The following is a 144,179-nucleotide window of genomic DNA, read 5'->3' as shown; positions in this document are numbered from 1 at the left end:
TTAACTGAATGTAGAATTATTTGGTCATAAATATTTGCAGATTCTTCCCTACTAATTTTCTGCAGTCAGGTATAGGGAGTATAAGTTTGAAGGCAACCAAACATAATAATCAACAAAAAAAAAGTATGTGTGTGTGTGTGTCTGTGTGTGTGTGCACACATGTGAAAGAGAGAGATCAGGCCCAAGTGAATCCTAAGAAATTTAGAGAAAGCTTTTGAGAGAAGTTGCTCTAGATCTTGAGATATTAAGTTGAAATGTAGGTATTGAGTACTTACCATGTGCCAGGTACAGAGGGCATATTTGAAAATGATAGAGACACAACCCCTACCCTCCTGAAGCTTACATTCTAGTGATGAATTTGAATTTTCCAACCCAAGTATAGGTAATTAATTCCACAAAACTTTAAATTTAAGAAAGTCACCAAGATATTTCTGCATGTTGTTAACATTGTCTTTGATGTTGCATCATGAGCAGCATAATCTGGATCATTCTTTTATTCATTTTTGCTCTCTTTTATTGTCACCAATTACCCACAGATTTTGCCATTCATATTTATCTTGAGTCTCTTTTATTCCTTCTAATTCTCTAATCTCTTTGTCTTCTGTTGTACTTAAAGAGCTTATTATACTCATCTTTCACTGAACCGATTTGATTCTCTGCTGTGTTAATTCTGCTCTTGATTGCTTCTATGTCATTGTTATATCTGTTATGGTCTTACTTATTCTCTTACATTTCAGACTTACATTTTCCTTTTATTCTGAATCTACTGTCTTACCACAGTATCTTTTATCTCTTATTGAAAGAATTCACAATTTAAGTGCCCTGAAAATGCTAAGCAAAGACACCCTAAAATATCATTGTCCTTCCAGAAGTATGCTCATCTTTGGTTCTGAGATGCTAAAATACTTCATTGTATGGGGCAGAATTTTGTCATCTATCTCATTTGGGTTTGGCTTTATTTTGTTGTTGTTTGCTTATTTTTGACCTCATTCATTTGATTTAAAAACATGTTTATTGAGGATCTTCACAGGACAGGCACTGGAAGGATAATGGTGAATAGAAAGTATCTTGGCACTAGCTTGCATTTTAGTCTTCTAATATGAAAGAACTTTAAGCAAGTAAGCTAACAAATATCCAATATGAACTGGGGAGAGTTACTGAAGAAAAAGATGAAGTCATCCGAGAAAATACTTTGGTAACCAGCTTTAGATTGGTGGATTCAGTAGACCACTTGAGAAGTAGCATTTAAGGTGAGATTTAAAGGATGAAACTGAGTGCTCATTGTGAAGACAGTGTGAAGGATTGGAAAAGGTTAAAAAATATATCACAAAGGGGCTGGGGCTATAGCTCAGTTGGTAGTGTGCTTGCCTCACATGTACAAGGCCCTGGGTTCAATCCCCAGCACCACATACAGACTAAAGGTATTGTGTCCACCTAAAAAAAATGTTTAAAAACATCACAGGAGGGGGGAAAATCCCTGAGGCCAGAAACACGATTGTTTCTCTCTACTCTAACCACTCTGAGGGAGACAAAGTTAAATAAACCCAGCACATCCTCAGTCTTATGTGAGCTTGGATGTTCTTGGCAAGGCAATACTAAGTTATTAGGAGAATACATTATACTCCATGTATGTATAATATGTCAAAATACACTCTATTGTCATGTATATCAAAAAAGTAAAAAAAAATTGTAAAACTCTTAAACAACCACAAAAAAAGAAGTTACTAGGGTTATCAGAAAAAAAATCAACACATGGTTTGAGTGATGCTTCAAGTTCATTTAGGACTGCTGTGTGAAGAACAGGATGGAAAGATAAAAGCAGATATAGAGGGCTAGTCAAAAATTCAAAAGAAAAATTATAATAGTTTGCATTGAGGCAGAAAGACTTGGGTTACACTTTGACATTAGAATGTTAAATTAAATTGATTGGGTTAAATTTGGGGGGGGGTCATTAAACAAGAGAAAGAAATTACCAGGCTTTTGGCTTGAGCAGCTGGACAGGTAGTGGTTGCTATTTGCCAAGATGTGAAAAACTAGATTGAGAACAGGTTTAGGGCAGGAAATCAAGAGTTCAGTTTTGATATGTTGATTTTGAAACACATGGGGAAAAACAAATGAGATTGAGACTCTAGGGAGAAATAGGGATGGAAATATGAATTAGGGATTAATCAGGATACAGAAGGTATTCAGTATCATATGGATGGACTGGAACACCTTGTGTAAAAGCACAGAGGGAGATCGATCGGAAGGCACACAAACACCACAGCCAGAGGGACCCCCAGGTGTAGAGATATTACTGAGGACAAGGAGATGAGAGGAGAACCCAAAGACTAGAGTCCCAGAAGCCAAGCAGGGCAGGGGGAGCTTTCTGCAAGGCATGGGTGATGACCATTTTCAAGGGCAAAGTCAAGATACTTCTTCACATTTTTCCTCCCCAAATCTCCTCCAAATAACAAGCAGAATGACAACAGAAACACACTTCCCAGCTTTAATGAATTGGACACATCTGTAAAGCACAAAAACATGAAGATTGAAAGGGATGGTAGAATATTTATGACTAATCAGAACAGTAGGATGTGAGATTTAAGTGCATGCAGGAGGAGGTACTGATGAAAAAGTCCATTTATGCTGCCAAACCTTGGAAATGCTCAGAAAGTGAAGTTGTCTGCTTTGCAAAGGAGGCAGAAAACCAAAAACAGAGCTTTGGGAGTTTAGATCTCTTGCTTCATAATGTGAGTGGACAATGAAGCATCTCCAAACATTTCTACTAAGGTGAAAAAAGAGATCCAAACAAACTTAGAAAAGGAAATTGAAGAGAGGAAAAAAGTGAAAAAACAGAAGAAATTGTAAAATTTTTAAAAAGCTAATTTCCTCTCAAAATGATGCTGTCTATAAATTAACAATAGTAATAACATAAAAGGAAAATTTAGAGAATAAGAATGAGACCCTAGAAATGTAAATATAACAAAAAGGGCTTTTTAAAAAAATCAGTAGAAGGATTGGAAGATAAAATCAAGAAAATCCCTCCAGAAAGTAAAACAAAGGGAGAAACTTTTTTTGTTTTTGTTTTTGTTATTTTCTCTTGATTTTTTTTGTAGTTGTAGATGTAAACAGCATGCCTTTATTTTATATGTCTACTTTTATGTGGTGCTGAGGATCGAACCTAGTGCCTCACACATGCGAGGCAAGCACTGTACCACTGAACTACAGACCCAGCCCCAACTTTTTTGTTTTTAATTAAAGTACTGATCCAATGAGGCTGCTCTAAAAATAATAATAATAATAAATAATAAAGTACTTATCCAGAAAAGGAAATCTAGAAAGGAAGAACAGAGAAAATAGTGGGGAGGAAATTATTTCATACACACACACACACACACACACACACACACACACACACTTGATTCCAAGAATTAAAGGATACCTAAGACACATGATTGTGAAATTTTAGAACACCAAAAATAAAAAGAGTCTAAAAACTCCCATAGAAAACAAATCCCATAAAAGGAAGAGACATCCAAATGTCACTTTACTTTACAGCAGCCATTTCAGAGGCAGTGCACAGAGCAAAGGTGGGGGACTGGCTGCCTGGGTTTGAATCCTGACTCTACTTGCAACCTGCCCTTGCTCAGTTAATTCCTCATGTGAAAACATCCATTATGATAACCATCTCAGAGTGTTGTTATGAGTAATAGATGAGTTCATATTTTTGAAGTGCTCAGAAGAGTATCTGGCACCTAATATTTGCTATTTAACTCTTTTCCAAATGAATTTAAAGAAGATAAATTGAACAAGTGTTTTCAAGTTATGAAGGTCAATGAGTTACCACTCAAAGTCAACAGGTAGTTAAAATTCTTCAACAGGTACGTGATCAGAAAAAAAAGGAAGTCTTTTCAGGCATGCAGAACTTAGTTTTAAAATTCACTTTCTCTATGCCTTTCCTTGGGGAGCTCCAGAATTATGAGCATCACTAAAATAGGAGTCAACCTAAGAGGAAGATACAGTAACCAGGAAATGAAATATAATACAGAAGAAAAGCCAAGAAAAGGACCAGGGTGAAAGCAGGATGGCAGGCATAAAGAGGAACCTATGAAAATCAAAGGAATGCTTTCAAGGAAATAAATGAAGTGGGTGGTTTCATGCCAAATTTGACCATGAGGAATATTATACTGAGAGGAGAGAGAAAAGGTAGCAAAGGTTACAAGGAAATGAAATAAACATAAATCAGGCAATGACTATAGGAAAAACAAAATGTGATATAAGAAAGGAAACAATCATTATGCTACTTGGCAAAGAAGGGGAATATTGATTTAGTCCAGTGATGCAAATACTTAACTAAAAATGGTGACTGTAGAGAGGAAAGCTGCATTTCCAGTTGCTCCTTGGCTAAGGATTCAAGCAGCGGGAGATCACTGCTTCTCAGCAAAGTGGGCAACACTTTTTTTTCCATATCAGGTAAGCCAGTTGTGGCAGTGGCGCTGGTTCACCGCAAAAGGGAGGGATACCCCAGAGAGAATCGTGATGGACAAATTGTCATGGAAAAACCTGTAGATCAGAAAAGCAGACTGAACACAGCTGATCCAGAGGCTACACAGCAAACTGGTAATTTGAAAAGTGCTGTTTCTCAACTGGTCACAGAAAGCAGAGGTGAGAGCCATCCTGAGGTGGCCTTGCAGAAGCTGCTGCTAAAAAAGCCGGGAGATCACACAGCAAACACTGACATGGTGCCCCAGCCAGTGCCTAACAAGTGGCTTAGCGTATACCTAGAAGAATGTGAGTGGAACAGGCTCAGAGAAAAATTATACCCAGGGTGATTCAAGTCAGAAATAGAAAGGGGAGTCCGACTTGCTTTCTTTTTGAGTATAGTGCTTATGTGACCAGCGGAAGCAGGTTGGGAATCTGAACAGACTTGTGTGAATACAGTCAGGAACCAAGCCTAGGAAGTCTGTATTGATGGACAGCGAAGAGTGAGAGACCTGTGGAGGGTCAGCTCCCCTGCCTGTGAGTAGAAATCTCAGGATCCAGACTCTGAGATCCAGACTCTCAGCAAAGATCAGCATCTGCCAGCCCTAGATGTTGTGTTGATCTAATCTCTCCAGAGCAGAGACCACCCCACAAAGTCCCTAAGGCCTGATTAGACCAAAGCCTTACCAGCCAGAACTCCTCTCTTAGAATACTGCAATCGCCTCAGCCTGGGAGTCATTTGATCTAATCTGTGCAGATAAAACTCCAACAGCAGTACTTCCCATTCCGTCATACCTTATACTGGTGAGAAGGAAAGCTAAGACCATTTCAACCAGCTTCAGTATTAGAACATTCCAACTGGCAGCTTGGTGAGCAACACAAAAAAGAGGAAGGGGCTTGCTCTCTCAGCACATAGCCCAAGAAGAAATGAAAAGAAAGACAGTTGGGCATAGGCAGTCACCACTCATCCTAGCCAACAGTTTCGATAACCTCAGTGGAGAAAATTCTATAATTTTTCATTAAGATTCTTTCTATCCGTGTGTGTGTGTGTGTGTGTGTGTGTGTGTGTGTGTTTTCTTGCTGTGATGCTTGGTTTGTGGACATATATATACATATAGATATTTGTTTCTTTCTTCTCATTTTTAGCATTTTTTATGATAGTTATTTTTCTTTGTCTTCTGAGGGTTAGGAAATATTTGCTTATTTATTTTTGTTTTGTTTAGTTTTGATTTTCTTTTTCCTTTCTTATCCTACAAACAACCAAAGTCTCTAATCCTCTCTTTCTTTTTCCCTTTACTTTTTCTATTTTGTCTCCTCCTTCTTTTAAAGTCATCATTTGCTGTATCTCATCTACTTTTTCTCTTTTCACATCTTGAACATTCTAAACTGTCTTTTACTTTCCTATCAAATTTTCTTTTCCCTTAATGAGATAATTTTCTTTTCTCTTGTTTTCTGTATTTTTACCATCTTTAAGAATTATTAAGTTTATATAACTCCTGCCCCCACCATTCATGTTGTGGAAGTTATTATTACCGTGCATGGCATGGTTTATACCACTTGTTTACTTTAATGCCAGATCTAGTTCACAGCTATTTATTGTTTTTTGGGTTTGGCAACTGCTAATTCCACCACTCCTGTTTTTGTGGTAATTAGTGTTATAGAGGCCATAATAAGCACTGGGTATTGATTTTAATGCTGTATATTGTTGGCTTCAGTTGTTGCTATCATTTGCTTCCTCCTTTTCTGGGAGGTACTAGGAATCTACAGGAACACTGCAACAATTCATACGATAGAGACTAATCTGCTGACCTAAACTGAGCCAAGAGACAGTGTACCTTGCTCACACACAAAATAACTACACTCAAACATCAGCAATAGTTTAATACAAAGAATAGAAGGGATAAAATCTCCAAACTAGTGGATTCTAAGTAGAAATGGCTGTGTTGGGGTTCGTTTCCTCTCATGTGACAGCTACTCCCATGGCAAAAAATAAAAAATTAACACAAAGGCTGTGGATACCACACCTATGAGGGGTCTTGATCTAGATCACTCTAGGACACTATGGCAAGAGGAGGCTCTATCTTTAAAAGGCCCATGCATAAGAGTGAAGAAAAATCCCTCATAACACATGCATAAAATCCAACACAGCAATACAATATGAAAACACTAAGTAACATAATGTATCTTAAAGTTTATAATTCACCAGCAATTGACTCCAAAGATATCAAAGTGAGTAAAGTACCAGATAAATAATTCAAACGAATGATAATAAAAATGATCCAGGAATTCTCGGAGAACATAGGGAAAAAACTGATTGAATAATGGAAGTCAGTACAAAATATGAATGAGGAATTCACTAAGGAGAGATATGGAAAAAGAACAGAAATCTTGGAAAAGGAAGACAACAACTCAAATAAAAATTTCAGTTGAAGGTCTCTGCAGTATATTAGACCATGCTGTAGGCAGCATCTCAGAGCTGGAAGAAAATGTGATCAACTTTCGATATTCAGACAGTACTAAAGAAAAGAAAGTAACCATGACCATAACATACAAGAATTCTGGGACAACATTAAGACAACTTAAGAATCATTGGAATTCAGGAGGATTGTGAGATGTATGCTAATAGCATGGAAAATCTCTTCAAGGAAATAATAACAGAAATTTTTCCACAGGAGAATAACATCAGGTTACATTTAGAGTCAATCAGAATTACTTCTAATTTCTCAGCACATACTCTAAAAATCAGGACACCTGGGAATAATGTGTTCCAAGCCCCAAGAGAAACTGTCAACCAAGATTGCTATGTCCAGCAAAACTATCTTTCAAAACTGAGGTAGAAATAAAAATCTTCCAAGATAACAAGAAAATAAAAGAATTCATGACTACTAAGTCAGCACTACAGAAAATAGTTAAAGAAATACTTTGCACATAAGAAATCAAAAACAAACCCCAGAACTCAAAAATAAACAAATCTTATTTGAAGAGTAGCTAAACAAATCTAAATTAAGCATTAGAAATAAATCAAAATGGCAGGAATTAATAATCATCTTTTTATGATAATGTTCAATGTAAATGGTGTCAACTGTCCAATTAAATGACATAGGCTGGAAGAATGGATTAAAAAACAAGAACCAAATATATGTTGTTTGCAAAAGACTCATCTCACAGGCAAAGAAAGCCACAGGTTGAAAGTGAAATTATGGGAATTAATATACCTTGCAAGTGGAGTCTGAAAACAAGCAGGGTTAGCTAATCTGATATTCAGCTAAGTAAATTCCAAGCCAAAATTAATCAGAAGATAAAAAGAAAATCAATTCCTACTGATGAAGGGAAAAATCAAGCAAAAAGATATAATGATAGTAAATATTTATACCACAATCATTGGTGTAACTAATTACATAAAACAAACTCCAATGCCATCTTCCCAAGATTTGTCATACCATGCACACTTGAATATAAGAGTCCAGAAAGTTATACCTAAAGTATGAAGACCTAAAGTATACCTAATCTAGACATTTATGTACCAATGATGGAACCAAAAATTATTAAATTATTAAATAAATTTCCAAAATGTATGTAGTGTGCTATTATTTGTACAAAAAGAAAAAGAAGAATTTATATATGCTTAAAATGTCTTTAAGTGATGCATACAAATTGGTGTCAGCAACAGAGTTGCCTCTAAGGATAACTGAGGAATGTGTTATAAGATGGTCTTTCTGATTTTAAACAATGTGAAGATAATGCTCATTCAAAATATATTGAAATTAAATTTATTTTGTCTAATTATGTCTTGTTCCATGTTTACAAAGGGGGATTTGTCTGCTTTTCCTATAAGTTCCATTAGCTTTAACTCCATAGATTTGAAGCTCTATTAATAAATACATGTACATTTAAAGAAGCTTTGGCCTAGAGTGGTTTCTCACCCCTGTAATCACAGAAACTTTGGTGGCTGAGGTAGGAATATCACAAGTTCAAGGCCAGCCTCAGCAACTGAGTGAGATCCTGTCTCAAAATAAAATAAAAAGATCTGGGATATAGCCCAGTGGTAGAGCACCCCTAGGTTCAATCCCCAGTGCTACAATAAATAAATAAAATAGCTATGGTTTCATATTATTTACTCTTTATTACTAGAATATATCACTCTTTTACTTTTGTAATATGCCCTCTTCTTGTTTCATTGATACCAATGTAACCACTCCAGCTTTCTTTTAATTAGTAGTTGCATCATATTTATTTTCTCATTCTTTCACCTAAAATCTGTATGTGTTTTTATATAAAAAATGAGTAGCAGCATGGAGTTTAGTATGGTTTTTCTTTTTATCCCAGCAAACAATCTGTCTCTTAATTGAAGTACTTAGATCATTTATGTTTAATGAATTATTGATATGGTTGAATTTTAAATTATCTTATTGTTATTTGTTTCATCTGGTTTTTGTTCTCTTTTCCACTTTCCCTGTTTTCTTTTAGATTGTTTGGATATATTTTTATGATTGCATTTATCTTCATGAATGGCTTAATTAACTAGATCTTTTTGTGTTTGTTGCAGTGTGATTATTCTAGGATTTACAATATACTTTTTTTTACAAATTAGTCTAATTAAAGACATTATACCACTTCAAGTGTAGTGTAAGAACTTTATAATATATATTTACATTTCCTCCCTACCATTTTTATATTGTCACTTTAATTCAAAATATGCTAGAAATACTATAGTATTTTGATATTATTATTATTAAATAGTGAATAATAGCAATGGTTCATTTTATGTGTCAACATAGCTATGCCATGGTGCCCAGATATTTGGATCCTTTGACAAAGATGTGTTTTAGATGAGAGTAACATTTAAGTAATTGAAATTTAAATAAGCAGATTACCCACCACAAAGTGAGTGTGTTTCATCTGAAAATTATTTGCATGTCAGAATAGAGCAAGGATTGACATCCCCTAAACGAGAAGGAATTCTGTCAGCAAACTGCGATGGTAATTTTATGTGTCAACTTGACTGGCCCATGGGATGCTAGATGTTTGGTTAAGCACTATTCTGAGTGTGTCTGTGAAAGTACTTCTAAATGAGATTAACATCTGATTGGTGAACTGAGTTAGCAGATGGCCCTCCTCAATGTGTTGGAGGCCTAAATAGAATTAAAAAAAAAAAAAAAAAGAATTCTCTAATAATGGAGAATTTACTCTCTGTTTCCAAGCTGGGACAATGGCCTTCTGCATTTGGACTGAAATTTATGCCATTGGCTGTCTTGCTTCTTAGACCATCAGACTTAAAACTGCACCACAGCTCTCCTGAGACTCCAGCTCCCAGCTTGGATTGAAATTGCAAATCTTCCTTGGGTCCCTACCTGCTGGCATATCCTGAGACTTACCACACATCTACAAATGCATGAACCAATTCCTTACAATACATCTCAAACTGTCTGTCTGTCCCTCTTTCTATCTATCTCAACACAGACTCAGACATACAGGTAAAGACATACAGATGAATCGCACTGGGTCTTTTCCTTTGGAAAACTTTTGATGTTACATGGAAAACTCAATCATGTTTTAAGGAAGCTAAAAAATTGAAAAGATTATTCATATTCCTTTAATTTCTTTCTTTTGTCTACTTGCACTGGCTAGGGGTTTCAGAGACTATGTTGAATAGAAGTGGTGAAAGAGGGCATCCCTGCCTTTTTCCAGTTTTTAAAGGGAACGATTCCAATTTTTCTCTATTTAGAACAATGTTGGCCTTGGGTTTAGCATATATAGCTTTTACAATATTGAAGTATGTTCCTACTATTCCTAGTTTTTCTAGTGTCTTGAACATGAATGGATGCTGAATTTTGTCAAATTTTTTTCTGCATCTATTGAGATAATCATGTGGTTCTTGTCTTTAAGTCTGTTGATGTGATGAATTACATTTATTGGTTTCTATATATGGAACCAAATTTTCACCCCTGGGATGAACTCCACTTGTATTTACATATATTCTTTTATTTCTAATGTTCTTTATTTCTTTGTGTAGAGAGGAAGAAGGTATAAAAGTTATCTTCAAGAATAGGAATGTAAAAATATTAAGAAAACATAGAAGAATAGGGGATAGGAAAGGTAGCAGAATACAACAATTACTAATAGGGCATTATGTAAAATTGTGGATGTGTAACCGACGTGATTCTGCAATCTGCATTTGGGGTAAAATTGGGGGTTCATAACCCACTTCAATCTAGTGTATGAAATATGATATGTCAAGAGCTTTGTAAAGTTGTGAACAACCAATAAAAAAAGAAAACATAGAAGAACAGTTAGGTGTTGGTAAAGTATATTTCTCATTTATGAGACCAGGAAACACAGTTGTATTTTACCTTGCAATGTTTAGCTGTTATGGTACAGGCACCTTGGATGTGCATAAGTAATTAAATTAATATAATAAATATTAGAAATAGAAAAATGAGTGAATGAGATGTGAAGAAGTAGGGACAAGGGTAGATTTTCCTTTTCAATTTGATTTTTAAAAGAGAAGGGAGAGAGAGGAGGGGAAGATGGCGGCGAAGGGAGTGCATCACCCCCGTGTGCCGCATCACTGTGCGGGAGAATGACGAGTTAAAACAGCTGAAGGCTGTCTTGTTGGGAATTTCCAGCGAAATTGAGGTGCTCCAGAATCTAGTGGAGGGATTTTCATCGCGTGAGGATCGGCGGCGGGGGCTCGGTCGCGGGCGATTTCTCCGCACGGAGGGTCGCACGGCTTGTTCGGCGGATTGCCCCGCGGCGGGAGTCTGTGGCGCGCACTGGGAAGCGGAGAGGTGGAGGCGAGGAGGAAAAATAAAAGACCCAGAATAGCAAAAACAATGCTAAGCAGGAAGTGTGAATCAGGCGGTATAGCGATACCAGACTTCAAACTATACTACAGAGCAATAGTAACAAAAACAGCATGGTACTGGTACCAAAACAGGCGGGTGGATCAATGGTATAGAGGACACAGAAACCAACCCACAAAACTACAACTATCTTATATTTGATAAAGGGGCTACAAGCATGCAATGGAGGAAGGATAGCATCTTCAACAAATGGTGCTGGGAAAACTGGAAATCCATTTGCATCAAAATGAAACTGAATCCCTTTCTCTCGCCATGCACAAAAGTTAACTCAAAATGGATCAAGGAGCTTGATATCAAATCAGAGACACGGCGTCTGATAGAAGAAAAAGTTGGCTATGATCTACATACTGTGGGGTCGGGCTCCAAATTCCTCAATAGGACACCCATAGTGCAAGAGTTAATAACTAGAATCAACAAATGGGACTTACTCAAACTAAAAAGTTTTTTCTCAGCAAAAGAAACAACAAGAGAGGTAAATAGGGAGCCTACATCCTGGGAACAAATCTTTACTCCTCACACTTCAGATAGAGCCCTAATATCCAGAATATACAAAGAACTCAAAAAATTAGACAATAAGATAACAAATAACCCAATCAACAAATGGGCCAAAGACCTGAACAGACACTTCTCAGAGGAGGACATACAATCAATCAACAAGTACATGAAAAAATGCTCAACATCGCTAGCAGTCAGAGAAATGCAAATCAAAACCACCCTAAGATACCATCTCACTCCAGTAAGATTGGCAGCCATTATGAAGTCAAACAACAACAAGTGCTGGCGAGGATGTGGAGAAAAGGGTACACTTGTTCATTGTTGGTGGGACTGCAAATTGGTGCAGCCAATTTGGAAAGCAGTATGGAGATTTCTTGGAAAGCTGGGAATGGAACCACCATTTGACCCAGCTATTCCCCTTCTCGGTCTATTCCCTAAAGACCTAATAAGAGCATGCTACAGGGACACTGCTACATAGATGTTCATAGCAGCACAATTCACGATAGCAAGATTGTGGAACCAACCTAGATGCCCTTCAATAGACGAATGGATAAAAAAAAATGTGGCATTTATACACAATGGAGTATTACTCTGCATTAAAAAATGACAAAATCATAGAATTTGGAGGGAAATGGATGGCATTAGAGCAGATTATGCTAAGTGAAGCTAGCCAATCCCTAAAAAACAAATGCCAAATGTCTGCTTTGATATAAGGGGAGTAACTAAGGACAGAGTAGGGACGAAGAGCATGAGAAGAAGATTAACATTAAACAGGGATGAGAGGTGGGAGGGAAAGGGAGAGAGAAGGGAAATTGTATGGAAATGGAAGGTGATCCTCAGGGTTATACAAAATTACATACAAGAGGAAGTGAGGGGTAAGGGAAGAATAATACAAGTGGAAGAAATGATTTACAGTAGAGGGGGTAGAGAGAGAAGAGGGGAGGGGAGGGGAGGGGAGGGGGGATAGTAGAGGATAGGAAAGGCAGCAGAATACAACAGACACTAGAATGGCAATGTGTAGATCAATGGAAGTGTAAATGATGTGATTCAGCAATCTGTATACGGGGTAAAAATGGGAGTTCATAACCCACTTGAATCAAACTGTGAAATATGATATATCAAGAACTATGTAATGTTTTGAACGACCAACAAAAAAAATAATGATAAGTTATTGATTTAAGAGGATGAAAGTTACCTCTGTAATCCAGATTTTTCTTAATATAGATTGAATTCTAGCATTCTATCAAAAAAAAGGAAAAAGCAGCTTTACATGTATGAAGACATGAATTGGTGTGAGCATATTTTATATACAGAGATATGAAAAATTGTGTTCTATATGTGTAATAAGAATTGTGATGCATTCTGCTGTCGTGTATTTAAAAAATAAAAGCAATTTTAAAAAAAAAGAGAAGGGAGAGTGATAACCAAATGGAATAGAAAATAGAGAAGACTCTTTTTTATTTTTCCTCCTTTTATTTTAAAAAAGAAAAGTTTTTGTTGTTATTGTTTTGTTTTGTTTTGTTTTGTTTTTTTACCAGGGATTGAACTCAAGGGCACTCAACCACTGAGCCACATCCCCAGCCCTATTTTATTATTATTGTTGTTGTTTTGATAGTCAGGGTCTCACTGAGTTGCTTAGCACCTCACTGTTGCTGAGGCTGGCTTTGAACTCGTGTTCCTTCTGCCTCAGCCTCCTGAGCTACTGGGATTACAGGCATGTGCCACAGCACCTGGCAGAAAGGAATTTCAGAATATTTATAGACCCCAAAAATTATCCCAAAGAGAGTTGAATGTTGAAAATAATACAAGAAAGTCAGAATCCAATTAAATATTATCTTTGTTCTGGGCAAGAGAGGAATAAGAGTACTGGAGAAAATTTCTTAAGAAAGAGAATTTTTTTTCTCTAAAATTAGAGGGAGTCAGGCTGAGGGAGACTGAAAGTTGTCAATGGCAGAGATAAGAAGGATAGGAATGCAGTACGATGGCCTTAACTTTCTCAATTGGTAGAAGGAAGGGGGGGGGAGAGAGAGAGAGAGAGAGAGAGAGAGAGATATGAGGAAGAGGGTGGTATGAACTGAGAATAACAATGAACGTCAGGGGAATGGAAGAGAGGTGGCCAGAGGAATATGGTAGGATGCCAAGCAGTGCTGTTTATAAAAGGAATTGCTACTCACCACCCATCCCTAAGTTCCAAAATCCTAAGTGTGAGAAGGCAAGTGTACCGGATAAACACCTTCCCTGCCCATGCTGTCAGATGGTCAAGGTCATGTTGGATGAGAAAGGCAGAAATAGAGACAGCACCCTGGGTCACTTTGCACATTACAGGTCCTCACTGAATATGAAGTTTCCATTTCTCTACAAATGACTCTCGCACCACAGGATCAAGTTGCTGAGTGTCCAAGCAGTGTACAAATCTGCTTTAATCACAAGCAATATGGAATTGCTTTGAAAAAAAAATGCTGCATAGGTGGTGTCAGAAGGTAAGGAAGTGAGAATACGTTTAATAACCTGTTTAAAGGTAAAATTTTTATAAAGGGTTTTTTTGTTGTTGTGTGTAGTTTGTCTCACAATACACGATTTACACAGTAACATTGCTAAATATGCCTAGTAGCAAGCCATGTTTTACTATACTGTTTTACTCAGTTTTTTCGCTACTGTGATTAAAAGATCCGACCAGAACAATTTTAGAGGAAGAAAGTTTTATCTGGGGGCTCATGGTTTCAGAGATCTCAATCCTTAGATAACAGAGTCCAATTCTGAGGGCTCAGGTGAGGCTGAACAGCATGGCAGAAGAGTATGGCAGAGGGAAGCAGCTCACATGATGATCAGGAAGCAAAGAGAGGGACTCTACTCACCAGATACCAAATATATACCCCAAAGCCACAGTCCCAAAGAACCACTTCCACCAGCCACACCCTACCAGCATTCAGTTACCACTCAGTTATTCCCTATGGGTTAAGGCTCTTACAACTCAATCATTTCTTCTCTGAACCTTCTTCATTGTCCCACATGCAAGATTTTGAGGGATACCTCAAATGCAAAGCATAACACTATACTGTATTCAAAATTATACACACAAACATCATATTTTACAGATGAAGAAACTAAGGTATTAAGTGTGTAAGACCACAGAGTTAGTAAGTAGTGGCACTGAGAATCAACTGAGTGGCTTGATCCATTGTCCAAATCTTGAGCCTCAGACCATTTACTTGAAATACATTTTTGTACATTTATTCATTATTCATTTTATTAATGCATATTGATCAGTTTTCCACTGGAATAGAGAAAGAAGGAAGAGTGAATTCTTCACACTAGCAACCTTCTTAATCCTCTCCCACCTGTCCACCCTGTGCTGGTGGACCTCTAGCCAGCATCTGAGGGTAGATTGAGAACACAAATGTAGAACAATGCCTATCACATGGAGTCTTTGGTGAGGTTCTCTTATCAGAATAATAATACATCTTCTGCTTTCTTACCTCAAAAGGTAAAATCAAGTTCCTCTTCAAGTTTTTTTTTTTTTTGGAAACAATTAGATAGAATATATCTAATAGAAATATAATGCAAACCATATGTGTCATTTTAAATTTTTCAGTAGGCACACATTTTAAAACAAAAAGAATCTGGTGAAAATAATCTTAAAATATATTAATTTAACCAAATAAATCATAAATGTTATCATTTAAATATGTAATCAATATAAAATTATTGTTGAGCTATTTTACATTCTATTTTTCATGCCAAGTCTTCAAAACCTGGTGTAAAATTTATAGTTGCAAAAATCCTCCCTTTGGACTGGTCACATTTCAAGTGCTCCATAGTGACACATGGCTATCGGCTATAGAATCAGATAGACTGCAGTTAGAAAAGTATTCATTGTGAAGCAAACCAAATATAAATTTTGGGCCTCTCCAAAAATTCCATTCATAAGTTCTAGTAATGTTCCTTGGAGTGAAAGCGCACAAGGGGCACTTAACCATTGAGCCACATCCCAACCTTTTTATTGTTTTGACACTGGGTCTTGCTAAGTTGCTGAAGCTGGCTTTCAACTTGTGATCCTCCTGTCTCAGCCTCCAAAGCTGCTGGAATTACAGGAGTGTGCCACTGGGCCCAGCTATATTTGAGATGATTTTAAGACACCTACCATCCTCAATGACATCTAGTAATCATACTAATTATTTTCTAATGTTGTTTAAACTGTCTGTTACCAAATATATTTAAGTCTTTTTCTTGGAATCATCATTAAACACTGTGGCCTTTGATTCCCAGAATCCTTCCCTCTGGAGAGTGAAAGTAGTCAATCCTTACTCACTTCTGTGGGTCTGGAGTCTCTTCTATTTCCCTTAAATTATCAGAGATTACTAATAGTGATTTTGAAACTTCATTTACAAATCTTTGGCACCCTGAAGATTAATTTGTTTGGACTTTTTAGGTAAACATTCCCTATTTGCTTCTCCCTGATCAAACCTTTTACATCAGTGATCCTCAAAGTGTTTGGCCATGTGATTTCAAGATTTGTTCAGTAAAACATCTAACTATATTTGTTGTCAGTAATAAAATTCACTTTTTTTTTCTTTTTTTTTTTTTTTTTGGTACCAAGCTTTGAACTCAGGGGCACTTAACCACTAAGCCACATCCCAGCTCTTTTTATACTTTATTTAAAGACAGAGTCACACTGAGTCGCAGCCTCACTAAATTGCTGAGGCTGGGTTGATACTAACAATCCTCCTGCCTCAGCCTCCAGAGAAACTGGAAGTACAGGCATGTAACTTGGTGCCTGGCTTAAAATTCACTGTTAATATTTTACAAATCTTTTACCCACCACCATAAACTTGACATCTTCCCAATATTTAAATGCTTTTCTGGTATGCTTAATAGTAATGTTAATAAATGTGATTTTTATGTTGTATAATAAAATGTACCCATATTGGGAAGATCTGGAAAACTCAGTGGAACTTTTTCCAAATAACCACTGGATAATATTACAAAATCAACCATGGGTAAAGGTCAGAGACAAGATAATGGAACACTACAAAAAATTCATTGTGGGTTTTAAATTCTACATTGCAACTAATCTTTAAGAAATCACAACTTGGGGTTGGGGATGTAGCTCAGCTGGTAGAGTGCATGCCTACCACACACAAGACCCTGGTTCAATCCCCAGCACCAAAAAAAAAAAAAAAAAAAAGAAAGAAAGAAATCACAACTTGACAAGTTTAATAGTATCAAATAAGTATATGTACAATTACCTGAAAAGGCTTTTAAAATAGCTTTCTTTTCTAACGACATGCTTGTTTGAGGTCATATTTTCTTCATATATTGCAAATAAAACTGTATCATATCAAATATAGAAGCCTATCAAAACTCAGTGGTTTTCAAGCATTCAAAAGACATGAATGCTTTTTAAATGCTTATCGCTAAAATTTTTGGTTTGAAAAATATAGCTATTTTTATTAAAATACATTACATGCCAAAATGTAATAGGTTTATTGTTATTTTTAAATTAACAAATATTTATCAGATAACAAATAATGTCTGTTTCCATATCAGATATGGTAAATATAACAAAAGCTATTTGAGGTTTTCAATAAAATTCAAGAGTATAAAGGAGTCCTGAGACCTAATAGCTTGAGATCTTCTTTTTATACCACGGTTCTACTTATATCAGTTCAGAGATGATATCTTCAAAAGAAAAAAATGAAAGGTCTCAATTTTTATGGAAAGTAACACATATAACATAGTACTTAATGGCCCAGGCTTGGCAATCAAATTGACCTGGCATAATTGTTAGCTTTCCGTCACTGTGACAAAACACCTGAGATACTAAATTTAAAAGGACAGGTTTACTTTGGTTCACAGTGTTGGAAGTTTCAGCCCAGGGTCAGTTGACACTGTTGTTTTGGGCCTTTGAGGACACAGCATATCATGACAGGAGCACATGATAGAAGAGGCCTTTTCATCTCATTGCAGCAGGGGAGCCGAGAGAGATACAAACAGAAAGGGGTCTGGGGTTCTACTATCCCCTTTGAAGGAACACCCCTAATGTGTTTTTTTCCTCTATGCCCTACCTTTCAAAGTCCACCACCTCCCAGTAGCACCTGAGGCTGGGGATCAGATGATCAGCACTCAACATACTGGTCTTTGGGATATTCAAGATCCAAACTATAACACCTGCATTTAAGTCCTGGATCTGCCATTTATGATCTTCTATGTTCAACAAGGGCTTGAGTTTTCCATTCCTCAGCTCCTCATGTGTAAGATGTATAGAACTAGATTTCCTACTTTATGAGAATTAAATGCAACAGTTGTTAAACTTTTAAACCAAGAATTGTCATTGCCATTACAAGAATTTTTACTACCTTTCAAGGGTAATATGGTTCTAATATAATAGTGGGAGGTATCCAAATCCTTGGAGTTTTCCTCCTTTATCAGGAAGCTGTTTCTGCAAATGCAAAACAGCTACATTTTTCTCCAAACTCAATGTTTTTTTTTTAATAGATTTCTCAATACAAGCAGCATTAAACATTGCATTTTTTTTTCTATTACAGTCTTTTTCTGCTGAAAAAAAAAATGTATGACATCTGTATAAAAACTATCGCAAGAGAGAGGATCCAAGATGGCGGGCTAGAGGGAGGCTGCATTCTATGTCACTCTGTGGCCTGGGAGTCAAGTAGTGGGAATACTGTTTCTCCTTGAGTCATTAGAGGACTCACGACAGCTGTTTCCATGAAGGAGTCATGGCCACGGTCCCCGCACAAGTCTCCAGGCCTCAGCGTCAGCACAGGACTCCCAACCACTTGCCCACACGGGACCTCTTGGTGCCTGAGCAGGAGCACTAGCAGCAGCACCAGCACTGGACTCTCGGCCACCTAACCTCCCAGGAATCCTGGCTTCTGCTCATATGCAGGACACTCAGCCACTGCACATGGGATGCGCAGGAACTCCAGCTGCCACTCCTGTGTGGACCCCCATTTACCAACGTGAGGCCCCCCCTGGTCGCCTCCATCTTGGGACACTGGAACCATTGCCATAGTCCCCTACATGCAGTAGCCTGCACCCGGGGACACTGCACAGGGTGTGGAGACAGCCGCCAGCCACAACACTGTATTCCCCAGAACTGCATCTCAGAACATGCTGCACACCGACACTCCCCAGCCCCACCCAGTGCCACACCCATCACTGAAAATAGCTGTCTTCATCTAGGGACACCTTCATCACCATCTTTAGTTGGGGCAACTCCCAGGCTGGGACACAGGCTGGGGCTTGGAAGCAATATCAAGGTACCGAATGCCCCCAACTCCCCCCTCTCCCCAGCAGCCACTAATCTGGCACAGTGCTTATGGCTATGCCTGGGTCTATAGCTTGCAAAACCTGGTCCTGAATTGCCCAGTACAAAACATCTCTCTGCAACAGGTGCAGAGCACCCAGAGCACAGCCCACAAGACATCGGGAGAGAAAGGTTCCTGATTGGGAAGTAGAAAGGGAGGGGGTGAGTGATATACAGCTTAAAGACTAAATTAGAGGCCAGGAATTATAAGGTTTACAGTGATATAAAGAGATAAGACCAGGTGCCCACATCACAGGAACAGGCCCCAAAGGAGATCCTTGGGATGCTATCTCCCAATGGGGACCAGCAAGTGCTATACCCCACCTCCAGAAGCAAACACCCCCCCAGACAAAACTTCCCACCCTAATAACCTTCATCGTCTTGAGGGTAGAGATAGCAGCAAACAACAGACAACCCCACCTATTGGATGAGAAGGGACGCAGGAAAGATACTGATCTTATACAAAAACAATCCTTGTATCATCCTTCGAGATTCTCTCTCTCTCTCTCTCTCTCTCCTCCCACCCTCACATCCCCAACATTTTCATTAATTAGGCTACTGAAGACTGGGATGTCTGAATAGTTTATTACAGTTGTGTTGTATATTCTTTTACCTCCTATTTTTACATTTTTTTTTCTTAATATTTATGTTTGTTTTTTTGTACTCTATTATCTTCCCACTTACTTGTCTTCCCAAAATCACTTTCTCTGTCTTCTCCTGCTACTAACAAACTTCTTTAGATTCCTCTTTTATGCTTTCTAAGATCAAATAACTGTATATCCCTACCTCCTACTCCCTCAACATCTCATCCTACACCTCACCCCAAGTTCTTTGTTCACCATCAGAAAACGCAGATCCTTTTGCAAACTTACTGTTTATATTATAGATAATAATTGAACTTACCATTTCTAAATATTGTGACAAAACTGTAAACATCTTAATAGCAACTATTTGGTTTTAGGTTGTATATTGTTTGTATTGAGATCGGTTAATATTGATCTCCCCCTTAAAGGAGAGGTATTGGAACCCTCTAAGAACACTATAAGCCTATAGGATTAAAACTGTAATGCCTTGGATCCACACTACTAGAAGGGAAGACATATGAACAGCATGAATAAACAAGGGAAGAAAATGCCCCAAACCAACCAAGATACTATATTATTGGAATCCGTAGCCAGCACAACAGAAGAAAATATGGAGAAGTGTGGGAGACCAACCTTACACGTGACTGAGTCACACTCCCCGGCTGGGTGCTGAGGCACTCAGTCGCAGAAATGTGGCAGAGCTTTCCTCACCTTCTTGGGTTCGAGGGTCGGTGTCTTGTGCATGGGTGTGTCTTGCTACAGCCCCACGGGTAGAGCTATGCTCACCTGTTCCTTTGTAATATAACCCCTTGCCCTGTTTATGATAGAATCTTCCATGATAGTGGCTTGTGCATCTCTTACTGTGCCCTTGGGTGTAGCCTACCCAGGTGTCAATCAACCTGCTGACAGTGAACACATCATGAAAATAGACTCAGCCCCCTGAAACCTGACCCCTTGCCTCATTTAAATAACTTCCCCTCAATAAAAGGGGTCAGCACGTGCTCTCGCTCTCTCTCTTTCTGTGGACCCTTAAGGTCAGAGGAGCCGTCACAGCGACCCCAAAGAAAAAGGTATTTGTGTCTCTTGTGTGGTTATTTTGCACAGCCCAGTTAGCCCAGTTCAATTGGAGTGACCCTTGAGCCTTTTAGTAGAGAAAACAGAAACCACGCAGAGAAGGAGTTCAGGATGTACATAATTAAAGTGTTCTGTGAATTAAAGGATGATATGAGAGAGCAAATACAAGCAGCAAAAGATCATTTCGATAAAGAGCTACATAAGCAAATATAGGAAGCAAAATATTACTTCAATAAGAAGACACAGGTTCTGAAAAAAAATACAGAAATTCTTGAAATGAAAGAAATAATAAACCAAACTAAAAACTCAATAGAAAGCACCACCAATAGATTAGGTCACTTGGAAGACAGGACCTCAGGCAATGAAGACAAAATATATAATCTTGAAAAGAATGATGATCTCACAGTGAAGATGGTAAGAAACCATGAGCAGAATATTCAAGAATTATGGGATAACATAAAAAGAACAAATTTAAGAATTATTGGAATAGAGGAAGGCATAGAGGTCCAAACCAAAGGAATGAACAATCTATTCAATGAAATAATATCAGAAAATTTTCCAAACATGAAGAATGAATTGGAAAATCAAATACAAGAGGCTTACAGATGCCAAATGTACAAAGTCACAAAAGATCCACACCAAGGCATATTATAATAAAAATGCATAGCATACAGAATAAGGAAAGAATTTTAAAAGCCTTAAGAGAAAAGAATCAGATTACATATAGGGGGAAACCAATTAGGATAGCTGCAGATTTTTCAACCTAGACCCTGAAAGATAGATGATCCTGGAACAACATATATCAAACTCTGAAAAAAAAAAAAAAAGGATGCCAATCAAGAATCTTATATCCAGAAAAATTAAGCTTTAGATTTAATGATGAAATTAAAACCTTCCATGATAAACAAAAGTTAAAAGAATTTACAGCTAGAAAGCCTACACTGCAGAACATCCTTGGAAAAATATTCTATGAGGAGGAAATGAAAAACAACAATGAATATCAGCAAAAGGAGGTATTACACTAAAGGAAAAACTAATCAAAGGAGAAACCAATTCAAGTTAAATACCAAAAATAAACAAAAATGACCAGGAAAACAAATCATGTCTCAGTAATAACCCTGAATGTTAATGGCCTAAACTCACCAATCAAAAGACATAGACTGGTAGATTGCGTTTTTTAAAAAAAAACCAACAATATGATGCCTTCAACAGATTAATAGGAAAAGACATCCACAGACTGAAGGTAAAGGTTGGGAAAAAAACATACCACTCACATGGACTGTGGAAACAAGCAAGGGTTTCCATCCTCATATCAAATAAAGTAGACTTCAAGCCAAAGTTAATCAAAAGGAATACAGAAAGACACTTCATACTGCTCAAGGGAACCATACATCAACAAGACATAACAATTATAAATACATATGCCCCAAGCATCTACATTCATCAACCAAACTGTTGTTAAGTTCAAGAGTCAAACAGACCACAACACAATAATTCTGGGCGACTTTAATACATCTCTTTCACCACTGGATAGATCTTCCAAACAAAAGCTGAACAACGAAAATATAGAACTCAATAATACAATCAATAACTTAGACTTAACAGACATATATAGAATATTTCATCCATCAACAAGTGAATACACTTTCTTCTCAGCATTACACAGATTCTTCTCTAAAACAGACCATATATTATGCCATAAAGCAACTCTTAGCAAATATAAAAAAGTAGAGATACTACCCTGCACTCTATCAGATCATAATGGATTGAAATTAGAAATCAATGATAAAATAAAAAATAGAAGCTACTCCCATACTTGGAAACTAAATAATATGCTATTGAATGAATGAACAATGGGTTGCAAAAGACATCAAAGAGGAGATTTAAAAATTCTTAGAAGTAAATGAGAATGCTGATACAACATTTCAAAATCTCTGGGACACTATTATGGCGGTACTAAGAGGAAAGTTCATTGCATGGAATTCATTCCTTCAAAGAAGAAAAAGTCAACAAATAAATTACCTAACATTGTATCTCAAAGCCCTAGAAAAAGAACAAATCAACACCAAAAGAAGAGACAGAAAATGAATAAAATCAGAGCTGAAATCAATGAAACAATTGAAACAAAAGAAACAATTGAAAAAAACAAAAAGTTGGTTCTTCAAAAAAGTAAGTAAAATCGATAAACCCTTAGCTAATGAAGAGAAGGAGAGAGAAGACCCAAATTACTAACATCTGTGATAAAAAAAGGAAATATCACGATGGACACTACAGAAATACAGAAGATAATTAGAAATTATTTTGAAAATTTGTACTCCAGTAAAATAGAAAATATCAAAGGTACTAACAAATTTTTAGAGTCATTTGGTTTGCCCAAATCAGGATGATATACACAAGTTAAACAGCTCAATTTCAAGCAATGAAATAGAAGACACCATCAGAAGCCTACCAACCAAGAAAAGCCCAGGACCAGATGGATACACAATTGAGTTCTACAAGACCTTTAAGGAACTAACACAATACTCCTCAAATTATTTCATGAAACAGAAAAAGATGGAACGATTCCAAACTCATTCTATGTGGCCAATATTATCTGATTCCAAAACCAGACAAAGACATATCAAAGAAAGGAAACTTCAGACCAATATCTTTAATGAACATAGATGCAAAAATTCTTAATAAAAGTCTGGCAAATTGAATACAAAAACATATAAAAAATATAGTGCACCATGATCAAGTGGGGTCATCCCCAAGGATACAAGGTTGGTTCAACATACAAAAATCAATAAATGTAATTCATCACATCAACAGACTTAAAGATAAGAATCCTATGATCATCTCAATAGATGTAGAAAAAGCATTTGACAAAATATAGCACACCTTCATGTTCAAAACACTACAAAAACTAGGGACAACAGGTACTTATCTCAACATTGTAAAAACTATCTATGCTAAGCCTCAGGCCAACATCATTCTAAATGAAGAAAAATTGAAAGCATTCCCTCTAAAAACTGGAACAAGACAGGGATGCTCTTTTTCACCACTTCTATTTAACTTAGTTCTTGAAACACTGGCCAGAGCAATTAGACAGAGGAAAGATACTAAAGGGATATGTATAGGAAAAGAAGAACGCAAACTATCACTATTTGCCAATGACATGATTCTATACCTATAGGATCCAAAAAAATTCCACCAGATAATTTCTAGAACTAATGAATGAATTCAGCAAAGTAGCAGGATATAAAATCAACACTCATAAATCAAAGACATTCTGTACATCAGTGACAAATCCTCTGAAAAAGAAACTAGGAAAACTACCCCATTTACAATCATCTCAAAAAATCAAATATTTGGAAATCAACTTAATGAAAGATGTGAAAGACCTCTACAATGAAAACTACAGAATGCTAAAGAAAAAAATTAAAGAAGACCTTAAAAGATGGAAAGATCTCCCTTGCTCTTGGATAGGCAGAATTAATATTGTCACAATGACCATAGTACAAAAGCACTGCACAGATTTAATGCAATTCCAATCAAAATCCCAATGAAATTCCTCATAGAACTAGGAAAAGCAGTCATGAAATTCATCTGGAAAAATAAGAGATCCAAAATAACTAAAGCAATACTTAACAAGAAGAGTGAAGCAGCTGGCATCACTATACCAGACCTTAAACTATACTACAGAGCAATAGTAACAAAAACAGCACGGTATTGGAACCAAAATAGACTTGTAGACCAAAGTTACAAAATAGAGGACACAGACACAAACCCATATAAATACAGTTATCTCATATTATACAAAGTTACCAGAAACATATATTGGAGAAAAGAGAGCCTCTTCAACAAATGGTGCTGGGAAAACTGGAAATCCATATGTAGCAAAATGAAATTAAACCTCTATCTCTCACCATGCACAAATCCAAACTCAAAGTGGATCAAGGACCTAAGAATTAGACCAGAGACCCTATGCCTAATAGAAGAAGAAAAAGTAGGCCCAAATCTTCATCATGTCAGATTAGGCCATGACTTCCTCAACAAGACTCCTATAGCACAAGAAATAAAATTAAGAATCAATAAATGGGATGGACTCAAACTAAAAAGCTTCTTCTCAGCAAAAGAAACAATCAGTGAGATGAATAGAGAGCATAGCAAATTGGAGTAAATTTTTACCACATCCACATCAGATAGAGCACTAATATCTAGGATATAAAACAATTCAAAAATCTTAGCACTAAAAAAATAAAAATAAAAAAATAACCCAATCAATAAATGGGCCAAGGACATGAACAGACACTTCTCAGAAGTAGCAATCACTTCTCAATCAACAAATATATGAAAAAATGTTCATCATCTCTAGCAATTAGAGAAATGAATCAAAACTAAGATATCATCTCACTCCAGTCAGAATAGCAGCTATTATGAAGATAAACAATAATAAGTGTTGGCAAGGATATGGGGAAAAAGGCACACTCACACATTGCTGGTGGGACTACAAATTGGTGCAGCCAATATGGAAAGCAGTATGGAGATTCCTTGGAAAACTTGGAATGCAACCACCATTTGACCCAGCTATCCCACTCCTTGGACTTAAAAACAGCATACTGCAGAGATGCAACCACATTAATGTTCATAGCAGCACAATAATAGCTAAATTGTGGAACCAACCTAGATACCGTTCAATAGATGAATGGATAAAGAAAATGTGGTATATATACACACCATAGACTATTACTCATCATTAAAATAGAATAAAGTCAGGGCATTTGCAGGTAAATTGATGGAATTGTAGAATATTATGCTAAGTGAAGTTAACCAAAAAACCAAATGCCAAATGTTTTCTTTGATATGTGGATGCTGATCCATTATGGGGATTGGGGAGAGCATGTAAGAAATGGAGGAACTTTAGATAGGGCAAAGGGGAGGGAGGGGGCATGGGGGTAAGAAAGATGGTGGAATGAGATGGACATTATTACCCTAGGTACATGTATGAAGACACAAATGGTGTGACTCTACTTCGTGTACAGAGACATGAAAAATTGTGCTCTGTATGTGTAATATGAATTGAAATGCATTCTGCTGTCACAAATTATAATAAATAAATTTTTAAAAAATCACAAGTGGAAAAACATCCTATTGCAAACACTGCATCAAAGAGTTAATATAAGCAGACAAACAATTACCAAGTGCCAACTCTGGAGATGAACTTGACAGTTAGCTAATGATGACTTTACTATGTTTCCAAATTACTTTTACTGCAGATATACAACTTAATGGACTCAATCAGAAAACTTTTCTATGTCAATGCATATAGTATCTTGGACCTTTGTAATCCACAGATAGAACTTTCAAAACATGTTTTAATCCTATTTAACACTGTAACAGAAAATTCTCATAATTATTACAGTTGGACCTGCGATAATGGTGATTCCTTAATATAATTGACAAACAGCAGGAACTTCATATTTATCTGTGAAAGCCTTATAAAAGCACTTGAATTAGTATTCCAGTAAGGCTTCCTGTAGCTAATTACAGTCAAATACATTTTCTTTTCAAAGCTTCATCCACCTTTAAGACTCTAAAGCCATAATTAAAATTGAATATTTATCCAGTTATCTTCAAATGTACTACTGTCCCTTCTTTTTGTCATTTCCATTCTTCAAGTGCCCATTACATGTGTTCTTTTTATTTTAGATAATGAAAATTTTAGTCGTAAAATTTCCATGTGATTCTTTTCTTAAGTTTATTTCTCTGCTGAGACCATCTATCTTTCCATTCAAGTGTTTATTTTTATCTCAGTGTATAATTATAATAGTTGTTTTTACATCTGATAATTCCAACATCTGGGTTATCCTGCAGTTGGCATCTTCTTGATTATCTTTTTCCTTGGGAATTTGTCACATTTTCCTGGTTCTTCCTATTTAAGTAATATTGGATACTGAGTCATACAGACTCTGGGTTCTGTTAGAATTTTCTGGAAAAGGTTGATTGATTGATACAGGCAATCAACCATTAGGCTCAAGATTGTAATTTACCGGTGTGAGTAGAAATTCCAATCTCAGTTTCATCTCTGAAAGCTTTGCTATGCTCCTTTGGGTCTGTTCTGTACATGCCAGCTCAGGGGTGAACCTAGAACTTGTGGAACAAAGAATTAGAGGATCCCTTTTTCCAAACTCACTTTTCACCAAGATTTTCCCAATCCCTCACCCATATCTCCCATGCCCTCTGGACCCTAACTCTTTGGGCCAGAAAACTGTATTTCTCTGTTTTAGCTACTCATGGCACTGTGTAGCTCCCCAAGTGGGGCTCATCTTAAAAGAGAAAAAAAGTAAAAAACAAAACAAAACAAACAAAAAACAACAACAAAAGTAAGCAAACGACAAAACCCCAGCAAATATCCCTATATAGATTGCTTTTCTGTTTTGTTCCTTCAGTTTACCTATTTTTGTTTATTTTCAAATTCTCAGATAGTTACTTTTTGTCTTTGGTACATTTTTGTCTTTAGCTGTCATTAGCAGGAGAGATAAATTTTAGTTGTTTTATTCTGCCTTAGGGGAAACCACTAGTTCCTCTTCCTACTTCCCCAAAATTTATCTTTCACCCGTCTCACGACAGTACTCTGCTCTAGCCTTTCTCTTCCCAGTTTCCTAAATGGCCAAGTTGGTTTTTACATCAAGCCATTGTATCTGCTCCTCTCCCTGTTTAAAATGTATGACCTTTTCTGACTTCTGCACTATTATAATCTCAATGGACTTGTTGGATGGCTGGTAAGCCTGCTAAACTGAGAATTGATCACTTTTTTAAACAGTCTGGGTATTCCAATTCAAGCAAAAATAAGCTTCTTAGGTGGACTCAACACCAAACTGGCAAATCAAGAAGTTTTCATTCAGAGTCTTGAGAGCAAAATGTGTGTCAATATCTTCCTATCTTACCTTTTAAGAACTTCACAAGTTGGATACTTTCTTTTTTATAGCTTGAACAATTTTAAAATGATTATTATCTTTGATATTCATTTTGCAAAATTTGTACCTTTCATTGAAGTTTGCTTTTTTTTTTTCTGTCAGTAATAAAGAGTATTGGCATGACTCCACAGCCTGTAAGTTCCAGTTTTCTCTTTTCTGTGTGCTTTGTAAATTTGATTCTGCTTAAGAAATAGCATGTATAGTATTGTTGGAATAATACACTGTCCTGGGTTCACTTCCACTTCCCAACTTCCTGGTTGTAAAACCTGAGTAACTTAAGCACCTTGACTTCAAGTTTTTCTTTATGGGATAAAATCATAAAGGGTGAAGCTGTGTATGTACTGCAGGTTCAAAAATCATGAAACAGTTATTTATTATTTTCCTAATACTCTAGCAGCCTTCCATGGATAAAAAGGTAGTTTGAGCTCTGCAGAAGCTTCTTTTCCTCCTGCTTCTGCTTTTTTGCTCTCTCTGCCCCTTTATTTTAGCTGATACATAGTGAGCTGAACTCACAGAATTTCTATGAATTTTAAATAGAAGTCTTCAGGTTTTCTGATGTAGAACTGTGTTTAACTTTCTGGAGAAAGATTCGATTGTTTGTCACTTTAACATACCCCCTAGCCAAGAGTTTGCCTAATTAATGTTCATAGTGATATTTTTGTTTTATCTTTATTGGATTTCTATAGAAACGTTATTTTCCTGTTTGAAAGTTCATTTAAAATACAATACTACTAATCATAAGAAGCCTATGCATTATTCATTATTAATGATGACTACACACAGTAAACAAGCTATTAAATAATTACGTAAAGAGCCACTCGTGGTTCCCTTGTTAAAGATAACCAAATAAAAATTTTGGCCTTTCCTGCCAATAACGCGTTTGTGGAAATATTAAACTAAAAATTTAAGTGATTTTCATATGCCTTTTGGGAAACTTAAATATACTTGTCTTCCTTAAAGATAATAGGGATTTATAAATGGGGAGATCTCATTTCAAAAACTTGATCATAATTGAAACTGATGATTAGCAAAAAGTAAATAATGTTCTGATGAATAAATAGTTGCAAATTTCCATAAAGTTAAAGTTCTTGGATCCTTGAGGTTGGGTGAACGCTTTTTGTGAAACAAACAAACAAAAACTCTCTTTTGCAAATTGGTTATTTTTCCAGATTTTTGGTTATGGGTTAAGAATTAAAACATATAACATTGGGCTATAAATCTCATCTGTTTTCTTAACTCAAAATTTATAACATTTCCTATAAGTAAATCATAAATGACATTTCCTTTCAGCCTTACAGAAATATTTAAATCATAACAGAACTTAAACTTCTTAAAGTAGTGTTTTCAAAATGCACACACACACACAAAACTAAAAAACTAAATTCTGAGAATCAAGAGGAAGAGTGTTTGCACAGGTTTTAGCAAACCAATTTAGAAAACAAAATGGTTTAGAACATTGTGGCTATTTGGTGTATTCTTAAAAATTCTCCCTTGGCATACAATTAATAATTTTGAAACCCAGAAATTAATGAACAGAGTTGTACAACATTAGAATAAAATTTTATAGAGGATTCTGGGTGAGTTGTACAAGATTAGAATAAAATTTTATAGAGGATTCTGGGTGCATCTTGTTGATTGAAAGGGTGAAAGAAAATTCTAATGTTACTGTTTCAGTAGTCTATCCAAATCTCACTCTCCCAGTGAGGCCTATCCTGGATTGCCCTATTCAATAATGCAATCTCTCTACTCTGCAATCCTGATCTCCCTTAACTGATCACATTCCCCCAATTGCACTTATTACCTGACATATGGCATGCTTCCTCTTAACTATTTTCTCTTGCTAGAATGGAAGCTCCACAAGGGAAAGGATCTTCTGTTCATGCAATTGTACACCAAAGTTATGTAGAACAATGCTTCAGTAACCTATTTCAGGAACTATCATTCAATAACTTCTGGCAGTCTTGCAATTTAGTTTATAGCATCAAGTTGTTTAAAAGATATTTCATTTTGCTTCATTCTTAACTCCCTCTTTGTTGTTGAAGAAAACCGTTCCTGATTTTCTCAAAACACTACTTTAGTCAGAATGCTATATATGCTGTAGTAACAAGTTGTCCCAAAGTATGTATAAACTAATTGTGAGTTTCTTGCTTGTGCTAATGTCATACAAGTTTAGTGTGGGTGGAGAGAATTTGAAGGAATTCTGCTCCATATATTGACTCAAGACTCAGGCTGACAGCTGTACCACCTTGAACATGTCAAACCCTTGGTCACACAGTAGGCAAAGAGAAAAACTGGATGGTACAGGGGATTTTTTTCATGCCTTTATTTAACTTGTATTTCATTGGAATGAACTAGTTTCATGCACCCCATTTAACTCCAAGTGGGGTGGAAATCTAGGGATGTGTGGAATGTTTGGCGATCATCACTGTATCATATGCATCTCGTATCTCACAGCATATCATTATTTCAGAAAAGTCTGTTTCCTCTACTGGAGTATAAACTCTTCCAGGGCAAGGACAGGGTATGTTTCTTTTGCTTACTAATGTGTTCCAAATACCTGTTATATATAGCAGGCACTTGATAAATATTTGTTGAAAGAATAAAAAGCTAAAAAACAAATAGTCAAAATAATTAACCTTTTTAATTTTTAAAGGAAAAATACTCTCCATAGGAAGGCATTTCTATTCTTATGTCCATCAGTAGCCAAATGGAACTCAATATAAACATTTTCAAAACACCAACTTTGGTTTAATGCACAACTTTTAAAATAACTCATTAATGCATATATCAAGATGCTACTAACAATTCATTTATATTCAAGATTCGTTACCGTATGTCAAAGGTCATCTATGGTTAACATTTTCATTACAATGAACTGTGAAATTCCAGTGAGAAATGTTCACCTGAACCAAACTATTTAAAGTTGGAGTTTAGCATTCTTGAAAATCTAATTCACTCATACACACACCCACAAACATACACATGCACACACTTACAAACTGCTCATTAGGGCACGAGGGCAATTTAATGGACACAGAAATTAGATTTTGAAAGGACATTTGTAAATGTGGGATACTGTTTGGACAACTCTATAGAATACGCAGAAAATCCTAAAGGCGCATATAAATAATAGCCAGTGATAGCTACAGAAAACCACACCTAAACATTAAGAATTTCACTAAACAAATTTGGCAAACTGAATCACTAGAGCCATGACTACAAGCCTTGCTCCATTCCACACAAACAAATCTCTACATTATAAGAATCCACATGCAACAGAGAAAATATAAATTATTTTTAATCTTAAAAAATGAGAAATATAAATCCTTGTTAAACACTTCATTTAAAAATAGGCAGCTTTATTTTAAAATGTGGTAATGCTCAAAGATGGCAGTTAACTTCACTCATATATGTAAAAATCTTTTAAAGTATCAATACATTGGTTTATAAGTTATATACTGCCCTCAGCTAAAATGTTTTTTCCACCAAAATTCTCAAATAATTGTCAAAAAGAATTGTATGTTCTAAACCCACCTTAGTACTAAACATGGTTTCAGAGGAAAAAGGGGTAAGTATTCATGAAACTTCAAGTTTTTGATATAAGTCACATGAGCACAGATTTGAAGACAACTGAGTGATAAACCAGTGATAAAAGCAGTTTTACTTTTGTGTGTGTGTGTAGGAGTGTGTGTGTGATTAAACTAATTTGCTCGAAATTGAGCAACTATTTGGGAACTATAAAAACCAAAGTTATTTTTTCCAATCTAAAAGAGGAATACTCTATAAGTATAATATGAATTGTAATGCATTCTGCTGTCATATATATATAACAAATTAGAATTTAAAAAATTAAAAAAAGAGGAATAGAAAGGTGATGAAATTAACAGTGTTTCACGCATTCTGCTTTGTTTAAAATGGCTCTTGAAGTTAAGCTTGACTATGCTAAATAAATGTAACTTTTACTTAGACATGTAGTTAATGCCAACAATATTTAAACATTCATGATTAACCGACTGAATTGGAAAGGACTCTCAGTGACCACACAAAATCTGCTTCTGTAGCATTAGAAAGTGATCAACTTACTGTTCACTTTCTGAGGCAATGGAACATTCTACAAATTCATGATGGAAACACTAAGTTAAAAGGCTTTGAGAATATGCACAGTATAAATTCCATTTTTAAAGAAAATATATACATGAATATACAGAAAAAACGATTGTATAGTCACTAAAATATTAATAATGGCTATGTCTCCAGGTGGTGGGATTATAATTATTTTGTTGTTATGCTGGGAAAGTATTCTAAAAATAGACAATTTAAGAACCAGAGTACTACCAGTGAAAACTATTTTGTCCTTTCCTTTCTTCACATTACAAACATTTAAAGCTACCAACCAACATCAAATTTGTCACAGTGGCTACCTACATTCTAACACACTTAACAGATCTTGAAAGATGGAAGAACAGGCTGGGTGCAGTGGCACATGCCTGTAATCCCAGTGACTCAGGTAACTGAAGCTAAAGGATCACCTGAAGCTAGAGGATTGCAAATTTGAGGCCAGTCTCAGAAAATTGGTGAGGCTCTGTCTCAAAAATAATAAATAAAATGGGCTGGGAATGTAGCTCAGTGGTAATGTACCTCTGGGATCAATCCCCAGTACTGGAAAGAAAGAAAAAAAAAAAGTTAGATTAAAGTAACTTTACCTGACCACCAATCTACCTATCATTACAAAATTCTATAGGAAAATCAGTGTCTACTTCTCATCTTCAAAATTTTTTCTCCATTATCTTATTTACTAGTTTTTAGGTTCTGTCCCTATATCAGTTTGGACTATTACTGTTCTCTTCAAAAATATTTCTCTCTACACTAGCAACTGCTAATTAAAAATTACATGTTAAGCCATTTTTAAGAGTAAACTTTGGATGTATTGCTAATTATCTGGCAAAAATAAAAGAACCAAGAGAGTTTCATGTTAACAGCAAATTGAACATTAAGGGTCTTGATTTTTTGGAAGCCTGCATGTTAAACACTGGTGATTTTTAAGTTCTCAATGGAAATGGTGATGGCATTCACTTGAACCAAGCTAGCTCAGATTACAGCATATTGAGGACATGATATAAAACAAAATGCCAGTAAACTCCTATTTTTCAAACATCACCAAAATATCTTCTTATAAATCAAAATACTTTGACTCCAGTATTATCTCCAACCATAGTAATTAGTACTCCTATAAAAAGTGTGTGAATACACACATGCCTTCATACTTCTTTACATTATTACACATCATTCACATTACTTTTAAAAAGTCACACAGAGAACATGTAAAACTTGAAATAACATTAAATTCCACCGTTACATTAGTGGTCTGTCTACTTTTGTAGAACATTTGTACAAGCTATACTTTTACTTATTACCTTATAACGTTTTGTTGAAAGGATATGCCTTAGTCTTTAATCTTTCAAGAATATTAACAAATAACAAGATTAAATTCAAGTACACAAGTCCTTTAGACTATTCTGGAATATCAATTTTTATATGGCACAAGTCACACTGAGTAGATGACGCTTCCCATATGTTGATGGCAGAATACAGAATTATAAAGAAAAGCCACATGAGTAGACATATACTCTACTCCGAAACTGACAAAGGCTATTCTTTTAAAATAAATAGTAGGTTTTAAAGGACAGCAGAGGGGGGAAAAGATAAAGAAAACTTCTTAATCATATTTGGCTGCCCATTATTTAAAATTTCAATGGATTTAAGCAATTGAAATTATAAATACTCTCATTTAATAAAACACCCACACAATGACAAGAATGAGACTTTAATCAGTTTTAAGTGGAGTTTATAACACTAAGAGATAAAGGGTTGTTAACAAACACAATAACAAATGGACATCTGATTGGTATGAGGCATTATCCTGTACACATTTTTTTTTTTTTTTTTTGTGTATCCTCAGTGCATAGCATTTACACACAGAGCCACTGCTGCACAGCACAAGAGTATCTGAAGAGGCTGAATCAGAGTAAGGCTGTTTAACAGACTGAAATTTTTTAGTATATATATTCTATATGAAAACAGATTGAACTTTTGAACTGGCAGGTAGAAGGCAACTCTGCCAAATACTACAGTTAAAGCCCCCACTTTAGTGCACAGTTCCACCCCTTCCATCTGCATGCATGACACATTAACAGTATTTAAAGGTAAACGAGGCACTTTGTGGCAACCACAGCCATCGTTATGAACATATTGCACAAATTTTCTATAACTAAACATGTAACTTGTACCCTACTCATATTTTTAAAGCTGAAACATTTGATGCTGCCGGTAAACTCCACTTACGTGTTTATAACCTGTGCCACAGCAAAGAATGGTGATGCTGTTTATTCAACTACCCTTTCATAATTATGGCAAAAATGTTCAAGAGGAGTTACAGAGGACTTGGTATGGTACAGGGCCCAAATGTAAGCTTTCTTAAGTGATGTCTTCAAGTAACTTCAGACATGTAAGCTGCTGCACATCCAAAAAGTCTAAGAAAACATTCCAGAAACTTGGGAGAGATTACCTACAGAATGTATTTCAGGCTAATTATGAATACTGACATAAATAAAGTTTAGGACTTGAAAACCTTTCAGTCATAACAATTCTTGTCAAATTCTAGGGGTATGGTAACTGAAATAAAGGAAGGAGAGTATGTATAATATATATTTTTATATATATATAATATATATATAATGCCATTTTTCCATTTCCAATGACTACACCATAAAATGTAAGCAAGGCTTCTCAAAAACACTGAAACATTCAAAATCAAAACCCTCATTCAGACCTTCACATTCCAAAGGAAAAATAATAACAGTGCAAAAGCCCATTATAATATCATTATTTATGACCTGGCCCTCCATGTTACATACTGGAACAATACAAGTCATGTTTTAATATGCTGTGCCCAAAACTATAATAAAGAACAATATTAATAACTAATTTCAAAACAGGAATAGATATCTCATTTTAGTCAATTATTTTCAGCATTTATGAAACATAAGGTGTCATAAATTTCAATGGTGAGATTTTAGGAATAGATGTCTCTGGCTTTACCAATTTAACTTATGAGCCATCAATACTCTATATATCAGTGTTTAATTATAAATGTGTAAATCCTAGGAGCTTTGTTAAAAATTTAAAAACTTTGTTGAGTGAAATTGATGAGGTATGGAAAACATCCATTATTTACCAAGAAAACTTTAGATGAAGTTCTGCCTAATCTATTTACCATTAAAGTCTATAAATGCTGCTGTAGTAGGTCCTATGCAATCTGTATTTGTAAATTATAACTAGTCAGACCACAGCTAGTGGACAATTTCAGCACCAATAAGTTATTGAAAATGGGATTCTACACCATTAAGAAATATAATGGCTAGGTATTCAAATGTCAAGGTCAAGGTATAATTTGAAAGATACCAAGTTTCTGGGGGAAAATCCTTTTTAATAGTATCTTCACATTAGCTTTACAATAGTCATTGTACTCTGCTAAAAATCATATGCAGTCTGGGCATATCAAATATATGATGTTTAAGAAGTGAAATTGAAGCCCTAGTCCCAATTCTAACACTATGAAATGACTTAACACTGCACGTTAAAAAAAGAAAAACAAAAACTATTCAATAGCAAATCAATAAAGCCTATGTAGAACAATTTCTACTGAAAAATTAAATGCCTTATTTGTGCAGTGTTGAAAATTTACTGCAACTCTAATTTCCTTTTTAACACAATTTTAATATACACATATATGTATTCAGTATTCAAGTAAAATTCCCTAACAGTTAATGACATTTAAAAAATGTGCAAAACTGCAAAACTCATTGTAATAGAATGTGTAAGGTCAAAAGGGTGGAACAGCTGACAGCTACTGGATTGAATAAGTGCATCATAAATCTTTGAAGAAAAAAAAAAACACTTACTGTAGAATCTGAAATTGAAATTTCCTGTGCAGCATTACAAAATATTTTATATTTAATGAGAAAAAGGAAGTTTGCAGGCAGCACATAGAAGCATCCACAGCAGGTATATGATTGAAAACTAATAAAGTAAGTGTAAGTTGTTGACTGATGTAGGTACTAATAGCTTCCGACTTTTAGCACTGGCCTTGATTACACAGGAGATGGAGCAGTCATTATAATTGAGAAAACATATTTAATAAATCATTGTCAATTTTTATGTTTCAAGCCCATTCTTTGTTGATAGCCTCCACATTTATATGGTTAAGTCATTGTTGCTGTGTTTCTTATCTATGCCCACATTGTTTCTATATCCCTTCATTTGTGGATTCTTAAGATGTTTCGAAAGGTTCATTCCTGTACCCCAATACAAATTCATCCTTCTAGCTGCCTTTTCTAGCACCAATATGCTTTAAAAAAAAAAAAATGCACAAACAACAAGCAGTGACAGCGGCCAATTCCTCAAATGTCCAGATTAATAATGATAGCATGCTAAAGAAAGGTGCGTGTAAATAGCTGGAGATGGTATATGGTCCAGAGTCCAGCATAAAATAAATTCCTTTCTGAGCATTCCCTCCATTCCCCCAACCCAAATACATGCATTAGAAGGTAGCAAAACCCTTTAGAAACTTCTCTTAGCCAACTGTGAACTTATCTGTTGCCACAAGTGCAAAGGGGTAGGATGTGAACCTGTAATTCACAAAGCTCTTTAGACCACTTAGGTTGGTGACAGAACACAAAAGGAAAAATTCCTACGTATACACATCAGTCTGCCTCCACTTTTTATAAAACTGAAATAAAATGGGAAAGTGCCATCTTTATTTATCCTAATTGAATTTTAAATGTCCTTTTGACACAAAAAGTTATATACATGACACAGCTACACAACCTTTTTTTTCAACTGGACAACAAGTGTCAAAACCCTGTGGATGTATAGGGTAAAACAAGATTGGTCAGGAAAAGAGAATTGTTCCTATAACTGGTCATCTGACACAATGTCCTATTGCCATTTAAAAAAAAAAAAAAAAAGGTCCATTTTCAGTTTATTCAAGTTTGTTTTCATGGTATTTTTATCCCTCTTGATAAAAAAAAAAATCAGACTTTTGTAATTTGTGTATGCTGATCTTCATCAAAAGGTTCATTCTCTGGATCAGAGTCAGTGGTGTCAGAATATCTATAATGATCAGGTTCATTGTCACTAACATCCGGTGTTACAGAAGTTGAACTGCTAGCCTCTGGATTTGATGGCTCCTCTACTGTTTTTGTAAAATACAGTTTCACCTAGAAAAAGAAAATTAAAAATGAAAATCCATTATTATGACTAATTTTAAGTTACTTATAAAGATGTATATTTTAATAGATTCATTTTAAAATACTATAACAAACATATCTTTAAAGAGCAATTGCCTTTCAAATAACCCTCTTCTTATTTAGAGTTCCTACATATTCTTTCCTGCTAAATACTGAAAAGACAAACTGGGATGTTAATAAAATATTTTTTAAGATACATAAGCTATAAGCACTAACTAAATAATCCTACAAAGAAATGCAGATTGAAGATCATCCAGTATTCACATAATGTAATTTTTCAGTCACAAAGTTCAATTCACAAATGGCTCAATTCTGAAAGAATGTTTCTCTCATTACCTGTCTAAAACTCAATATATTTTCTGATACTAACCATACTATACAAACATACATAGTGATTCAATGATGCATACAGCCCTAAAAACTTCGCCTAAATTGAGGAGAAGGAAGTTAACATAGACCATATAGTGGCCTAAACAATGGGTCAATGGCCTTTGTATGCGTAGTTAAAATAATTGTTCAAAAACCGCTGATATATTAGGTATTTCCATTTTAATGGGAAACATATCTGGTAGACAACAGATATGGGATCTTAATCCCCTGCTTATTCTGTGGTATCTATAGCCTCTCCTCTATTATTCAAGAGTCATCATCAATTCTTCTTTTTTTAACAACCAACATCCATTTCATCAGTAAATCCTTTAAGTTATATCTTTAAAATACCACATATACCCAATCTGACAGTTTCATTACCCCTCCCTGACACTATTCTCATCCAAGCAACCATTTCTCACCTGAATGTTTTAAACCACTGCCAACAGCCTCTTAACTGATTTCCTAGCTTCCACTCAAAGACAAAATTCAGATTATATATTTCTTATGCTGAAAACATAATGTCTCCACCCTAGGACGGGTTTTCTCATCCACTTCCTTTGGTCAAAATGACTAATGTTACTCAAATATACTAAACTTATTCCTATCTCAGGGCTTTTGCATTGATCTATACTTCCCTTTTTTCCCAGATATTTGTATAACTCACTCATCTCATTTACGCCTCTACTTAAATGTCATTCACTTGATCAGGCATTCTCTAGCTATCATAGGTTTAAAAAAAAATGACAAGATTACTCCCGTTTCTATTTTTCATAGCACTTACCATGTATAACATTGTTAACTATGCACTGACAACTAAAATAGTTTTTATTTGCAATCACAAATATAAAACTTTTGGTAATGTTAAAAGAGAAAACAATAAAAGTAGAAAGATATTTTAAAGTCTAATCGTTGAGGAAAATTCAGATTTAGAGAAAAGAAAGGAAATGGAAACCTGTGAATTCTAAAGGAAACTTTTAAACACAAATTTAAGATCCAAAGGTGTTTAATGTTAGATCTCTTTTCACTTATGAACATGTAGATCTCCCTCTCCATTTTAAGTATTACTAGTAATGTGTTTATAAGCTATTATTAGATTTGTTACAATGGAAAATACATAAAAGAAAACAAGATATGCTAAAAGATTAAAAAAAGTAGAATAAGAAATGGAAGAAAATGGCAAACAACCATTCAATGTTCACATATCAATTTTCTTAATCTGAAGAATTCTTGTCTATAAATAGAAATACATGCACACCCAACCACATACACCCCTATCTCATATAGACAAAAAATAAAATGAAGCCAAACAATTGCAAGACATACATGTGGAAATAGAAATAATTTTTAAAAGGGAATAACAAGGGAGGACAATCAGAAAGGGCTTTACAGAGCAGATGAGACTGAAATTAAAGCTGGAAACATAAGAAGTCAGGAGACATATAAGGGTCTGGGAAAAGGGTAGGGAAGAGAGGTAGAGGAAGAAAGAATAAAACTGTAAACAGTAGAGGCAGAAGTGTTGCATTCTGCAGAACTGAAGCAAGACCAGTGTGGCTAAATTTTGGGGAACAAACAGAGAACGTAGCTAGAACTGAGATGGGAGGTAGGTCTGTGCTAAATCATATGGGTCTTTATAGTACCTACAAGGTCTTTAAAAAAATGTTAATAATAGTGAAACAATCAAATCTATTCCTATGATCACTCTGAAGACTTGAAAATAAATTGAAGGGGAGACAAGAGTGGAAGTGGTGAAAACATTCCACACAATTTATTTTCTAAATTGACCAAATTATGTGCATGTATGAATATGTCACAATGAATCCCATTATTATATATAATTACGATGCACCAATAAAAATTATCTAAAAATCATTCCCAAATGCCTGAGCTTCTATTCATTTCTTTATTCCTCAATTCTTACTTCATATCCCACTCACCTAACTCTTCTTCTACACGTCTACCCCAGATTTCATCAAATAACAATGAAAAAGAATATGCTAAGGAAAAACGCAGCTTTTTTTAGTCTGTGTGCATAATAGTATTTCATTATAAACTTGTAGGTTATTGCTACATAAACACTACTTCTTTTTTTTTATTTGTTTTAATTGGTTACACATGACAGTACAATGACCTTGACATATCATACATTTGAATCAGATGGGATATACTTCTAAGTAATGAATAATTTAGTTTAAAAATGAGTCAAGATAAGTTCTTCAGTTCTTTACCCTAGAGGACAAAACACACACACACACACACACACACACACACACACACACACACACACGGATGCATGCATGTCTTCACCAATACATCCCAATGCTTTTAACTGACCTTAAAATTTGGAGAAAAATATCGGTTGGCCTTGTCTTTATTTGCTTTGTCAAGATCATTTTTTGTTAAAGTAAGAACTAGATATTCCTTGTCATTATCTGCACGTTCTATACTGCAAATACTATCGATTTCTTGATCACATAGACTTCCATTTTCTACTCTTTCTGAGGTTTCCTCTGGTCCTGGTATGAAGAACGTATTTACCCAAAAATGAAACATTTTATCCTATGAAAATAAAAGAAACAAATTACTAATTTTTTTTAAATGTCACCTGTAAATACTTGCCCCAAGAAGTCAACAAATTAAACTATATACATTCGATATTTCAAATAAAGGTAAATACAATCTGTGGGTTATCTGCTGCATTTACATTTATGAGAATTTTTCTTTCAAAATTTTAGTTCAAAAATATAATCTCATAAGATCAGAGATAACTTATTTTTGTCTTAAAATTATAAGTAAAATATTCCTTTTTAGTCCAATACTAGCTTTAACCCATTAAATCACAAATTTTCAATTCTGCATCAACACAGGTACATTAAAATAAGTTGGAAATCAGGGGCTGGGGATATAGTTCAGTTGGTAGAGTGCATGCCTCACTAGGCCCTGGGTTCAATCCCCAGCACCACCCCAAAAATAAATAAATAAATAAGTTGGAAATCACAATCTAGAAATTATACATGTGTTAACTAATATCAGTTAATATATTATAATTCTATTATAATTACCTAAGTCTGCTATATATTATATAATTCTATTATATTACATATAATACAGAATATATATGCAAGTTTTTATAGGTATTCTGCATCTGGGATGATGGGACAAAATGGGTTAAAAATGTTTTTGAGTTTATGCATTTGTAGGTATAAACAAAACTCAGATATTTTTCATAAAAGTTCTTGTGAGGTACTTCCCTCATGAAGCATGGCAAATACATTTTTACTTCTAAATCAATATTTAAATCTAACTGACTCCATTTTCTTCTATGAAAATGTATGCCTGAAAACTTTCATAATAAAATGGGAGTGGGGGAGGTTACCAATATAAAAGTTAAGCTTGTATGGTCATTTGACAGTTAATGATGTAAAGCCTTGTGGCATCTTATCTGGTGCCTCACACTGCCATATAAACTTTCTATTTTAATTTACCTTGAAATTTTTGTTTTTTTCCTCAAGAAGATGCTAAGACTCTTTAAGGATCTTAAGTTTCTTTCTAACTCATAATATACCTACCTAGCAAGAGAATCTTATACATGACAAGTCCTTTTAAAAATTGTTAATTACAGGGCTGGGGTTGTGGCTTAGCGGTAGAGCACTCGGCTCGCACATATGGGACCCTGGGTTCAATCCTCAGCACCACATAAAAATAAATAAGTGAAATAAAGGTATTGTGTCCAACTACAACTAAAAAATAAATATTTAAAAAAACTTGTTAATTACAATTATTTTAGCAAAGTCACAAGTTAGGAATTATATTTTACTTAGAAGAAAATAAGCTAATTAATAATATTTAAATTTCCAAAAATGTGGATTTCTAATATGTACTGATTATACTAAAACTGTTTTTTGTTTAAATCAGAGCAGACAGTTAAATAAGACAGGGAAAATCATGTAGAATTTGAAACTAATGTAAAGTAATCCAAGACATACAAAAATATAAATATTTAATCTTCGATTTTATGTGCTAAGTGTGAAGTACAGAAGAACTAAAATTAACACCTTCCTACAAGTACAAAGAAATGGTGAAGCAGGTGTGTGTTTTTAAGAGCAAAATATAAAATTTTATGTGTATTATGTATGTCAGAGTCTTATAAAGTACAAGAGAGGAAAAAAAAAACCCACAAAAACCCATAGCTTACTAATTATCTTGATTTTGAAGCATTTGCTAAAACTTTCTGGATTCCCAAAAATTATTATTTCAAAGCTACTGAGATATATTTAATTTTTATTTAAACACAGGAGTAAAAAATGTATTTCTGGTGAAAAATATAACTTTAATATTCAGTGATTTTTTTTCTAACTACTTGAATTCTGAATAAAGGAAATAACATTTCTGATAAGTCAGAACAGTGTTAAAATTTTTAGTAATAAATGAAACTTCCTTTTATTTTCTTTCAAAAGAAAAACTAAAAATTGAGAAAACTAAATCAATCTGACATGTCTAAAAAATAGTACTGTTTATATATCTAGTATGATTAATGAGGCAGCAACACCACACAAAATCAGTGCTTTTTTGCCATTACTACCTAAAAATTTTGCACTTTAAGCTCACTTTTAATGTGCACACTTAATATTTTAAACCAAGATAGTTTATTTTATAATCGAGCTCTTGCCTTCTCTAAATACAGCTTAGTAAAACACAAACCTCACTTTCTAAACCTGCATATTTAAATACCACTTTTTTCATTCCTTATTATTTCCTCTCCATAACTATTTGTCTCCTAGTTAAAAGGCTAAATATTTAGTGAATCTGGGAAAACTAAAAATAAAGCAACCAATTCTCAAGAAACATAAAATGGGGAAAAGTGGCTTGTGTCAGTACACAAGACCACAGAAAAGATCTTATTGCTGTCTATAAGTCTAGCATTTTTTAAACCTATGGTCCCATGCTAATTTCTTTTCAGTTAATTCACCATCTTTAGGGGATTATAAGTGACTGAATGGGAGTATGTACACAATCTAACACTTTTACAAAACTTCTTTGCATAAACCAAGTTAAGAAAAATTAATTTCGTGTTACAATGTCATATAGTTTTCCTTTTAACAAGATTATTTACCATTGTGATGTTCCATTGACACCAAAAGAAAGTAAAGCATCTGTATATTTAACTATGTTCAAGAAAGCTAACCACAGTTAATTAAATGTTCATCATAAAATAAAATACAGCTTTTAATCAATCTCTCTTTATAGAATGACGTCTGGCTTTAAATAAAAGATCCAGGGCTACTCTTACAGGTATGGCTATTTTGATAATTTCCCCCCAAAAAGTAAAGTGCAAACCTTTTTTAGCATCTTGTTCTGTTTGTGGAAGAACTCTACTTTGATGTCACCACACACAGGCAATGGCTGAGGGAACTCAAAGTACATGAACTTGTCTTCCCGTCGTGTGGGTCCTGAATTGGAGGAATATATCTTCACCTTTAGCTGGCAGACCACAAACTGAGGATCTGCATGGTTAAATACATACTATTTTACTTCACAGGAAATGCCTTCAACTGCCAAAAGCTATTTTAATGATCAATTATCAGCAATATAATCAAAATGGTAACTACGCATCTGTAATCCTGACTAAAATGAAATAGTGGAAATAAATGAAGTCAATGACATAATCAAGGTATGGTTTTCTACGATTTGAATCTATAAAATAAGGTTCCACTGGTAGGACAGTCAATTCCTGTCTCATGAACCAGTCCCAAAAATAGATATCTAGCAATATATTAACATCAAGACTTGACTTTTAAATTATGCTAAAAATCTTAATATAAAGTAGAAAATTAATTTTAATAGTTTTCTGGAATATTTGTGAATTACATAAATGGTAACTTTTAAAACATTTCCTTTGGTGTTGTGAAGGCTCTAGCCTGTGCCAAAAATCACAAAATAAAAATTATTACATGTTCGCAAGAGGAAAGAATATATAACCTATAACAAAGTCATAATAAATTCCTCAAGCATAAGACCTAGTATTTATGAAAATATTACCCATCATTCTTTTTTTTATTTAACCTCTAAGCCCACATTTCATTTTAAAAGTATATAAAGTCACCACCATGAGAAAGAGGAAATGATTTGAGATGTCTGCTAAGAAATGATCTCAAGTGTAAATTGCAGCATAAACCTCCCTTCCCTCCAAAACACAATTAATAACCATTTTGACTTTGGGCTGTATCTGTTTTTAAATAGTTGGTATAGTATAACTTCTCAAAATTCATCCTACTTTTATGTTAGCAATTTAACTAAAAAGGTGATACAGTGTGGAAGAGATTTTTGTTTTATTTTAAAATTCTACTCAAAAGTTCATTTATATCTAATAACTTCAGTGACTGAAATGAAAGATTCATTAATGTTAAGATTCTACAACTTTAAAAATTTCAAATTAAATAACTTGCCAATTCATTTGAGGCATAATTTATTTGTAGTATACTGAATAATTTTTTTTAAAGTCCATTGATTAATCTTAGGAGATAATAAAGTCTCAAAGGAAACATGACAAGACAATAAACAGAAAAAAGAGCTTGCATATAGCATATGAGAAATATATAAATGTTGTATATGTGTATGTATGTGTATGTGTGTACATATATATGTATATATCAGTTAAAATCCTCAGCACCTCAAAAGGCACTATTATCCTTCAAGGAAAAAAAAAGTTTCAGATTTATCAATGTGACCCAAGACTGCAAATGAGGCAAAAAGTCAAAGGAAGCTGAATGAAATTTCCATTTAATTAATACTCATAAATGTTTGCTAAAAGTGTATGGGGTTATTCTAACATGGATTTGTTAAGACACATATCATGAGGAAAGGTCACCCCAAAAAGGGGAAATGCTACACCAATAACCTGTCAATAAATTCCACTCCGTTGACTAAGGTTCAAAGTACAGGGAACCATTTTACAAGTCTTTATGTGATACTGAAATTTTCATGGGAAATCTAGCTTGAATAAAGCAAAAGACCAAGTTATGACTTCAAAGCTGTGATAAATTAGTCAAGATGAAAATGTTTTATAATCTTATTAATTTAAATCCTACTAATTCAGAATCTGGTAATACTGATTTTAGGATCTGAAAAAGAAAACTGACAGTATAATCCAGATTTCAAAGAAACTACATCTGAAATGCACATTTTCAAGAACTTGAGAATTGTTACAAACAATTCACAAGCTAATTACAAATTGGCATTATGCAGAATATCCTCTAAAAGCTAGGCTTAAAATGTTTTACTAAAAATTAATAAGTTGGTGTCGGACGCAGTGGTGCACTCCTGTAATCCCAGCGGCTCGGGAGGCTGAGGTAGGAGGATCATGAAAAAAAGCAAGGTGCTAAGCAACTCAGTGAGACCCTGTCTCTAAATAATATACAAAATAGGGCTGGGTATGTGGTTGAGTGACCCTGTGTTCAATCTCAGATATCAAAACAAAACAAAAATTAATAAGTTTGCCAGGTACAGTGGTACATGCTTAAAGAGCTGAAGATGTAGCTCAGAGGTGAAGTACCCTGGGTTCAATTTCAGTACCAAAAATTAGTAAGTTTCCTCAAATCATTAAGGAAAATACAATATGAATTTCACATTTTAGATAAAGCCTAACTTATCATTAGTCTAACATTAGTGTGGTCTTTTAATTCTTTGATGAGACTGACTGTTCTAAGGAAATGATAAGAGCCATACCTAGAGTAAATAAAAATCAAATTTAAAATTTCCTAGATTTATAGGTATAGATATGTGTATGTGCAGAGACAGAAACCCACATCGGCCAACTTTATTAACATTCTTAACCCTTTTAGAAAATAAAACAGTAACTTTCCCTTCATTTCAAAATATTAAAATAAGAAAATGGTTGCTAACCCCCGACAACTTTGCAGATTACTTTTCACCACCAGCTTTCTTCACTGATTCCCTTCTTCTTCCTGAACCCAAGTTGCCATTCATCATCTCAGTCCTCATCCTTTGCTTTACTCCAAGTCTTCCTATTCCTAACTCCACAACATATTTACATGAAAACGTTTCAGAAGTCTTATCTTTATGCATCCCAAAATACCAGATATCTCTCGCCTCCATCTGAACCTAAATCCCAGTAGTCACTGAATATCTCCATGTGAAAAATTCACTTTCATCAGATTTAAAACATGTTTGAAACCAAAAATTAATCTCAGACTCACTTTTCTTTCTTCTCCTTCCTGTGAATCATCTACATGAGCAGGACTGAAACTTTGATGAAAATCTTTGTATATCAAAAGCAAAGAAAAAAATAAACACCCATTTGCTTACTCTAGCACATCTGGCATAAGACTTTTGCCTTCTTCAATCTATACAACTGTCCGAAAAACATGGTTTAAATCTCTCATACTATTGTAATACTATATTTATCAAACCAAGCCTGAAATCCCCTTCAAGACTCTCTAACTCAGACATTCCATTCCTATTCTATGCTCTTTACACTTCTCATCCAGTTCACTTCCTTCTGATGTGCTTTAGTTCAAAGCTATTTCCTATTACCTGCAATACTTTCTTCAGATTTAATGCCAACCTAAACTACATGCTTTCCCCAATATTCAATAAAGAGCTGGTGAACTGCCAGGCACAGTAGCACACACCTATATAATCCCAGCAACTCTGGAGGCTAAGACAGGAGGATATCAAGTTTGAGGTTAGTCTCAGTAACTTATACAGGCCTGTCTCAAAATAAAAAAAATAAAAAAGACTGGGGATGTAGCTCATTGGTAAAGTGCTCCTGAGTTCAAGCACCAGTAACTAAAAAAATGAGAGAGACCAAAAAAAAAAAAAAAAAAAAAAGTTTGCCCACACGCAGGCTGAAGAACTTCTTTCATGAAAATGTGTTGACAGTTTCCAAACTTTCTTTTTGTGAAAAATACATTAATAATTTATAAATAAAGCCTCCAATTTAACACGATATTAACTGTATTTTAATACACAGAATTAAATTAGTATATAAACAAGAAACCAGAATATCACAAAAAATTTAGAAATATTTCAGTAGTTAATAATTTTAAGTCTAGAAATGTAATGCTGTGAGAGGGTTTAAATATGGGCAGGCCAAGTAGAAATTAAAAAAAATTTGCTAGAGAGGTCAATGTAAAAAAATTATACTAATGATTACTGAACTGAATGTTCTCTCTTTTTCTCATTATCTCCATAAAATCTTTCATTTGGCTCTTAAAATCTATCCTATAGGAAGTTTATTTTCTTCCTTTTCATTTCCTCTGATTCTGCTAAGTCCCTACATTAATCACCTCAAACACCCCAGTGCCTCGCACTCAACAGTTTTAAAAATTGTACTGAGATTAAAAAAAAAAAAAAATCAATGCAGTTCTTAAGAAGCCTATCTGTGATCTTTGATAAAGTTGCCTTGCTCTTAAACAGGAAAGATCTGGTAGATAATCCCATCTACTTGTCAAACATTAAAAAAGAAAAAAAATAAGGAAGTAATTTTCTAGGTACAAATTAATTTAGGGACAAAATATGTTTAATTTAAACAAATATTTTCAAGAAACAAAGCTTAAAGCTAGAAACCTAGCCAGGTGTAGTAGCGTACACCTGTAGTCCCAGTAGCTCAGAAGACTGTGGTAAGGGATCTCAAGTTGAAAGCCAGACTCAGCAACTTAGAGACAGCAAGACCCTGTCTCTGAATAAAATATTTTAAAAAGACTGTGGATACAGCTCAGTGGTTAAATGCCCCTGGTCTCAATCCCAGGTACCACCAAAAAAAAAAAAAAAAAAGCTAAAACCACTAACATTGCAAAATATCACTGAAATATTATTAGAGTTGTTAAAAGAAATAATAAAGTGGTATCTTATCTAGAAACCACATAATTGTCCTCTAAATACTAATAAAATATATTTTTGAACATGAAAACATGACTGACCACTTCCAGGTTGTATTTAAGTTCCAGGATTAAAAACCGTTACGAGTCTCTTGATCCAGGTAGTAAGCTTCCCATCAGTCTAGCTAAGAACTCTAGCCAAGAATAGCAGAGAAGCAGAATAGGATAGGGATGGATGAGGTAGGCTTACAAAGGTTAAGATAAAAGATAAATAAACTAGAAGCAGACATCAGGACATTATTTATACTTAGTATTTATTTAGGAGTTCCAGATTTTAAAATCTCTGTATTTTATTTGATGAGAAAACTCAAAGAAGGGTAGATGGTATGACCAGGGTTGTATAGTACATTAATGACTGAGCTACGATTGGAACTCACATCTGAATCCAGGTCTTCTTCCTCACTTTACATACTCTGACTCAGTCTTCCCCACCCCACCCCTACTCATTATACTTGAGCTTGTTGCCAAGTCCTATCACTTTCCTTTCCTTTTCATTGTTCTGTCACCATAAATGTAAATATCTAATATTCTTAAGATGAAAGAACTAGTCCCTGCCCCAAGACCATAAACTGATGAATCTCATTGTCACTCTTATGTTGAACCTCTATGAGATAGGTTTTTCAGTCATCTGCTCAGAATTTAAGCTCCATTTGGTGGTTGTAACACAAAATACTTCCTTAATAAAATACAATTTGACTTCAAAAACATTAAAACCCACTGTTCTTGGCTACTCAGTCCAAGGAGATGAACAACAGAGCCAATTAATTTGGATACTTCAGAAATAAACTCATTTGCATAAAATTTTCAATGTGGTAAATTTCTTTCTAGATTTTTATATACACTTTTGCATGTGTTAAGAAAAGTATTCCAAAATATAAAAGGATGAGAGAATTTAGAGCACTTACTGCAAGTTCCGCCACTGAACATTGGAATAGTTTCAAACATCATCTTGTGAAACAACAGTGCCACTGGTCTATAATCCAGATGATTCTTTAACAGGTAGCTATAATAATACACATAGCGCCTCTGACTGGGAATAGTTACTCCCTGGTGGATAGAAAAAAAAAATAGAGAAACAGAGAAAAAAAGAAAGAGAAAAGCCAAATTCAAATGGAAAGTTCCATTATAGTTTTTCTACTAAGTTGCTATGGTAACTGGGTTGTACCCATTGGAAAACATATACATATAAAAAAATTGACCTTAAATAATTAATACTTAAATCCAGTTCAATAACAGAGTAAATCAGAACAACATCAATACAAAGAAAAATATCTGAATAACTTTACTTCCTTCAAATACAATAACACCTCATTTATTCAAAACTCACAAATATGCTCTGACCCTGATCCAATTAGCAAAGGTCACTGCATATCCAAAAATAATTGTCAAAGCCCTCTCAGCATTATAGCTTTGTTCTTTATACCAATATATCCCACAAGAATTTATGGACTCTTATTAAATACACAATTCCTCACAAATTTTTCCAAGCAAAAGTATATCAGAATCAGCAGATTAGATAATGCAAACTGCCTTTTAAGAGGCAGACAAAGCAGTAGGAAAAAGAAACATTGGCTTTAGAGCAGGAAAAAAAATAGGAGTATTCAGTTTACATAAACGAATCCAATAGTCCACTAACAAAGTTACTTAAAGATGTCTCTGTCCCATACATCTCTTTGTTGGAGAAGCAAGGAGAGTATAAAATGTTTTAGAAAATACCAAGTATTAAAAATGCTTTAAATATAATTAACATATTTAAAAGGAGAACCTGAATTTCTAAAAAAATTGATGTATGCAATAATATGTTCACTAATGAAGCTGAATAAATGAGGTATTAAAGTCCTTATCTAAGGTTTTTTTTACTACAAATGTGACTTAAGAAAAATTCAACTTAGAAATATAAGGAAAATAATAAACAACATTAAGTATAATAGTTAGAAGAAACTTATTGAAAAATCATTCTTTAAAGTATTTAAAAATTCTCATAGTATTTCTTTTAAGTTATCATTAGCACCTAAACTTCCCCAATGTGTTAAAAATTCTGTACACAAATATCCCTTTTTCAATGAAAAATATAAAGCACATTTTTGTGAATTTAAAAACACACATGCTGAATGTCACACTAGTATAATACAATCAGTACTTTTTAAGAAGATACTTACTATAATAGAATCAGTGTTTTTTTTAAAGGTTAGCATTTTATTATAAACACACATACACACACAGTTGAAAAATGGATATAAACCATTTGAAATCAGAACAAGTGATTTATGATTTTGGTCACAGTAAAGAACAAACATTTTATAGTCAGAAGACTTCTATTTGAATGCTCATAGTCAAAACACAAACCCCAATTTGTTTCCTCAGGAAACTGAGGACAATATCGTGTACCCTTCCTTCGTAACAGGATTTTTGTGAAGAATAAACACCAAAGCAGTTAAACAAAAGCAAGCTAAAAACTACAAATGATATATAGTTAACAGTCTTAAAGTTTAATAAAGTCTACCTGTGTTAAGATATAGTTCTGGGATAGCTGGAATTTTATTTGTATGTATTCTTACAGGAACAGTAGTAAAGTAGCACTATTTTGAAGAAGTGTTAAAAAAATTAACAGTAAAAAAGTGTCCTTAGCACTTAAAAATGTTTAGGCTCCAGATGGTTTATCAATACATTATTTTATGCAACTTCATTAAACAACTTGTCATTCATTTTTTAAAATATCTTTTTAGTTATAGATGAACACAATATCTTAATTTTTATGTAGTGCTGAGGATTGAACCCAGTGCCTCACACCACTGAGCTATAATCCCAGCCCCTGTCATTCATGTTTATCAAAATAAACTCAGAGAAAATAACAGATGGAATATAGATGGGAATGATACTTTTTTGAACCATGTGAATTTATTATCTAGCCAAAAAATTAAATAAATGTAAAAAAAAGTCAGTACAAGTCTATAAGAAACCAAGTTGTAAAGTTATCATTTGTTGGGACTTAATGGATGGTAGATATTTTTTTCTTTATCTCCATCTTTGGCACAGGTTTATATGCGATAATAAAAGGTTTTCAGAGCTTTAAAGTTTTCTCAAGTGGCAAGTGACTGTACATCTATAATGTAGGTGTTTCAAGATTCAGTTAATCCTTAACAAAAGGAGGTAGGCAAACATGTGAAGAATATATGAATTTACTAGTTGTCATCACTGAGCGAATAATTTACGTGTGAATACCAGCTGAATCTAAATTATAAACTTCATAACATCCATTTAATCCCTATAGTTCTTTCTGCTATGGAAGGAAACAAAGCTCAGAGTCAGTAGTGATATACACAGAGTTATAGAGAAGTTAAGGAACCTCAGCAATATGGCAAAGGTCTAGGCAGAAGAAAGGAGGTCAATTTATCTTTCATACCACTATTGAACTAATTTTATAAAAGTATAAGATAATCACATTGCTGATTAATTCAAATTAAATTAATTCACATTAAATGGTATCTTGGTGTCCACCCAAACAAGGACTTATCACATAGTATAATTCAATCACATAAATATAGAGCCCCAACCTCTTTTTCCACTTTCACCTCTCACAATTCTCTTGTGCCAACAATTACTCCTACTTTTGGTCAAACTATTTGATTTCTCCTAAATTGTACTTTCTGGTTTGCTCTTTCTAAAAAAAAAAAAAAATCTTTTCTCAGATTAAGATGTAACAGTAAGGAGGCAGTCACCTATTGAGTTTTACATATTTCCTAACATGAGAAACCTTTCTAATGTCACCTCCACACTATAATTCTACCTCCTTTTTAATACTTAAAAAGCTTATGTTTCTTTTCTGTCTTCCCTTGATTGGCTTTAAGAGAGATACAATGATTTTATTGGCATTTTCATATTGTCAGTGTTTAGATTTATTAGTTCAAATGGTTTACTGTTTCCCAATTCATTATATTATCTTTGTTAATTCTTGTTATTAATCTTAAAACCTCTAAAATGAATCTGAGTTTCCTCACTGACTCAAAAATTGTTTAAGAACATGGTTTTAAATTTCCATATAAACTTCAACTAAACTTAAAAAAAAAAAACTAAATTATAATCAAGAAATGGGGCTTGTATAATTTCTATTTGGGAGTTTTGTTTTTTGTTTCTTGCAGATGGACTAATGAATTATTAACCTTGGTAACTATTTAGTGGATGACAGAAAAATAAATACATTCTTTGGGCTAATTTTATCACATTATTCAAACCACCCACATATCTTATTGTGTGCCTTCTTGAAGTATATTAAAGGCTTCTGCTGTCATTAATTTTTTAATAATTTTTCCATTTCATTCACCTTTTGCTTGATACATTTTAATGTTAGTATAGCACCCATTAAGTTCATAATTGCTAATATGTGGAGTATATCCTGTGTTAATATAAAATGACATGATTGATCCAATTACACACTTTTTGCTTTAAAATCTACTCAGATACTGAGATATCATCATCCTCTTTTGAGACTTACATTTTCTGATTTGTCTTTAATCAACCATTTATTTTTAAGCCTTATTTTATGTAAATCTCTTTTATGTGATTACTCTTAGGAAAGAGACTTTAAAGCATAGATTACACACCTTTTAAATCTATAAATACTGCCACAATACTGTCAGACTAGACTATCACCTTAATACCACAACACACGATGTGTAATATTTGTTCATATTCTATGTGTCAATACTCTCAGATCACCTTCCCTAAGATAAATTCACAATCTGACTCAAGTTCAAAGAGTGATTTTCTAGCCAAGCATGGTGGTACATGCCTGTAATCCCAGCAACTCAGGAAGTGGAGGCAGGAGGATCACAAGTTCAATGCCAATCTCAGCAACTTAACAATGCCCTAAACAACTAAGCAAGAGTTGTCTCAAGATAAAAACTAAATCAGTGATAAAGCACCCCGGGATTTAATTCTAGTGTCCGTCCCTCAAAGTGAGTTTCTACTTCAGTACTTTTCTGGCACTTAGAAATAATGTAGATGTTTCAACATATCAGTGTTTGCTTGAAGCCTACAAAGCTGTATTTCAGAATGATCACAATAAAATTATTATATGGATTTAGAAATGGCTGTTATTGTAATGACAACATGTAACAGTACTGTTATTATTTGCCAATATTCTACATATACTCCTAACTCTAACTCAACAAGATGTTATCACCTCTATTTTAAGGATAAGAAAACAGTCTAACTGCATGTAATTACCTCACTCAAAACCAGGATTTGAACCTAAATGTGAATGAGTTTGAATCTCTTACTCAGGAGTCCTTACTTACGAACAGCAGGTGTATTAACTATGTGATTTGAATGAGGTCATACCCTCGTTAAGCTCTTATTTTTCACATCTATGAAGAATCTTCAAAGTTTAGAGCATTATTATGCTCCAGTTCTATGAAAGTAATTATGAGTTCCATATTAAAATAGTGTTGCATTATCCACAGAATCCTTCACAATTAACTGTGAAGCAGACATCTCTGCCCAGCATCTTTTCTTCCTGCTTTTTGGGAAGTTATCATTCTCCCTGTAGTTTAGGGATGCTGAATTTTTTTCTTAACCTTCAGATACTTGTCCTAATCAGAGAATTCCATTTTCTGGTCAGAATATTTGGTTCAGAAATGGGCACATGCACAGTCCAGGAAAATCATAACTTAACTGAGAAATTTTCGCTCAAGTTGTAGTCTCTTCCTGTTGCAGTTGACGAAGTAGTTAGAATGCAAGCCTAAAGCTACAAGGAACAATACCTTGCCATTACTTACAGAGAGAGCCTATATGAAAGTATGAAGTATATACAGAAGAAAGAAGAGGAGGGAGCAAGGAAGGGAAAGAGACTCCTGATAACTGTTTAGCATATAGATCTAGGCCAAAGCTTTTAAGTTATATAAATTAATAAATGTCTTCTTTTGTTTAAGCTTACTTGGAGAGTTGGGTTTCTGCAAGTTGAAACTGAAAAAGTCCTCATACAGTGTAAGGTAACTATTTTTTTCTTTTTTAAGTTTCAGTTTCTACTTTTGCGATAGAAATAACTTAGGAAAAAAATTAGACAACAGAAAGAACACTGGGTTTGAGGTTAACTAAGAGATATAGTTTTGAGTTATTTGATAAAAAGATTATGACTAAGGGCAGACTACTCTGCAGATCTGTTTATTATTTATATTAGAATAGTTTTTAATTAAATAATCAGATCCTTCAAGGTATAAAAATTCTATGGTTCCCTGAATCTACAGAATGGATAACAGATTTAAATAGCATGTATCACAGGAACACAGTTTAGCCCAGCAGAATTAATGTTAGGAAAAATAAGAATGTTACATTAGGGGGTGGCGCTGTGGCTCAGAGGTACATGGCTCACCTCACACATACAGGGCCCTGGATTCGATCCTCAGCATCACATAAAAATAAATAAAATAAATATATAGTGTCCAACTACAACTAAAAAATAAATATCTTTAAAAAAATAATATCACATTAGGAGTTTTTAAAAAACAATATACCTTATGTGTTTCAAATGAAGAAATACAAAAAGTTCATTAGGTTACAATATAGGAAAATTTAGTAAACCAATTAGAAAAAAGTAACTTGATTATGATATTAAGTCATAAAAATTCATCCCCCAGGAAAACTAAAAAATTTCTTCTTTAAATTTTCATTAAAGGTAGGATCGATGAACTCATGTACAGAGTTCATGATATATAGGAACTTTTTCTCTTAATAACTGATTTGGAAACAAAGAAAATGAAAGCTGCCCGATTCCCTCCCAAAAGAAGTTTAATGAAAGAAAATAAATATTAATGCTTACTTGCCACTATTCTGGAAGTGGGAGAGGGTGGTAAGGGAAAAGAAGAAAATAGCAGTGATTCTATGTAGGTTTGTCATAAAATGGAAATTAACCTCTTTGAAGTTGGAAATTTTAGGAATCATTCCAAACTATATACTTACCAGCATTCTTAACATGCTTTAACTCTTTTTTCATAGTTGACAATAAATGGGACTTATCTTTTATAATACTACAAATTAAGTGTAGATGCACACAGTGTTGGGCACAGGAGAGATGGGAACCCTGAAACATGCTTTCTTAGAGGGGGAGGGGAAAAAACATAAATGGCTTGCTTTTGGATAATTTAGCATACTCATAGTCAAATATCAAATATACAAATGAATAACCCCAAAGGAAGCCTAACATACCTTCATTCTTAAAAGATATTGAATAAAAGGGGTCGTCCTTCCCTTGAGCAGTTACCTCACGCTCAGAAATTTTTTCTTTATAGAAGGTATCAATTGCTTGACTTCCCTGCAACAAGTCACAGTCTCAAGTACTAATTAGACACTCCTAATATAATGCTACATTTTGTGGTCAGCTTGCACCCAAGACCCTGCCATGTAATTTACATCACTGCATGCTGCAGATATGTCATAACTGGGTTAGATTGTAATAGGTCAGAATATTTTGAGAGTCTCTGCAAAGTCTACCAATTTTCATGAAAACTACCTCCTTTCTCTTCAAAACAAATTGAAAAAAGATTCTGCTCCCATACGAATGTCACAAGAACACAACTTTCTTCAGCTTCTTATGTTTCTCTATAATTAAGGATATAAGTAAAATAACATTTAAGACAGTTTTAATGAAATTAATTCTATACAAACTGTAAAATAGATAACATATATTCATCTCCTGTAATAGTGGTTCACAGTTTAAAAAAGATGTGAATGCACAAGCTCAACTTAAAAGGAAATATTATCAGATGTTTTAAGAAGAAAATTACTTTAGATAATCATATTTATGATTATCTGTGTATTGTGGCACACTCCTATAATTCCAGAGACTCAGGAGGCTGAAGCAGGAGGATGTCAAGTTCAAAGCTAACTTCAGCAATTTAACAAGGCTCTAAGCAATTTAGGGAGATCCAGCCTCAAAGAATAAACCAGGCATGGTGGTACATGCCTGTAATCCAGCCTCTAATCCCAGTGGCTCAGGAGGCTGAGGCAGGAGGATAGAGAATTCAAAATCAGTCTCAGCAACTTAGCAAGGCCCTAAGCAACTCAGCAAGACCCTGACTCTAAATAAAAGATATTTAAAAAGGGTTGGGGTTATGGCTCAGTGGTTAAGGACACTGGGTTCAATCCCTGGTACCAAAAAAAAAAAAAAAAAAAAAAAAAAGAGGAGGAAGAAGAAAAAGGAGGAGGAGAAAGAGGGAGGGAGAGAGGAAGAAAAAGGGCTGAGGATTTAGCTTAGTGGTAAAGCATCCTGGGTTCAATTCCCAGCAATCCCCCATATACGTGTGTATATAAAATATAAATATATATAAACAAACTACACACATATACACACATATACTTATGTATATATATAATATACATATGTTGTTGTGTACGTTACATATATATACATACATATATAATTTCACTAGAACTCTAACCATCACACAAGTGACATCACTGAAAGCTTTAAGACAACTAAATTGAAGAGATTTTGAGAAAGTGTACAGCCTTAAGTTTACAAGACCAATACCCTCAACTTGTTCTCTTTCTCCTTAAATCAGGGGTCTTTAAATGTTCTAGCATCTGTAAAGAATATAAACCAAGGAGGCTAAGGTTGTGGCTCAGTGATAGGGCGCTCACCTAGCTGGGTTCAATCCTCAGCACCACATAATAATAAATAAATAAAATAAAAAGGTATTGTATCCACCTACAACTAAAAAATATTTTTTTAAAAATAAACATTTAAGCCAGGCATGGTGGTGCACACCTGTAATCCCAGCGGCTCAGGAGGCTGAGACAGGAGAATCAAGAGTTTAAAGCCAGCCTCAGCAATTGCAAGGCGCTAAGCAACTCTATGAGACCCTGTCTCTAAATAAAATACAAAATAGGACTGGAGATGTAGTTCAGTGGCCAAGTGCCCCTGAGTTCTGTCCCCAGTATGCTCCCCTAAATAAATAAATAAACAAACAAACAAATAAATAAATAAATAACATTTAAAAAATAAGAATATAAAACAAGGAACCTTCAAAATAGACTTATTTCATCAGTATTATCTAAACTTTCAGGAGTCTATATAAATTATTCTGAAGAATCTCAAAATTCTTTTTTAGTTCAAATATTTGTGAACTTGATAATGTAGAAAGAAATTTAACAATGCAGCAAGGGACTCAACTTTTACTCTCAATGTAGTCATTGACATATAGATAATACTGATGACAATATTTTACCTTTCTAGACCCATTTTATCATCTATAAAATAAGAAACTTTAGAGGGGGTGGGGAACCCAATAATCTTAAGAGTTTTATCCATTATTCCTAGTTTTCTAATGCTGTTTCAAACTAAAATGTAAATGCAAACATTAAGTAAAACACAATTTAGTCAACATCATCTGCTCACAAATTTATTTTTTGCCTTTTAATATACACACAGGGATAAAAGGTAGGAATACATTTCTTCAGGACCTGTGAATAATTCATCCAAAACATGGTCTAGGTATATGAACTAAGCATGAGCTAAGAACAGTAAATCTCGATGATTCATTTTATTCTGACACTAAAAGTGATCAACTTAGCTAAAGTGATCAACTTAGCTAAAACCACTTAACTGTGCTTTTAATACCTTGTAACAAATAAACTTGACAATTTTATCAAATACATTCCTGGCAGTTCGCATAGATCTACATTTTCTACTTCCTACTAGCCCATCACATTCACTTGGGGGAGATGCCAAGAGAGAGTAGTTCTATATTACTACTTTTTATCACATGACACTGTAGGATTTATGTTTTATTTTCATAAATACTTCTCTAGCAATCTTTTTACTCTGGCCCTATCTCACAATATTCCATGGGGCTTCTTGCCATTTCATTAAACACCCCTTCCTCACCTCTAGAGAGAAACAGAACTGACAATGTTACCAGATTGTGATGACTAAATATGATCTGACAAATTAAATATGTCTTCACTTTTTGATTATGAAAATTTCTCTTGGATTTAACTTGAACTGGATAGACACAGAGAAAGTTTGAGCATCCTTAGATTTTACCTTTATCTTGAACATGATGAGACAGATTATCCCAAATGCTTCTTACATGGCAAATTATCACCATCAGCAGCCTATAGCCAACTATTCAGAAGAAGCACTTATTATCAGACAGAGTATATATGCACATATGGAAGGGAAGGTGTGCTTAAGAGGAAGGAAACAGGGAGAAGACGACAGTACATTTGAGAGCACAACTTAGAAAAGCCCAGACCATTACAAAACTCTTGTTTGACCCAACTCAAAATCTTGAATAAAGCAACCTACCAGGCTACTGGTTAATGTCAAACTAACAAAAAGCCACACAGTTGAACATGATGAAAGCAAACATCTCAGAAAGAGTCAAGCACGTTTGTAGCAGAAAAATGTTTCAAAACCTCTAGAATTTTTTTCCAGGTGGACATATTTTTATTTCATGAAGGGAGACACAATTCAATCTACTACAGGCTGACTGATTCACCCAATAAAACGCATAGGACATGATATTCATTTGTATCACAATGAGATGTCAAAACCTCTATCACTGACTTTTTTTTTTTTTCTGAGACTATAAAACAGGTCATGAAATGACTGGAAATTCCACCTCCCTTCAGCAATATGACTTCTTAGTGCGCCCAGCTAGTAGTTTTCATCAAATACATACATGGTCACACAATCAATGAATGATGCCTATCTTAAGAGTTATTTTTGAAAATTTTGGGAAACATTGATAACATTTTCAAAATGGCGAAGTTTCTTTGCCAAGAAGAAACCTCAGTATTCCGTAAAAAACAGTACACCTCAATGTCAGGCAGCGCATCTGCTTTTGCTGCACTAGCGAAGACAGAAGCTCTCCATGCCATCGTCACTCACTGCTTTATTCATCCATGTGCTTCAGAGAGGCAAGACTCACATTAATCCTGAAAGAAACCTTATCTGTTGTTGTGAAAGTACTCTACTGCTTTGTAAGTGCCAAGCTTTGAATCATAGCCTATGCAAGAACTGTCATGAAAAAATCTGTTGTAAAAGTTGCTAAATTCATAAAAGCCAAGACTTTAAATCAAGACGTTCTCAAACTCTTTTAAAGAGTTTAACTCTTCAACTTTAAAACTGAAATGTGAAATCATAATGCTTTCCGTCATAACACAGCACTAATGATGCAGATACTGCCAAAAAATTATTTCATTAACTTGAAGGCAAGGAAAATGATGCAGCATGAATTTATCTAAGAGTCTTGACATACTCTTATTTCTTGACACAAGCTTACTTTCATTGGGCAAAGGAATCTACATTTTCCATTTGGTTCTTTTATTTGTGAGATTGCTTTTGGTGAAAACAAGTGCTGAAAAGCCTAAGTCGAAATTGAATGGATATCAAAGATGGCAGGTAAGTTGCAAAGTCAAACAAAATGGCACAGTTTTTACTTTTTACTTTAAAAAGTTAAATAACATTAGCCCATTCCTTAAAATTTACTACTAAGAAAACTAAAGTTTAATTTTGGTTAATTTATACCACTTTGATTTATTCATCATTCTCATATACTGTGGCCACTGATATTTGTATGGAAAAAAAACTCATAAATAAATTGAAGGTTTCTTTTATGATCTATGTTCTTAAATAAGTTTCAGTGCAATTAAAAACCATAAGTAAATTTTTTTATGTATCCATGCCTATGTTTAATGGGAAAACACTTAAAACTTTCATCAGATTTGGTACCAGGGATTAAATTCAGGGGCACTTAACAACTGAGTTACATCCCCAGCATTTTTTGTATTTTATTGAGAGATAGTGTCTCATTGAGTTGCTAAAATGAGGCTGGCTATGAATTCAAGATCTTCCTTCCTCAGCCTCCCAAGCCGCTGGGATTACAGGTGTTTGTCATGTCTGGCTTTCATCAGATTTTTTAAAGCTATATAACATGAACAGGTTTTTTTTTTAAGCTCCTAGCTTACTAAATCTAGCGTTCTGCTCATCACACAACTTTTATACTTTACCAAAACAAAATTTTTTTACCCGACTTTTAATACCCAATTTTGTGAACTATTTCCAATAAATGGTACTTTGACGTCCTTACATATAACTCAGAAAGTCACAAAGACAAACAAATGGTTAAAAAACAAGAGGTGAAAAAGAAACTGATACAACTACTCAGCTTAAAATGATGAATATGATAACCTCTATTTGTTTTGAAGATGAATGAAGAAGAAATTGACTTATCCTGGAGAAGAATCTGCCTAGTTATAAAATTATTAAAACTACAACAAATTTTTGATTAATGTCTCTCTCCCTAAATGAGTTTTCTCCATCTGGAGAGGTTTGGGTTTTGTTCTACTTAAAGAAACGCACAAAAACTCTTTTTAATACAAAGGATATTAAAAAGGTAATATGTTTTATTATACTTACCATCCAAAGAAATTGACCCTTTGAAAAATCATTGTAAAAACCTTTCAAGAGTTTGCTTTTTGCCCTCAAATGCACTAAGTTAAATTCGTTGCTGATTTTTAAGGTCTTTAGTTTTCTAAAAGACTGAAGAATCAGATTAATTGTAACTCCATTTTATAATTATTCACATGAAAGAATGAATTTTATTATAAATGATCACACTTTATTAGGTAATAATCATATTCAGGTAATTATCCCAAAACATTTTATTCTCAAGCAAGCTTCAGCGACAGTAAGCTTACTTTTGATTGATATGCAGGGGTGTTTTTGATTGGTTTGTCTGTTTTTTGTATACTGGGGATTTAACCCAGGGATGCTTCACCACTGAGCTACACTTCCAGCCTATTTTATTTTTTCTTGTGAGATAAGGAAAGTTCCTTAGGGCCTTGCTAAATTGCTAAGGCTGGACTCAAATTTGTGATGCCCCTGCCACAGCCTCCCAAGTTTGTGATTGTAGGCATGTACACCATGGCCAGCAATATGCTGTTTTTAAAATGCTATTTTATAAGGATTTTTGTAAGACCCAATATGTAATAAAGTTAATGGGTAAGATTTGCTATCATGATATAAAAACAGCAGCATGATCTGAAAAATTAAATGAATTAGATACCTGTTCATACAGAAGTTGGGGCAGTACTTGATTAAAATTTTTGAAAGAAATTAGGCATTAACAACTATCTTTTTAAAATCTCTTTTCTAGAGGATGGGAGTAGATGGGAATAGGGGGATATTACTCAAACTATACAAAGTTTCGATTAGGCTAGATTAATAAGACCTGGAGACTAAAAAAACAGCATGATGACTACAGTTAATAATAATGTACTACAAACTTGAAAATTGCTAAGAGAAATCCTAGCAGCTCGGAAGGCTGAAGTAAAGAGGATCATGATTTCAAGCAACTCAGCAAGACCCTGTCTCAAAATAAAATATATGTGGGTGGTGGGGCCACATGGCTAGAGATATGGCTCAGTGGTTAGGCACCCCTGGGTTCAATCCCCAGTACCAAAAAAAAAAAAAAAAAAAAGAAAGAAAGAAAGAAAGAAAAGAAATCGCTACAAAAGTATATCTCAAATGCTCTCCCCACAATAGGGAGAAAACAATAATTATATGAGGTGATATGATGAGTAGACTAATTGTAGTAATCATTTCACAATACATACATGTATCAAAATATCACATTATATCTCAAGAAAGGTGAAGGGGAAAAAAAGAAAAAGAAAAAAGTCTGTCTTGCAATAAATTCTTGGATCTAGAAGAAGAAAGGAAGAAGAGAATATAAAACTTACCTTTTTGTCTCTGGTCCTTACTTCCCCATAGAAATCTAGGGCCTCTTGTGCCTTTAAAAATTTGCCCCGATGTAATAAATATGCACAAATCATTACACCAGTCCGTCCCTTTCCAGCTTTACAGTGAATTGCTGCAACATGATTGTCATCTTCACTTAGCCATTGGTCAAGATCTTCACAAAAGGGTTTGATAAGTTCTAGCTGTGGTGGGTTATGGTCTTCAAAAGGATACTGTGCAACTGTGGTAAAAAGATAACCTCAGAGTAAGAAAAAAATCTCTCCTGAATTTTTAATTAAAAGTAGGTAAACTTTAGAAATGTTGCATTATAAACGTAAGTGTTTGAAAGAAAAACTAAATACAAATTCCTTATTGCTCATTAACTTTCTGATTTTTGAAGAGAGAATATTCTACTGCTAACTTCTAAAAGTACCCAAGCATTATGTTTCTCACTTCATGAAGGAGGAAATTGCTGTAAGACTGGGAGCAGAGGTCACAATACACCAGAAGTATACCTGAATCCAAAATGAAATGTCACCTGGGTCTCTAAATGCATTTTCTAACAAAAAAAAAAAATGAATAACAATATTTATAATACTGCATCATGACAAAAAATATTTCAAAGAAAGTATAGATTACCAATAGAATCAACTGTGGAAAGGACTATATTTTAACTTCATAAAATAAAAATGCTGTGGGAAAAAAATGTGCTCTATATGTGTAATAAGAATTATAATGCATTCCACTGTCATATATAAATATAGATAAATAAATAAATGAAACTGAAGCAGGAGGATGGCAAGTTTGAAGCCCACCTCAGCAACTTAGCAAGGCCCTAAGCTATTTAGTGAGACTCTGTCTCAAAAAATAAAAAATAAAAAGGCTAGGGATGTGCCTCAGTAGTAATGTGATTCTGGGTTCAATCCCCAGTGCCAAAGGAAAAGAAAAAGAGAGAGAGATGGTTTTACAAATCTTAGTGTTATCTATACATGACTCGAAAAGCATTTACAAAAGAAACTGAAAAAAAATTACTTACAAAAGATTACAATTGTAGTAAAGTTATAAAATGAAGTTTCAGATTTTTTCACATAAATTATTAAAAATCCAAGACTTCTCTGTTCCCTAAGTTAGAGTTGAGGTTTTTTAAAATCTGCCTAGAAACAGGACTTTAGATATATCACTATTAAATTTTTATCATTTAGTATATGCATTGGTTTCAATCTATTAAGAAGATCCTTAAACATCCTGACACCAACGTACTAATTATTCTATGTCATCTAAATATGTGAACACTATGTCTTGAATCTTCAAGTCATCATAACATAGTAGAGACTACAATCAATTAAATCCTTTGGTATGACAGGAAAGCTCTTCTGATAGATAATGACTACTGTTACATACAGTTAGTGGGACAGTTTTCACATAGTCATTTGCATAACTAGACCATTATTTCATCTTCATTTCCTAAATGGCACACAAAAACATTCAGGAAAATCTGTTAAATATCTCTTTAGAGATAAACCTTGCCAGACATGGTAGTACACTCCTGTAATCCAATGACTCAGGAAGCTAAGCCAGGAGGATCACAAGTTCAAAGCCAGCCTCAGCACCTTAGTAAGGCCCTGAACAACTTAGGAAGAAGACCCTGTCTCAAACTGAAGAATAAAAGGGCCTGAGGATGTGGCTCAGAGATCAAGTGCCCATGGGTTCAATCCCTGGTACCAAAGAGAGAGAGAGAGAGAGAGAGAGAGAGAGAGAGAGAGAGAGAGAGAGAGAGAACAAGAAACCTCAACCAATGGCATGCTTTGTCTAGTAAGCAAAAACCTAACTCTACCTACCTACCTTCCTACACACACACATACAAAACCATTTTTAGTGAAATTAAACTGACTGTTGGTAATTAATGCTTCAGAATTCTCAGACCATCTATTTAAAAATCCACTCTAGATTTTCAGGAGGGATCAATGGCAAATATGCCTATCTGAGGCTTACATCTGCAAGCTTCTCAAACTCTCTAGTTCTCTCATGGTTTAAGAGATTCTACAAATAAAGTGGAAATTTCTGTTGGCTCTGAGACAGAATTTACCTATGCCTGGAACAAAATTCAGTTAAAAAACAGTTCCCGAAGCAGTATGGAGATTCCTTAGAAAATTTGGCATGGAACCACCATTTGACCCAGATATCTTACTCCTTTGTCTGTCTATACCCAAAGGACTTAAAATCAACACACTAGGGGCTGTGATTGTGGCTCATTGGTAAAGCACTTGCTTAGCACATGTAAGGCATTGGGTTCAATCCTCAGAACCACATTATAAAAATAAATAAAATTAAATGTTCATAACAGCTGAATTCACAACAGCTAAATTGTGGAACCAACCTAGATACCCTTCAATAGATGAGTGGATAAAAAAAACTGTGGTATACACATATAATGGAATATTACTCAGCACTAAAAGAGAATAAAATTTGTGGCATTTGCAGGTAAATGGATGGAGTTGGAGAATATCATGCTAAGTGAAGTAAACCAATCCCCAAAAAACCAAAGTCCAAATGTTCTCTCTGATATGTGGATGCTAATACATAGTGGGGGGGTGGGGGAGTGGAGGAACTTTGGATTGCAAAGAGGGCAGGGAGGGGAAAAAAAGGGAGAGGAGGGAAGAGGAGGGGAGAGGAGAGAAAGGGAGGAGGGGAAAGGAGAGAAAGGGAGGAGAGGGGAGGGGACGGGCAGGAGAGGGGCAGGGACGGAAGGAGAGAGAAGGAAAGGAGAAGGGAGGAAAGGGAAGGAAAGGGGAGGGGAGGGAGATTGGGGGTAGGAAAGATGGTGGAATGAGACAGACATCATTACCCTAGGTACATGTATGATTGCATGAACGGTGTGCTTCTATATTGTGCATAATCAGAGAAATTAGCAAGAAGACCCTGTCTCAAACTAAATAATAAAAAGGCCTGAGGATGCGGCTCAGAGATCAAGTGCCCATTCATGTACAATGAATTCGGCTGTCATGTATAACTAATTGAAACAAATAAAAAATAGTTCCATGCTTTCACCTAAATGGCTCCTCTTTATCCATGTTATTTTATCCTTCCTATCTTTAAGTCATTCCTCAAAGCAGAAAAGTAGTTCTGCTTTCTCTCTGAAACTGCATACTGACATCAAATGCTTTAAACAGTAGGGAAACCCCCTCCTTATGATACAAACACAGTCTAGTAATTTCTGTCTATTCTACACTTTATAGTCTTCCAGACAATAGAGAGGTTTATATGATACTTTTTTTCTAAAGTACAACAGCAAAATTAGTTTTTCCAAGTTGTCTAAGATTATCCTTAAGGTAAATATTTATATCCAATCATGATAACTCATTATTGTTATGACAGTACAATATAGTCTATTGGTTTTAAGTTATACAACATACTACAGTACATTTATACATACCTCTGCAGTTAAATTTGGCGGTGTCATAATGTCTTTCAGCACATCTAAAAGAAAAATTTAAAGTGGCATAAATTACCTTTTGTACTTGGGCATAATAACAAAAAGTTTCTTGAATCAGGCATTATGCTGAGTATTTTATATTCACTCTTTCATTTAATCCCAAGAATTCTGTGAGGTAGGTACTAAAACTATCCCCATTTTATGATTAAGGAAGTGAAGGTTTAAGATGTGAAGTATATGCAAATAGAGCTTATACATTTTCTTATCAAATTTGTGATGCCCTCATCATACAGCCCTACAAATTAAATTGCATCTATAATTTTCAAATTTACAGAAATTCTACATGTTATTAGAATGTACTTTTTTATTTCACAAGTACCTATAAACAAGTAAATAATTTCATTGTTGTCTTTATCTCACCAGATGAGCACATACAATTCTTAAACTATTATTTGAAAACATGTTAAAAATATTAAAAGCAAAAGGACAAAAGAAAACTGAATGATGCTAATCTATTTGGACACGATGCTTACTAAATTTTTTTAAACCAGACCTTTCTCCCTTTAGATAAACCAAAGTCATTTTTAGTGAATCCACTCTAGATTTTCAGGAGGGATCAATGGCAAATATGCCTATCTGAGATTACATCTGCAAACTTCTCAAACTCTCCAGTTCTCTCATGGTTTAAAGGGTTCTACAAACAAACTGGAAATTTCTGTGGGCTCTGAGACAGAATTTACCTATGCCTGGAATAAAATTCAGTTAAATAATCTCTCAGATTATAAATTTTAATATCTGAAAGCAATGAAAGAATAAGTAAAATCAATACAGGATAGTAAAATTCTAACATTGCATTCATAGAGCATACAAATATTTGTCTTTTTAATGGTAGTGATGTCTTTGTTATTATGTACTGGCTTACTCATAATTGACAGTGTGGTCAGCAGCATCATAGTAAATCCAACTACCACCAAACCAGATTTTTAAAACTATTTAAAATAAAAATCAATATTTTAGAACAAATTATGATCTACTGTTCCTTAACCTACAATTCCAAAATCCTAAACTTACAAAACAGCTAAAATTTTCTTTTAATTTATGGCAATCTCAATTGTAGAATCTGATTTGAGGTTTTAAGATTGTATGTAGTCCTTAATTAATATACTTAAAGAGTATATGCTTCTGTATTGCCTTCCTGAAAACCAAAAAATTCAGAATATTAAAACATAACTAGCTCCAAAATTTTTAAATAAGCTACTGTGAACCTGTATTATACATTTAGAAATATGGAAAACATTTATAATTCCTCTAAAGTTTCAAATTCACAAGAAAATTGAACTAATTATAAATTAAAACTGTTAAAAAATTGGTCATACTTATAATAAATCGACTTTCACATTACCACTCAAAACAAAGTTTTTTTTCTTTTTAGTATATTGTAATTTAGAATACTGAGTTTTGCTAAAAAGAAAATGTATTTAGTAATGTCATATGTATCCCTGTTAAATAATTCCATACAAATGTGAAAAACATGATAAACAGAAATGACCAATAAAATAGTTAAATTTTATACTTTCTTTAGCAGACTGATCAGTAGTGGACAATCCATGGTGCAGTATTTTAAAAGGAATTCTGTAAAGGCTTAGGAAGTGGGATATAAGGCTATAAAATAACTCTAAGAAGCTAGTTTCATAACAGCTCAAAAGAAAATAAATGTCAGGGGCTGGGGTGGTAGCTCAGTGGTAGAGTGCTTGCCTAGCATGTGTGAGGCACTGGGTTTGATTCTCAGCACTGTGGAGGGAGGGAAGAAAGGAAGGAAGGGTCCATTGACACTAAAAAATAATAAGAAAAAAGAAAATAAATGTCAGTTTCATGTAGATTCAGTTCTCTAAACTTCCCATACTTTTTTCAGGATATCAAAATGTTTGGTTTGGGAGCTGAAGGTTGTAGCTCAATGGTGCAGCACTTGCCTAGCACACATGAAGCCCTAGGTTTGATCCCCAGCATAGTACTCTAAGATGAATATATGGAGGGAAAGAGGAATAACAAGTACTAAATGCTATGAGATGTGCAAACCTTCTAAGAATTTTTATGTTTTTTTTTCATCCTCACAAACATGTAATAATGACTAATATTAGCCTCATATTTTTATGAGAAAGCAGAACCTTGCCCCAAATCACAATATATAAATGAAAAATCAGAACAAGCTCAGTATCACTGGTTACAAAACATTTTTTATTACTGCATCATACTTCTACTTAGAATAAAAAACATTAAAAGTTTTAAATATGAAAGCAAGTTTATTCAAATTTTAATCAAAGCCACCTTCCTACTCAAGCAATATTTGTCACAAAATACAAAGCCAACCAACAGTGATGATAAAAAACAAAAACATTATGATGATCTTTACAGGTAAGTATGGGGGTCTGGAAAGTATAAGCTAGGACTGGTGGTGGTGCAAATGCTCAAGGTAAGGGCTAGAAGGGTAAAGACGAAGACTCTGCTCTCCCTAAACACATGTATGCACACACACAACCCCCCCCCCAACAAAATTTATTTTATATTTTTTGTAATATATTAGTGATAAATCTCAACATATTAAAATCAAAGATACTTAGAAAACAATTGGGATTTAATCATTTCAATATCTTTATAATTAAAACTCAAAAGATATAATTTTTTATTATTACCCTTTATACTACTTATATGAGACAAGAAAAATGAAGAAGTACTGAGGGTTTTTTTTTTTTTTTAAGTGGTAGTAGGCAGAGTGAAGAAAGGGATAAGAATAGGAAAAATTTCCAAAGTGATACTTGCCATATAGTTAGCTAAGCAGGTGAGTCTCTTCTTTACTCTCTACAACATAGCTACGTTTATCTTACATAGGAGGAGGGCCAGGGTTGTGGCTCAGTGGTAGAGCACTTGCCCAGCAAGTGTGAGGCACTGGGTTCGATCCCCGGCACCACATAAAAATAAAACAAAAGTATTATGTCCATCTACAGTTAAAAAAAATTTTTTTAAAAAACTCAATATGAGAGGCTAGGGATATAGCTCAGTTGGTAGGGTATTTGCCTCACATGTACAGTGCCCCAGGTTCAATCCCCAGCACCTCCACCAAAAAAAAAAAAAAAAAAAATCAATACTAGCTAAAGTTTTACTACAAAAGGATTAAGTATATCAGCAAAATATGCAATGAAATATATAAATCTTTTGAAAATTAGCATTTGGTGAATACTAAGGTTAACTATATATGACTTTATTCCTATCTCCCTTCCTTCCCTATCATTACCAGTGTATAGATTATAAAGAGAGAAAAACAAAAATAAAAAGTACTTGTACCCTAAAATATACTGATTAATTTAACAAGCATCAGTATATTTAAATTTTGATAATTCTATAAGGCTAATTTTACCTAGTATTAAAAATAATTTAGTGAAAGCCTGAAGAAACTATAGAGACATAAATATTTAGTTATTACAAAGTTCACATTATGAATTCTTCTTCATCCATGTATGTCATAATTGCAATTGCTATAAAAGACTTAACATATTATTAAATGTGGGTATACCTAGTGTACATATTTTAAGATCTTCCTATCTGTATGTTTCCAAAGAAAAAGATATCACATGTAATTACTATTCTAAAAATTAAAGAAATAAAATAGAAACAACTGTTAATGATGCTAGACTCACTTACCCAGAACCAGATATATAATAAGCAGGGGTGGAAAGAAGGTAAAGGTTGGAAAGAAACATCAGAAACATACTACAGACTGATAGCTCTAGAAACTTTTCAAGAGAACAAAATTGGGGGAGGTTAAAACAAAAAATAAAGGGAACACTGGCATCAACAGTGGATGGATTGCTACTATGACTGTTAACTCTCTTAACTTCTGTAGGCTTCATATTCCCCATTTGAAAATGAGAAGGTTATACTAAAAGATTTCTTTCAGTACTTTCCAGCTCTGAAAGTCCACAATTCCATGTGAGGAGGGGGAGTTAATATGCATTAAAAGCTATTCTAGACTAATAAAGAGTTATTTCATTATCTTGGGATTCCAATGTTTGGAAATACAAATCAGGCATTCCCATTCCCAGGCTATCCCCAAAAGCCAATTTTAACCATAATAATGTAGTAAGTGTCCCACAACATCAATAGTACAAGCCTAAATCCTAAGTTCCAGAAAGCAGGAAGCCACTACATACAGGAATGAAAACAATTTCCTTCCCTTTAGATATGCTAAACTAGAATAAAATTATGACAATTGCAGAATTTGTCTTTTGACCTCCCTTTTAAGATTCCAAATCCCCAATTCTGAGAGTCTAAGACTGACAAGATCTATTTAATGGATTTCAGCTTTTGACAATTCTTTTTTGTTGTTGTTAATTCAACTTCTGAATAGAGATGTTCAAAAAGCACAAAGCTATGTGGTTTTTATTTTTCTACAAAAGAACAACAAGGCAGTATAAGAAAGGTTAATCTAGAATAGATGACCCCTAAATGCACAGATCATTTGTAAACTGGGCTCACCTAAACTTAAGCATGTTTTATCACTGAAACTCCCCAGGCACACATACACACATCACAATCTGACAAAAATAAATGATCTGCCACATTCCAAACACTATTATGCCAACAATCTCCTTACTTGCCATTCACTCTGCTATGCCATTTTCCTTCTTCCTTGGCCTGGGAGTCAGTCCCTACTGATTCTGTTCACTACAACTCAAATATCCTTCCTTTATGAAAATTGTCAAATGGAACACAATTACTATTTCTACTGTTCTCTTCAATGCCTTCTTGTATTCAAGAATTACATCTTCTATTAATACTTTCTCTAATTTTCACATTAGACGACAAGCTACCTCAGGACTGAACTGGTATCTTATCCTTTCTGTACCCACGTCCCAATGTGTTTTATAATGTCTAACATTATATATATATATAACATTTGATAAATAACTCTACAAAAACAATTGTGACCAAGTATATAACTTTATATATTTTTTTCTATTGTAATCATTTATAAATAGAAAAAAATAAAGGCCAGGTACCAGTCTTTAAAATGTAATGTTTTTCCAATTTTTCAAAAATTAGAAAATGGTTAGTACTTTGAGAAGGAAAAATAGTCTTCAAGGGAAAAATCATTTAAGAATTTTTTTCCCTTCCTTCCCTTCTTTTTTTCCTTTCATGTCTCTATTCCCAAAGTCAAAAGAAAAAGCAGAAAATTAAAGATAAGGTCAACTAGCTCTATCAAGTAGGCAACCCTTAAAACCCTGCCCAAGACAATAGAAACTATCTAATTCAACAATTTTAGATAACATATCTTATGTTACAAACCAAATACTCTAATACCTTCTTCAATCAATTGATCAAGAGACTGAATAAACAAAATCATATCCGCTCTGGAGAATGCCTCCATGGAAGACATCTTAACAGAAGCTCTCCTATGGATTACACTTCAAATAACCACAGGGTTAGGGGCTCAAAAGTGGGCTAGATGCCAAGTCATTTAAAGCAGATCAAGTAACGTGAATCTGTGCCAACATTGTTTTATCTCATCATTACACTTTCTAAATGATCTAACAGTGTTCTCAGTCTTCTTCAACTAATTGTCTTAGGAATACAATTCTAGTAAAATATATATCTTTAACTCTACCTTACTCTAACAAAAAAATAACTTTCACTTATTAGTTATTTAGAAGATATTTGCAAGCGTACAAATAAGAAAACATACTTACAGATTGTATATCTTGTAATGGTTTTTATGCTTTGAATCCAAAAACCTTAAAACAAAACAAACAAACAAAAAGCCACCATTAACAAAAATGAGCTAACATTTGAAATTACATTAAAAACTATTGAGAAGAACCAAAAGACAGATTCTATTTTTCCTAATCTCGAATACCCTTAAGTAAAAATAAATAAATAACCCAAATAAATAATCATGTCATTCTTAAATAATTACTACATTACATAGAGTTATACAATCTGAAGTAAAGCCAGAGCTTTTCACAGAATATTTTCCTTATCTTCTCTTTTTGGAATAACAAAACAAGATTGAGCAGTAAGAAATAATTTATTGAAAAAGGCAGCATTAGTATTTAACTCAAGTTCACCTAGCTCACACAAATTTGCAAGGTACAAGAAATCTAGTACTCTTAAAATTCAGCCATAGTTTTCTTTCAAACAAAGAGCTTGACATTAAGATTCAAGCAGCAACTATTAACTCTGTAAAAGTTATTGTTAGCATTTTCACATATATACTCTTATTTACTTCTCACAAACTTCTGAGAGGATAGCTTATTCACATTTTACAGAGGAAAGAGATAGATCTCAAAACTAGTAAGTAAAAGAATCAAAACCAAAGACTATGCCTCAAGACAATTATGGAACTAAACAGTAACAATTACAGGTACCACAAGTCTTTACTACATGTAGACACTTATTTAAAGTATTCTATGTATGTAAATTTGTTTAATCCTCAACCTTATGAGGTAGGTAATTGAAGAGTTATAAGAATATAATACTGAAGAACTATCAGAAAAAAATATAGAAGACAAATGATAAACAGAAAGCTTTATTTAAAAAGTGAGTTTTCAAACAAAAAGGGACATGAATACCCAGTAAAATTTTGAAATTTTTGAATGCTGAAGAGACAAAAAGAAGACCCTATAACACTGCCGGAAACATCTGCATAAAAAGAATGTGGAATCAAAATGACAGTGCCCCCTTTTCCTGCCAACAGTAGAGATTCAACACAGAGGCACTTTACCACTTTACCATATCCACGGCCTTTCTTTTTTTTTTTTTGAAACAGGGTCTCACGAAGTAGCTGAAGCTGGCCTCAAACTTAAGATCCTCTTGCCTCAGCCTCCTGAGTCACTGGGATTAGACACATACCACTGTATCTAATATCTTTAAAAAATATTAGGCAAAACATTCTGATTTTCATGAAAAATATTTTCAGCCTAGAATTCTACACCAAGACAGTCTATAAATCAAATGAGTATTAAAAAAAAGTTTCTTAAAATAAGCAAACTCTAAAATAATTTTACTTTCCTATAGTTTCCCAGGAAGTTACAAAGATATGCCAAAACCAGAGTAGAAAACAATGAAAACTGATGACAGGTTCCAGGAACTGAAGAATCCAACTCACAGGAGAGGACAGGTGAATCCCCAGAATGATGGTGAAGAGGCATCAAAGACTTCTATATAGCAAGTCTAGAGAGCAAAGATCCTTGAGAAGATAAAACTGACAGGACACCAAATGTGCTCAGAATTGGGGTGAATTTGTGAATTAATTAAAATTAAGAACATAGAAAACTAAACAAGTAAAAGAAAAAAATGAGACCTTTGTAATTCCAGGGAAAACTAAATATGTAGGAAAAAATATTAGTCACAATATACTATATTGCTAGCCAGGAATGCCATTTATCTAGTAATAACCACATAAAAAGCTCAATATAACCAAAACTACAATATAACTATTAGAAGGAGGGAAATTGGAGAGGAAGTCTAAAAATATGTGTGTGATGGGGAGGAGAAAAAGAGTCCATGAACTTGAATGTGAAAAAAACCATGTTATACGATAGTACAAGCAGTACTTTAAACTATCACTAATAAAAGTTACATATTTCATTCACACTACAATTCTTACAGATAAGTTATAAAAGGTTTAGCTGAGGTGAAAAGGCAGAGATTAGAGAATTAGAAATCTGAGTTGGTAAAACAGCTAGCTAGAGTCTGTAAAGCAGGGTGCCAGAGATGTGGTAGGTAATGTATAGGAAAAAGGAAAAACAAGTTTGCATAGATTTCACCTCTGGTTTTTGGCAAAGCGCTGGGCTGCATATATGCAGAATCTGAAATTATAATGAGAAGACACCAGAGGCAGTGCAATATTAAAAGAAGCTGGAATTCTGGCCCAACCAGAGAGGAAAGACCTGAGTACCCCTGATATTCAGCTGAGACCACAGAAGTCCCACTTTAGAAGTAGGGACCATAAGACTGTACAAAAGATAAATCTGAAATAGGCCTACCTTAACAAAGAAAACCAAGCCTAACAATATCAAATCAACCATTAATTTAAATGCCTGTTAAAATGAATCTCAGTACCCTCAGAGAAAATAACAATCTGAATCCCTTCACATTCAAGAACCAATTAAAATTTACTAGACAGGCAGAGCAGAAAAATATGACCCATAACCAAGGAGGGAAAAAAAAAAGTCAACAGAACCAGTTCCAAAATACGTACAAAAATGTAAAGGAAAATGATTAAAATGAGTGAAAAGATGAAAAGTTAAAAAAAAAAAAGATATAGACAATCTAAAAGAAGATGCAGTCTTCAAAAGTCTAATACCTAAGAAGAAAAGTCTATTGGACAGCCTCAACTGAAGACAGCAGAAGAAAGGTGTGGCAGATTGTATTTCCCAAAATTTCACTGAACAAATATTTGTCAAGCACTTGCCAGAGCTACTACAGAAACAATAATAATGTAACTTCAAGTACTGACAATTGCAATTATGAAGGCTCCTTGAGAAACCCAGTGGAGAACCTTTTTAAGATATCCCATTCAAAAAACAGCCTAAGGACATTGGATATCTCCCAATAATCCTAAGTAGATGAATCAGAAAAATTAGCATCTGGAAAAGCAAAATTATTTGCTACATCCTTCTGTAGTTATTTGGGAACCATATATATTTCCCCTGCTATATTCACATTTAATCTACACTTGCTTAGAATCTGAGTATAATTACAATTGTTAGAGCTATTACTAATACATGGAACCATTTTTTAAATACATAAATAATTCTTGCTTTAACCCCATTTAAATAGGTTAGCTCCAAACATCCTAGACCTTAACTACTATCTCCCATATATCCAATGACAAAGTAAATATGATGGTGAAACTTAACTCTTACCTTCACATAACAAAAGAACCAAAATAACAGCTTCATATAATCCCACTGAAAAAATAGTGATTCCCAGTACTCAAGAAAATCTACTCTCTCTAAAGAGGTATAAAACTAAAGGGTGAAGAAATAAGCCATAGCAGAAGTGACCTATAACTCGACAAAGAAATTCTGGTCATCAAAAGTAATATAAGAGGGCTGGGGCTGGGGCTGGGGCTCAGTGGTAGAGCACTTGCCTGGAATGTGTGAGGCACTGGGTTTGATTCTCAGCACCACATATAAATAAATAAAATAAAGGTCTATCAACAACTAAAAAAAATTTTTTAATTAATATAAGAAATGTCACCAGGCATGGTGGCACACATCTGTGATCCCAGCAGCTCGGGAAGCTGAGGCAGGCGGATCAAGAGTTCAGAGCCAGCCTCAGAAAAAAAGGGAGGCGCTAAGTCAAACACTGCTCCAAAGAAGTTGAATCATTTTGTGCTTTTACCAATAGGCCTGAGCTTTCCAATTGATCTACATCCCTGCCAACCCTTGTTAATCCTGTGAAATTTTAGCCATTCCAGTAAACATCAAACAGCATTTCATGTTTTAATTTTCATTTCCCTCAAGACTGATTTGAAACATCTTTTCAAATGTTTATTGACCATATATTTATCTCTTTTGTAAACTTTGTATCTTTTCCTGTTTTTGTCCGTGGCCCTTTCATTTCCTTAATTGTGCTCTTCAAAGAGCATAAGTTTTTAATGCTGATGAAGTCAAATTTGTCCACTTTTTCTTATAAAGTAATTTTCTATGTCTAAGAAATAGAAATATAAGATTTCTATTTCTAAAGATCTTCAACTAAAGATTTTCTTCCATATTGCTATCTGTAAGTTTTATACTTTAAAACTTCACTTTTATGTTTTGATGAGAGTTATACATCAAGGTTTATTTCGTTTTCTGTGTTGTTTGTTAAAAGACTCTCCTTCCCTTAGCAAGACCCTGTCTCTAAATAAAATGTATAAAAAAGGCTGGGGATGTGGCTCAGTGGTTAAGTGCCTCTGGATACACTCCCTGGTACCAAAAAAAAAAAAAAAAAAAAAAAAATCCCTTCTTACCACTCTGAATTCTGCTGACCATACCTCTCAAACATACTTAAGATAATCTGCACATTATGGGAAAAGGTAAATTTTATATAAGTTTATGCTCTGCTACTTATAGATATGTATTACTCTATGAGTCATCTATTTTTGTAACCATCTGTGGTCCGTCATTTATTTTAATTCACACTTCTTACTAATGACGGTGATAGGGAGGGAGACACTGAGATTAGGAAGTTCATTTGTACTATTTCAGCCAATCTGTGAATGTAAAAACTACCCTGTGGCCTTGCTGTGGTCCACCCTGCCTGGTGTGGAACAGATGCCTGTCTTGACACCCACCCTCGGGATGGAGTGGAACTCACTCACTGGTTCTTTCATCTCACCCTTAACTCCAGCACAGCCCTGTGCTGTTGGCCTGCGGAGGGTGTTCTGGTGAGGTGCCAGTGTGCAAAGGGAACTTTAGTTTTTCCTCTGGTTTTAATTTGCTGCCCATTTACTTACATGTGTACTGTATTTGTTTACAGACTGTAAGTGGATGTATAATTTAAAGCTTGGTTTAATAAACATTTAACCCATCCAAAAAAAAAAACTTAATCTCAGCATCTTTGTCAAAAAATTTTTTGTGGAATCTCTATTCTATGCCATTAAGTATTTAACCAACAGAAACAAAAATATGTTCCTGAAGTCTTGTACATGAATGCTCATACCAACTTTGCTCATGATAAACCCTGAGAACAATACAAGTGTTCACCACAGGTGAATGGATACATAAATTATGCCATGTACATACAATATGAATTAGCAATAAAAACAAATCACAGAAGCCTGGACTGGTGGCCCACACCTGTAATCCCAGCAGTTTGGGAGGCTAAGGAAGAATGGCCAGTTCAAAGCTAGCTTCTGGCAAATTAGCAAGGCCCTAAGTAACCCAGCAAGACCTTGTTTCTAAATAAAAATTTAAAAGAGGGCTGGGGAGGGCTGGGGTTGTAGCTCAGTGATAGAGTGCTTGCTAGCATGTGTGAGCACCACACATAAATAAATAAAGGTCCATTTACAACTAAAATAAATATATATTTTTAAAAAGGGCTGGGGATGCAGCTCGGTGGATAAGTGCCCCAGGGCTCAATCCCAGGTACAAAAAAAAAAAAAAAAAAAAAAAAAATGACAGTCAACAACTTTCCATGTCTTGGGTTTCACATCCGTAGATTCAACCAATGGCAGATGAAGAGGGAAGGTTACATGTATTTCATTTTCCTTGTCATTATTTCCTAAACAATACAGTATCACAACTATTTATATAGCACTTACATTGTGTTGTAAATATCTAGAGATGATTTAAAATATACAAAAGAGCTGGGTGAGGAGGCACATGCCTGTAATCCCAGATACTTGGGAAGCTGAGGCAGGAGGACTGCAGGTTCGAGACCAGCCATAGCAACTTAATGAGACCCTGTCTCAAAAGAAAACAGCTGGGGATGTAGCTCAGTACTAGAGTGCTCCTGAGTTCCATTCTTAGTACTGTTTAAAATGTGTGTGTGTGTGTGTGTGTGTGTGTGTGTGTGTGTGTGTAGAGAGAGAGAGAACATATATGCATATACTACACTATTTTATATAAGGGACTTGAGAATTTTGGTATAAGCAGGAGGGTCCTGGAACCAATGCTATGGAAATCAAGGGAAGACTATACTGTTAACAAGCAACAAAGAAAAAAAAATTGTTTTAATAATTTTTTAGTTGTAGATGGACACAATGCCTTTATTTTGTTTGTTTATTTTTATGTGGTGCTGAGGATTGAACCCAGTGCCTCGTACTTTCGAGGCAAGCGCTCTGCCACTGAGCCACAATCCCAGCCCAAAGAAAATTTTTAAAATACTACTCTAAGAGAAAGAAACCAGCTAAAAAATGAGTGCATACCATATGACAATATTTATAAAAAATTCTAGAATAGGCAAAATTTATCTACAATGATAGAAAGCAGGTGACACAGATGGGTACAAGAAAACTTCTTGTAATAGAAATGTGCTAAATCTTGATAGTGGTGATATTTACATGGGTGGATGGGTAGGTACGGTTACATGACAATTCATTGAACAGTATACTTTTTAGGGTACATTTTACTCCTCAATAAAACTGAGCAATAAAAAAGTAAGACGAATAGCCTGATTTATAAATACGTTGGTAAAATGCAACCTACTTTTTAAAAAATTCTCAAATTTATTTTAATACTAGGGGACAGCAATAGAAGAAATTCATCATCTTAAGAACTTTTAAGAATAAGCAGAACAGCACTGATTATCTAGAAATATATATCCAATATGACTTTCCACAATGATGAAAATGTTGTAGAACTGTGCTATCCAATACATATGTAGCCCCATGTAGCTGCTGCATACTTGAAATGTAGCTAGTGCAAATGAATGAGTCACTTAATTCTTGTTAAGTTCAAACATAAATAGCTACATGTGTCTACTGGGTTCAGAGATCTTTAAAAATTCACTGAACACCATACCCATGCCTCCTACTCATGTATAGAAATGGTATATTCTTGAAATAAAGCATAAAATTGAAAAACAGGAATACACTAATAATTAGGGACTTCACAATTTTTAACAAAATGCAGTTTTCTGTCAAGTTGTCTTGATATGCTTGGTTAATTTTATCATTTGATTAATGAAAATAAAGAAGGAAACTACAACTTTGAATATATTTTCAACAAAGAATGAGGAACAAGTTTGAGTGGAAATGCCAGGAAACAGAGAGAAAGTGTTCATATAATTTTAGAGTTCACGTCAGACAAGGAAGGAAATACTGGCATAGTTAGATATGATACAGATCAGTAAAAGAGATTTCAAAAGCTTCATTTAAATAACAGGCTATGAATTCATAAGCAACATAAAAGGAAAGGCTATGAAGGGGATTTAACAACTAAAATTTTGTACAAACAACTACAAATAATTCTAGTTTTTAAAAAGACAAACTTTTTAGAAGACCAACCAATTTAGCTATGAAGACTTACTTACAGAGCTTAGATTTAAAAGATAACATTTATAATGGCCAAAAATAGGAGAAAATAATCATAGATGAATACAAAATGGTAGTATTTATAAAGAACATAGAAATGGTATTAAAATAAAAGGCTGAGGAAGGGGAAAGTAAACCCAACAGAACCATAAAGAAATTAAAATAAATTAGAATTCCAAAAGTTGACAGCTATACACTGCTAGAAATCTCTCACTACTTGAAGGGGGCTGGGGGGGGCGTGGTTTACAGGGGATTGAACTCAGGGGCACTCAACCACTGAGCCACATCCCCATCCCTATTTTGTATTTTATTTACCAACAGGGTCTCATTGAGTTGCTTAGCACCTAATTTTTGCTGGGACTGGCTTTGAACTCACAATCCTCCTGCCTCAGCCTCCCAAACTGCTGAGATTATAGGTGTGCTGGGATTACAGGCATGCACCACTGCAACCAACTCACTGCTTATTTTTGTAGTCACAGAATTCAAATGGCCAAGAGACACAAGACATTATAAGACTGCCTGCACAAAGATTTTTCCTTATTTTTAAGAGAATTTGTTTAAAAAAATCATTAAGAAAAAAAAAATCTGGAAAAAAAAAGTTGAAGACAGGGTCAGTATACACATAAACATACCCCAACAAAAATATATAATATATACTGCCAATAAAACAGCAAAAAGTCGCTTAACCTCACAAGAAATTTAATCAAATCACACTTTTTGCCAACAAACTACAACCTCTATAGACATTTAACTTTTTTGTAAAGAAGGGAGGAAGCACTCAAACATTTTGGCACTAATATACAATGCCATTTTTTAAGGCAAAAGTTTAAATCATGGACTCAATTGACCTAGCAACTCCACAGCTTTTCCTTTAAGAATACATTTGCAAAATAACACCAAGATACTCATGTGAAGATATTTATTAGAGCACTGTTTTCATGGCAAAAAAAAAAAAGGAAACAAATATTCATTTTATGGCAGTGTTAATTATGGTATGATAATAAAATGAAATTAAAGGTAGTCAAAAAAAAAACAGCAGATGTCCACGCCAATATAAAAGATATATTGATTGAATGTAAAAAGGAGGTGTAGAATTGTGTGCAATATTTTTGCATCTGCTCTTTAAAAAGTTTATGAACAATAAAATCATTTTTTAAAAAATTTTAATAAATGTTTGGGAATAGGGTCTGAAGGTCAAGAATATAAAGTAGGAGAAATTTGTAGGAAACACTTATCATCTCTTTAGGCTGCTCAGCAATCAAACACCGTTGCAATCTAGAGAGAAGTTCAAGAGATCAGAAGAAGGTATTTCTTTCTTCATCTTTCATCACATGTACAGGCCTGAGGCCAATTAGGCCCTTCTGCTTTGGACACTGAATTTTAGTGTGTGAGGGCAACAGGCAGGCGTTAGGGATTCTTCATAGACATGACCGGTGTTGCTGAGAGTTCATGAGCACAGCCTGCGCTTTAGCAAGTATCCAAGCAGCAACAGTCTAAGCAGACTGATCTTGTTACAACCTCCTGGTCATATTTTGCTTCCCTGATCTTCTGTCCAACTTCTAAACCAGGTTCTCAAGCTATAAGCTGCCTAGTACTTTTCAAAAAAATTCCTTTCTAATTAAGTTTAATTAGTCCCTTTCTATCCTTTTCAACCAAGAACTCAAACTACCTTTTTTGCCCCCATTACTTTCCTATAGCTTGAGTGAGCGTTATAGAAATCATATGCCTCTCTAAAAACTGAACTTCATGATTTCTTAGCTAATACTGTGAGCAACAGTCAGGCTGATAGCAGAATAAACAATCTGGGTAAAAGAAAATAGTACAGCATTTTAAAAGTGGGGGGTGGTGGTGAGGGTTTACATTCTTTCAAGGAACTTGAATATTACTTAGGGAAACATTCATCATGGCTGTCCCTCCCACTTCCTCCTCTCTCCTCCCAAAGATTTCACACCCACAGTTGGCTCATTGTCTTGAAGGTCTGACACAATAGAAAGGCTAAAAAGGCAAAAAAAACAGCACTTTCCAAAGGGAAATGGGAAATTTTGCCTATAGATACTTGGAAAGTAGAGACTAAAAACAGAAAGGCAATATTCCCAAAACCTGGGTTATCTAAAATACATTTTTCTAATGAAACTATATTTTATTTCAAATAATTTCCATATACAAAAATCTTTTTACTTACACATGAGAACAAACACTGTCTTCATTTTTAAACATACATACATATCTATGTGAAGTTTAATTTATGTTAGGCACAGTAAAATATTAATAAAATACAATTATAAAATATACTATAATAAAAGTTATATAAACATGGTCCCTCTCCTGAAAAAGTAAAGATGAATATTGATTATTTCCAGACCATGGTTGACCCGATTAACTAAAACCTCAGAAAGCAAAACCACAAATAAGAAGAGTAACTTGCAGCCACATTAAAAAATAAAGAGCCAGGCATGCTAGTGCATGCTTGTAATCCCAGTAATTCCAGAGGTGAAGGCAAGAAGATGACAAGTTAGAGGCCAGTCTCAGCAAACTTGGCAAAACCCAGAGCAACTTAGACCCTGTCTCAAAATTAAAAATAAAAAATAAGACTAGGGATGCATGTAGCTCAGTGATTAAGGAAAGCATCCCTGGGTTCAATTCCCAGTACAGGAGGAAAAAAAAAAAAAAAGAAAGAAAGATCTCTGCTAAATGGTTAAGTATATGAACAATTATCAAAGCTAGTATTATTATAACTAGTTTTGTAACTCCATTGTTTGTTTTCTATATGACTTAAGACATTAATGCACTAAAAATTATTAATCTTGATACATAATGTATAAGGATGTAATTCTGTGATATCAAAGGCTGAAAGAAAAGGAGAAATGGAGCTGAATAGGAAATAAATTTTTATATGCTACAGAAAGCAAACTAATACTAATTGAAATTAGTATTGTAACTTTTGGATGCTAAATGTAATCCACTAAGAAAATAGCTATACAACATATACAAAAAGGAAATGATAAAAAATGTAAAACATTTCATTACAAACTATTAAAAGAACACAAAAGACAGGCAGAAAATGAGGGATAGAAAAGTCATAAAACATACAGGAGAAAAATGCTAAAATAGCAAAAGTTAATCCCTCTATATCAGTAATAAACTTACGTCTAAACATAAGTGTACCCTGAACAGCCAAAAACAACCAACCAACCAAAAATCTCTTTAAATATCACAACAGAGATGGAGGAAGGAAACTCTGATTTCAAAAATTTACAACAGTAATGGAAATAAAAATTTACAATGGTAATGGAAATAATGTAATCTTGGCAAAAAGACAAAGAGACCAATGAAATACAACAGAGAGCTCAAAAGTAGGTCCTTCATTAATTGACAAAGATGTCAAACCCATTCAATGAGAAGAATGGCAACATATAGTGCTGGGAAAACTAGATATCCATATGTAAAACTGTGAAACTGGACCTGTACCTCATACCATACACAATATTTAATTAAATGTAAGAGCTAAAACTATAGAACTCTTAAGACAAAAACAGGAGTATTCATGGTTCATGATATGAATTTGGAAATGATTTCGTGGATATGACACTTGAAAGCGCATCCAAGAAAACAAATTATACTTTAACAAACTAAAAAGTTTCTGCACAGCAAAGGATACAACTAACAAAGCAAAAAAGCCACTCAGAGAATGGAAGAATCTAATAAGGGATTCATATCCAGAACATATACAGAGCTCCTAAAATTAAAAACAAAAAAACCCAAACCTCCCAATTTATAAATGGGTTAAGGACTTGAACAGACATTTCTCCAAAGATGATATACAACAGTTAAGTACATAAAAATGTTCAACATCACCAATTATTAAGGAAATGCAAATCAAAACCGTAGTGATGCCACTTCACACCTGCTAGGATGGCTATTACTTTTAAAATAAAATAAGAGTTAGTGAGGATATTGAGAAATTGGAATCATTGTAAACCACAGGTGGAAGTGTAAAATGGTGGATTGGGGATGTAGCTCAGTGGTAAAGCGCTTGCCCTGTCATATGCAAGGCCTAGGATTCTATCACCGGAAAAAAGAAAGAAGCATAAAACGGTGCAGTCACTATAAGAAACAATATGGCAGTTTCTCAAAAATATTATCAAATTACTGTATTATCTAGTAATTTCATTTTGGGGGGTATATACCCAAAAGAACTCAAAGCAACACATTCAGAATTATTCACAACAACCAAAAGGAACCCAAGTGTCCATCAATGGATGGATGGACAAACAAAATGTGGCATACACATACAATGAAATATTTATTGTTCAGCTTTTAAAAGTTAATTCTAATACATGCTACAAAATGGATGAACCTTGGACACATGTTAAGTAAAATAAGTCAGTCACAAAAAGACAAATATTGCATGATTCCATTAGTAGAAAAGTCAAAACACATAGAGACAGAAAGTAGAACAATGGTTACTAGTAACTGAGTGGAGAGGAGATAGTTACTACTTAATAAACTTGGTGTTTCAGTATGGGATGATGAAAATATTCTAGAAATTGATAGTGGTAACAGTTACAAAACAATGTGAATGTGCTTAATGTCACATGTACACTCAAAAACGTCTAAATGGCAAATTTTATCTTTTTATATATATGAAAATATATATTACTACAATAAAAAATTACTCTCCTCTGGCCCTATTCATAATCATATTCTTATTTCTGCTTCTCCCCAGAGATACTTAATTCAGTATTTCTAAATATTATTCATTATATTGTTTGCCATGGATTTATTACCTACGTCTTTCCTATCATGGTAGGGCTGGCTTGCACAATTAGTTGTACCCTCGTACCTTCCTTTTTTTAAAATCCGACTAATAGTAATATCACAATTTGGGGTTAAATCAAGGAACGCTAATTGGTTTGGGAGTTTTGGTTTTGTTTGGTGCTAAATTGCTGAGGGTGCCTTTGAACTGCAATGCTCCTGCTTCAGCCTCCAAGCTGCTAGGATTACAGGTGTACACCACCACCCCCAGCTAACTAGTACATTTTTCTAAATTTGTTCAGTTTTCTAAGAATCTACTTCATTTTCCCCCCAAATATTTCAACATTCACCTATCAGTTCAATTTTCTTTCCTGAAGTCTTCTGGGCCCCTGTTCCAAATAGAGCTGGTAGCTCTTTAGCTTGTAGCTCAGTTGTCCTGTACGGGCTTTCCTTTATTGCTTCTGACCCTTCTCCTTTCCTCAGTTTATTCCTTTGTTTCCTGAAAGCATGTCTTCTAAAACACTCCTAAGAAATGTTTGTTATGGTTTGGATATGAAGATGTCCCCAAAAGTTCAGGTGTAAGACAATGCAGAAATGTTCAGAGGTAAAGTGAGTGAATTATCAAAGCTGCACTTGATCAATAAATTAATCTCATATGGATTCACAGACTCTAGGCAAGTAGGGTGTGACTGGAGGAGGGGGGGGTCACTGGTGGAATGCCTTTGGGATTTAGATTTTGTGCTTTGCAAGCATTACTCACTGCTTTCTGTCTTGCTGCCATGTCCTAAGCTGCTTTCCTCTGCCACACCCCTCTGCCATGATGTTCTGTTTCACAGCTATGGAATCAGTTATGGACTTAGACCTCTCAAACCAGGAGCCCTCACAATGTTGTTCTTATCAGATTTCTTGATCCCATCGTTTTGAATTCAAGAGCATTTTCTCCCATTCTGGAAGGTTTCACCTAGAGAATTCTAGGCTACAAACAGAAGTTTTGAGGTAGTGTGCCACCATCTTCATCCTTTAATTCTCCTACCAGGAAGATACATGTCAATCATGTTCCTAATCTCTCCTATAAAGAATCCTAAAAAACTTTTAAGATAGTCTCTTTATTTCTAGTGTTTTAAAACAAATTTCATAATAACTTGCCTAGCATGGGTCCTTTTTCCATTTATTCTGCTTGATACTATGCAGGTAGTTTCTATCTAGAAACTTGAATCCTAAAAAAATTTTCTAGTATTAATTCTTTCATGATCTCCCCTCCTAGATTGTTGTTGTTCTGGTTTTTTGTTTGTTTTGTACTGGAGATTGAACCCAGGGGCATTTTGCCACTGAAGTATATCCCTAGTCCTTCTTTGTTTGAGACAGGGTCTCACTAAGTTGTTGAGAGCCTTACTAATAATCTACTGAGGCTGTCCTCCAATTTGTGATCCTCCTGTCTCAACCTCTCAAATTGTTGGGATTACTGATGTGTGGCTCTCCTTTTTTTCTCTTTATGAAGCCTGTTGTCTAAAAGTAGATCTCTACACAATGATTCTACAGTACATTCTTAAATAATACAATTCACAAATACTATTCTACAATACTGAGTATCTAAAGCAGGCTATATGTGTATTAACAAAGCAAAAGCTCATACACATAGACTTAATTTTGATTTTATGAATTTATACAGAATCAACATTACAATCTCAAATGCCAAGTGAACAGAGTTTTGGCAGATCCTTCAACTTTTTAAAAGAAATTAGAAATACAGCCTTTTACATAAACTTTCCTGATTATTTTTAAGTATAGACAATAAATCCCAATTTTAAACACTATGTGTGGACCAACACTGTATTAAGCCAAGGGAAATGAACAGGCTAGACTAGCCCAGGAGTTTATAGGTTTTGTCCTCAGGTATATGAAATAATATAATTATTATAAAAATCAGCTTTAGAATCTAACAGACCCAGACTCAAACTTTCAACCTCACTATTTACCAGCTGTGGTTATTAAAAGGAAATACTTGGAGCTCAGTCTTGCAATAATTAAAAAAAAAAAAAAAAGACTTATCCATTGTTTTATATGCTGAGCTTCTTTACCCGTTGTAAGTATTTGTATTACAGGTTTAAGAATCTATGTTCTTCCTTAATGGCCTGTTATATACATTTTTATTTCTAAAGAAACTTTTCAAATGTTTTATTAATTCTATGTTCATCTCTCAGAAATGAATACATTATCAGCTTTGGAATCTAACAGACCCAGTTAAACTTCCTTTAATAGGGATAGATTTATTGTAGAGATTTAATATAACGGCACATGTAAACAACTTATACAAATTATACATGTAATTAGTATGTAAATAAATCCATGAAAAATGTTATCTACTATTAAAATACCTAAAGTAAATTGGTTCCCAAAATAAATATAAACATTGTTATAAACACTGTCTAATCCATTGAGGGTCCTTATTGAGAGCAGGGGGCGGTGGAGGAGAGAGTAGAGAAGGGTTAGGGGAGGAGAAAACCAAGGCAGACAATGGGAAAAAGAGTTTTCTTTTGGAGCGACCAAAAAATGTTCTGCCATTTGACAAAGGTGGTAGTTGTATTGTGAAGGTACCAAATGTCACAGAAATCATACACTGTAAAATAAGTATTTTGTTATGTGAATTTCACTGCAATGAAGGAAAAAAGTGGGAAACAGGGAGACAATATAGGGGGGGGGGGGAGTAAGAAACTGTTAAAAAGGTTAAATGGGCCTGATATTCCTTTCTCATAAATTATTTTTAAGTCTGCTTCTAATCTCTTTTCAAATTCTCTTTTTAACAGAATAGCCAATAATGATAATGGTTATGGCAAAACATTTCCTTGTTAATGAAAATCCATTTATGGGCTACAAGTATAGCTCAGTAGTATAGAACTTGCCTGCACAAACCCCTGGGTTTGATCCCCACCAAATAAATTGAGAGAGAGAGAGAGAGAGACAGACAGACAGACACACACACACACACACACACACACACACACGGAGGAAGAGAAGGAAGAAAGAAGAGAAAACCAACATAAGATTCAGTGTGACTGAGAGATGAACATAGAATTAATAAAACATTTGAAAAGTTTCTTTAGAAAGAAAATGTATATAACAGGCCATTAAGGAAGAACACAGATACTTAGAATGGGTAAAGAAGCTCAGCATATAAAACAATGGATGTCTTTTTTTTTTTAATTATTACATGTCAGAAGACTGAGCTCCAAGTATTTCCTTTTAATAACTTTAAGAATCTTCCCACAAAAAAACTTTCCAATAAAAAAGGAAGTGAATAATTTCCTATAGATCCAGAAAAGAGGAAAGCATTTTTTTTCATTTTCAACATTTCCCAAGTTATGCTCCAGGATACACTGTTTTGAAAAAATATTTAATATACCACAAAAAAAGAAAAGAAAAGAAAAGAAAAGGGAGGTGGAAGGAAAAGAAATGAAAAGGAAAAAAGAAAAGTTACATACTACAATCTTACTCTTGGAAGATTCACAATGCATTGCAAAAGTTTACAGTAGGAAAGCCAGTTCATCATTATTAAACTTATATTTTGATTTATTAGGGACTGAACAGTTCCCAAACTACGCCTCTTAAACACATGAAGCACCAATTTATTAAACTCTTTAGATTTATACCAGATCACATATAAATTATATAATTAAAATATCAGCCCAAGGAACAACATTAAGATAATCAATTATCTGAAGAAAACTTTCATATTACCACCAAGCAAATGCAAGAACTTAGTGGCAAGAAATAAGGAGGAGAAAAGATAGTAGTTAAGAGGAAAAGGAACTTTGGAAGAGTTAGCTCTTTAATTCCCCTTCTATGAGATGTCTCTGTCCTACTCTTTCAGTTCTGATTGCTTATGAAGCAAAACATTTGCAGTTAAGATGTTTAAAAAAAAAAAAAATTCAGTTTGGTTCACTTTCCCCCTTTCCTTTGATTTTTTTTTTCACATTAATTCCTGATTCTTGATGGTTATCTCAAATGGAGAAGTTAAACATCGGTAAATATTTGCCTCAAAAATACTTTGAGTATCTCAAATGTAAATTCTCACATTGCCATAACAAAATATGCACCCTTATCAATAATAATACTGGATCATTACAAATATATAATTAAATAATAATGGATAGTTTAAGCATGAATATATTTGAAATTTAAGTTTATTTTACTCAAGGAAATGATGTAATAATGACCACAAAGACCAGACTCTGCACAACATTTCCTGTTGGGTGGGAAATCACAGGGAAAATATGGAATTAGAGAAAAGGGAATAATTTTAAAAGCCCTTTGGATATCCTGACACAAAGGGAAGGCAAAGAAAAAATCTAACTGAAAATGATTTTAACACAAAAACAAAGGTATGTGAAAATGAAACATTTCCACTGAGACATTATCAACTTTGAACCAAAAATAAAGTCACTAGTGATTATTACAAATGTGGCTGATACAGTCTGAAGCAACCAAAAACAACTATTTAGGCACTGGATACATCAACTGATCCCTTGGAGAACTCAATCCTAACAGGAATATTACTAAAAATTATGCTTTCATTTTAGTTTATAGAAAACACTACATCTTCCTTCCTGGTTACTGTTCATCCTTTTGGTTATAAAAGGGGAGGAGACTGAGTAACAGAAACTATCAATGTCTTACTGGCCATTTACTCACCAATCAAAAAAACAAAACAAAGGCTGGGTGTAATCCCAGTGACTTGGGAGGTTGAGACAGGAGGATCAGAAGTTCAAAGACAGCCTCAACAATTTAGCCAGCAACTTAGCCTAAGCAAACTTAGCCAGACCCTAAGCAACTTGGCAAGACCCTGTCTCAAAATAAAAAATTAAAAAGGGCAAGGAATATGGCTCCATGGTTAAGTGTTCCTGGGTTCAATCCCTGGTATAAAAAAATAAAAAACAAAGACAGCATATGCTTTATTATTCAGCTGTTAATTCTTTATTGTTGTTATACTAATACCAGTATTATAATGGGTGACAAGATCAGGTGGCTAAAGGAACCACTGGCTAAGTAACAATCCAGATACAAAACATTTTTTAGGAAAAACAGTTCAGGAAAAAAAAAAAAAACATAAGCCTAAATAAAACAAACTACATAGATTAAAGATACACAGAATAAATTTCAACTTTGGTTACTTTACTTTGTAAAGTAAATATGTGAATCTTTTAATTCAAAGGCATAAAGACAGGAGTTATGAAATTAGAAGATGAGGGACAAAAATAGTTTCCAACAGAATTTTTTTGAAGTTATTATAATCTAAAGGTGTAAGCTCTAAAAACTAGACTTCATCGGTAACCTAAAAGATTATCAGTCACCCTTGGTGACTTATTCACACTAAATATAATATAAAAATTATCGTGCCAGATTAATTTATCATGAGAACCTTATACACATTAGAAAACTTGCCCTCTATTCAGAATACTCATACTTTTTCAGTGTGACTACAGGAATAATCTGGTTTGACTGACTTAATACTCGATTGAGTACAGGATTATAGTAATGTCAAGTAAATCATCTTTTTTTTTAAACTGGGAATTGAACCCAGGGGCACTGAGCTACATTCCCAGACCTTTTTACTTTCAAACAGGGTATCACTAAGTTATTGAGAGCCTTACTAAGTTGCTGAGGCTAACCTGAAACTTTCTACCTTCCTGTCTCAGCCTCTAGAATCACTGGCACTTCAGGGTTGCACCACAAAGCCAATGAATTAAGTCATCATGAGATATCTCATTCAGACCATAAAGAGTCTGATAAACATTTCCACATCACAACTGAAAATACATGTCCAGTGAATCAATGGTACTATTCATGTCCCAGACTTGCCACCTCTCATGATTCAAAATTTACCTTCCTCATTTTTTTTTTCTTATGGCCTACTCCATTTTCTTTAGGTGTGTTAGTATCACTGACAGCTATATCCCTGCACTGTGTCTTACCTAACTATGAGAAGGCAAATTCATTTTCCTATTTTCAAGTGCTTAACAGTACCTCTGACATTCCCATGTACCACCTAGAAATTTAATAGACGGTACAAAGAGATGATAATGATATCTAATTCTGAACACAATAAATGCCAAAAAAATTGAACGGAACGCAACTCAGTACTGCAAAAATGTAAATAGACTATAGTTCCAATCAAGTTGCTAAAAATTAACCACTTAAAAAAGCAACTTATACGCAGCTCATAAAAGGGCTTAATAGTCATATACTTATGCAAATATTATAAAAGGATTCTACATCTGTATGATGCTTTATAAATTACAAAGTACTTTCCCACCATTCCAAAACTTAATTCCCACAATCACCAACTATTTAAATTAAAAGGCTACACAAAGACATTTATGAGAGTATATGAAATCCAGAATTTTAACTTTTAAAGTCATTAAAGTTTGTATTGACAATTTAGTGTTAATTTAGTCATGAATATATATTTTTGTTCTGAAATCAGAAAAAATTAAGATTATGCACAGCAGACAAATTCCCATGTAGTCTTGGGTCATAAATGTTTTAAAAAGTAATATTTAAGGGGCTGGGGATGTGGCTCAAGTGGTAGCGCACTCTCCTGGCATACGTGAGAACTAGGTTTGATCCTCAGCACCACATAAAAATGAAATAAAGATACTGTGTCTACCTAAAACTAAAAAATAATCTTGAGAAAGACACTGTTATGAACTGAATAATTATTATACTTAGAAAATTATGCAAAAGTGTTCAATGATTAATCTAGGCTTCGAATGCCAAGCAATTCCTTTCTTTAACCATTGTGCCAAACACTTTTCAGATTCTTGGTACAGGTGTGCCCCATTAAAAGCTATTCTACAAAAAACTGCATAGTATTTAATCTACCCAAGGATTTTCACCCTAATCCCCAACTATGGAAAAACAGAAAGACAAAAATCATATTGTAATGGAATCCAGGCACTAACCTAGTGAGAGGCATTTTACGGAATCTAAGAAATCACATCATCTAAGTATTTAATTAGGTTCTCATCAAATAAGCTGTATTCCACTGAGTTAACATCAAGTTAAAAACAGTAAGTTAAAAAAAGGAGTTACAGAACATAATAAAGCCTACACCACAATGTTTTTCTTTTTTGTGTTTTGGAAAATTTTTCTAAGTGATAATATAAATATAATACATCAATATTTGAAATAAAAAAATCAAGAGAGTTCTTACCTTACTACATCATCAATATTGTTCCTGTATACGCCTTCAAGTCTTTCTGCAGGAAATCCCATAGCAATAATGTTTGGATAAATATCTGAGTACTTAAATTAAGGAAATATCTGAAATATGCAAAATGCAAATATGCACAATTTTAAAACATTGGCTAATAAATAAAAAGGGTGTCCCCACTACAGCAAGTTATAAAACTGTGTGAAATATATCTGTAACCTATGATGCATAATTAAGAAATATTGGTAAATACATTATTTACAAAAAGATCCTCAAAACAATTTTATAGCAAAATAATGTTTAAACCCCTCTACTTAGTACACTGAAAATGCACCTAAAGTAAAAGGTAATTTCCACATTTTTTAAAATATTTATTTATTTATTTTTAGTTTTCAGCGGACACGACATCTTTGTATGTGGTGCTGAGGGTCGAACGCGGGCCGCACACGTCAGGTGAACGCGCTACCGCTTGAGCCAAATCCCCAGCCCAATTTCCACATTTATAGTATCTATGTATTAAAAAAAGAGCAAAACCCTAAGATTTTGTAAATTATAAAACTAATATATGGGGGGATAAAAACAAAAAAAATCTGCACTTGCCTGAAAAGACTTAACTGTAAGCTTCTAATTTTTCATGTTAAAAAAAGCACTATGGTATAAAAAGTGGATGAGTCTCAGGAACTGGCTATACCTCTAACTAGTTATATAATTTGGAGAAGTCATTTAAACTTTCTAAACCTCAATTTCCCATTTACATAATGATTATGTTCAAAGAGATAAACTCTTAAAAGTCCCTTCTAGTCCTGGCTATGACTCGATACATCAAGCTGAGGTTGAAATTTTATTATTGTCACTTCTAACCAATGTAGTCAATATTTAGCATGCCCATTATATTCAATTATGCTATACATTACATGAAAACAAACTTCTATACTCAAAGTATTCCCAACTACCTACAAAAATCACCAACAATCTAGATTCCTGATTCTTGTCCAGCACACCAGCTTTCATTTGCTCTTATTCTATCAACCTTCTCTAATCTCATGATTTTCCAATACAGATCTTTCATACCAACCAAGTTAATTTGTGTAAAGACTCCCATCACTAAAGATTTCTGCCTACCTACTTTTGAATCCATTTACCTTCCAAATACAATTCAAAATTCACCTGATCCAGTGCCCTTCTCTATATCTTTTGAATTTAGTCCTGCAAGACCTTATATTATCAATTTCAATGTTATTATGTTCTCCTCTTCTTCTTCTTTGTTTTGTATTGTTTTTCTTCCATGTTGGGAATAAAGCTAGGGCCTCAAGAATGCTAGGCAAGCATTCCACCGAGTCACATCCGCAAGACACATCCCTGGTTCTCAACATTATTTTCAATCCAAACCTACCAAGAGGTTTCATTTTAATATCATAAGAAAAGGTTATCTGAGAATTATATGTTCTATAAGATAACTACTAGAGAAATTTATAAATACTTTAAGCAAAAAATACACAAGTCAAACTATACCATCTTTAGTATACATCTTTTGGTTACATGTTTTCTTGAACACCATTCACACACACATTTGCTTAAATCTGAATTTACACACACAAATAAATGAAAACTAATAAAAATGGTTGCTTAAAAGAAAATGGAAAGGGAAGAGAGAAGCCTAGGAAGAACAGATAGAAGCAAGACTGCTGTCTATATCTTTGAATAATTTTGAACTTTTTGTTTTATTGTGTGTGTGAGAGCAGTGCTAGGATGAACTCAGGGTCTTGCACATACTAAGCATGTGTTCCACCACTGAGTTAAAAACCCAGTCCAAATTTTGATCTTTAAACCATTAACAATTTTTTAAAACATCCCACACAGGGGTTGGGGGCATAGCTCTGTGGCACAGTAGTACTTGCCTAGCACATGAGACTGAGTTCAATCCACAGTACTGTTTAAAAAAAAAAAAAAAAAAGATTTGTGTTTATAAAAACCTGTATTTTCTAGGTCTTTTCACTGAAATGGCTTATAAGCAATGTCACACAAACACTCCCAGAGCTCAGATTTTGCCTCTACCAATACATTAAAAGGTACTAACTTCTTGGGAAGAGATGATGCCAGATCTGGGGCAGGAAAGTTCATGTGAGCATACTCTTCTGTGGCTGAGAGCAAGGAAGGAAAATAGAAATGAATAGTAAATATTAAATGTCATATGAGTTAACATAAAGGAGGTCTCAATGGCTATAATAATCTGAGCATCACAGAAAAAATTTAAATGAGTAAATTAAAACAACCTGAGAGCTGGGAATATAGCTCAGATGGTAGAGTGCTTTCCTAGCATGACAAAGCCCTGGGTTCAATCCCCAGCATCACCATTAAAAAAAAAAAAAAAAAAAAAAAAAGAATAAAATGAAAATTCCTAAACCTATAAAGATACTCAAAACAATTAAAAAGTTAAAACAACAACAAAAACCCTTTCATCTGTCACCTTTTGAGATGGTGAAGTGAAGAATAGTTCTTCACTTTGAAAACTGGCAACAGTAGGGGATTCAAGTATTTAACTTGCTTTTTCTATAGGAAATACCTATCAGGACAACAAAACAGTCCACTTCATAAATTCTGCTTGAGGGAAAACCAGAAACTAGTAGATGTGAAAAGGACAGAAACAGAAGTCATTATTTTATTGGGTGTAGTGGCGCACACCTATAATCCCAGCAACTCCAAAGACTGAGTTAGGAGGATTGCAAATTCAAGACCAGCCTTAGCAATTTAGTGAGGCCCTAAGCAACTAAGCAAGACCCTGTCTTAAAAAATAAAAAGGGCTAGGAATGTGGCTCAGTGGTTAAGCACCCCTGGGTTCTAGCCACAGTACTAAAAAATAAAATAAAATAAAAATACCAAAAAAGGACTGGGGGTGTGGTTCAGTGGTAGAGCAACTTGCCTAGAATGTGAAGAGCCCAGGATTTGGTCTCCAGTACCACCCCCCCAACACACACACACAAAGTAGTCTCATTTTGCAAGCCTTATTGATATAGGTAAAGATAAATAATAATCAACCCAAGCAAGAGGCTGAGGGGGAAATAGGTTTTCTTAAGAGTCAAAATGATACTACAGAAAATACTTTCTAAAGTAAGGAGACAAACATAGATGAACAATGGAAGAAAAAATTGTCATTGCCCAATCTCAGTGGCCAATCTCAGCATTACCAAGAATCAGAGATCAAATAACTTGATATAATACAGTATAAAGGACTGAGAATCATCTCTGATTACCAAGTATCTTGTACTTAAATTCACTTTTTAGATAAAAAGTTTAATTTACAGAAAAACACAGAACAAGCTAAATGACATTGAGAAAGTAAATCACACATATTAAAAGGTCAATAGGGCATGACCCAGTCTCTCAACAAGTCAGTACCATTTTTTTTTTTTTTTTAAGAAACAGGTGGCTGCCCTTGATTTATAAAATCTTTAGATTCCTAATGGCCAATATCACCAGTGCAATGGTAGCCCACATATTATTTTAGACAAACCAGTCATAAAAAAAAAAAATTTTAAAGCCAAATAGAGAAACCTTTAATATAATCTGGGAATTAGATGAAATGAAAATTTCTTGAAGTGAAAAAGTAGACATTAAGACCATGAAGGGCAGGTTTCAAAATAGAATGTAGTGTGATACCACTTTGATAAAAGAATATGTATACATAGCCATGCAGATAGATATAGACAAAAAGACTACAAACTAAGGTACTAAAAGTAATTATCTCTAGGTAGTAGGAATTTTTATGATGTAGTATCAGTTCTGCATATTGTTTTTTTTAAAAAGCTTAATTTCTAGGGGCTGGGATTGTGGCTCAGAGGTAGAGTGCTTGCCTACCATGCTTGGGGCCCTGGATTCGATCCTCAGTACTGCATAAAAATAAATGAGTGAAATAAAGATATTGGGTCCACCTACAACTAAAAATAAATAAACAAAGCTTAATTTCTATTTAAAAAGTTTTGGCCAGGCGCAGTGGTGCATGCCTGTAATCCCAGCAGCTCGGGAGGCTGAGGCAGGAGGATCATGAATTTAAAGAGCCTCAGCAAAAGCGAGACCTGCTGAGCAACTCAGTAAGACCTTGTCTCTTAAATAAAATACAAAATAGGTCTGGGGATGTGGCTCAGTGGTTGAGTGCCCCTGAGTTCAATCCCGGTACCCCCCCAAAAAAAGGTTTTAACAAAAATATCAGAGACTTAAATAACATTTACTTTATTTAAATGTTCACCTCCAGCCTTAAAGAGTTCTTATTAGAAAGACTCCGAAAGAAAACCATTAGGATTACCATTGCTAACATCACGAATATTAGCTATATCTACCATTATTCTAAAATAACAAAGTCGCTTCTTCTAAAACTGTAGCTTTTTTAATTATGAAAATGTTTTGGTATATTATATTCACTAATGATGGAAATACACAGAAGAGAGCAGAGGTTCAATCAAGCCTAAAGCAATATAATTCTTAAACTGAAGAATCTACTTTTTAACTCTCCCTTGAAGCACAAAAACATAAGATGGGAAATGGAAAAAATGAGGCCCCCAAGAGCAGCAGAAGAAAACCTAAAACAGTGGCAGCTATCACCAGTCTGGAATTATGATCTAAAAAGTGATAAATACATTTTGGTCAAAAATATAAATTGAAATTATTTAAGATTCCCTGAACATTACAACAAAAATCGTTTTACTAAAGGAAGGAATACTTCTTACCATTAACAAAGTTATCTGAAACTAACTTTTTCCTAGAAAAGTATAAAAGTCTATACAGCCCCTTAAAATGTGGTCAAACTAGGACTAAGCTCAAATGTATCCCTGCACTATAAATACTAATTAATGAAGCAAATAAACTGGCAAAGGATTTGGTTAACTTACCAATTAAATACACATAAATGGATGTTAAATACTCATTAAACTCAGCTGGCCCCCTTCTTCACATAATTATTCAAACAAAAATTGAACATTCTGTGCAAGGGGCACAGGAAAACCCAAGGCTAAGCAAGCAAAACTTTCTGCCTTCAAAAATTCCTATTCTCTCAAAGACACACACAGAGACCCAAAATGGTACCAAAGGTCTTATTTTATAAAAGATCAAGACATTTTAAGAGCTAAAGAGAGAGGGACTTATTCTGCAGAGGTAAAAATAAAGCTTCACCAAGTAGGTCATATATATCCTAAGTGGTGTCACAAACCTGTAATCCCAGTAATTTAGGAGGCTGAGACAGGAGGATCTTAAATTCTAAACCAGTTTAGACAACTATGTGAGATCTTGTCTCAAAATAAAAAACTAAAATCGGGGGGGGGGGGGGGGGGGGATATAGCAATGGTAGAGCACTCTTGGGTTCCATCCCTAAAACTACATAGACAGAAATAAATAAAAAGAGGAGGTTAAGTTAGACATCAGTAGATAAAGAAAGAAAAGCAATCAGAACATTCCAGAGGGTAGGAATATGAAAATGCAAGAAATATTCAGGAAAAAGAAGCCCAATGGAGCTCATACACAAAGATGCAAAAACATCCATTGCATCAGTTTTAAGGATACTAGGGCAGGGAGTTCAATTTAATCAGATTTAAGGAGTCCAAGACTAGGATTAACATGGGAGCTCTTTGCAAAAGCAAAGACTTTGATTGTGGCCCTGTTTCTTCCTTTAAAAAGGAGTTCAAAGAGCTGAAAATGTAACTCAGTGGAAAAGAGTTTGCATAGCAGATACAAAGCCCTGGGTTCAATCCCCAGTACCCCACCCCACCCCCAAAAAAATTCAGGAATGCAGACTTTTTACAGTTTCATTTTCTTTCAATTCCTACCTTTCTTACTTTACAGTTGGAGATTTTACTAAAGACTTTAACAGCCATGACAAGTTTGAAAGATGTACAAAACTAGTCAACTAGTATCTGTCCAATATCCCATATCAGTATGCCAAATACATTCTCATTTAATCCTAACAAGTAACATTACTATTTCATAGGTGAAGAAATTAAGGGTCAAAAAGATGAGTAATCTTCTCAAGATCCCAAAGACAATAAGAAGTATATTATAATTCAAACCCAAATTAAATACATAACTACAAAGTCCAAACTCTCTATACAATACTGCCTCAAAGAAGACAAAGAATTTTGTATTTCCAAATAAAGGCAACAAGTTCAAATAAAAGTGATTAATATTAAAACTGAAAAATTTATAAGAGCTGATACAGTATAAAAAAGTATACTTTTATTTCCAAAACTGATTACTACCTAAATGAGTACTGAATCTTGAAGCAAATAGTTCTTAGGACAATAATTATACCAACAAACAAAATGTTTCTAATGTGTTTTTGCTTCCCCACACAATATACTTTTGATATTTAACCGCTTAATTATTTAACCACAAAAGAACTAATATACACAAACACATATTTGCCTGTACACACACTCAGCCCTCTCTATCTTTGGGTTCTACATCTGCCAAGTTAACAATCCATAAATTGAAAATATAAAAAAGAAATGGTGTCTCAATATATACACTTTTCTCATCCCTATTCCCTAAACTACACAGTATAACATATCATTTACATTGTATATTATAAAATATCTAGAAATGATTTTAAATACATAGGAGAATGCATAAGTTATATGCAAACACTACACCCTTTTATATGAAGGACTTAAGCATTCGTGAATTTTGGTGTGGGGGGTTTCTAGAATACACTCCCACAAATACCAACTCTGTATGTTTCGATTTCTAATACAAAACAGCCTTAACCTAACACAGTGGACAACCTTCTGAATAAGTTATAAAAAAAATGAAATAATGACTTTAAGTAGTAAGCATAAAGAATTATACTAACTAGGTCACTAAAAGAAATCAAGTATTTCTGGATCTAGAGATCGACTTGCAAGCAGTGTGGAATAATGGTTAAGAACAAGCTCTAGCTAGGTGCAGTGGCACATCTATAATCCCAGCAGTTTAGGAGGCTCAGACTGGAGGAGGGAGTTCAAAGCCAGCCTCAGCAACAAGTGAGGTGCTAAGCAACTCAATGAGACCCTGTCTCTAAATAAAATACAAAATAGGGCTGGAGATATATATGGCTCAGTGGTTGAGTGCCCCTGAGTTCAACTGCAGCTGCGGGGGAGGGGGGGGGGGGGAGGAAGGGGGCACACGAACATGCTCCAAAGTGAAGTTGCCTGAACATGTCCTCCAGTTTCACCTTCTGTCTAACCCTGAGCATGCTACAAACCTCTCTGTCAGTTTCCTAAGTAAAACAGGGCTAATAAAGATACTTAGCATATATGGTTTGAGAGGAAGATTACATGACTATATGAACACTATACTTAGAACATAGTTACAGTTATCTATCACCTGAACAAAATGATATAGATTTATTCCATAAGTGTCTACCATAACTACTTTTTTTCAATGATGATTTATGGAATAATCTAATCCTTCCAAAGAACATTAAAGCCTAACAAACTTAAACTCTTCAAAATTGTTCCTATATCAATTTGCATTTTAAGTATTCACTATAACTTAAGAACATATGTAAAATATTCCAAAAGAAGTCCTTTTCTCACAGTATCAGTAGCTACCATACATACAAAAAAAAAAGATGAAAAAAAATGCATACATGGTACTTCCTATTCTACGTAGGTTGGATGGCTACCACAAACAGGGGAAGAGCTGAGATTCACTGGACAGTCTTTTCCCCCATTGCTGGGCTAACAAGTACAATTTGTTTTGTTTTGATAGATATATAATTTATACACAATACATTATCTTAAGTGAACAGTTCAATGAGTTTGGGGTTTTGTTTGTTTGTTTGTTTTTGTTTTTTGGTACTGGGGATTGAACCCAAGAAGAGATTAACCACTGAGCAACATTCTCAGCTCTTTTTCATATTTTATTTAGAGACAGGGTATCATTGAGTTGCTTAGGGCCTCACTAAGATGCCCCTGAGGTCAATTAAAAAAAAAAAAAAGGATCACACAGCTAAACTGATAGAAGTGAAGAAACAGACTAATAACAGAATACGAATGGAAAGAAAGATTTCATTATATTTCCTGGGAATTTCTGGAGTTTTTTCCCTGTTTTCTGCCAGTGCTTTCAACCAGAAGACAGCAGAGGTTCATGTGAGGGAAAACAAATTGAGCCACTGATTCACAAGTTCTATCAGGTTTACATTTCTTTCAATAAATTTTAACAATTTAAATTCAACAAGTACTTTCCAAGTATGTCACAGTTATGCCATATTATCAACCTCTCTAATAAAATTATGCTTTAAATACCATTCTCATGGATTTCTATGACTTTCTTACTTGGTGAAAAATTTTTTATTTCTTACTAGATTTAACTTTTTCCTATTAAGTTTGCTGAATGTTCATAATGGGCTCTTGTTTATAAATTGAAGATTCATACTGAGAGGAAAGCAGAAATAGCAGTTAACTTGATTTTTCCAGTTGATAAAGTGCTAACTGTACATTATTTAAGAAAACTCTGTCATATATAAAGCACATAATCATTCCTACACAGACCAAATCAATACTTCCCAAAACCTTATTTTCCAAAGGAAACGGACACAAGAAGTTTATTTAAAAAAAAAAAAAATGTTAAGAGGAGGAGTACTCCAAAATGGGGTTTCAAGAAACATGAAGGAACATATAAATATTTACTAGGTGACAGGCCCTGTGCTAAGCACTTAAAGAATGTTGTCATTTAATACAGAAGACTCCAATCCCAACTTTCAATTTAAATCCTATCACTTCATAAATCACTTACTCAATCTCTGGGCCTCAAATATTTTTGTTTTGTTCTTCTGTTAAAAATAATAATAATAATAATAATATTGGTTGTTTCAAAGACCAAATAAGATATGCAAAAGTATTTTTAAATTTGTAAGACTGCAAAGGGCTCTGTAATTGTAAATAAGTTTATTAATATTAAAAGTTGCATGAGTTTAAAACCTCCTGTTATTTAGATAAAGGATCAATACAAAGAACTCAATGTGGTGTTTTTATAAACAAACAGTAAAAAGAATTCTGATAAACTAATTAATTTAAATTTACTTTAACATAAATTTAAGGTTCATTTTCATACTTTTTAGATATCTGCTAGCAATGCCAAACCAGAAAGGAAAACAGACTGCCAAATAATCTAAGAACTCTACTAAAGTTTTCTACTTCTCCAAACAAACCTGACCTCATATTTTTCTTTCATGTTTTTATAGCATATGACTTATGATGACTAATAAATCTGCATGTATTTTTGCTTTGAAGTAGAAGTTTAGACCTCACTTTTAACTCTTCAAAAGTTAATATTAAGAATTGCTAGTAATTTTTAATATTTTACAAGATGTTGTGTCTGCCGAGAACTAAAAAATAAATATTAAAAAATTCTCTCTTTAAAAAAAAAAAAAAAAAAGAATTGCTAGTTATTGGAGCTGCGGTTGTGGCTCAGTGGTAGAGCCATCACTAGCATGCATGAGGCACTGGGTTCAATCCTCAGCATCACACAGAAATAAAATAAATGTATTGTGTCCACCTACAACTATATGTATATATACACACACATATATATTTTAAAAAAGAATTGCTAGTTATTATTCTACTTAATAACAGTATTATAAATTAGCTCATTTGGTAAAAAAATCTGCAACCTGTAAAAAACAATTATGAAGCTATTAATGCTATTTCATCTAGAATTCTCACTCTAGCAATATAAAAAAATAACCCCCCAGCATGGAAATAATCCTAACAAGGTACAGATATTTAACAAGGTACACAATATTTAGCACTGTGTGATGAAATTGTACCTACACAGCTTTAAAAAATAAGTATGCTGACAAAAATTATATCTGTGAAAAAACAGATCGCCAGTACAAAAAAACACTGATTATAACTATGTAATAATATGCATATATACACTAACAGAAAGATAATTTCCAATTACAAACATCTGAAATAATTAACTTTTTTTCCAAAGGAACTCCTTAAAGAATAATTCCTTAAGCAATTCAAGGCCAGTAAGAAAGAAATTAATTTTTAAAGGAACAAAATACTCAGTACTTCAGTTATTTAAATTTAAGCAAATTAAACTTCACAAAATACCTTATCAAGACACTAACAATGTTAGTAACTCTAAAATCCAAACATAATTTCCTTAATGTATTAATTAGAGGCTTATTAATTCTCAACTAATTTAATCCACTTTGTCCATAGCAGTTGTTAATTATGAAATAATGTATCTAAAATGCTCAAGCCTACATCTGTAAACCTCTAAAAAGTTAAGTTGCCCAACTAACTGGTTTTAACGAGTCCACCAAACGATTACCTTCTTCCTAGGTCTCTGGATGAATACGATAAGAATAGGTTCCTGTTTCAGAACTCTGCTGCTGTACATACACACATACACACACACACACACACACACACACACCTCTCTTTCTATGGTTCTGTTCCCACTAAAACACACTGATGACTAATAAGAAATCAAACTAAATATGGTTATATCATCATCATCATAAGAGTTTTCAAAAAGATTATCATTTTAATAACATGTATTAGACATACTTCAAGAGCATTGTACATATGACTTAAGCTAAATGATCTTACTTTTCTACAGCAAAAAAAAAAAAAAAAAAAAATGGCCAAAACATTTTTTTCTTTAGCAAAATCATACTAACACATGTAAGACTGTAAACGTTAACAATGATCCCATGTTAGCATAAAGTTCATAGCTTTAATGCTCTAATATTTATATTCAATGCTACATCTCTAAGTAGTTTCCATACCATTTTGCTTATAAAAGGTATGTATTTATCATTTATTTTACCAAAAATGATTACCCCCAAATACTAGGTTTTGACTACTATATGCAACAAGATATAAGACTTGTTATTCAAGCAGGTTCAAATTGTTATTCAAATAGATAAAAAGCCAAAGGATGCATCAATAATTTGAGAATAAAGACCTAGCAACAGCCACCTTTAATCCCTCTGACTGAGAAGTCTGAGGCAAGAGGACTGCAGAGTACAAGGACAGCCTCAGCAACTTAGTGAGACTCTGTCTCAAAATAAATAAATAAAAATGGCCAGGCATGGTGGGGCCTGTAATTCCAGCAGCTCACAGGCAAAGGCAGGAAAATGGCAAGTTTAAGGCCCTCAGCAACTTAGTAAGACCCTAAGCAAACTCAGCAAGACCTTGTCTCAAAATAAGAAAGGCTGAGATGTGGCTCAGTAGTTAAGCATTCCTGGCTTCAATCCCTGATACCAAAATATAAAATTAAATTAAATTTAAAAAAAAAAAAGGACTAAGGGAAAGTGCCTCCAGGTTCAACCCCCAGTACCAAAAAAGAATAGAAAAAAAATAAAAGACCTAGTAATATTCAGTGCCAATTCACTCAATATTAGCTGCATTCTGACAAAAAATAATAATATATCACAAAATTGCCATCTGTAAAGATCTTGCAGATGAAATCATGAACAAATTTACCAATATTTGAAACCTACTATACACAAGGAATTAAGAAAACACATTCTGGGCTAGGGATGTGGCTCAAGCAGTAATGCGCTCGCCTGGCATGCGCGCGGCGCTGGGTTTGATCCTCAGCACCACATAAAAGTAAAATAAAGATGTTATGTCCACCGAAAACTGAAAAATAAAAAAAAATAAAAACAAAGAAAACAGACTCTAATACAAACATGTCTCTAGCTAGGGGTTTTTTCTTTTTTCCTAATAATTTAGCCAAAACTTTTTAAAATTGATTCTTACAATCAAAATTTATCTTTCAAAGATAAAATATGTTAATTTAAAAGCATTTTCAAAGCCAAATGCCGTGGCACATGCCTATAATTCCAACAGCTCAGGAGGCTGAGGCAGGAAGATCATGAGTTCAAAGCCAGCCTCAGCAAAAGCAAGGTGCTTGAGAGTGAGACCCTGTCTCTAAATAAAATAGGGCTGGGGCTGGGCTCAGAGGTTGAGTGCCCCAGAGTTCAATCCCTGGTAACACCCCCCTCCCCCAACACACACACACATACACAAGTATTTGAAAAAGAAAAAAACCTAAAAAAGTTACACTAGGCTATTTCATTTTACACTTGACTTTAATATAATAAATCAAATTTCTTTAACCTATACTACAAGCCAGAATATCATTTGGAAATGACTCACTTTTTTGTCAACTGGCAATTACAAGTTTGCTTAATTGTAGTATTTTAGTGTTGTGTAAAATAATATGAACTAGAAAAAATAATGTGTATTTTGAGATACGATGGCATATGTGGACATTTATTACTATACTAAAAGGAATATTACTGATTTTATAATTGCCTGTTCTAATATAGTAAAATGATTCTTACTCCCACTAAAGGTAGTTGAATCATTAAACTAACTTTATACTCACTTGTGTAATGAATTATCAAAAAAAATTGAAATCACATATTCTAAAATGTTAGTCAAAATCCATACTTTAGAATGTAATAATATGCAATTTTAATATGAAATCTTAAAATATACTAATAGATCCTGATTTAAACAGATAACACTCTTAATTTTAGCACTAAATGGATACCATTTTGGTAAGAATTCGAGGAGGTGTGGAGGTAGAAAGGATAGTAGAATGAATCAAGCATTAATACCACATGTGTGTATTTGGCTATACAAGTGGTGTGATCCTACATCATGTACAACCAGAAGAATGAGAAGTTATTCTCTATTATGATGTGTCAAAAAGCATTCTACTGTCATGTATAACTAATTAGAAAAAAAGAATTCAATTATTGCAGGTGGAAGGGAAGCAGGATTACTGATCAAAGATCAGATGCAAAATTTTCACATTCAAAAAACATACAAAAAAAGCTTACAAAATAGTTCAGCTAAAATTTAAAAGAAAAAAAAACTAAAGGAAATAAACTTTTCAACTAGTAAATAAAATTTAAAAATTTAAAGCATATACAAGTTTAACACACATGAAGACAAAAATACCAACAGCTGAAAGGGAAGAAAAGGAATGAAAACAATGGTCAGGAACTCATTTTAACACTTGGCACCATTTAAATTACTATTAAGTAAACATAAACAGAATGCTAAAGACTTTTAAACTTTTAGTGCTTGGATAAAAAAATCTCACCAATTTATGTCTCTCTTAATATACAAGATACCACTTATGAACACATTATCTATTCAAAACGGTCCAAAAGAGAGCTGGGGATACAGCTCAGTTGGTAGAGTGCTTGCCTTGCATGCACAAGGCCCTGGGTTCAATCCCCAGCACCACAAAAACAAAACAAAAAGGTCCCAAAAAGTACCATTTTCACATGGCCTTGACAAAACTGATTCTAATAAAACAACCTACTTTCCTCATAGACGTTAATCTAAAAAATGGGCAAAACTTTTCTTCTACAAAAAATATAGGCCTCAAACACAAAGCTGCATTTGAGAGTTAAAATTCAAAATATCTAAACTTAAATGTTTCAATCATATTAATCATGTGGTATGAGAAAAAACTCAAGAAAATAAAAATGTCAATATAATAAAGAGATTAAAATTAATCCAATTCGCCAGTACAATGGCACAAACCTGTTACCCCAGCAGCTTGGGAAATTGAGGCAGGAGGATCACAAGTTCAAAGCCAGCTCAGCAATGGTGAGGCGCTAAGCAACTCAGTGAGATCTTGTCTTTAAATAAAATACAAAATAAGGCTGGGGATGTGGCTCAGTGATTGAGTGCCCCTGAGTTCAATCCCCAGTTCCAAAAAAAAAAAAATTAATCCAATTTTATTAAACCAAGGAGACCATTATTTTAATTTTTTTTAAAGTTGTAGATGGACAAGAACAACTTTTTTAAAATTTACTTATTTTTAAATGGTGCTGAGGATTGAACCCAGTGCCCTAACAGGATAGGCAAGTACTCTACCACTGAGCAACAACCCCAACCCCACCCCCACCAAGAAGACAATTTTTAAAGGCTTTTTTTTTTTCCTGTGGTGCTGGGGATCAAACCCAGGGCTGTGTGCATGTGAAGCAAGCGCTCTACCAAATGAGCTATCACCAGCCCTTTTAAAGGCAATTTTTACTACAACATGTTAAGATTAAGTTCTTGGGGGTAAAAAGGAAATAAAATCAGAAACTGTTTCTATAGTGGCATAAGATGCAACAGCAAAATTTTAAATGGGGAAGCTCATATGTAGAGGAAACAAGAGAATATAAAAAATACTTAAAGTGGGCTGCGGCTATACCTCAGTAGAAGAGCACTTGCCTAGAATGTGTGAGGCACTGGGTTCGATTCTTAGCACCACATATAAATAAATAAAATAAAGGTCCATCAACAACTAAAAAGTATTTAAAAAATACTTCAATTAAATCTTTGAGGAATACTTATTAAATCAATTTCCTGGTTGAGTTCTATAAAAATGAATTCCTGCATATCTCAACTTCTTTGGTAAACTACAGTTTAAAAATATCAAAATCTTGTATAATTTAATATCTCAAGTTAAAACATAATACATCCACGTACGTATCCAATCTAGTAAAAGCAAATGACTAAAAGCCAGGCTGTCATTACATAATCTTTAGTTCTTAATCAGAATCTTTGTACTTTAGTAGAAAAATATAAACACTGGCATAACTATTGTTTCATTTTTGCAAAAGCCTAAAAGTTGGCCTTAAGTCTTAAAATATTCTAAATAGTAGAGAATTCCAAAAACAGATGTCAAAACTACTTATATCACTAAATTATCTTAACTTGTTTCTACGTTTAAGTAACAGATGGCAGGCCTTAGTTCTTGGACACTATGCAATAATCACAATCTGTGTGACCTTTTCAGTACTAAAAAGAATCTAGTCTTAATAACCAGCACCTAAGCATATTTTATAGTATAATACATGATCTTGACCACATCCTAGGCATGAAAAACTGTATCATACCTTTTAGTATACTTCCATTTAATATATTTCCTCCAAACTTGTCCAAGTAGGTTACTCAGATGCTAGACTGCTTCGCCATGTTGTCAAAAAAGTATAAATGCATACACATATAAAATATTCTGCCATCACTACATTTTTATTAGCACCCAAGAAGGTATACACCATACCTACACCAAAATTGCCTTAAGAGTTGAAAAAATTGTCTCATTTAAAAATACTATTCTAGCAAGTAATTTTGTTTTTAAAAAGAGACAATTTTATTTCTACCTCAATTTTTTTTAGTTTTAACTATATCAATGATAAATTTCATTGAAAAAAATTAAAATAAGGTTAAGATTATTTCCATTTGGAATCAGCTGATAGATTCCAGATCCTTTTTGTATATATAAACTTTATTCTTTTTATTTTTTAAAAAATAATTTTGTTTCATATTTAAAGCCCTGGTATTAATCAATGATTCATGTTCAGCATTATTTTAACCATTTGCCATTATAGAAAGAGAAATTCTTATTTGTGTTTTAAATAAAACTAGTGTAGGAAAGTCAAAAAAAAAAAAAAAAAAAAGATTATTTCCAGGGACTGAGGTGTGGCTCAGAGGAAGAGTGTTTGCCTAGCATGCGTGAGGCACTGGGTTCAATCCTCAGCACCACATAAATATAAAATAAAGATATTGTGTCTACCTATAATTAAAAAAATAAATAAATAGATTATTCCCATTTAAATATCCTGACAAAATGTGACAAAACTAATTTTTGACCACAAGTGGTATTAGTGATAAATTAATAAACTTTGATCAATAAATATCATACCAATTACTTAGGTAACTAGGCAAATATAAACCATATTGTTGAAACAATGCTTCAGGGAATATAACATCACTGCAAACCAATATCCCTTCTGATTAACAAAATGGAAACAATAGGGTTATAATCAATTCAAATTTTTAAAAAATAACATGATAATTTATTCAAATTCTATTTCACTTTAATTTCAACACAATATTATAATCAGATCAAGGTATTTTTTATGCATTTTAGATCAAAAAGTAGCTAAATTTTATTTTGATTCACTTAAGTAAAACATGCATTAAGTATTTAATATATAAAAATAGATTTCCTAGAAGTTAGGAAAAAAAGTTTGAAGACTCCAATACTTACAGATGGAGATTTTTAAAAATGAAAATCTTTTCTAGTATGTGTTATCTTAAATCTACTCTAAAGAAATATCAAAAAGGGGGCTGGGGATGTGGCTCAAGCGGTAGCGCGCTGGCCTGGTGTGCGTGCGGCCGGGTTCGATCCTCAGCACCACATACAAACAAAGATGTCGTGTCCGCCGAAAACTAAAAAATAAATATTAAAAATTAAAAAAAAAGAAATATCAAAAAAAAAAGCCAAAAATGGAAACAAGCCAAGAGCACAACAATAGGTAAATAAATATTTGACTGTTTCATGATTTAAAATAACTGTAGCAATTATGAAGTGCTATGGAAATTGTATAAAATTTTTTAAAAAATCACACTCTTTCAAACTTACTATGAATTCGATTTTTAAAAATACATGAAAACATGAAGTTTTAAGAATATAAGACAATGGCTGATAAGATTTCTTTTATAAAAATATGACTAAGTATAGAAGCAAATGGAGTTTATATGTGAAAAACACAATAAACCTTATTCAATTAAATTAAAGCAACAAGTATTATTATTTTTCATAGTAAATCTGAAGCTATCATATAAATAGTCATTCTGGTTTCAAAATATGAGTATCTTGAAACATTCCCCCATTAAAAAAGATGTTAAAAATAAGGCCTTAAGAAAGCAAGAACAAATCTAGACTTATATGTAGGAAATGCACAAAGTGATCGTAACATAAAACACTTCTTGTTAAAAAGTTATTATTAAATTGTAGTATAAAGGTATATTAAGAATTGTAATGCAAAAAATTATGAATGTAATGCACTCCACTATTGTCATGTATGTAAGAAATAATAAAAAATTTAAAAAATAGAGGTTAAACTGCAAAAACATAAAAAATAAGGCCTTGATATTTTAACCTATGTATATAAAATAGAAGGCAAACTAAACTAAATCAAGCAAACAAAAAATAATAAGAGCAAACAATCTATTCCTAGAATCCTTTATAATTATGTGTATGTGCCCTAAAAACAAAACAAAACCAAAAAATTCAGAATCCACTAAAGCTACTCCATTGGCATCTTTCCATCTCTGGACTAATCTAAAACCTCATCCTACTTTCTTCTAAAAACTTCACTTCAATGCAAGTTTAATTCAACAGTCTGACAGCAAATTTAGGGCCCAGGAAAGAATGCAAAATATGCATCAGAGAACCTTAGAGTCAAGTCAGCTCGCTTTTCTTTATCTGGGGAGATCTGAGTTGACAAGTTTTTAGAACTTGTCAAGAAATTTACCATTATATATGAGTACAATTTAACGTTATTTTACATCTGAATATAACAAAAGTAGCTCTAGAATAAAAAAGTATAAAACTAAAAGAAAGTTTACTTAAAAACTACTGGGATATTTTTTAGAATTTTCACTTGCTTTCTTCTGATAAGTATATCCACCCTGTTGCAGTTCTATTAACAATCTTCTGAATACTACATACAGTGCATCACACTTACAAATGTTAACTAAAAACAACTCCAACCTTTTCTAGCAGAGGTTCAAAACTTTCACATCAGCCAAAGAAAACATGAGCCCTCTTCAAATAAATCTTTTTTGGTTACTTAGGGATGCCTTTTGTGGACAAAGTAGTTATAAAGAATATGGGCCTAGCCAGGGGCAGCGGCACACACCTGTAATCCCAGAGGCTTGAGAAAGCTAAGGCAAGAGGATTACAAATTGAAAGCCAGCTTCAGCAACTTAGTGAGGCCTTCAGCAACTCATCGAGATCCTGTCTTGAAATAAAAAATAAAAACGACTAGGGATGTAGCTCAGTAGTTAACCATCCTTGAGTTCAATCCCTGATACCAAAAAAAAAAAAAAAAAAACTATATACGGGCTTACCAGCAATCAGAAAATCTAGATGTCAGGCCTTGCTCCATCATTTATTAGCAACTTGACCTTCTTAAATACAACTTAAAGGCAAAGGTACTTTAATAAAATGCCATATTTACTATAGTCCAGACACTTTATACCACATTTGGGTCTAGATAATTCTGTGCTGGAGATGAAAAGGAGGGGTTCTACGAATTCTAGGCCTCAAACCACTAGCAGCCACTAATTAACAACCTCTCATCCTAATTGTGACCACCTAAATGTCTGTGACTGCCAAAACTCCCAGATGAGGTAGGAAGGGATCATCCTTAGTTGACACCAATACTCTGAAAATACCTTATATTTCTAACATACCTAAAAATGAAAAAAAAAAAAAAAAAAAAAACTGTGGAAATTGGGTTCACTAAGGTTAAGTAGCCTGTCTTTTAATACACAACTGAAAGTGGCTAAACAGAAATTTAAGGTAGAATTTGGATCTAACTGACTCCAAACCTATAGTCCTGGCATTACATCATGCAGCATTTCATTTTGCCTCATCTATAAAATTAGGATATTTTCTATTTCAAGCTATTTAGGGTTCACAGATCAAATGAGATGATGCATGTGTAAATTTTATTGAAGAGATTAAGGGTTAACATATTAAGGGTCTGCTTGGTGGAAGATAATGTAACATAACATTCTCACAAGTGTGATTCCCAGACCATCAACCCAGACCCAGTATTACTTGGGAACTTAGAAATTTTCAGAACTCAATCAAAACCTACTGAATCAGAACATCTAGGGTTGAAGCAAGAAACCTGTGGTTTGGCACACCATCTAGGTTATTCTGACAGACACTAAAGTTTGAAAACCACTGATATAATGGTAAATATACTATAACAGGTGCCCAAAACACCCTGCATCCTTCTCTGGACTCAATATTCCACTATCCCTTAACAAGTTACTGATTCCATTGAAGCTGTAATTCTTAAATGTAAATGAGTAAAATAATGCCGACTTTTGTCTCTTAGGTTGCATCTGTTTTTCTTCACAAAATCAAATGAGCTAATGATTTAAAAAGGGCTTTGAGCCAGGGAGGGTGGCATTTGCCTGTAATCCCAGCAGCCCAGGAGGCTGAGACAGGAGGATTTCAAGTGTAAAGCCAGCAGCCTCAGCAACGCTGAGGGGCTATAAGCACCTCAGTGAGACCCTGTCTCTAAATAAAATACAAAATCAGGCTGGGGATGTGGCTCAGTCGTCCAGTGTCCCTGAGTTCAACCCCCAGTACCAGGGGGGAAAAAAAAAAAAAGAAAGGGCTTTGCTAATCAAAAAGTATTAAATAAGACCCTAAAACAGTATATGCTAGCTAATTCTATGACATTAATGAGAAGAAAAATCTTTTAACTCAAGTCCACAATCTTTCATAATTGATTTGATCAAAATGTCGAAAAAAATGTATAACATGGCCAAATTAAATCTACTAAAACAGTTTGCACATTGTTGGGGGAGGAGAGAAGCTCAGATTCCACTTTATCTGACAGACTAAGACTAAATTCATAATTACACATTAAAAAAATGAAACAACTCAAAATCAAGCTGAAAAACATCCCCAAGGGATGGGAATGCCTATCATGTATAAGGTCCTGGGTTCAATCCCCAACACTGTAAAAACAAATGATAACATCCCCAAATGTTGGTCTAAAAACAGAAACAACCAAAACCCTTAAAAAGAATTATCTCCTGTGTGAGGTGGTGCAGGCCTATAATCCCAGCTGCAGGGAGGCTGAGGCAGGAAAAATCACAAAATCAAGGTCATCTTGGCAACCTAGCAAAACCCTGTCTCAAAATAAAAAGACTGGGGATATAGCAGCGGTAAAAAGTCTCACTAGTTCAAGATAGTGAGAGAACTTTAAATGAGGGGAAAATACTGCATTTAATAAAAGCAAAAATTGTTCCTTACTTTATAAGAGTATACTATATTTATGAATAATTTCAAGACTACATTTCATTTAAAGATACCAAACTCAAACCACAGGGCATTTCCTAATACCTTAAATAATTACATGCTCTTCAAAAGATTGAAAAATATTAACCATAAAATTAGCAGAATGTAATCTCTGCAATCACTAATAAATCACTTCAGCTTGAAAAACCTATAAAAATCAAAAGAAATAAAAGTCAAAATTATTCTGAACAGCTTTTATGATGCTAAACAGTAAGTTCTAGGAAGTTATATAATGCAAAAAATAGGTATACTCAAGACATTCATTTACACAACTCAGCTTTGCTCAAATGTCAGAATGCACAATTCAATTCTACAACCTAGACTTATACCAAAAATACAGCTGTATTACGAAACTGTTAACAAAATATGTTTTAAAAAAATCACAGAGTCAGATAGTGAATAATTAGTGTCATTCATTCTGCAATATAAAATTAACAAGCAAAAAAACTCACTGGAATTGAAGTACTTTTTTTTTTTCGTTCTCAGGACTGAACCTGGGGGTGCTTTAGCACTGAGCTTCATCCCCAGTCCTTTTTGTATTCTTTATTTTGAGATATGGTCTCACTAAGTTGCTAAGGCTGGCCTCCAACTTGGGTTCCTCCTGCCTCAGCCTCCCAAATTGCTGTGATTACAGGTGTGCACCCCTGTGCCTGGCTGTGAAGTGCTTCACAACTGAGAATGCTATGAGAGAGATGGAAACAGTATAGGCAACGGAAAAAACTACTTATCCCTATGCACATGTAATGGCTTTACTGGGAAGATCTGAAACTTATTCCATTCATCCTTATACTTGATAAAAAGAGTAAACAAAGGAAAAAAACTTTTGGCTCTTTCTTCCCATTTCTAAGGCCTAAAGTATACTGAAAATTTTGGCCAAAAGTAAAAATAGGACACAATAATACAGAGGCTCAACACTAAATTAAAATTCCTATATTATCTTAATACATTGAAGATTTATTGTGTAAATTTTATTGTAATATATATAACTTGGCATTCGGAGATGCATGATTCCCTTACAAGGCTGAATTTAAAAGGAAATGTAAAGCCAAGCACGGTGGCACACATCTTTAATTCCAGCAGCTAAGAAAGCTAGGGCAGGAGGATCACCAGTGCAAAACCAGCCTCGCCAATTTAGCAAGGTCCTAAACAACTTAGTGAGACCCTGTCTCAAATAAAAAATACAAAGGGCTGGGGATGTGACTCAGTGGTTAAGCACCCCTGGGTTCAATTCCCAGAAATAAATAAATAGATAGATAGATAGATAGATAGATAGATAGATAGATAAATGGAAATCTAAGAAATATATATTTACTGACAAACAGTTTACTATCTCTTGTATTATACATTCAAAGTTTTATTTCATTTGAGGCATGAGATTACTTTTTGTGAGTAAAGACATGAATAAAGCCAACCTGTCTTTAACACTAAAAATTTAACTTTGTAACTAATTATTTTTAAAATTCTACTTCATTATGCTATAAAGTAAGTTTTCATGGTTTTTTAAATATTTTTTAGTTGTACATGGACACAATATCTTTATTTTATTTATTTATTTTTATGTAGTGCTGAGGCTTAAACCCAGTGCCTCACATGTACCAGGCAAGCGCTCTGCCACTGAGCCACAACCCCAGCCCAGTTTTCATCTTAACTTAGTATTTTAAAACAAATGCTTTTTGATTAGCATGTCTAACTTTTCTTTAGTCAACAGCATGAGTGAGCAGAGTTTTACCCTGTGGTAAAGAGCAAAATCACAGATATACTACACTGTCAGCTCCTAAAAGAATTTACTTATTTAAAAAAAAAAAAATTGTTATAGATGGACACAATATCTTTTTCTTTCTTTCTTTATTAATTATGTGGTACTGAGGATCAAACCCAGTGCCTCATACTTATAAGGCAAGAATCCGCCACTGAGCTACAACCCCAGCCCAGGAATTTACCTATTTTGTTGTTCCGTTTTTATGGTGCTGGGGTTAGAACCCAGGGCCTTGCACATGACAGACTAGAGCTTTACCACAAAACTACATCCCCAGCCCAAATTCCCCTATTTTTGGTACTGGGGATCGAACACAGAGATGTTTAACCACTGAGCTACATTCCCAGCCCTCCTTTTATTTTTTTACCCAGGCTAATCTAGAACTTGTAATCCTCCTGCCTCAACCTCCCAAGTACTGAAATATAAATATATATCAGCTACTATCTAAGTATTTACAATGAGGCAGGGCAGGTATAATATATGTTCAATGAATTACTTACATTACCTCATTTACTCAAGATATACTTTATATGGTTGGTACCATCACCATTTTACAGATAAAATAGACTGAAATAAGTTAAATAACTTACTCAAAGTTATCCAGCTACTAAATAATGAGCCAGAATTACAACATAGGCAGTCTAGCTCCAGAGTCCACACCAGCCTAAAATCTAAAATGAAGCAATATAAACACTTAAAGAGTAAAGAGTAGATAAAATGGTCACTATTTTAACGTAATTTGAACAGACTTGACTTGATGAAAATTATAAAAATAATATTCTCCAAGGTAATTTCTTCTTTAAAGAAAACTCATTTTTTAGAAATATTAAGAACAGAGTTTCCTAACTTTATATATATTTTTTTCAAAGAATTCAAACATCAATACATTTGATTCACTGTTCATATTCGAAGTGATGACTACTGATGATAACCATATGCATAATTGTTTAAAAAATAATTCACAGTCTTCTTTTCTATGCTATATACAAGAACATTGTTTTTTTTTTTGAGAGAGAGAGAGAGAGAGAGAGAATTTTTTAATATTTATTTTTTAGTTCTCGGCAGACACAACATCTTTGTTTGTATGTGGTGCTGAGGATCGAACCCAGACCGCACGCATGCCAGGCGAGCGCGCTACCGCTTGAGCCACATCCCCAGCCCCACAAGAACATTCTTTTGCTAGCAGGTTAGCCACAATGCCATCTCTCCATAGTTTAACCACTATCAACAGGTGTATACCTAATATCTTGATAACTCCATCCATGCCCTAATGTCAACCCTGGCAAATACAGAGTCTGCCTTAATTATTCTGAACTAAATTAAGACACTCCAGCCAAAATAAATTCATCCTTCAATTACCTCCACTCAAGATTATTCCACTGCAAATTACTTTAAAAGAATGAAATTACTAATACCTCTTCTTCAACTAATGAAAAATATCTGAAATTAAAGGCAAGGTGAAGAGTCAAATCCAATACACTAATTTCACCTTTCATGACAAATATATTTGCAGTAATGAACGCATATATCCTCAATCCTTAAAAAGACAACCATTATTCACCGACCAAAACACTTCCAACCACACCTAGCAAGAAATATATGTGGAAGTAATATGATCTATGAAAAAGAATTAAGGGTAAAAGTTTGCTCCACAAATCCTTAGAAATTTAAGAAGCTATCAAGTAATTTCAAAGCTGTCAGACAGAAAGCAACTGTAAAACAGAACTAAATATTTGCAAAATCTTTTTTTTTTTTTGGGGGGGGGGGGGGATGGAGTTCCAGGAAGTGAAGCCAGGGGCGCTTAACAACTGAGCCACATCCCCCGCCCTTTTTATTTTGAGACAAGGTCTCACTGAGTTGCTTAGGGCCTCACTAAATTGCTGAGGCTGGCTGTGAACTTTTGATCCTCCTGCCTCTGCCTCCTGAGTCTCTGGAATTACAGACATATGGCAGTGAGTACGGAAATCATTTCTGATCATAATCTCAAAAACTGATAAACTTATCCTAATTCACTGTCTTTAGAACCAACCCTAAAACCTTTTCTTAATGAATTCAGGCCACAAATGAACTCTCCAATGCTGACTCTGAAAATCCAGTTTGTCTAAGGAGGAAAAAAAGGAAACAAAGGCTAAGAGTAATGAGTTCTACACATATAAGTTCAAATTGTGTTTTGAAGCCAATGGTTTCTATAGAAAAGGAAGCAGTAACAAATACATTTCTTAAACAACATTAATAACGTACCTTCTGAAAGCTAAATCCTTACAGTATGGCAGCGGCCTAACATTTCAAGCATATAAAAAACTGTCATATGCATACACACACTTCTAAATTTCTCTTTACAAACTGAATTCACACACATTATCAATATAAAAACATATCCTACACTTTTGCCTTGGATACTGAGATAAAAATTTAAAAACTAAATGATTACTCAAGACTGAATTAATGTTGAAACTTTGTGAATTGATTTCCTATAATAAATAATTCTTCAATTAAAAATCACTGCAGTGATTACTTTAGAAGTAGCTTTAAAATTCTTTAAAGGTATTAAGCTATTACCAAAAGAAAAAATAGCAAGAGGGGGCAAATTCCAACATGAAACATTTGAAAATAAGAATTAAAGACTTCACCTCCAAAAAGTAAGCCACTTCATAACAGTAAGAAGTTTATACATTTTATATAGTTATGAGAAAGCAGATAAAACTATTCTGCACAAAAGTAATACTAGCTGCCTTTCTCATTTATTAAAATTTTAAGATAATACTATGCATCTTTCTCCTTTTTCTAAAAAAAAAGTCTACAAATAAGTGGCTATATCTCAACATATTTATCTTTAATCATTTAGTAAGTAATATATTATAAGTAACATAAATCTACATAAGATGACTATATTCTTGTGCAACTGACAATAATAAAATTCCTTTTTCCTTATATCGAGTTAAAATTTAAGTTGTAAATTACTCCTTTCAGATGCACTTTCTTCTTGAATAAGCTTTACAAAATGAAGCTTGTAAATTATATAGCAATTAGGTCATCCAGTTGTGTTTTTCAGGAAATACAGTTTGGTAGCTACATAAAGATAGTGAAAAAGATATTTTTTTAAAAATTTCAATAACGACTTACCTTAAAAAAATAGCTAACTTTAATAATTACTATACTCCCTTTAATTTAAAAATACTTCCCATGAACATGAGCATTTGAAAATATGCAAATCTATCAAAGGACAAAAATCCAAGAGACACCTAAAGTTTCCATGCATTCTAAATTCTAAAGACACTAAATCTTTTAGTCTCCCATTGGTCACTACTTTCCAGACTAACGTTAAGAATAAAACCCTACTAAAAAATTCTTAGAATAATTTGAAAAAATATCTTAAAACTGAATTACCATTTTAAACTTTCCTCTGAGAAATCAATTATTAACCTTTCTTTAGCAAATACAATTACTCCATTCATTACTTTTATAAAGGAATTTAACTTTTACCAGGCTAACTGCTGAAATAGACACTACAACCTGCCAGTCTTCAATGACCATTTTAATTCCAGTTCCCAGCACAAAACATTAAAAGTGAAACCAAGGAAATCAAATTGCTTTGGTATATCAAAATTATTGGGAGTGCAACTAACAAAAGAGCAAGAACTTCATTAACATTTCCTTTCTGGCTTTTTCTCATATCAACATTGGCTCAATAAAACCACAATTATAGAAATTAAGAGTCATTATTCATTTGAAGCAATATTTGATATTGCTTTATACACATACCATAACCAAAAGTAGTTTTAGAGAAAGTTCTTTAATTCACATAAATTATCATGTGCAGAGGCCCAGGAACTGTGAAATCAAGGAGAAATTGCCCATCACCTCACTACTCACATAAGAAATTGGCAAAATTTTAAGATCTTATAACCCTGACAATTTTAAATCAAGTGGAAAAAGCAAAAACAGCATAATTATACTGTGAAAGCTAAATCTGTCTACCAGCCAGCATTTTAATAATTTCTCTGCATGAGTTTTTAAAAGTTAAATAGAAATTTAATTTGATCTTATATATCTAGATGACTGTTAATTCAAACCAGTAATAAACTGCTTTTGAAGTAAGTCACAAATCAGAATTTTTCCCCAATAATCTTTTGGGCAAGGTGGTCAAGTTCAGCCTTAGCAGTTTTTCAATTAATACAGACTCCAAATTTTCCAAATACTCTCTTAAACTTAAATTTTGTTCAGTACACTTCATTTCAAAACAAAAACTTGGGCAAAATTATCTGTGCACCCTTATATGCAGCTATTATAATCCAAAAGAATAAAACCTCTTCCAAAATAAAACAATTTTTTAAAAAATAATATTCCCCTCAATTATTATTAGCAGGACATATAAACACTTTTGTGCCATTCTACTTTTGAACAAAATGCTTACTAATATCTGCTAAGAAATAATTTTTATTCTGAATAAAAGTCATGCTTTTTAATGTGCATACATAGCTTAGTGGTTGAGTATTTGCCCCAGGTTCTATTCCCAGCAATTAAATATATATATATATATATATATATATATATATATATATATATATATCCTTATGCAATTACATAATTTTAACTAAATATTGTCCACTGCTGCAATTTACAGCACTAAATTTTAGATCTTAACAGAGGCCTTGAGAAATCTTAGATTCAGTCACTTTGGACCAATAACAATTCTGTTTTCACACATCTTATATACTGCCCTACCAAAAGCTCTCAATTCCTTTCTGCAAAAAGGAGGGCTCTATCCCCATTCCTAATCAAAACCAATTAGCTATACCTGAAACTGCAAAGATTAATGCTTTTCCATGACCACTAACTTTTGAAGTACAAAGGCTTAACTTTTAGAAAAAACTAGACACCTTTAAATTATTGGGTCTGTGTCTTATTCAACAAGCTGACTCAGTAAATTTAATCCACTGCATGCAAAAAAACTAACAAACCTACAACCTGAAGCTGGAGTAAGACTCTTGCCAGCATTTCTGGATATAAGCTGGTAATTTATACAGGTCATTAGATCAAATCCGAATAAAACTAAGATATACCCAAAAGGTGTCAGAGCACCTGAAATCTAAAAAGCACCCCCCAAAAAAGTAGCAATTTCAGTTTACAATACTTCAAGTAGGAGCTGAAGTTTAACCTCTACAATCACCATTTGCAACATTCAATACCCTTGAACATATACATTATCATCCGGGATCAAAAACTGCTCAATCTCCATTCTATTAGGTATGCCAAGACCACTGAACATAAAATGCTACAGAAATGTACATTTCATGGCCCAGCCTACATCATCCCATCATCACCTCATTAGAAAAGAAAAAGTCCAATTTAACAAAGGTCTAATAAGAGTTCCCTATAAATCATATTATGGCTCTATTGATTTCAAACTACAAAACTTCTAAATACAGTTCAAAGTTGTTAACTTAGTTTAAACACACAAACCTACTTTGTCCTCAGATGCGCACCATATATGTGGAAAATGATTCTGCTTCTAAAGTTATGCAAATCAGTCCACACTTCACATTTTAAAAGAATCTATCAATGCAACCCAGGAAACTAAAAACAATCACTGCAAGATTCTGATGCAATATGCGTACGTGCAACACTAATTTTCATTTTAATCTAATCTATACCCTTGATCTAGGGCCTAAGCCAAGATTTAATCGAAATATGCTCAACCTCAAAGCGTGTACTTTTTTTTTTCATTTAGGAGACCGGATTACCGAGCTCACTAATCCACTAACAGCGTACAGTATTCTGTATTAACGGACAATAGCCCTTCGAAAGACCACATAGACTGAGAAACCAATTTGCCTTGACACTTGCAACCAGGCAAGAGTTCCATCTAGCCGAACACACCCTAGGTTGAATGCATTCACACAAAATATATGGTACAGAAATATGATCATGGTAAACGTTACAGTCACCCAAACTACGGAAATTTTTCGCATCCGTCTACTCCCACGTTATAAAACAGTGACAGAAAAGCAACGAGTAGCAGCCTCAGAAATGGATACAGGTCAAGTCTAAGTCGAACCCATCCTCTTGATATCTCCTTTTGTTTCTGCTAACGATCTCTTTGATGATGGCTGTCATGTCTGGGAGCCTGTGGCTGAAGAAAAAGGAGGAAAGAGATGGCAGAAGCTGCTGGTGGCGGGGCTTCTTCTGCAGGATGGAAATGGCTCTGGACTTGGCGGTCGCTGATGCCCCTCGCTCTGCTGCCGCTTGGCTCTGGACCGCAGCCGGGTAATGGCTGCTGCGGCGGCTGCTGGATGGTTGCAGAGACTGGGCCTGCCTCTCCTCAACAGCCAGGGGCCTGGCAGCGGCGGCAGCGGAATGGGGAGAAGACGAATAATCCTCGGAACGGCTGCCTCCTCCAGCGGCCTCCGGAGCCCGGGCCAGGGGGGGTGCGGCGGCGGCGGAGGGAAGGTTTAAAACCGGCCCGGGTCCCTGGATGTGCCGCCGCCGCCGCCGCCGTGTTGGAGGCAGTAGAAGAGGAGAGACCAACTCTCCGGCGTTCCCAGCCCTGGAAATGGTGACAGGCGACTCCGACCCCCTCCCCGGAGCTGCGGCCGCAGCCGCTGCCGCTTCTCCCCCCCGCTCCAGGAGCGGGAGGTGCCGCCGCCGAGCCTCAGCCGGCTCCCGCCCGAGCCCACGGCTTCCACCTTCCCTTTCAGGAGAAGCCGAGGAAGAGGCTGCACGGTTAGAAAAGACCAAGAGGAGGCGAGGAACGCCGCCGCTGCCGCCGCCGCAGGCCGGCCGGCTCCCGGAGGGCACTGCCCCCGCGGCTGCTCACAGGCGCTGAGAGGGGCTCTGAGCCGCGGCCGCCGCCGTCTCTCATCTCCCTCGCCTGAGCCGGGCCTAGCCTCACAGCGGCTCAACTCTCAAACTTCCATCATGGCTGCAGCTTCCGAGAGGAGAGAACTGAGCGCAGCCGCGTCCCAGCGTCCGAACGCGTATCCTGCCGCAGTGCACAAAGAGTCCCGCCACATCACCGTCCGCCGGCCTGCCCGCCCCCTCCGCCGCCCGCCGGGAGCCCGTGCGCCTCGGGAACCCGAGGGGAGGGGGAGGCGAACGAGGGGAAGCCGAGGCGGCGCTGGGGCTGGAGGAGGGAGCAGCTCCCGGGGCGAGCGCGGAACCCCCAACCTGCAGGCGCTACTGAGCATGCCCAGTGTGACTGCCGGGGGCTCGCTCGGGCTTGTTCCGAGACGCCCGCTAAGAACTGCACTGGCCACGGCCGTCTCTGCAGCAGCGCGGCTGGAAGGTGGGAACGAGCTGAACCTCCACCTCTGCCCAGAAACCTAGCCCAGGCAGGGTAGGCTGTGGCGGAGTGAGGGTAGCGGCGGGGGAGAGATGGTGAAGGACGAGCTGATTTCTTTGAGAAGTGTCACCGACTCTCGGGTTGAGGTCACCTGTATTCACAGGTGACAATGACCAGGTGACCGCTCTGGTCAGTGTATAAGAAAATGCAGCAAGGACACCCGTCCCCTACGTTTCTCTGACAAGGCCTGGATTCTCACTCGGTTTGCACTATAGTCTGATCAGTCATTGGCAGTAATTTAACCGTATCAGCCTTTATATCCCTTCACTCCCCGCTCCGTGTCCTCAAGGTGTCAGTCTTAGCACAAAGAACAACCCCCTATTGTGTCTCCAGCCGTGTATCACCTCATCCGGCTCCCATTCATTGCCCCACCTTTCTCTTCCCAGGCAACTCGATTCATTAGCCCTAAAACGAAAGCTACCAACCGAACGCGCTCATTGTGCGCGCTAATATGGACACAAACACATCTCCCCAAAATTTCCAGAATCCAAAACACAGCTGTCTAAGTAAACTGAAGAATCTCGGTGAGTGGGATGCACCCCACTCCCCTCCATCGCCTCCCGGAGACAAGCATCTCTCCCCTCCAGGTCAGGTCACCGCATTGAACTCAAGCTCAGTCCTTACAGGCCACCTCGCCCCGCCCCTTTTCGGCCGCCGAGAAAATCTGGTAAGCCGGATCGCCCTGGGCTAGGTTCGGCGCTCCCGCAGCCGGACCGTGCAGGCTCAAGGACCGAGTTACGGGGTCCAAGTGTAAAGTACAGAACGGTAGGAAGCTACAGCCCTGCGAGTAGGCGGAGCGAGAAGGCCTAGGAGGGTTCAAAAGGGGGTGGAAGGATACACGAGCGACAGTCGGAACTACTTTCAGGAGGGGATCACGTGTGTTCCTAGTTGGGGAACTTTCCAAATTCCCACTCCCCTCTAGTAGCTCCGGAGGCAAGTGCTATGCTTCCTTTGCTTTAGGTGCTCCCGCCCCGCATGAGCATCAAACCGCGAATTCCCCCAGGGTTGTACCGGAAAAGGGAACACAGACCAGCTTCCCGCAGAAGCGTCTGAAGAGCCGGTTACACAAGCACTCTCGTCCAAACACCACTGGGGAGACTTACCATTCTTACTCCTCACCTGCTACCCACAGAACAAGCCCAGAGGCTGAAACCTGAGACTCCTTACCCTCTATCGCCTGCAGGATCCCAACCAGGGGAGAAGTGCTGGGCCCCAAAGGTCTGACGCATCTCTTATTAATTAGGGTGAACCCTAGGATTTCTGAGTTCGTGGAGTAAAAGGGTATCTTTTACTGCAGCCCTCTGGTTGGATTTGCCGATGCTACAACTTCCAGTCACTACCTCTGAGCTGGTGAGTGCGCTTCGCCTACTGTAGTCTCAGCCATAATGACTTACCAGGTTGCAGACCCTAGGCAATGGTCGTCAGCCCAGAACAAACCTGTTAAATTTGCTTACAGCCAGGATTGGTTGACCTATCCTCTTGAGAAAGCTAATCAGAAATAATGAGAACTGGAGCCTATACCTCCAATAACCAGCTACAAAGCAAGTAGTCCACCTTCTGCCTGGAGAGAATGGGCATCAACACCAACCTAAGAATTTCTTTTTCTTTTTTTTTTTTTCTTTTCCCTAGGGAAGTACAATTTAAGGTAACAATTGGAGTCCAAAAGTATCTGACTTGAGACCTAGGTTGAGGCACTGGGTCATTTTAGAAAACCGGGAAAACAGGAATCAATTAAAAATGTATTGCAATAACTATGAGTAGATGCCTGGAAAGGTCTCAAGGATTTATGAAATGTATAAGAAAACGACTGTATATGTGTACATCACAGTTGAAGCAGCCCCTGAAGACTGGAAACCTCAAGAGGCCTCGCTCAGAAAGCCACAGGCCATTACCTAACTCTGTGACTACTAATTAAGCCAGGGATGTTTACAGTGTTCTTAAAGATCTGTGAGGCTACTTAAACCTTGCATTTATGTATGACATTCTTTTAAGAAGGGTCTGCAGGAATTACCAATCTTCTGAAGCTTCAGTGTTGATATTTATTGGAGGCTGATTTTCTGCATGGTCCTGGTCCCTTGCAAGAAGCAGGGACTATAAGTGGGAAAGGAAATAAGAGAACAATCTGGAAACAGCAGGAAAGAGTCCTCTCTTTGGTTTCCAAGGATGCAAATCCTGCCCACACAGCCTGAGTGAGAGAGATTTCTTTATTTTACAAATATCCAAGGGTAAGATGTCCCTAATGTCTAGGTGTTCTACTAGACTGCATGGTAAAAACCTGAGTTGTGCTCAATTTAGTGTTTACTACTGCTTGGTGGGGAAACTGGAAATGAAGTTAGATCAAGGGAAGTAGACTGGAGAGGATAAAATGTCCCATATTTGTTTCTCAGGTTTCTGATCTGTCCCCAGAGTCCCTGTTATTAGCACTGCCCTACTCTGCCTCTCCCCCTCGAGCCTACACAGTGTAAGGATTAGTCTCAAAGCATGTGAGAAGCTCTGAACTGCTTCCTTGGAAGAAAATGAAACAGGGTTCATTCCTATCCTTTTTGGGTCTTGGGCTTGAAGTGAGAGGATCCTTTTGATTTCCTTGGCACAGTTACTCTGTGCATCACCAGGATTGAAGTGCAGGAATATGAGACCAACCCACAAGCACTTCCATCTGACAGAAGCAAATGGGAAATGAGTCTTTTGCTGCTTCTCTGAACATCAGGTCTCTCTACTTCTCTCTAGTGGTGAATGAAAGGATCACCAATGTTGGCAGATAATCAGCCAGGCTGACAGCAACATCAGATTGTTGTTGGGGGTTGTTGCATTAAAAACTCCTCCTTAGGAACAGGGATAGTTCAGTTGGTAGAATGCTTGCCTGGCATGCACAAGGCCCTGGGTTTAATCCCCAACCCCCACACAACCAAAAAAAAAAAAAAAAACCACCACCTTCTCCCTTCCTGGTGTTTACTATATTCCTCAAAAAAAATACTGATATAGCTTTTTCCAATTTTTACTTTTCTTCACTTTTTCCTTCTACTCAGGGATGTCCTTATCCATGTGATAGAGCTGAAACTTCTAATGGGCTAGCACCATCTAATGCACAGAAAAAAATGTTTTAATATATTTTTAAATTCAAATCAATGTATCTGCTTAGCTCTACATAAATTACAATACACTAGTTTCCAAGCACTTCATTTCCTTACCTGTCAGTGTGCAGAACACCCTAGGGAGAAACAAGCTTGTAACAAAGGGAGAATTATATAAAGCTTCAGGGAGACTAACTACATAGAATAATTACTGATCATGATAAACCAGCTTTAATTATGGTTTCTAACAGCTGATTCTAAAACTGTATTGTTACTATAGCCAAAGTTTGTCCAAAGAAAATTCCTTTCTTAGTTTCTCTGATAAGTGAACTGACTAGGAACTTGATGTGGGTGATATAGTTGATGTGCTCTTTGGAGGTTCTGATGCTAAAATGCTTTATATGAACTCTGTGGCTATAGAATCTTTCTCATCTCCTAGACACTGACCTTTCAAGAAGAGACCTAATTGAATGGCTTTAATGTTTAAGCAATCTTCTGTATGTTTTATGTTTAACCAGTATTTTCTAAATAAAACAATAGAAAAAAATATAACTATTGGTTTGAATTTAAACTGCCTCATTCTTCCAAGGTTCAGAAGGCTTTTTCCTTTTTCATTTATCCTAGTAATAAATTTTATTGTTCTTTTAAATAAAGATGGTTTGCCTAAGACATTCTCCAGAAAGCACTGCTATGGGTCATACAAGTAACTATTTTCTAAAAGAAAATTTCCAATTATTGTCTATAAGCTTTCCGCGTCCTAAATCAAGCCATTCAGATGGTACTCTGTCACCTTTCACACCCTCAGGGAGATGCACTATATGAGATCATCGTTCTCAGAGAAATAGGGGTTGGCCTTGGTGCTCTTGGGGAAACCCACATAGCCATTCACTATGTCCAAATGGCATTCAGAAATCATGCCTGTAACCAGGGAATTAGTCCCTGGGAATTAGACCTTTGAATCAATTTCTCTTAGGAAAAGACCTAACATGACAAAACAAAACTTTGTTTCAGTCTCCAAGCTAACTATTGGTACTGCACTTTAGTCTTAATACTAACCCTACTTCTAGTCCTATGAACTATAAAAGAAAAAAATATATAACTATTGGTTTGAATTTAAACTGCCTCATTCTTCCAAGGTTCAAGTATACTGCCTTTTAGTACTTCCAATAATAGAAAGAGATAATTCCAATATGGGTAGATATTGGGACATCTACCAGGTGTTTCATAGAGTAGTTCACATTTGACTAGGTAGGTATAGAAGGAACATTGAGAAAGAATTAAAGTTGACTATTGTTTCACTCTTACTAATCTTTCATTTCAGAACATCCTACTGTCCTCTGAGGCATCAGTTTTTCTGACAACAAAGACTACTTTTTTGAAAGAGAAAATACATAATACAAAATCTGTTTAAAGTATCTTTTTTGTCCTCTTGATGGTAAGGAATTCATTTATTTAATGATTAAATCAACAAATATTCAGGAATATATTATGTGTCAACACTATACACATAATAGAACAATGACTATGGCATACAGGGTCCACCTTTTTGGAATGTAGTCTGCCTTGAGAATTTGATTTTTTTGGCTGATACCGTTACAACCTCTTTATAGCCCACAGAGTGAAGTTAAAGCAATAGAGAATAGCCTGATATTTGATAACTGCTTCAATGATTTATTGCTTCATAATAAACCACTTTAAAACTTAATGACAACCACCACGACTGGGATAGAGATGAGGTTGGGGGCAGAATCCAGTAGTTCTTCAGCTCTCCAGTGATATCAGTTAAAGATAGACATGTGGTCCACCAGCTATGAGTTTTGCAGAGTCTGGAATGTTCAAGAAACTCTACCCACATGTCCAGCACCTCAGGGGGACGAGCTGAAATGGGTTGGAGCTTCTCTTCGTGTGGTTACTCATTAGTTCTTGGCTTCACTCTCTGGGGTTCAGGCTAGGACCTTTGGGTCAATTTTATTTTTTTCTATAAGAAACTGCCTTTCCTGGTAGCAGAATACAACAATTACTAATAGGGCATTATGTAAAATTGTGGATGTGTAACCGACGTGATTCTGCAATCTGCATTTGGGGTAAAATTGGGGGTTCATAACCCACTTCAATCTAATGTATGAAATATGATATGTCAAGATCTTTGTAATGTTGTGAACAATCAATAAAAAAAAAAAAAAGAAAAGAAACTGCCTTTCCTGCTTCCTACCCATAGAAAGTAGGAGACCAAATGCTTTTGCTCACTTTTAACTGTCTCTTTAGTCCACACTGGTAGCACTTTTATCCATAGATTCTCTTTCAAATTTTGTAAGTTTTGTATTATTCTTACTGGGGTTCCCTCCTTGCCCAGAAAGCAACATCTATAATTTTTTCAAAAGCAAACATGTCTACTTTGGGTGTTACTGTAAGACAAGTCCTTCAGATTCTTAGAAACCCTTTTGTCTAGCTGAAAAGTAGTATCTATCACAGCATTGACTGGATCTTTACCTTGTGGTCACCTTGTATAGGTGGTCCCTGAAGTCACTTCCTACTTTGAGACTCTTGCTGGCTAAAGAGAGCCTTCTAGGCCTTGTATCTACATCCAACTTGAAAGACTGAATATTTCCTTTTTAAACACATCTCTCTCTAGTGATACCATTATACATTGCTCATGCACCATTCACATAACTAAAATAATCCAACTGACACTTTGAACAGTGAGCCTGAACATCTCCTTTGCCAGAACTGCAGGTTCATTAGGTACATTTTTTATCATGTGTTTTACTACACACAAGTGCAACCAAACATTTTATCATCCATAACACCTTTTCTCCAACCTCCAATAGCAATTTTCTCACTACTTTTATGTCCTCCATTAAGAGTCTTCTCCCACTGGGTGCAGGGGCACATGCCTGTAATCCTAGCAGCTGGGGAGGCTGAGACAGGAGAATCACTAGTTCAAAGCCAGCTAAGCAACTCAGTGAGACCCAGTCTATAAATAAAATACAAAATAGGGGTGGGGTTGTAGCTCAGTGGTCAAGTACCCCTGAGTTCAATCCCTGGTACCAAAAAGAAAAAGACTTTCCTCCCCTAACTAAGGAAACATATCAACCAAGTGCAAATGTAGGATCCTGGATTGAATTCTGGGACAGAAAAAGGACATCACTAGAAAATCTAGTGAATTTCTAAGGTCTGTACCTTATGTTCATTTTCTGGTTTTGACCATTTTCTTTCTTTTTTCCTTCCCTTTTCTATGGTTATATAAGTTATTAATATTTGGGATACTGGATGAAGAGTATATATAAACCCGTAACATTTCTGCAAGTCTAAAATTGTTTCAAAATAAAAATTTTCAAAACCTAATTAATTTGTTATTAAAGAATTTCTCATCATCTTTCCAATATCCACCCAATGCCTTAGTCCAAAGTCTATACCCTAAAGTTTTTATTATATTATAATCCAACTTTCAGATACCAATTTCTGTTATCAATACTGCATATAGCATACTACCCCAAAATGCAGTAGCATAAAATGGCAATACCAGTATTCTGTGAATAAGTGTTGACAGTTTGTCTCTGCTTCATGTGGTGATGGCTGGGTTGGCTTCACTGGGGCTAGAAGATCCAAGATGGCTTCAATTACATACCTATTGCCTCCACTAGAGTAGCTGGAATAGCAAGAGGCTAGCTTAACCTCTCACTCTCTCCATAGTAACTTTCTCTCCAGAGAGTATACCCCTCTTTAGCAGAGAAGTCAGATTTCCTCACATGATGATTATCTTTCAAGAGAGCAAAACTAAAATTGGCAGGCCTAAGCCCAGAACTATTAATAGCATCAGTTTTGCTTCATTCTACTAACCAAAGCAATAATAGGGTAAAAATTCAAAGCAGGAGAGAAATAGTCTCCCTTTTTTTGGGGCGGGGGTACTAAGGATTGAACTCAGGGGCACTGGACTACTGAGCCACATCCCTAGCCCGATTTTATATTTTATTTAGAGATAGAGTCTCACTGAGTTGCTTAGCTCCTCATTTTTGCTGTGGCTGGCTTTGAACTAGTGATCCTCCTGTCTCAGCCTCCTGTGCTGCTGGGATTTCAGGCATGTGCCACCTTTTGATGAGAGCGAGATATATATGTAAAGGGATGGAGAGATGGACGTTGGTGGTAATCTACCACAATGCTCATAGCCCTCTCCCTATAAATAACTCCCAGAAACACAATTTTTCATAGTCCTTCTCTCAGGTCAATTCTGCTACAATCCTATCATTTAGGAATCCTCACAACTTTGGAGGTAGTGGCGCACTCCTATAATCCCAGTAACTCTGGAGCCTGAGATAGGAGGATTGCAAGTTCAAGTCCAACCTGGGGAATTTAGCAAGACATTACCTCAAGCACGCGCACATGCGCGCGTGCGCGCGCACACACACACACACTCACATACACACACACATTAAGGCAGAAAATAAGTGTCTATTATCAAAAGAATATCAAATAATCAGGGAGAAAGCTCAGACCTAATTCCATTTTTAAATAAGTGAGCATACTAAGGACTTTCCATCATTTAGGTTTAAAGGTCTGTTTGTGTCTGCTTGAGGCCAGGTCTTGCTAAATTTCCCAGACTGGCCTTGAGTTTGCAATCCTCCTGTCTCAATCTACAGAGTTGCTGGGATTACTGAAGTGTACCACTGCATCTGAGTAGTCTTATGATCCAAGACCATTCTTATAAGAGCTAGAAGAAATGTCAAAGACCCCCTAATTTACCAGTCCTAATTTACAAATGAATATACTGAGACCTAAGGGGTTACATGCCTAGATTACATAAAACTCAGTGAGAGATCCTTGACTGGAGCCTGGAAAATTTCCTGATACCCTATTCATGAATAAAGAAGGAAGAAAACCTAGCTTTTATAGAAACCTGAACAAGTTAATTAGAGAGAAAGTAGACTAGCAATGGCTTTTAATGACATTTTCAAGCCTTGCACAGGAGTGAACAAAGGAAACAAGGAATCTGTCTAAGTAGAGATAATAAATAAGGTTTGGAATAGGGAAAGGTAGAGATAAGTGAACAATATCATTACTGATACTCTCTATCCTTAAGTGTCCTAAAATTAGCCCATGAGGATTAGGATCTTAAAAGTCAAACAACACCAGGCCTGGTGGCACACGCCTGTAATTTCAGTGACTCAGGAAGCTGAGGCAGAAGGATTGCAAGTTCAAAGCCAAGCTGGGCAACTTAGACTTTGTCTCAAAATAAAAATTTAAAAAGCTGAGGGTATAGGTCAGTGGTAGAGCACCCCTGGGTTTAATCCCTGGTACTGCAAAAAAAAAAAAAAGAAAAGAAAAAAAGTCAAACACAAAAACATAAATTGTCTTGTGTTTTAAGTTTGCTTCTACATCCTCAGTTGTTGAGATCATTGGAAAAGTACCTTCCAAACAAGGATATAAAGGAGATAGCGGTTATGTGTTGTGTGGGGACTGAAAATCAGAAAAGAACTGTAGTACTGTAAAGACCCCCGTCTTTCAAAGACGAAAACACCAAGAACAAAGGGAATGCTGCCACCTGCTGAAGAGTTGGAGTCAGTGAAAGTGCTGCCACACAGTTATAAGACAAGCCTCTTTATCAGGGTTCAAAATCAGTTAACAGAGCCAGAGGTGACCCAAGCCTGTAATCCCAGCAACTCAGGAGGCAGCAGGATCTCAAATTCAAGGTCAGTCTGAGGCCAGTCTGAGTACAAAAGTTTAATTCTGGATTTCATCAGGCCAATTTGTGTTGGAGAAAGGTTATCTTGTCTCCGGCATAAGGTAGCAAATACCTGATTACTACTCCCCTTTCTTCTGCCAGTATTTATGCCTATGAGCTTTCAATTTTCTCCCAAGACCTAAATCTCAAAATACAAAATATACTTAGTTGAATGGAGCTACAAATGATATGAGAAGAGAAAGCAATACTACTCTGGTTAAAAATTCCCTTCCCCAGATGAATCTCTTTTCCCTACTTTCACTTTTACCATTCTTCCTCTTCTGTTCATATACAAATATTCATATGCACACATAGGACATTGCAAGAGAAGGCTGGGAGACAACTGCTTTTATACAGCCCTTTTTTTCTCTTTCAACCATCTTTTCACTCTTGTCTCCATCCCTGTCTCCTATTATTTTCTTTCTTCCTACCCCCATATCCTCCTCCTGACCTTCAGATTTCAAGATTCCCCTATTAATATATGAGAAACTAATATGAGTAGGAGGCCTGGTGGGAAAGTGACATGTGACTGGCCACTTTTACAGCTCCAAGGCCACAATTCAAATTCATATGTGATGCTCCTATATATATATATATATAGTACCAGGGATTGAAACCAGGGATGCTTAACCACAGTTATATCTCCAGCCCTTTTTTAAATTTTATTTAGAAACAGGGTCTCACTAAGTTGGCTTAGGGCCTCCCTAAATTGCTGAAGCCAGCTTTGAACTTACCATCCTTCTGCCTCAGCCTTCTGAGCCTTTGGAATTACAGATGTGGGCCACTGCACCTGACTATATTTACTTTTTTGAACCTGACCTTGACAGACCACTGTTTAATTCCATGGTTTCATGAAATAATAAAGTACTTCTTATGAAAATATCTTATGAAAACAATATTTTAGAATTAATAGAATAGGTTTATAGGGTAAAGTACTCCTATTGTGGTTTAGGTTTGTCTGTCTTATAGAAACTTCAGAAAGAATTCTATAGAAAAACCTAATGCTGTCAGACCTACCTTAGAAGGAAAATTTTATGTTTTCTAAATATAATAGAAGAATAGTACTCTTCTGTGGCTTCATTTTACTACATGTGCTGCATTTCCTATAAGATGCACAGTTTTACATTACAGAAAACTCTAAAGGAAAAGAACGTGTGTAAACAAAGGTCACAGTACTTAAAAATTATTCCTTAACATAAATTTCATAAAGTCAGGGAACTGGGAGAAAGCTAATGGATGGAAACAGTATATTTTCGAAGAAAACAGATCCCTCATTTATGTAACTCTGAGCCATGTCTTACCTGAAATTTCTTTTCTGGACACAAACTCTTATCTTGGTTATTTCCCAGAATGTAGCCCCAGGTCACTGGCTGCTAGAGCTCCTGAGATCACTCTTCCTATATCACCTGCTGAAGCAAGTAAGAGGAAGGCCTTGATTTAAAACATGCCTTACTATTAATGTCTACATCTCAAATCCTGTTTATCTTACAATGTTGTTATATTTTATCCTATCAACTGGTCTGCTTTTCCTTATTACTTGAATTTGGCACAATATATTTTTGTTTTTAAAGTAGAATTAAACTGTCTTGCCTTAAAATGGCCATTATGCAATTTTCAAAAAATACTCCGTCCTTTTCAACTATATTCAGAAATATGCAAAGCAAAAGATGTTTTTTCTAAGAGTAAGTCCTTTTGGTAGCTTACTTAGTTTGGGTTTGTTATCAGAAGCTAAGTCAAGCAACCCTGATCCCTGGTTTTCCCAAACAGCGTAGAATATTTCAGAAATCTTCTCCACTAAACATCTGTTTATTTTGCAATTAAGGGAAGGCAAAGAAAACTTTTGTGCTTCAGGGCACAAAATGTAATGAATTACAGTGATGCCTATGTACCATCTTGGTTGATGTGTACCACACCTTTAAAGAAAGAAATGTAGAATTCATGAATAAAATTACATCCAGAGATCATCACAAATTATAGAAAGAAATAAAATCTCACAGAATTCTAATGGGTTACTATTCATTGATAATCAATTCTTTGAATAAATTTTTTCATAAGATTTCTGTCAAGTTAACGCACATTTGCAATCCCAGCTACTCAAGAGGCTGAGGCAGGAGGATCTCAAATTCAAGGCCAGTCTGGCAGTTTAGCAAGATCCTGTCTTTCCTTTTTCTTTTTCTTTTCTTTTTTAACCCAAGGGCATTTAACCTCTGAGTCACATCCCCAGCCCTATTTTTTATTTTATTTAGAGACAGAGTCTTACTGAGTTGCTTAGCACCTTGCTTTTGCCAAGGCTGGGTTTGAACTCACCATCTTCCTACCTCAGCCTCCCCAGCCACTGGGATTACAGGCATGTGCTACAGCACCTGGGTATCCCAGCCCTTTTTATTTTTAATTTTGAGACTGGGTCTCCACAAGTTGCTGAATTAAGTGGCTTCGAACTTGCAGCCCTCCTGCCTCAGCCTTCAAAGACCCTGTCTTTAGGGGGAAAAAAAACCCTAAAGTTAAAAGACACCTGACTTACATATGTGGATATTCGCAGGGAATGTTTCCAAGTCCTTGAGAGGTATGACAATGTCCTCAATAATGTGCTTCAGTCAATCAGTCACACAGTTTAGGCCACAATAATATGAGCAATTCTACCTCTGAGTATGAACAACAGAGTTCTGGTCTTCAAACTAGAGACCTGAGACAATTTTTGGATTTGTTTGGTTTTTTTGTTTGTTTGGTTATACCATTTGTTTGTTTATTTTGAGACAGGGTCTCACTGAGTTGCTTCAGGCCTCACTAAATTGCTGAGGCTGGCTTTGAGCTCTCACGATATTCCTGCCTCAGCCTCCCAAGCCCATGGGATTACAGGCTTGCACCACTGTGCCTGGCCAAAACACTTGGTTTTAAGAGAATCAATATCAACCAGGCACTATGGCACATGCCCATAATCTCAGAGGCTCAGGAGACTGAGGCAGGAGGATTGTGAGTTCAAGGCAAGCTTCAGCAACTTAAAGACATAAGCAACTCAGTGAGACCCTGTCTCTAAAAAAATACAAATAGGGCTGGGGATGTGGCTCAATGGTTGAGTGCCCCTGAGTTCAATCCCCAGTACCAAAAGAGAGAGAGAGAGAGCTAGCACAAGAGCGAAAGCCTAAGCTTGAGAAAGAATCAATTCCAGATCTTAAACTGCCACTATCTTCTCGCCTAAAGCTCATCTACCTGAGAACCAGTAGGATTAAGTGACCCTGTTGGTTCCTTATCCCTATCTCCCCTTTCACAATGACATTCTCATTAAAAAGAAAAGGCATCTGAACACTAAAATAATACAGTCAGTCCTTCAAATCCCATTCTGCATCTGGATCCAAACAAAGGTGAAGGAAAAATTGTGGGGGGGATTGTAACTGTACTGAACATGTGCCGACTTCTTTTCTTGCCATCATTGCCTAAATATTCAAGTACAACAACTATGTTAATAGCATTTATACTGTATAAGGTATCATAAGTAATATGGACATGATTTTTAAAATATTTATTATTTGCAGATGAACACACAGTATCTTTATTTATTTTTATGTGGTACTGAGGACCGACCCAGTGCCTCACACATGCAAGGCAAGTACTTTACCACTGAGCAACAGTCCCAGCCCCATATGGACGTGATTTAAAGGGTACAGGACACCAGGCACAGTGGCGCATGCTTGTAATCTCAACTGCTCAGGAAATTGAGGCAGGAGGATCACAAATTCAAAGCCAGCTTCAGCCATTTATCGAGGTCCTAAGGAACTTAGTGAGACCATGTTTCTAAATAACAAATAAAAATGGGGGGCAAGGGTTGTGGCTCAGTGGTAGAGTACTTGCCTAGCATGTGTGAAGCACTGGATTAGATTCTCAGCACCACATAAATAAATAAAGTCCATTGACAACTTAAAAAATATATTTAACAAAAAAATAAAAATAAAATAGAAATGTGCTGGGGAGGTGGCTCAGTGGTTAGGTGCCTCTGGGTTTAATCCCTGATACCATAAAATAAGAAGAAGAGGAGGAAGAAGTGGAGGAGGAGGAGGAGGAGAATAATTCTACTTTTACATTACAAGGAAATTACTTCTGCCTGGCACAGTGGTGCATCCCTGTAATACCAGCAGTTTTGGAAGCTGAGAGAAGAGGATCACAAATTTGAGGCCAACCTGAGCAACTTAGTGAGGTCCTAAGCAACTTAGTGAGACTGTCTCAAAATTAAAAAGGCTGGAGATGTGGCTTAATAGTAATGCACCACTGGATTCAATCCTAGTACTAAAACAAAAAACAAGGAAATTACTTCCTTTGCAACTACTCATATATGTTTAATTCCAATTTTAAAATGTACAAGGAGGGAAAAGGTTTTATAAAGTGTTTGTAAGGTAAGCTAACAAAAAGTTTAAAGACATCTATCTAGGGGCTGGGGATGTGGCTCAAGCGGTAGCGCGCTCGCCTGGCATGCGTGCGGCCCGGGTTCGATCCTCAGCACCACATACCAACGGGGATGTTGTGTCCACCGAGAACTAAAAGATAAATATTGGAAAATTCTCTCTCTCTCTCTCTCTCTCTCTCTCTCTCTCACTCTCTCTTTAAAAAAAAAAGACATCTATCTAGAAAAATTTCCATACATGTACATAAAAACAACATATACTGTATAAGGCTGTTCATGTATTTATTATTTGAAATAGCAAAAAATTAGAAGGAACCTAGATGTTCATCACTATCTATAATAAAATGTGATATTTTTATATGATAGAACATTATACAGCAGATTAAAAGAAATAAATCAGGTCAATTTAACACCATGGAAATATCTCAAATTTGAGCAGATACTAATTAAATCTGGTCCTCAGAATTAAAGTAAAGTTATTTTTCTCTCCTTTCCTCTCCTTCTCACAACAGAGAAGCCAGTCCAGGAAGCAGAAAATCTTTACGCTATGTAGTATCACCTAAACCTTGGCCTTAAAGCAGAGAACTTTGGGTGTGGAAAATTATTATATCACGTTATGATCTCGAAGCCTCCCTAGTTATCTGAGGTAATTTAATGATTACTCCTGGTGTGGTTATAGAGGAGATTAAAACAGTCAAAGAATCAACTAGGAGGAGAAGGATTTCCTCCTCATCTATATGGAATCTCTACTTACCTGGAAAGAGAAAGTAAGGTACTTATTTACTTATATTATACAAGAAGGATGGATAGAGGAAATATTAGTGACCCAGTAAATATCCAGTGGTGAGATAAGCAAAACTTACTCCTAGCACAAAATTATTTCTACAATAATAAAAGCACGTTAGGAATTCATTTTTGTAAGAAAGCAAAATCCATAGTGCCTAAGAATAATAACTAAGTTCTTTGACTATTCATATGAATTTTATTCCTGTTCAATCTACTCAAACTTTTGATTACTTTGAAAATTAAGCCTTATTTTCTCATTGACCCCATTAAATTTAATAATAATGTAAAATAGGAATGTAATAAGAGCAATAATAACTAACAATTTTTATCATACACTTAGAAATATATGGGATCATTAAAGGATATATATTGTCTTATGAAGACCCCTAGCATGTTTATATTTTTTCTTTTTCTTTTTTTTTTTTTTGTACCAGGGTTTGAACCCAGGGACACTTAACCACTGAGCCACATCCCCAACCCTTTTTTGTATTTTTAGGGCCTTGCTAAGTTGCCTAGGCTAGCTTTGAACTCAAGATCCTTCTGTCTCAGCCTCCCAAGCCCCTGGGATTATAGGAGTGCGCCACTGCACCCAGCTTACATTTTTTCTCTCCTAAGTCTCTGTAAACATGTTTCTATAAGGACAGTGTGGGCTTAGCATTGTCATAGAAGTAATAAATACTTACTGACTAGTAGTAGTATGGTTGCACACTAATACTAAATGATCTACAGGCATGATCTACTTAAATAGCTTTCGTATAGTCCCTACAATATAATCCCATATTGCTTCTCCACCACATGTATTAAAATCAGCCCTCTCTTATAACAGCTGAGGTTTTGTCATTTCTGCATTGTTTCATCTAAGGTTTCCAGTATCTTACGAATACATTCCCATTAGACCCATCTGTCAGTTCACCAGTCATGCCTGGACAGGTTCAAATCTCAATGGTAAATGAAGACTTCATGTAAGTACTTCCACCAGAGAAGAAAGGGAGAAAGGAAATTCTGTCAGATTGACAGTATTCGTTAATCCTTAGTGTGTATGTGAAAAGGTGAGTGTTATAGCCCTGGATATAAAATTAAACTGGATTACCATCTGTTAGTGAATATTTCCAACTTTTTTTTTGGCAGGGGTGGGTACCGGGGATTGAACCAGCTCCACTACTAAGCCACATTCCCCAGCCCCTTTTTATATTTTGTTTTGAGAGAAGGTCTCACTAAGTTGCTTGGGGCCTTGCTAAATTGCTGAGGCTGGCCTCCAAGTTGCAATCTCCTGTCAACCTCCTGAGTCACTAGGACTATAGGTATTTGCCACCATACCCAGCTTCAATTTCTTGTTGCATTCAATACTTTTCCATTACTCCAATTCAGACTAGATCAGAAACTCTTAGGTGTTGGTTTACAAGAAACAATCTGAGTCATATTTTGCTTCCTTATTCACCATTCCCCCACTGTCTTACCCTGATACAGAAAATACTTATGTACATTCAGATCACAAGTTCCTTGGCAGGCTTTGCATGGAAGTTTAAAAGTACTTTCAGAGTTTGATTTTGAATTTTGCACTGCCACTTTCCAGTTGTGACATCTTTGGCAAGTTATTTAATCTCTCTGTGACCCAGTGTCCACATCTGTAAAATGGGGATAATAGTATCTACCTACTAGGGTTGTTAGGAGGGAGGGAAGGAAGCAGGTGGAAGGGAGAGAGAAAGTTAGAACAAGCCTGGCACATAGTAGGCAGTGTATAAGCTGTTTCTGAATGCAGCTACTGTATTTTACAAAATTATACTGTCTTTGCTGCCATCACTAATATCTTCCATATTGTTATATGATAAGCTTTCAGTTAATACTGAATGAATGATGAATAACTATCAGCAAGTACTACATGAGAAATAAGAAATGAAGAATTCCCCTAGTTCTTCAATATCTCCCTATAAAATACTAATTTTTAAGATAGTTTGTCTTTTATTAATGAGATCTTATGTCACACCAATGTTTCAGTTAAGTTCATTTAAATAAGATGCATTTGGCTGTGAGTCACTCTAGAATCAGGGCTGGTAGTGTGAGAACAGCCCAATCACACTGACCTGTCACATGCTTAAGTCACAAGTACAACATTATGACATGAGCAAGAAGGCACCCAACCTCTTTTTCCCCCATTCAAAGTTCTCTGTTAGAGCTAGGTTTAGAAGATGTCACCTCCCCTGTGGACCAAATAGCTCCCAGGCACATATCTCCTAAAAACTGAAAGGATGTTAGTTTCATCTGACCTGTGCAAAAAACAACTCAGTGTGACTTCCCCAAGAACAAGTCATTCACTCCTGGTCAAAAGGTACAGTAACATTTAGAATAAAAATTTCATCTAGACTCTATAGTTTAAGCTCTGACAACTCCTAAGTACATCTTAGTTTTTATTTCTGTGAAGCTGCTCCCACTTCAACTGAAGTGTCTTGGAGGTTTAAAAAAAAATATATATATATATATAGCAAACTTTTGTACTTTGCACTGCTAGTACTTTTGTACTAGCTGTTTTTTACACAGCAGATAAATGGATAGATATTAAGTACTTATAAATTCAATGGGTATAAGACTACATGTTTCTTCAAATACAAACTTAAACACAAATATAACGTATCAGCTGAATATAATATAGTACTGAAATAATATCCATTTGTTACTTTATCATGTGTCATGTTGTATAACATTCTATTTCTACACTTTCATATGGGATGTTTAATAGTAGTAGTAATACCAGAGATTGAACCCAGAGGCACTTAACCACTGAGCCACATCCCCAACCCTTTTTTATTTTTTTATTTTGAGTCCGAGTCTCACTTCAGTTGCTAAAGGCCTTGCTAAATTGCTGAGGCTGGCCTCAAACTTATGATCCTCCTGCCTCAGCCTCCTGAGTTGCTGAGATGATATTTTGAAAGATCTTAATCACTATTTCCATCTTTTGTTTTCCAAGTAGAACATTAACAGAGGAAGTGTCAAGCATAGTTAATATTTCCTGCCCTGAAAGGGAAAAAAGGGAGCCTTTATTAATTACAAACCAAGCAATTAATGTGTTTTTTTCCTTAGTTGCAGCACATAAAATAACAAAAAAATTCAGAATGTGGATACATAATTCTATTCATATGGCTAATTTTTCTTTCAATAAATACTGATAAGTTATTTTCTAATATTTTATCTCTTTTAGTTTTCTCTGAATGGAAGTGGCCAAATCACAATTGAAGTTTAATTTCAAAGATTGTCCTGATTACCTCTGGATCAACAAAAAGCTTTATTAAAACTCTAGTGTGAGAGAAAAGAACTACAGTATGCTTACTCTAGATCTGGGATAATAACCTTTTTATTCCCTACTGAGTCAAACAGTTAATTCACATCTTCTGGCTAACAATGACAGAACAAAAGCATGATCCCAAGGAGAAGGGCAATGCAGAACAGGAATGACAATATAAGGAAAGAATGGGAAATGAAGTGAATAAAAGAAAGGCAGTGTCCTTACTTAGCAGTTTCTGGTCAGGCATGATGGTCCACACCTGTAATCCCAGCAGCTTGGGGAGGCTAATGCAGGAGAATCACAAGTTCAAAGTGAGCTTCCACAACTTAGTGAGGCCCTAAGCTACTCAGAGAGACCCTGTCTCTAAATAAAATATAAAAAAGGGCTGGGGATGTGACTCAGTAATTGAGTGCATCTGGATTCAATCCCCAGTACCAAAAGAAAAGAATTAGCAGTTTCTTTGTCTCCCACACTACTTATTAACCCAACCCCAACTTTCATAGATGTATGCACAGGAAGGGAAAAAGAAAAGAGCTGGGATGAAATGAAAAAGATTGGGGTGGGAGGACAATGTCCATCTGCTGGAGAGCTCTAGGGCATAACATGATATCACCTTAGGTACTGTTTTTGTCAGCTATTTTCACTGCTGGGACTTAAAGAACAATTGTAGAGGAGGAAGAGTTTATGTGAGGGCTCACAGTTTCAGAAGTCTTGGTCCATAGAAGGCCAGGTCCATGCCTTGGGGCTCCAGGTAAGAGAACTGGCGGAGAAAAGCAGCTCACATCTTAATCAGGAGGCAGAGAGAGAGAGAGAGAGAGAGACTCCACTCTCCAGATACAAATATATACCCAAAGCCACTCCCCCGAAGAACCACTTCCCCCAGCCACACCCTACTATACTTCCACTGATTAGGTTAAGACTCTCACAACCCAATCATTTCTCCTCTGAACCTTCTTGTATTGTCTCACAAGTGAGCTTTTGGGGGACACCTCACATCCAAACCATAACAGGTACCAAAGTTCACTGACTGATATATGCTAGAGTAGTCCCCCCACTTGAGAGAAAAGCCTAGATTCAGTCCAGTTCCACTCCAATTATGTGAACTAGCTTTTTTTTTTTTTGATACTGGAGATCGAATCCAGGAGTGCTTAACCACTGAGCTACATCCCCAGCCATTTTTATTTTTTATTTTGAGAAAGGATTATCATTAAGTTCTTAGGGTCTCAATAAGTTGCTGAGACTGGCTTTGAACTTGCTATCCTCCAGTCTTATCCTCCTGAGCACTGGGATTACAGGCATGCACCATTGCACCTGGCTCTTTTTTATTTTTTTATTGTGAGACAGGATCTCACTAAATTGCTTAGGGCCTCACTAAGTTACTAAGGCTAGCTTTGATCTTGCAATTCTCTTGCCTTAGACACTTGTACATCAGTGCACCCAGCTCCCTTCTCCACAATTTTATGTATTCAACACTATCTTCATTTTTCATATACTAATGGCCTATATGTGAAAGAAACGGACTATGGGCTCCTAATCACATGTTCTCTTTCAAGCAAGCTTTTCAAAGACAAAAAATAAGAAGAATTGGTTTAAACATGACCTAAGTTATATATCCTTTACTTACAGTAAAACATTAACCAAATTAACCAGGGAGACCAACACAAACTAGTGGAATCGCTTCCTTTTCTGCCTGGAAATCAACTAATAATGTTAAATTCTGCACAAAACACGTTCAGATAGAATTATGAGGAATCCAGCACAGTGGTACACAGCACTTGCAATCCTAGCTATTCTAGAGGCAGAAGCAAGAGGAATGCAAGTTCCAAGACAGTCTCCTCAATTAGCAAGACCCTGTCTCAAAATAAAAAATAAAAAGAGCTGGGGATATAGCTTAGTGGTAAAGTACCCCTGGGTTCAATTCCCAGTACCAGAAATAAAGCAAAACCAAAAATATTATGAGGAAAGTAGTGATTCAATTGGAAAAATTGCCAATATGTAGTGCCTGGATTTTTTTTCATGATATTTTGGCAATTGTCTTTGCTCAAAATGTTATAACAAAATACCCTAGACTAGCTGAGACAAAAGAAACTTATTTTCTCACAGTATTAGAGTTTGGGTAATCCAGGATCAAGTTACAGTTGATTTGGTTCCTGTTGAGGGCTCTCTTTCTGGCTTGCAGATGGTCATCACTGTGTCCTCATAAAGAGAGAGACAGACAGGCAGAGAACAAACAAGCTTTCTGGTGTCTTAAAAGGGCATCAATCCCATCATGAGAGACCCATTTTCATGACCTTATCTGACCTGAATTACCTCTCAAAGGTCCATATCCACAGGCTATTAAATTGGAGGATTAGGGCTTCAATTTAGGAATTTTGAGGGGACTCAAACATTCAGTTCATAACAGCAATAAAACATCATGTAGCTAGGTGCATACCTGTAATCCCAGCAGCTCAGGAGACTGAGACAGGAGGATTGAAAAGTTCAAAACCAGCCACAGCAATTTAGAGAGGCCCTAAGCAACCTAGTAAGACCCTGTCTCAAAATATTTTTAAAAAGGTCTGGGGATGTGGCTCAGTGGTTAAGCACCCCTGGGTTCAATCCCTGGTATTAAAAAGAAGAAGGAGGAGAAGAAAAAGATGTCCTATCCAGGTCTGGATAAGGTTTAGGAATAACATAACCTACTCTGTCTTTTTCATTGAATGTAGCTATAAAATCTAGACAGAACTCACGGACCAGCTACCCAAGGACTGTGAAGGATAAAAAGTAGCAGGTGGACTGGGGAAGAAGACCAGAATTCAAAGTACTACTGAACTAGCAGTGAGTTTCTGTTTTTGTTTTTTCCCCCACTAGAGTCCCCTGGTTTAGATCTCAGAAAGTTTGAAACTCAGAACCTCAGAATTGGTACTCTAGGGCACAGATAGAGATCAGAAAATAAATCAGTAATTGCCAGGTGTTGGGGTGGAGGAGAAAGAATAACTACAAAGAAATAACACATGGAATTTTTTAGAGTAATGGAACCATTCTGTATTCCAATTGTGGTTGTGTTTATATAAATCTATTCTCATATTAAAATTCATAGAACTGGGGCTGGGGATGTGGCTTAGTTGTAGAGTGTTTGCCTGGCATGCATAAGGCCCTCAATACCAAACAAAAAATAAAAATTCACAGAACTGGGCAGACATGGTGGCACATGCGCATAATCCCAGATGCTCAGGAAGCTGAGGCAGGAGGATCGCAAATTCAAATCCAGCTTCAGCAATTTAGCAAGACCCTGTCTCAAAATAAAAAAGGGCTGGGATATGGCTCAGTGGTTAAGTGCCCCTGGGTTTAATCCTGGAACCAAAAATTCCATAACAAATAAAATTCACACTTACATACACAGTCCATTTTACTGGTTGCTAATTTGAAAATAAAATTAAAATGCAATGTGTTGCTTTTTATTTGAAAATAATTTTTTTGTCAGAATAAGTATGCATCAACAGATCACCATGGGTGGAATTCATTAATTCCTTCTCAACTATATTTTTGAAATATAAAATGCAACAGTATTAGAAGCCTAGGCTTGCTTAGATTGGAGTTAGATATTATTTCTAGTCAACATTTTATATTCTCATAAATTACATCCATAGCACTCAAAAGATACTAATGATGCTTCTATAGAGGTTGTGGATTCAATAGCACTAATTCATTGTTTTTCTTGCTTTTAAGAAGCCACATGGTCCATGTATTTTTATATATTTTTGGTACTGGGAATTGAACCCAGGGGTGCTTTAAGCACTAAGCTATATCCCCAGACCTTTTTTTTTAACTCTTTTTTTTAAATATTTATTTTTTTAGGTATATATGGACACAACACAATGCCTTTATTTTTATGTGGTGCTGAGGATCAAACCTGGGTCCCAGCCGGTGCTGGGCGAGCACTGTACCACTGAGCCATGATCCCAGCCTACCCCAGGCCTTTTTATTTCTTCATTTTAAGACAGGATCTCTCAAAGTTGCTGAGGGTCTTCCTAAATTGCTGAGGCTGGCCTGGAATTTAGGCTTGCCAATCTCCTGCCTCAGCAGGATTACACCACTCCAAGAGGTTACACCATTCTTAAAGCATATACTCCATTCCAGATTCACAATCGAGTTATGCAGACAATCTGTGCAGTCTCACTGGTGAGAATAAAGCTTTCTATTCTTAGGAAAAGACTTAGGCTCAGTGAAAAGACACTAAAGAGTCCTCTGAACATCAAATGGGTTGACACAGCAGTTGGTTAATTCCATGCCTTTAGGAACTTTCAGATAAATTCAGTGACCACTTGGTGGGGCAATTATGATCACAATCACAATCATTTCCTAAATGTTTAATGTGTGACCCAGTTCTATTACATACATTACCTTCAATCCCACCTACCAACTCTATAATGTAGATGCTATCCCCATTTTATAGATGAGGAAATTAAGGCTCAGAAAGGTTAAATCACCCAAAATGTATAAAGGGACCAAAGTGTGATTTGATCCAGGTACTCTAATTCCATAGCACATCTACCTACCTTTCTTTCTTTACTGGAAGTGCTTTACCACTGAGCCACTTCTTTAGACCTTTCTTTTGTTTATTTCAAGATAAGCTGAAGTTGCCCTTGAACTTGTGATTCTCCTGCCTCGCCTCCCCAGTCACAGAGATTATAAACATGCACTGCCATGCTAGCCAGCACACCACGTTCTTACTACCATTCCACATTACCTTTGGCTGAAAATTCAATATTTAGTATTCCTTTCAATTCTAAGAATCTGTGATTTAGGGCTGAGATTGTGGCTCAGTGGTAAAGCGCTTGCCTAGCACAGGCGGGACCTGCGATCCTCAGCACCACATAGAAATAAAGGCATTGTGTTGTGTCCATCTACACCTAATAAATAAATATTTTTTAAAAGAATCTGATTTATTTAATTTTGTCCTCCTAGATACCTATCTATATCTTTCCTATTTCTACAACACTAGAACAGTGGTCTTTCTCAAGGAAAAAGATGACACGTGTTTTACCTTTTTTTTTTTTTTTTTTTTTTGGTATCTGGGATTGAACACAGGGAAGCTCAACCACCAAGTCACATCCACAGCCCCTTTTATATTTACTTACAATTCACTCAAACAAAACAAATTGGTCATTGTATCTCATAGCTTTAGACATGATTCAATTAATCTGTTTTACCTATTTATTTCCAATAGTCCCAAAGAAGGGTCAGGGGTAAGTGGCTTCTTGACAACTGGTCAGTAAGGACTGCATGAAGACAGACTATGGAAAGCCAGTTAAATAAGCATAAATTGGATTAAGTGATGAAGGAAATGGAATGTGGAAGATGGGACACAATCCAGCCAGAGGTTAGATATCCAGATGGAATTCTAACACTGTTTTTAGCTAGTTAGGAGTCATTAGCATCTCTTCTGCCTGCCACAAAACACCTCGGGGGAATACATCATTGTTGAGGAGTCACGCCTTCCATTTCCTTTGCCTCACCAACCCCCTTTCCGATCCCTCATTAACATAAGAACTCAGAAGACAGAAAGAAATGGGTGTGGGCATGCCTTTGGCATTGGGCCTTACTAGGGTATTCAGAGCATTCAGAAAAGTGTTGGTATTTAAACTTAAGCTGCTGGCTAGAATGTGGGAAGATTTCTGAAACTCTTATCAGGTGTACTCTTCTGAAGGAGAATGGCAATTTCAGCCCAGCCAACTTAGTGCACTCAAGTTTCTTTCTGTGACTCAAATTACAAGTTTGCCTTTAAAAAAAAAAAAAAAAAAAAAATATATATATATATATATTTAGGTTGTAGTTGGACACATTTTATTTATTTATTTTTAATGTAGTGCTGAGGATCAAACCCAGGGTCCTGCATGTGATCTGAAAGTGCTCTACTGATGAGCCACAAGTTTGCCTCCCACCACCACCCCCTTATCCCTTTGTTTTGTTTTCTCCATTCTAGAATCAATGACAACAAAAGGTGGGTGGAGGGGAAGGGGAATTGTTGTGTTGGGTTTTTTTTTTTTTTTGGTACCAAGGATTAAACCGGGGTGCTTAACCGCTTAACCACTGAACCACATCCTAGCCCTTTTTGTGTTTTATTTTGAGACAAGGTCTAAATTGCTTATGGCCTCACTAAGTTGCTGAAACTGGCTTTGAACTTGTGATCTTTCTGCCTCAGCCTCAGGAGCTGCTGGGACTACAGGTGGGAAGGGGAGATTTTTTTGCAGGGGGATGGGGTTCCAGGGATTGAACTCAAGGGTACTTGATCAGTGAGCCACCCCCCCAGCCCTATTTTGTATTTTATTTAGAGACAGGATCTCACTGAGTTGCTTAGCGCCTTGCTGTTGCTGAGGCTGGCATTGAACTTGCAATCCTTCACCCTCAGCAACCGGGGCCGCCGAGATTACAGATGGGTGCCACCATACCTGGTGCACTATTACTTTTTCACTGTAGGTGAAAGGAAAAGACCTAGCGGATACTTCTCTCTTAAGCACCTAGTATCAGCTGGCTTTGCCCTTGCTTTTGCCTTTGGAAGAATTTCTTCCAGTTTCTGGACAGGAAATATCATTTCTTTTTGCTCAGGAAATCTCTTTAAATTGGGGAATGTGTCTGTCAGTTGTACATAGAAATATTTAACATTTTTGTAAATGTGATGTGCTCAGATGCATTAAATTTTATATGGAGATTAACAATTCTGATGCTATGATTATCTCTGAGGATAAAAAAAAAAAAGGTTGTGGTTTGGAAAGAAATGATAAGACATGCCAAGGTATTGACTTCTAAAATCTGAAGTCTTGGGCTGGGGATGTGGCTCAAGCGGTAGCGGGCTCGCCTCGCATGCGTGCGGCCCGGGTTCGATCCTCAGCACCACATACCAACAAGGATGTTGTGTCCGCCAAGAACTAAAAATAAATATTAAAAAAAAAAATTCTCTCTCTCTCTCTCTCCTCTCTCACTCTCTCTTTAAAAAAAATAAAAAATAAAAAAAAAATAAAATCTGAAGTCTGGTTAAGCATCTGACTTTTATCTACTAATTTCTTTTTCTTGTATAAAACCCACTCAGCAACCTAAGTAAGGAAGTTTTCCCCAAGTGATTTATGAATGGGGATCAAATATGGGGCAAATCTCTAGCTTAAAAAAAATCAACAGCTCTATGAAGACTTATATTCCTATAAGTGTTTTAGTCTTTAGAACTCCATCACAGCAAGGACTGTGTAAGTTCAATAAGTGGCTGTTATTAGACAGATGGGAATAACAGCCAACATTAATGATGGTCTTCAGTGAAATGAGAAATATTCACAAAGATATTTTCATGGATAGATTAATATTTTAAACGTAATTATCTTGGGGTGATAAGGATTGAACCTTATAGGTTTTATGCAACTATCATAAATGGTATATAGACTACTGATCAGTAAGATTTAACAACAGGGATGTATTAAAATTTGGAATGAGAGAACCAAGAGGTCAAAGTGACGGAAAGACCTGGCCTCTTTACAAGTCATAGAAGATAAACATTTCACACAAGATGTCATGGAACATCTTAAAAGGTGAAATCAACATGAAGACACAAAGGAGATATGAAGAATTATTGTCCTTATAGGCTTCTGGGAATGAGAGGATATCAATCCATAGTTTAATGAAAATATCATCTGACATATTATAGTATTATACCTGAATGTTTATTGATTATCTACTAAATGTCAGGCATTAAACTCAGCATTTTATATGCATTGTCTCATTTAATCCCCAATGCAGATCCATAGCATGTGTACTGTACTATTCCCTTTTTTGGTTGGGGGAGCAGGTACTGGGGATTGAATTCAAGGGCCTATTTTTGTTTGTCTTTTCATACTGGGGATTTTTTACCAGGGTTACTTTACCACTGAACTAATAGCCCTATTTTGTGTTTTATTTAGAGACCTGTCTCACTGAGTTGCTAAGTGCCTCCCTTTTTTAGCTGAGGCTGGCTTTGAACTCACCATACAAGCATGTAACACCACACCCGGGTTATCTTGTTCCCATAAAGGTAGTAAACAGCAGATTTTAAATTCAAACCCAGATCTGTAAAGATCCATGTTCTTGTGTGTGTGTGTGTGTGTGTGTGTGTGTGCGCGCGCGCACTGGGAATTGAACCTAGGGCCTTGTGCATCAGAGGCAAGCACTCTGCCAACTGAGCTATATCCCTAGTTCCACCAAAGTCCATGTTCTTAAGCCTGGAAATCATTCTGATTCTGTTTCTGATGGACACATCAAGAGCAGACCTGTCATGACAGGGCAATAATAATTGTGGTCAGTAAAATTATTTCTTTACCTGTTCTACTTTTGTATCATTTATCATTCCTCCACTCCACCACCATACATCTCTCCAGAGGTTAAATCTATAGCAATACGGCCTGAAATTACCTATTAGATATATCAAATTTTG

At 35.2% G+C, this 144,179-nt stretch overlaps 1 protein-coding gene across 2 annotated transcripts; it reads right to left on the bottom strand.

Moving 5' to 3' along the window:
- Positions 1–30,622: 30,622 nt before the first annotated feature.
- PTEN (phosphatase and tensin homolog) lies at positions 30,623–117,832 on the bottom strand. 2 transcript variants are annotated; one of them, XM_081267097.1, is made up of 8 exons: positions 89,500–89,602; positions 70,258–70,302; positions 64,517–64,560; positions 61,086–61,324; positions 48,245–48,386; positions 42,778–42,944; positions 39,775–39,999; positions 30,623–37,041 (listed from the first exon to the last, which is right to left on the bottom strand). In XM_081267097.1, the coding sequence occupies exons 1-8, from the start codon at positions 89,559–89,561 to the stop codon at positions 36,856–36,858; spliced, it is 1,110 nt and encodes a 369-aa protein (XP_081123223.1). In that variant the 5' UTR covers positions 89,562–89,602; the 3' UTR covers positions 30,623–36,855. The 2 variants fall into 2 exon arrangements, with proteins under 2 accessions (XP_081123223.1, XP_081123224.1); XM_081267098.1 differs by lacking the exons at positions 39,775–39,999; positions 42,778–42,944 and adding an exon at positions 117,196–117,832 and having other exon boundaries at positions 36,853–37,041; positions 89,500–89,584.
- Positions 117,833–144,179: the final 26,347 nt, after the last annotated feature.

The sequence above is a fragment of the Spermophilus citellus genome (assembly GCF_964194105.1).
Source record: "Spermophilus citellus genome assembly, chromosome: 15".
Classification (NCBI taxonomy): domain Eukaryota; kingdom Metazoa; phylum Chordata; class Mammalia; order Rodentia; family Sciuridae; genus Spermophilus; species Spermophilus citellus.
This window is presented reverse-complemented; position numbering and strand designations above follow the sequence as displayed.

What these genes read in the sequence shown, in the direction of transcription:
- PTEN (XM_081267097.1), bottom strand. Translation starts at nt 89,561, where the DNA reads ATGGGATTTCCTGCAGAAAGACTTGAAGGCGTATACAGGAACAATATT. An exon ending in CATTACAAGATATACAATCT is followed by an intron (nt 64,561 to 70,257) that starts GTAAGTATGTTT and finishes TTTTTCTTTTAG; the next exon opens with ATGTGCTGAAAGACATTATG. An exon ending in CGCCAAATTTAACTGCAGAG is followed by an intron (nt 61,325 to 64,516) that starts GTATGTATAAAT and finishes TTTTTACCACAG; the next exon opens with TTGCACAGTATCCTTTTGAA.